This window comes from Mesocricetus auratus, unplaced genomic scaffold (genome assembly GCF_017639785.1).
Source record: "Mesocricetus auratus isolate SY011 unplaced genomic scaffold, BCM_Maur_2.0 Super-Scaffold_100010, whole genome shotgun sequence".
In the NCBI taxonomy this organism is placed as follows: Eukaryota; Metazoa; Chordata; class Mammalia; order Rodentia; family Cricetidae; genus Mesocricetus; species Mesocricetus auratus.
In genome coordinates, this window is record NW_024429194.1 from 14,155,242 (window position 1) to 14,299,420 (window position 144,179).

The 144,179-nt window shown below is 39.2% G+C and overlaps 1 protein-coding gene and 1 non-coding gene across 3 annotated transcripts; both read left to right on the forward strand.

Moving 5' to 3' along the window:
* The first annotated feature begins 268 nt into the window (after positions 1–268).
* Positions 269–49,398, forward strand: Slco4c1 (solute carrier organic anion transporter family member 4C1). 2 transcript variants are annotated; one of them, XM_040752969.1, is made up of 13 exons: positions 269–983; positions 4,323–4,586; positions 24,412–24,594; positions 25,717–25,813; positions 27,355–27,476; positions 28,882–29,000; positions 30,315–30,459; positions 30,835–31,030; positions 35,992–36,145; positions 38,214–38,404; positions 42,737–42,801; positions 44,113–44,250; positions 46,600–49,398. In XM_040752969.1, the coding sequence occupies exons 1-13, from the start codon at positions 641–643 to the stop codon at positions 46,758–46,760; spliced, it is 2,178 nt and encodes a 725-aa protein (XP_040608903.1). In that variant the 5' UTR covers positions 269–640; the 3' UTR covers positions 46,761–49,398. The 2 variants fall into 2 exon arrangements, with proteins under 2 accessions (XP_040608903.1, XP_040608904.1); XM_040752970.1 differs by lacking the exon at positions 269–983 and adding an exon at positions 2,680–2,761.
* A 24,878-nt stretch (positions 49,399–74,276) lies between these two features.
* LOC121142985 lies at positions 74,277–74,348 on the forward strand. Its single transcript, XR_005880128.1, has one exon. It is a non-coding gene; the product is annotated as a small nucleolar RNA SNORD26 (small nucleolar RNA).
* Positions 74,349–144,179: the final 69,831 nt, after the last annotated feature.

The following is a 144,179-nucleotide window of genomic DNA, read 5'->3' on the forward strand; positions in this document are numbered from 1 at the left end:
TTGGAGAAACTAAAACCAAAAAGGTGGCCACGGCCTTATGAATGTCGGCGTAATATAGAAGTTTTTTTTCCCAAGAAGGCTAGAAGATGAAAGTTCTTTTATAGTGTTCACGGAATTCAACGTATTATACCTGAGGGCGGCCTGATTCTTGGAGCACAGGATTCTTGCTTCGATAAGTAACAAAGGAGAAAGCAGGAGCAGGTTTTCCTGAAAGGTCTCCTGACGCAACTGTGTTTGCAGCTTTCATATATACACCCAGGGGGAGCACTGGTCCACAGACTCCCACAGCCTCTATTTGTCACCAGTCCCTGGGCTCCATGAAAACAGTGCTGCACCGAGTTCCGCGATAGTGCCACCCTCGCATCCACGATACTGCGGTCCTCTCCCCTCCCCTAGCGGAGGCGGGGTCGCACGCCCACGCAGAGCATTAAGGTTGTTGCTTGCTGCGACAGGTGTGGCGGGACCAGGAGCTCCGGGAGTGTCCAGGCAGCTGAGGTGGCCACGATGTGCCCAGAGGGGGAGGGCCAGGGGCGGAGACTGGTCCTGCTCTAGGGCGCTGTCACCTGCCCAGAGGCGGAGCCAGGAAAGAAACCAGTCTTGCTGATCTCAGACACCTGAGTCCAGAGAACCCCTCTTGACCATGCAGGACGCAAAAGGAATCGAAAACCCCGCTTTTGTCCCTTCCAGCCCGGACACCCCGCGCCGTGCGTCAGCTTCGCCCTCCCAGGTGGAGGTCTCTGCTGTGACCTCCAGGAACCAGAATGGGGATTCTCAGTCCCGGGAATCTGAGGAGCCCCAGAAGTCATCTGAGCCATCTCTGCCTTCTTCAACTCCTCCAGCTTCCGATGAGCCACCGGGAACACAGCTATGCGAGCTGGAGGAGGGACCCTGCGGGTGGAGGGACTTCCACCCCCGGTGTCTCCAGCTCTGCAACACGCCCCAAGGCTTTCTTCTCCACTACTGCCTCTTGGCCCTCACGCAAGGTGAAGTCCCGCGCCAGCTTCTGGGGACTTTGGCTGAGCCGGTGGTTGGGTGAGGTCGAGCTGGGGAAGAGGAGGAGGCAGGTGCAGGAGAACCCCCACGGATTGACCCGGTAGTTAACGCGGCACTAGGTAACCCCCCACCCCCACCCCTTGGGCTTGGAACTTGAAGAAGCTCTTGCCGGCCGGTGCGTGTCCACCATTTCCAGCTACCTCCTTAGATAGCATCATTTAAAACCTGGCATGCGAGGTTTTGCTGTTTTGTCTTCTGCCTCAATTTAGCAGAGTAGATTCCCCTAGGGAAGATTATAAGAACAGTCCTTCGGGAAAATGATAAGCCTTAGGGTAGAGTCTGCATTTTAAAACCGTACTGTCTACTGGGAGCTAGGGAAGGGATTTGTTTATTTGTTTTTGTTTTGTTTTGTTTTGTTTTTACAGAGGAAAGATGAAAAGCTTTGCAAACAGGAGTGGACTGATTTTATGTAGCATAGATTAAATGTAGGTAACCTTATGTTGTGTATATTTGAGAACGTGGGCACACGTGCAGCTCAGCGACTAAATGAGAAAAAGCTTCCAGCCCAGAAGGGCGAGCCTCTATTAGCCTTTCAGTCACAGGAGTTATCGAGTGTCTGTTTGTTCTAGCAAGTCTTTTCAGTCCCCTTGGCCCCTTGGGACTAACAGATTAAGGCTAGACTTATCCTCCCAGGAGTTCGCGATCTAAACCGAGTTTTCTGAGTGAGAGGTGTGATGGATGAGGAGAAGGTTGGTTTTTTTTTTTTTTTGAGAGAAAGAAAGCAGAAAGAAAGAAGTTTAATGAAGTTGGTTTGCCTCCAATGGAAGGAATAGAATGAATGGGAAGTTAGTCTGAAGAGATAAACCTAAGAGGGGTGTGCAGGAGGTGGGGCAGTTTCAAAGATACACTGAAAGTTAAGATGAATGTCTTATGTAGATATTTGGCCTTAATTGAGCCATAAATATTTTGTAATAGTCAAGGACTGGTTGGAAGGAATGCAACCAAAGAGATAGTGGGGGGTTACTGGAAATTGGTCTTTGCTAAATTAATGAAAAACGGAAGTCTCTTGTCTTCTGTTCTTACTTGTTTCTATTTCAAGGAACTTGGCACCTCTTTCTTTGCACCCTCTGGGTGCTAAGTAAATATTTGTTGATCATAAGTAGATTTCTGCTCCTTTCCTGAGGATTTATGCTGTAGTCATTTTCCTTTCCACCTTTCTTATCCCTCCAGTTTTCTTTCCAGTTACGTCTTGGGTGTACTTATCTGAAGCTAGTGTAGAACTAAACAGCAAGATCTATCTTGTGTTTTACCTTAAATTCTGCTCTGCAATGTCTATGTTACCCTGACACTTTATGATCAACAGAAAATACTGTTTTAAGTTATTATCAAATAGAATTGATACTCTCAGGTGAAAATGTCTATTTAGTTTCAAGCATCATTTACTCTGGTTTAAGATAAATAGAAAAAAAAATAGCCCAGTATATTGATGTATGCTAAAGTAGAAAAAAATAGAAGAAAAATAGCCCAGTATGTTGATTTATGTAAAGTTTAGGTTTCAGTGACTGAAAGTGTATTGCTGTGATGTGCACCTCACTACCCTTGGGAAGTCCATATATGTTAACATTATAGTTATTATATGTTAACAGACGTTTGATTAGGAAGGAAAACAGCTTGAGGAAGGAGTTTAACAGACATTTCTCAAAGGCAATGGGTATCTTGCTCAGCATCCGACCTCCCAGGGAGCCTCCTATCCTTGTGCATTACAAAGGTGAGACATAGTCTACATTCTTCCTGAGCTGATAAAAATGCAGTGCTCTTGGAATGCATAGGGCCTAGAACTGGGCATTCATGGGGTTAAAGGCTATCTTCTTCTAGATATTTGAAAAATTAAGGTTTACTGTAAAAGCAATGATTTCTAGTGAGTAACTGGTTTTTATTTAGTTTTTGGGGACCAGGCAGGCTTTCCTGGAACACACAGAGATCCATCTGCCTCTGTCTCCTAACTGCTACTACACCCAGCATAACTAATTTTTAATCAGTGTTGTGGGTATATTGGAAGGTTGATGTTTACATGGGAAAAATTTTGTTATCAGGTAGCTACTTCCCTATAAATGCCATTTCTAGGTGCTTCACACGTGTCATTTTACAGTCTCCAAACTACTAATTAGTTTAAAGAGAAGCAAAAGACACAAACAAACGCACAAAATTTTAGGACATTGAAAGCTGTTGTCATGCCAAGTTTGTTAAAATATATTTTCATTTGCAGTCTTGATAAAACAACAAGACAGACTGCAGTTATTATAAAATGTTTATATCGAGCCTAGTTAATACTGGAAATAACAAACTTAACTAAAACTTGCATCACTTTTAGGTTTTAGCTTACTGCCACATTTCTGTTCCTATGGATCTGATCTATATCTGGACAGGCATCTTAAAATCAGTCAACACTGGATACTCAGCCTCCTTTCCCTTCTAGAACTTTATTATTCTTTTATCAAACAGGCAGGTGGACTGTATGTAGCCTTTCCTGCTATATTTTACTTTTAATATGATTTATCATGTTAGTGGTTAAAATAACACTTAATTTGTGTTTATTTTTAATCCTGACCATTTTAAATAATACCTTGAAGGTGGACTGGGTGTATACACCCATAATCCCAGCACTTGAGTAGCCAAGGCTGTAGGATCGCTGATTCAAAATCAGCCAAGGGACGTTGAAGTACTAATCTCTGATTCAAGATCAGCCAAGGGACTTTGAAGTACTATATCACAAAATGGTAGCAAAGCTTTATTTAATGTTTGTGAAAGTGTTGGAAAAGAAATACAGACTTGAGCTCAACTTCCTCTTCTTGAAACTAGCTCAGGGTGAACTGTAGTTACGGATAGGTATGTCTGAAACTCAGGAGGTAATTGAACCTTGATGTAACGTCTTTCCTCTGTGGCAACTTGTTGTTGCTGTCCTCTTTCCAGAGAGTTTTGTAGAGTATCTTGAACTTAAAGAATTCTCTAGCAAACTGGTTTCATGGGACTTTACTACTCTGTTTTTCATTTATGAATTGAAGAATTTAGTGAATTCAGACAAATAATGGTTAGTTAACATGAAGTAAGCATTGCCTTTGTAGAACACATGAAAAGACAATTTTACAATAGGAAAAGCGAAATGATTTTGGAGGGAACATGTTTGGATTGCCTGACATTGGGGCTTGAGAGATTTTTTTTTCAATTGGCACATTTAAAAATAGTAAAAGAACAATGGAACAACCCCCTGTGCTTTCCAACGCTAATTGTATACACATGGAAGCTAAAACAATGCATTTGCTCTTTTCTAGGTATTGTAGTAAATGGCTTAGTAAATATTAGCATTTCCACCATCGAGAAGCGTTATGAAATGAAGAGCTCACTGACTGGCTTGATATCATCCAGCTATGATATCTCCTTTTGCGTGTTGTCTTTATTTGTATCATTCTTTGGAGAGAGGGGACACAAACCTCGCTGGCTTGCCTTTGCATCCTTTATGATAGGACTGGGAGCACTGGTGTTTTCCTTGCCACACTTTTTTAGTGGAAGATATGAATTGGGATCCCCTTTTGAAGGTAAGTCTCTGTTGTGTTTTTTGTTTGTATTATTCTCCACAATTACATGGAAACAGGTTCATTTGATACGTGTAAAGTAAGGTCTAAAGGCTGCTTTATGTGAATTTCATAGTGTGGGAGAGCGCAGAGATAGTCTGTATGCTATTTGTCACTTCAGTGGTCCTCCAGGTTTATGACTCTGAGCCTCACCTCCCCGTATTATGCACAATTCCTTTCAAATAGAAACAGACTCTTGGAAGTGTTGAGCTCCCTGGATTCTGGGACTTGTAGATTTTAATTTGTACTCTTGTTATTTGCAGTAATTACAGCCCTGTGTGCTGGATGTGCAGTTTCCTGGTTTAACACAGGACAGGTGAATTGGTCTAGTGGACATTTTCTCTGAACTGAAGCCTCGTTTTTCCTTTGGCTCTAGCTGGACATACAGCGTCACAGTGACCTGCAGACCGTGTTACCCTGAGGAAACAAAGTCCATTCCTCAAAATCTTGGAAGGAAATTTAATGAACCTTTTTTGCTCCAATCATTTTTAATGATAAAACAATTACACTAGAGCCAGAGGAATGTGCTTGTGACTTGAGGAAGTTCATCATAATAGTTTAATGTCCTTTCTGGGATGGCAATGACTAACTCTGAGAGGCCTTTAGGGATTAGCTAAGTGTGGGGAAGGCTGGAGAGAGAAAAGAGAAATTGAGATGTTGTACTGTACACATTTCTTTTTTGTTTTACATTTTAAAAAATGATTTGTTTTTTATTTTATGTGCATTGGTGTTTTGCCTGCATGTGTGTCTGTTGAATCTCCCTGGAACTAGAGTTATAAACTAGAGTTGTGAACTGTCATGTTGGTGCTGGGATTTGAGTCTGGGTCCTCTGGAAGACTATCCATTGCTTTGAACTACTGAGCCATTTCTCTATCCCATAGACTTTCTTTTTGTAACGTTATGATTTTAATTTTTTTGTGTTAATATTAAAAACACTATTAAAGCAGGCTGGAGAGGTGTCTCAGTGTTTAAGAACATTGGCTATTCTTGCAGAGGACCTGGGTTTGGTTCCTCACACCCACATGGTATATATAACCATCTGTAATTTCAATTTCAGTGGATTTGATAACTATACATATATGTATATATATAGTTTATTATATATATAATAAATATAAACATATTTTAAAAATAATGTTAAAATTTTAGTGTATCCCAAGACTGATATCCCAATTGCAATATAATAAAGAATAAGAAGGCATTCTCAATAAGAAGTTTTTTATTATGCAATTGGTTTTTAGGAGTGCACTTATTATATACACTTAGACATAAAAATGGGAAATGCACACATATGGATGAAGAGAAGATGCACTTAAAATAAGAAAAATTTAAAATAAATAAGGTAGGAGAAGATACTGTCAGTGGAATGAGTACTTACTGTGGATTCTAGCATAGTATCTGATATTGGGCAACATTGCATAAGGCAGACTGCATAATTTCAATGGGGCTAGATTCAGGAACAAGACACAAATTGCAGCATAGGTTGTGCTATTACATCTTGAAATCTAAACAGCACAGAACTTTCAAGCTAATCTGCCTCAGAACTCAGAAGAACACAGACTCCTGATCCCATGATAGGATAAATTTATTTGTGTTTGCAGTGTTTGGACTTTACTGCTACAGTTAACCAACTATATTTCTTGTGTTTTGGGAGTTTTTCATATATATAGTTTGCTTGTTTTTAATATTTTATTTTTGGGATTGTAATAGAATTACAGCATTTCTCCCTTCCTTTTCCTCCATCCAAAACCTCCTATATACCCTTTTTGCTCTCTCCTAAATTTATGGCCTCTTTTTTTATTAATTGTTACACACACACACACTCACACACACACACACGCGTACATATATTATGTTACGTTTAGGGAAAAAATATATATACACACGTGTGTGTGTGTGTGTGTGCGTGTGTGTGTGCATGTTTGTGTGTGTCTCTGTCTGTGTGTTTCTCTAACTCAGTCTGTATAGTGCTACCTGTATGCATGTTTTCAAAGCAGACCATTTAGTATTGGATAGCCAATTGGTGTGCTCTTCCCTGGAGAGGACTGTTTTCCTGCTCTTAACTTTCTTTGGTTTCCTGTGGTTCTTCATGTAAGAATTTTCTTGTTCTTTTTTATTTATTGGTTGGTTGGTTGGTGTTTTTAGATAGGGTTTCTCTGTGTAGCCCTGGCTGTCCTAGAACTCGATCTATATCAGGTTGTCCTCAAACTTTGTCACCTGCCTTTGCCTCCTGAGGGCTGAGACTAAAAATGTGTGCCACCATGCCCGGCTAACTTTCTTGCTCTTAAAAGAGCTTTGTTGTCAAGTCTCAAGTGTTATGAAGTAAAAAAGTAAGTACCTCTGCTACAAAACATTGACCTCTGTCTCAGTGATCTTCGCAGGGTATCTCCTGTGGGGCACACAATAAGTTACAGCCAAACTGAACTCTTAATATCCCAAAGGGGAGCATCTACAAATAAAGGCATTTATGGGGGTGTGGGAAGAGCTGAGACTGAGATGATTACTGATGCAAGAGCAGAGATTTTTGGTGATTATTGTGTATAGTGCAAGCTTCTTGTTGCTCTTAGGGATATTTTCCAGTAGTTTAGTAGACCAGACTTAGTAGACCACTGAAAGAAGAAACTTTGCTTGCTTTTATGTTGCTCTGCCATGTCTATAATAAATATTGCTTACATGGAGTACACATAGTACTAAGATAACAGCAGTGAAGAAGCCGAACCTAGTGCCACATGTCTATAATCACAGGACTTGGAAAAACAACAGTAATACATTTTATTTCATGTGCTATTTGGGGAAGTATACGTACTTAGCAAGTAAACAAGACAGTTGAAGGTAAACTTCTCGTATGTGGGTTTACAGGGGAGGATACAGTGATGATAGATGTATAATGATGCAACAACCTTTAGAGATGTTTCTCAGGATAGAGAAAAAACTTGAGGGTTTCAGAAATGGTCAGCTGTGACCAGCACAGTCACCACAAGGGCGAAATGTGCTGTGAGGTGAACATGTGGAGTGGAGACCAGCCAGGCTGACCCCTTTGTGTTTGACTTCACCACCTGGGACTGTGTCCCAGAGTGGGTGAGACTTGTCAGAACAGAGTAGGCAGTGGAAAATGATTTTTAACTTCAGGATCAAATACTTACATCCAATGTTCAGTGTATACACTTAAACATTCTAGCCTAAAAGCACAAGCCAGTCCTTAAAGTACAAACACTGTACCAGAAAAGCTTCTTTATTCTAATTTTTGGTAGTGCCACTTTGACTTTTGGAGAGGGTTGTGTTAGTTACTCTTCACATTGTCAATATAGATAAACATGCTTAGCTGCTACTTAGTTACTGCTTTGAGTTTTGTGAAACTTTTTTTTTTCTCAGCAAACATATCATTATGACCTGTACATAACTCAGGCAGAGAGCTAGAGAGAGAGAAAAGCTTTCAATTAACATAGGATATAGGAGTGAAACTGCATTTAATGTTTGAAAGAAGCTGTATATTTTGAACACAGAATGAATGTTGGACTCATAAATCCCTTTTCTGTTACTGTCTAGAATTTTACAGCAAATGATGCCATAACTTCATAGTGATTTCATTAATGACAAATAGCTACTAAAATGCTCTATTTTTTAAATTTTATATGTTTGTTATTCAAGACAGAGTATCATGTAGCTCAGGTTGGCCTTGAACTGTGTATACCCAAGAATGACCTTGAAATTCTGTTTCACTTGTTCTCACCTTGAGATTTGGGATTCTAGATGTATGCTACCACTTGGGAGTCTGTGCTGCGGAGAATTAAGGCCCCTTGTGTGATTACTAACTTAGATGTGTCCCCATCCCTTCTTCCTTAATTCAAGGAGTCAAGTATCATATTTAAAAAAAAATCTCATCCTCTTTGTTCAAATAAGTAAATTTACTTTTACAAACATGGAAACCTGGAAAACAACCTGAATTATTTGTCTAACTCTGAGAGATGTAGAAAAAGAAAACTGCAGTTTTAAGTGGCTAAAGTTATGTTGGAAGTTAGAGGCCTGAAGATACAGTTTGTTCATAAGTGATGTAATATCCTAGGCAGGGAACTGGGGGGGAGTTTTTTTCGCACCATAGCTGCTGGATTTCAGTTCCCAGCAGGGCATAAACTGGGCACGGTGCCACACTTCTTTAATCTGAGCTCTGGAAGAAAGAGGCCAGAGGCCCAGAGGTTCAAGTTCATCTTCAGGCTCCATAGCAAATCATGTTGCAGCCTGGAATACATGAGACCCGGTTTCAAAACAAAAATAAATACTAAAATCCCTTAACGTAGCTGGGCATTGGTGGCGAAAGTCTTTAATTCTAGTACTCAAGAGAAACCCAGTATTTTATTAATCAAAATGACTCCTGTCCTGTAATTTCATTTGAGGTGAACATTGAGAAAATAGTTGTGGTTTTTAATTTTTTTGTTACTTATTTTACATGTCAATCGCAGTTCCTTCTCCCTCTCATCTTCCCATGCCCACAGAAGTCCCCCCCCACATCCCAGACCCCATCCTCTCCCCATGGAGAGTGAGGCCTTCCAGGGGGGGAACATCAAAGTCTGTCACATCATTTGGGGCAAGGCCTAGGCCCTCCCTGGTGTATCTAGGCTGAGAGAGTGTCCTTTCATGGGGGAGTGGGCTCCCAAAGTCCAACTCTACACTAGGAATAAATACTAGTTTCACCACCAGAGACCCTATAGACTTTCCAGGCCTCCTAACTGTCACCCATGTTCAGGGCTCCTGGTTAAATCCAATGCTGGCTCCCCAGACGTCTGGTTAGGGTTCGTGAGCTCCCACTTGCTCAGGTCAGCTGTTTCTGTGGGTTTTCCCAGCATGCTCTTGACCCCTTTGCTCATCACTTCCCACTCTCTCCAATTGGATTCCAGAAGTTCAGCTCAGTGCTTAGCTGAGGATCTCTGCTTCTGCTTCCATCAGCTACTGGATGAAGGCTCTAGAATTGCATTTAAGGTAGTCATCAGTCTCATTATAGGGAAAGGGCATTGATTTTTAACTTGAGGGAAATCAATTTGGATGAATTAATCTCTCTGAGATTAAAGTAATGTAATATAGTCAGTAAGTAGAGGAAAACAAAATATGAAATATGAGTACCATGTAAAATGTCTACAGGTGTGAGCATGATACAAAAGGAGTGTTAGAGTCATCAAAGGTAGGAAGAGGGAATTTGGATCAGCATAGTTTCCTATTGTTCTGTATAAAAACAAAGGAGATCCCGGAGAAACGTAATTTTTCTCATGTGGATATTTTATAGGTAAGAGAGGTTGGAGGTGATTAACTTTGAATGGAGACGAGTTTTGGCTATTGTTATTGGATACAAAGGGAAAAAGTTTTAGAGTATAAAAAGTAAATACTCCTAAGGATTACATTTTAAACTTATTGATCTGAAAATGACCAAGTATCACAAAAGATTTCCAAATAACTAATATATGACACTGCTTACAACTTATCTTTTCACTTTGGGTATTGATGTTCACTTTTGATGCTGGATTTTGTGGCAAGGTCAAATCTGACTATGAACTCTATGTAGCTGAGGATGACCTTGAACCCTAGGCTTTCCGCCTTTCTAATTACTGGTGAGGTCCAGCCACACAGCTAAACACTCATTTTTGATACACCCCTGACTGTGGAACTCTTTTATAGACCAGGGTGACCAGAGACTCAGAGATCCATCTGCCTTTGCCTCTGGAGTGCTGGGATTAAAGATGTGCACCACCATGCTTGGCCTTCTGTTCATTTGTTTGTTTGTGTTTTGACACACAGTTTCTCTATGTAGCCCTGGCTGTCCTGGAACTCATTCTGTAGACCAGGTTGGCCTTGAACTCACAGAGATCTGCCTGCCTCTGCCTCCCAAGTACTGGGATTAAAGGTTTAGGCCAACAATGCCCAGCCATTCCTGACTTTTTGAAGCATTATAGGTAAACTATAATCTTTGCTAATGAATAATAAAGCTATTATTTAAAATACAATCAGTCTTTTGTAACAAGAAAAATAAAAGACCCAGAGACAAATATTGGGTTTCAAGCTTCAAGCTAAATATCAGAAAAGCAAAGCAGCTGGCCACTAGCTCTCACCTCTAGCTCAGTTTGAAAGGCCTGATCCTCACAAAAGTTCTTCACCAAGTCTCAAACTGCTGCCTCCTCTCAGCATGGCTGAGAATTAATGCCCTTCTGAGACCTTGTGTCTGTCTTATATACATCCCTAATGTTGGGATTAAAGGAGTGAGCTAAAATTCTCATTTAGACTGATTCACTCTTGTGTAGATCTAGGTGGCCTTGGACTCACAGGGATCCATCCAGAGTCCTAGAATTAAAGGTGTGTCCCACCATCTCCTAGCTTCTGGCTGTTGGGATTAAAGGTGTGTGCCTGGCTTCTATGGCCTGTGGCTGACTTTGCTTTCTATCTCTAGGCAAGTTTAATAAATCCTAAACAGAGCGCTATGGGAAGGAAGAGGGTTCCTTCTTTGATGGTACTTTTATAATGGGACTCGCTCTGATTGTTCTTATATTTCAATCTCACTGTCCTGCAACAGAGAAGAGGAGCAGGGGTGAGACAGCCTCGTGTATCGTGTGTGATGTAAGGAAACAAATGGTGTCAGCTGAAATGTAATAACGAAATAAAAGGGCTAAAGCTAACTTTTCAGGATTAGTAAATGCTTCTGGTGAAATCAAACGTTTTGGGTAGCTATTCTTGTTTAATGCTTCCTTTTATATTGCCACCGTGGAGGAGCATGCCTTCTCATGCGTATCTAGAGGAAGCATCTATTCACTGTGTATTTGAGGACTCAGTGGCTATTTTGTTCAGCAAATATTCTACCTCACATGCCATTGACGCCATAAGCATTTGTTTAGACCCATGACAGCATCAAAACAGTTTTCTCTACACACACTTACTACAATGGTAACCTGGAAGAGGAAACACAAGCAAGTGAAACCAACAAAAGAGAGACAAGCATGAAAATGGAGTCCCTTGGTCAATAAGTCCAGACTGATGTTGGGATTCGCAGATTATACTTGCCAAAGCTTGTGTGTGTGTGTGTGTGTGTGTGTGTGTGTGTGTGTGTGTGTGTGTGTGTGTGTGTTGAGTGAAAATTTTCTTTAGTCATTTGAGCACAACTTCTTGTCCATAAATGACTTCCCTAGTAGTTTTAGATCTGAAATTTAACAGTGTAAAAAGGGAAGCAACAAAGAGAAGCAAATTCAGAATATTATAAAAATGCTTTGAAACAATTGTTGGCCTTTGTCATAAATTTTACTGACTTCACTGAGGGGTGCTACAAAGCAGTATTTTTTTTTTAATGCAATGTCTGATGTGACCTCCAAGTGATGTGTAGCTTAGCTGTATCAGAGCATCTAGAATGCTTGGGAATTAAAGGTTAAGTAAATTTTTTTGTAGCTTCCTCACAGAGATTGGTAAAAATGCGGTTTGTGGCAAGATAAAAAATGAGGAAACTCTATTTTCGTAGTCTTGGCCCTTAAGACTGCACAAATTGGTCAACAGTAGCCTTAATGTGCTTTCCTTTTTATTGTTAGTACTGTTGCACATTAGATGAATCATACGGATCACAGTCAAGCAGAAGCTTTGCTTGTGCACTGTGTATCGGTTATGTGACTCCACCTCGATTTCTTCAGCCAGAAGTTTCTGTGATAATAACTTCATAAGACAGTGCCTGATGGGAGGTTCAGTGTTCCTTAAAGAGGAGCAAAAACGCAAAGCAGCCTATAGACTTGCACAGTACACTTTTACAGATCTTTTAGCTTAGGAAAATCAAACAGGGAAGATTATAAATTCTCTATTCAAAATATTTGCATAAAAACAATGCACTTGGCATTTTAGATAAGACTGTGGCATTTGGAGCTGGACTTCCTAAGTAACTTATATTATTCAGATTTTAATAAATGACACAACTTGTATTTCAGTTATTCCCTCTGAAATGTTGAGATCATGCGCACACATTTTACACTACATCATTGTACATATATATCTTATAAGGCTTAGGAAAACATATAAAGAGTTTAAAAGTTTTGTAATTGGTGCTGGGGAAAAGAAAAGACTTGGTAAATCTTAGTAATTCCATTAAGTTACTGCAGTGAATCATTAAGTACATGTAACTAAGACTCATTATTTAAAGTTTTTATGTGTAAATTGTTTTCATTTCAAACTAAATCTCAAAGATAAATATGTTTTCTTTGTGTTTCTCCCCTCAAAAAGGGGCAGGAGCAAAGACTTATGAGGCATGATGTATAAATAGCTGTCAGGTGTTTGTTACAAGCAATGGTAGTTACCATAAAATATAAGTAAAAACTTTACCATAGATTGCATTTGCATGTCATACAAGCAACTTGGTCTTGATGCCTAGCCAAAATGTGGCCAAACATTTTGAAACTATCACATGAGCAAATATTAGATAGTTCTCCAAGGTTTCCTGTTAAGACATAAGAGAAGAATTACCTAGTGTAGCTCAGATAATTGGATCCACCTACAACACAATTGAATATTGAGTTTTTAGTAGAAAAACTTCATTCTCTGCTTTTAGACATAGTAATGGGATTTTCTAAGACTTTCAGAAAAAAGATAAACTAATAAAAGTAGAATAAAAAAGGAAGCATATCTTAAGATAGCATTACCTAGGTTACCCACTAGTAATTCAACATCGCTCAGTCTTTTAAAATAACCATGTATTCAAAAATAATCAGTGCAGTGTGTAGTCCTTACTGTTACCCTTGAACTCTCGTATACACTCTTCACTAACTCTCATTCATCATTATGCCACATTCATATAGGTATATATTATACAGATGTACTTAAAATCCAGTTTGACAAAACAAGTGACTGGACCTATGAATATAAACATGTTTTACTTTTAATATATGGTGGGTTTCTTTCCTATTAATAGAGATGGGCCTATGGAATATTTATTTTTTATGTTAATTAACTTATATGCACTTTACCTAAACCTCCTGTATTTTGTGGTTATTGTTATAAATCTTCTAGTTAATGCTTGTTTATGGCTGAATGAAACTCTAGTATGGGCTGGTGAAACAGTTCAGCAGATAACGGTGCTTTACCTCAAGGGTAAGGAGCTGAGCTCTATCCCTAAAACCCACATGGTCAGTAGAAAGAATTGACTCCACAACTTGTTCCTTGATTTCTACTTATGCACCATGCCTTGCCTGTACCCCCCACATATATACAAACACAAGTTAGTGTAACAACAATTACAATATAAGTCTCTATTATGTATAGCACATTTTCTTTATCCATTCATTTGTTGACAAACACTTGGGCTGAGTTAATAATTTGGTTCTTAAAAACAATGCAGCAATATCCATGGGTGGGTGCATGTAGTATATTGGTCCAGAATGCTTAGAGTGTATGTCCAGGAGTGACATAGTTGTTTCGTATTGTAGTACTACTTTTAATTTTTTGAGGAAATTCCCATGACTTTAGTAACTATAATCCCAAGCAGTATATAAGAGTTCCGTTATCTTCACCCTTACCAACATTTGTTATTTCTTATCGTGATAGTTAGACATTGTGTCCAGGGAAAGATAGAGTCTCAGTGTAGCTTTAATTTGCATTACCTTGGCAAATAAGGTTGTTGAACATGTTTTTAAAGTGTGCTCTGTCTTGTGAGCCACAGCTGTTTTATTAACTCATTTATTGACTGGGTTGTTTGGAGTTTGAATTTACTTTTTGAGTTAATTATCTAATCTAGAAGGTCACCACCTGTCAGATGTGAAGCTGACATGGACTTTCTTCTATTCTGTAGGCTGTTTCCTGATTCATTGTGTCCTCTGCTCTGTAGAATTTCCTGCATTCCCATGTGTCAACTATTGGAGGTCTTTTCAAAGAGCCCATGTCTATACCTTAAAGTGTTCTGTTTTCTTCTGGCAATTTCAAATTCTGAATATATCCTTTGTGCATGCCAAGAGATTAGGGTCTAGTTTCACTCCTTTGCATATGGTTATCCAGTTTTCCCAGCACATTTTGTTGAAAAGTATTGTCCATTGAATATTTTTGGCAGTTTGGCTAAAAATCAAGTGGCTGTGGCTGTATGGATTTATGCCTGGGCCCTTTGTTCCATTCATATGTCCATTTTTTTGTGCCAGTGTAGTGCTGTTTTCATTTTCATAATTCTGTCTCATAACTTAATCAATTATGTCTCTGACTTTATTATTTTGCTCAGTTTGAATATCCAGAGTATTTTGTGTTTCTGAAACGAATTTTGGAATTGTTTTTTCTGTTTTGGAGAAAATGGTGATAGGAATTTTGAGTAGAAATTGATTGAATATGTAGATTGGTTTTGGCAATATAGCCGTTTTCACAATATTAATTCTGCTGACTGTGACCATGGGAGGATTTTCCATTTTGTAGTGTATTCTTCAATTTCTTTATTTGGTATTTAAGGTTTTCATCACTGAGGTCTTGTACCTCCTTGGTTAAGTTCATGCTAATTATTATACATATGTTTTACTCTATTGTGAATGGGGGACAGAGCTCTTCAATTGAGAAAATGCCTCTGTCAGACTTGTAGGCAAGTCTGTGGAACCATTTTCTTGGTTAATGACTGATGTGGGAAGGTCCAGACTGTTAGTATTCAGGCCTGTCTTTGGGACTCTGACAGGATGCGCCCTCAGCTGTAGACACTAAGAGCATCACCTATGCATAATTTACTACATTCCAGTTTAAAGGGGATTTGACCACCTCCCTCCCTTTTTCTCTCTCTGTCTTCTCTCTCTCTCTCTGTCTTCTCTCTCTCTGTCTTCTCTCTCTGTCTCTCTGTCTCTCTCTGTCTCTGTCTCTCTCTGTCTCTCTGTCTCTCTCTCTGTCTCTCTGTCTCTGTCTCTGTCTCTGTCTCTGTCTCTGTCTCTCTCTCTCTCTCTCCTGCCACTCCTGTTGCCAGAGGCCAGTCTCCGCTTTCTCCTCTCCCCTTTCCCATTTACTTCCCCCCCCCCAAAAAAAACCTCCACCCAAGCTCTGTGGCATAGGTCTTTCTCTCTCCTGCAGCTTTTAAAAATTACAACACAGCCCACTATATGTAGTTAGTAAGTGGTCGTGGGGGCGAGAACATAAGAAAGTAGGCAGAACAAGTCATGAAAAGCAATAGGGTAAGAAATGCTACTTCATGGTCTTTGCTTCAGTTCTTGACTCTAGGGTCTTGCCTTTAGTTCCTTCCCAGATTTCCCTTCTTGGTGAACCACAAACTATAAAGTGAAATAATCCCGTTTTTTTTTTTTTCACTGAAGTTGTTTTGGGGTGTGGCTTCCTTCTCACTGCAGTAAAGAACAAACTAATGCAATCATTTAAATAATTTTCTGTCAGTGTCTTAGCTTCAGCATGAAAGCAACGAACATGTTTGTTAGACTCATACAGAAATATTTCTTTTGTCTTTCGAAGGGATTACTTAGGTGGCATTCTACTTTCAATTTTGGTGACCATGTTAGTTTCTAATAACAAGAAGCATAATAAATTTTATATTTTATCATGTACCTTGTGGATTCATTGACCTTATTTTTCTTATTGAACTTATTGTTTTGGACTCTTTGGTAGTTCCTATGTAGATGATTGTGTCTTTTGTAAGTACTGATAGTTTTGGGTCTTTTTAAAATATTCCTTAGTCATTAACTTTTTTCTTCTGGCTTGACTTAATTGCTTAGAATGTTTTGGTTAATTTGAATAAGAGTAGTGAAAACTGTAGCTAGGATAGTGATTCAAATCTATATTGTCATCATCCAAAACAGGTAGGCAGGAGGATTGCCTCAAGTTTGATGCAGTGAGTAATAAATAAGCTACCTATGGCTATGTAGCAAGAGCCTATTTAAAATAAATGGTAAAAATTAATCTTATTTTCAAATATTGAACCAACCTTGCATATATGTATTGGTTTTTAGAGACAGAGTTTCTCTGTGTAGCTCTGGACATCTTGAAACTAACTTTGCAGACCAGGCTGGCCTTGAACTCATGGAGATCTGCCTGATTCTGCCTCCTTAGTGCTGGGATTAAGGGTGTGTGCCTATCAGCACCACTGGTCTCTTTGTCATGAACTTTTATATTTCTATTCATAAGAGATGCAGTACTTGCTTTTTGTATTTATTTATTTATTTATTTTGGTGTTGTTGGTTTTACTTTTTTTTATGTTTTGGTCTTTGTGAGGGCCCACCATCCAAATCTCAAATAAATTTCTAGAATTGATTTGAAATGTTAGAATTCACAAAGTGAAACCATCTTTTGATTCTGATTTTCCATGGAAATTTTTTCATTTTTTTTGTCCTGTCCTCCCAAATGTTAATATTCTTAGCAGTTACAGCAATATTCAATTGCCCCTTTCATCTTGTTCCTTTTGTGGGACCAATTGATTTCACCTATAATTTAAGATTTATATGTTATATCAAATTCTTTAATGTTTCCATTCTTTTTGTTGTCTATAGGCTCTTATACCTTAACCCATTTACATCAATCTATATTCTGCCATGTTGCATTACCTCTCTTCCATCTTGTAGCTCCTGTTTCCTTTCCATGTCTCACTGGTGACTCTGCCTTTCTTCCCAGCACTCTCTCTATGCCCTGAAGCCCGACCTATACCTACTGTCTGGCTATTGGCCATTCAGCTCTTTATTAAACCAATCACAGCAATATATCTTCACACGATGTACAATTATCCCACAACAACTATTTTCATTTTCTGAGACAGGGTTTCTCTATATAGCCTTAGCTATTTATGTGCTTTTTTGTATACAACAATTTTTATTGTATTTGAGGGGAAACAGGTGAAAGTATGCATATACTATATTCACAGGAGAAATCCTCTATGTCTGCTTTATCATCCCGAGCTTTTTCGCACATATTGGTAAAGTTTAACTTTTCAAATATATTTATGGAGTCACTGAATGATGCCATAACCTACAGTCTGGATACATTGACTTATATATCAGCAACAACCCCAAGATAGCTGTGGTTTCTCTAACCATGCCTATTTCACATTTACTCTGTGTGCTTTTTATAGTGAGCAACAGCTGAGGTCTAACCATCTTTATCTGAAGGTTCAGGTTGGTGAGAAACTTTATTTTTGGTTGTGAGCCTAGCCTATTATGGCTGAGCCATCTCTCCAGCCTGGTGAGGAACTTTATGTACATTTTGTAAACTGTAGTAAAAGGAAATGCCTAGTTAGTCTTAGGCTCTCAATCCAACTGCCCTGCCTCACCTCCACATTTTACTGTGCAAAGCAACTGACATGTTAAATGTTAAATATGATACTCCTAATATCAATGGGGGAATGAAATTTATATCCCTAGGAAAATGACAAATAACTTGTGGAGAATAAACAAATGCAGCCAACCACATAATGAAATACTAAGTTTGAGTCATGTGATACTTTAGATCCTTTTTCAAAATCAACACACAAGATTAGACTTGGACTGGTAATTGTTGAAGTTGATTTTTTCTCCACGGGATTAATCTTACTTCTGTCCATTGTGTTTGTTTTAATATTTCTATAATCAAGAGCAAAACATAGTTATTTTCATAATATATGCCCTGCAGAAGAGGACAAAGAGGCACAGTGCTTGCACAGCCACGTTGGAGTATAAGAGGTCAGAAAATGTTTTCTATAACTGCAAACAGTTTCTATAACTGTAAATAGTTTCAACTTTGGGTCTGTTCCCTCTGTTACAGTTGCTTAACACTGCTGTTGTCTTAAGGAAGTGAACCTAGCAACACCTTAAAAAAGTGGGAATGTTGTGTTTCAATCAACTCCTACTTAAAAAAGCAGTCCAGGGTCTGGAATAGGGTTATAGTTTGCATTCTCTGGAATTTGTGGCTGCTGTGACTGGACTTCAGCATTACTGAATTGTTTCTGGAGTAAAATTCTGTAGTATTCCATTTGCTAAAGGCTAACCAGGTATTTGGCAGGAGATGACCTCACTGGGCCTGAGAACAGATTGGTTTTGTTTATTGTTATATTTGCCATTGTTGGGATAGCTTATAATTGCATTTTTATGTCTTTGATCATATTCTGACTTACTCTTTTGTATTTCTGTCAGTTTTTAAGACATTGTCATAATATTTAATTCATATAAATTCATGGATTATTAGGCTTTAATTTGTATCATTTCCATTATTTCTGGATTAATCTTGTAGCATTGCAGGAGTCATAATGACTTATCTTGCTCAGTGGTTGAAATTCATATGGCTTTATAAATCTTTAAAAGAAGAACTAACACAGAAGGCCTTTGCTATAAAGTCTCATTTGAAATGTATTCTTAGAGTAAAATGTGCTTTTCAAAAATAAATTCACAAAAGATCTACCGGATATTCATTGTCCTAAATGCTGGCCTTCAGTATTGATGGCATCGTGCTAACTGGATTTGATGTACTGAAAACAAGCAGTAATGTGTACGCATGCCAGAAGATAAAGAACAAACCACAAATTGTTTAGGTTCTATAGCAGTTAAATTTCTAGGGCTTAGCATCTGGACCCTATCACAGTATCCATTATTTGTATTACACACTATGTTTGAAGCACACCACTTGGTATTGCTTGGAGTTTGAAAACACCCTCTGAGTATTTAGGCATTGATTAGACTTTATATATGGCTACTACGTTTTAGTAGAATGGAAAATTCCTAAAAGTTCTGCCCCAGAAGATGACTGTGTTTGTCGTAGCACAGGTGGATGTAGAAGTGCTTGTCACTTCAAAAATTTGGGATGGAAATTCTAGCCATTACTACCAGACAGTCTCCCAAGATAAAATAAAAAAAACATTGTTTTTTAATGCTGGAAATTAAACCAAGGGTCTTGAGGGTGCTAGGAAAACATTCTACCATAATATAATCCAAGCCCTGATGATGAGTTTGGATAATAACATACCTTGGACTAGCCATTGAAGAAAATTGATTAGAAAAGTCGACTCAGGAAGTAATAACACTTTCTACACAAGCATAAGGACCCAAGCTTAAATATCATCACTCTTGTAAAAAGCAAGATGTGGTCATCCACTTGCCTTTAATCCTAGCACCTTGGGAGTTTTGTTTTGTTTGTTTGTTTTTTTGGACTTCATTACTGCCATTCTAGTTCCAGGTTCAGTGAGAGATCCTATCTCAAGGAAATAAGGTGGAGAGTGATGGGTCAGGTGACCTGATGTTCTCTTCCGGCCTTCATATGCACTGATACTTTTCATGCTCCCTAAGTGTGTTATGTCCTACACACACAGACACACACACACACACACACACACACACACACACACACACACACACACGCATGCACTACAATAATAAAAAGAAAAAACAGCCTAGCCTGGTGTTATGAATTTAATGGGTTTAAATCAATACATGAAGAAAATAATTTAAAGTATTAGATAATTCTGCATACAATCGTATGCCAAGAATACCCCTATAGACAAGCTCAATTGAAATAACTAAATTATCTTGGACTGTTTCTTTTACTTATAGGGTCATGCTTCTACCTACTATTTTTCCCAAGTATTATTAAATGAGATGTTGAATATTAGTGGAGAGATGAATACATGAATATAACATAGCACGCAACTTTATCAGATTACATTCTTATCTCATTGTTTACATTCTAAGAATGGAGCCACAAAATGCCCCCACAAACTTTATCCACCACTCTCTTCTGAAATTGCTTAGTTCTTATGACTCATGACGTGCAGAGTGGAGGTATTCTCTGCAAAATTGCAATAGTCCAAACATGTGTACATATCGAAGTTTAATTCGTACTGTGGTTTAGTGATACATCTATCCTAAACACCTACTTAAAAAGAGAAATGAAATTCCAATGCATTCACTTGAGTGCCATTTTCTTAAATTGTGTCTTTGGCTGTTTTGTCTCATTGTTCCAGGTCATCATCGACTTCAGTCACATACGTTTCGTTTCCTGAGTCTTTTTTGTTGTTGTTGTTGTTTGTGTGATCTATTTCCACGTGACTCTCATTTCTGCCTCATGTCCCTCCCTGTTTGCCCCACTCCCCTGCTTTCCAGGCTCGCCTTTGGGCCACTTTGCATTGCGTTTTCAATTCTGTGGGGTTTTAATTTTCCCTTCACCAGTCCTGCCAGCACATGCAGCTCTTTTTTCATGAGTCCTCTGATGCCTTCTTTCCGCTTTGCTGTCCTTTGCGTTCAGTGTTTGCTCTAATTGCTTCACCTAATGATACAAGGCTGCCCATCTTTTATCTGCTCCATGAATTGAGATGAAGACCCTACAGTTAATCTTAATGAGATAAGGTGTTTGTTTTGTATTTTCTTAAATAATGATAACCTTCTGCAGATGCAGTGACATCTCTTTTGGAAATTCCCTTCATGGACCAGGTTTGAGCCAAGTTCTTCGGGGAAATGCTGACCAGGCTGCCATCTCAGGCAGGTGGGCTGTAACAGGCAAAGGCTCTCAAACTTTAGCTCCCACCAAGGCAGCCTGCTGAGGCATCTGTGGGATACTCTGTGTAACCTCTTCCCACTCCTCCTTCCATGTTTCAGAAGTGATGCAGTGTAGGAATGCTCCGTGGGCACTGTGCACATCTTCTGTACACGCAGAGCCTGTCCACTTGGATGTGGGAGGGAGGGTGGCTCCTCACCTTGAGGAAGAAGGCATTGTACCTGCATCTTTTGCAGGGCTTCTGTCACCAGCGGCCACTGGTGAAAAGGGACTCTGTCTTTATCCAGGTGTTTACCGGGAACTACGTGCTGAAGGTCAGAGGTTATTTTTTTTGTTTACCACATTTTATATGAAGTGTTTGAAATACTGGTAACAGGGTAAGTGCAAACGGATTACAGGAGAGGAACATAGGCCTGAGCTAAGTTCCCCAGGTCAGAAGATCCTATGGCGGTGACTTGGGGATGGTCAGATGTAAGCAGATACGGCAATGTCTCTCTTTCTTTGGAGCTCTGGTTAGGAAGTGGAAAGCTGAGACAGAGTAAGAAAACACACACACTAATAAGAAGTTCAAGCAAGCAAACGAACAAAATTGAAGACTGAGAAGAGGGACTGCTTTTTAAAAATTGGTTTCCTTGAGATACAGTAATTAAGGAGTCTGGTTCCCTTAGATAACTGTCCTCAGTCTTCTCCAGAGCTTTCCTCCCCCAGATCCTCATAGGAAACTAGGACTGGGAGAGTACAATCACAGTTCCTGCCCAGTGGCCATCCTTTCCACTCCTTCCGTAGGATGAGCATCCAGGTTGTTAGGACAAATGCCTGGAACCAGGGACCTGAGCAGGGTTAGGGAGTTCACGGGGTTTAGTGGTAAGGGTTGGCCTGAGCGTGTGTGTGTGCGTGTGTGTGTGTGTGCGTGTGTGCGTGTGTGCGTGTGTGTGTGTGTGTGTGTGTGTGTGTACTCTTCTGCCTATACACTACAGAAAAGACTCCTCTTTACAGTTGCTGGTTTTCTGAATTTACAAATGATATGGGGGCTCCCTCTTGTGGTGATTGTTAAGTTGCATGTTGTTTTCTCTCTTTAATTTTTATTTTTAAATTTAAATTAGAAACAAGGTTGCTTCACATGTCAATCCCAGGTCCCTCTCCCTTTCCCTCCCCTCCTCCCATGCCCTCCCACCAACTCCCCCAATGCCCCCTTATTCCCCCAGGGAGGGTGAGGCCCTCCATGGGGGTATCCTATGACAGTGTTTTCTCTTTTAAATGTATTTTTTTCTGTTTAATGTGATGTCACAAATTAATGGAATTTAGTTAAAATACGCATATACAATATGCAATATCCAGAAATCAGCCTTTTCACTTTTTAAGCATCTATCATTTATCTTTGATGTCGTTTATCATCTATCATTATCGTTTATCCCGTTTGCTGGTTCTTAGTCTTGTTGATTACAATCACTTGAAAATGGACTCAGATGAAAACTCAAGGACCATTTAGGAGAATACAAGGGAAAAGCAACCTGGGAGTCAAGCTGCCAGGAGGAAGGAGATGGAAAAGGGAAAGAGCAAGCCTTGGCCCTGGTAGAGGCCTGGATAGTAGCAGGCATGGTCAGCCGTGGAAGTCCATGCAGCTGCAGGCCAGGGTGGTCTTCAAGGAGAGAGAGGACTTGCAGGTACCAAGTCCGGTAGGCTTCAGATTTTGGTCAGTGTATGATGAAGGGAGTGTGAGACATTATGCTTTCTCAGAGAACTCAGAGAAAGAAGTGGGCAGGTCAGTAGTGAGGTCTCTAAGTAACTACACAGACCGAGGGCTTTGGGGTCTATACATACAGCGCTTATTAGGGTGATGGTTGCTCCTCCATTCTTCTTATCATTGATTTAGCGAGTATCACCCTTCTCCAGAGATGCTCTGCCCAGGTGATGGATAGGCTCATATGGATTAACCCTTACAGGAGAGGATGATGGTCTTTGTGATATTTGAGTCAGCTTGGAATGTCATGTCTCCATTCAGACAGAGTCACAGATACAACTTAGGTCTTCACCCTCCCTCTCCTTCTCTACCTCCCACAGCTAAAAAAATAATGTAACACAGCAGACTAAAGACAATTTAAGGAAAATAAAACTATATGCTGAGTGTGGTACACACCTTTAATCCCAGTACTCACAAGGCAGAGACAGGCAGATCCTGGAGTTCAGATCAGCCTGGTCAACAGATTGAGTTCCAGGACAGTCAGAACTATAAAGAGAAACCCCAAGGCAAAAAAAAAAAGAAAGAAAAAATACAAAACGAATAAAACTGTATAAAATAATCTTGTGTTACAGAAGGAAATGACTTTACATTAATGAGCCTCAACAATTTTCCCCCTTTATATGGTGTTTTAAATCTTCCATTTTCCAGAGAAGGCTCATTCCATTTTAAAATATTAAAATAAGTTTAACCCTGAATACCATTAAAAGAAGAAAATGTGTGAATCACACCACCTTTCATTGGTTACATTTTGTTATTTCTTCACTACATCTGTGTAACCGGATAACACAACTACCCACCTTTGCCCCTTTCTTCATTAGTGACATTATCTGTCTGTTAACTTGTAAACCCATTAACTTTTTTCAAGGGTTTTTAATGGTGTAAAGTCCTGCATCCAACTCCCTGTGATGCTTGCTCTATGCCCTTGAGATTATAAACCTCTCTTCAGTTTGGAATATGCATATATTTTCTGATTCTAGTTGATTTCGCATTTGTTTGATTGCTTTTGTATGACTTTCATATCTTTAACTTGCTGTCTCACCTTTTATGTCTTTTGAAAGTTTTAAAACTTACTTTGTTATTTTCTGTGTGTGAGTGTTTTGCTTGCCTGTCTGTGTTCCACACGCATGCCTGGAGCCTATAGATGTTAAAAGAGGCCCTTGAGAGTTGGACCTGGGTCCTTTGCATGAGTAACAAGTGCTAGTTGACTACCAACCATCAAGCCCTCACCAAAATCTGGAATTTTAAGTTTTTCTCATTTATCCTTATGTGTCAACTGTGTTTTCTTTTCCTCGTAAGTTCTCCAGTCTTTACTCCCCATTGCCTGTTCCATTTCTAGTAGTTTGTTCTTTTATTCCTACTTTGTGCTTTCTTCCACAACATCTCCATGATGTTTGGTTACCTGCAAACTTCTTAGATTCAAGTCTTAAGTAGTATTTCTTTGTATTCTAAAATTTGGCATGAGAGTCATTTCTAAATTTGCTCAGTAACTTATGAACGTTTTTTTTATGTACCTTTATCTGTTTTAAATGCAATAAGAATAAAGTGATTGGAAGAGATACCTTATGTAAATGTAATTTGTAAGTAGATATGTCAGCTGATGGCTAACTGGAAATTCACATTTCCCCTCCTCCAAAGATACTTGCCTAACAACAAGGAACACCACTGGGTGCACATCGTCATCCTCTTTGCTTTCTAACTACTTGTATGTCTTTGTCCTGGGACAACTGTTACTTGGAACTGGAGGAACTCCACTCTACACCCTGGGAACAGCCTTTATCGATGACTGTGTGCCCACACACAAGTCTTCTCTTTATATAGGTGAGTGACCTCTTCCTATTTTGATTTATTGTTTGTTCTCTGTGTAGGAAGAGTTGGAAGAACCTTTGCCTTGTATGGTTTCCGTCCCTATCACACAGGGAGTAAGGAAAACAAACAAACAAACATAAAAGCCAAGTTAATTGTAATGCCATGGGCATTTCATTTAGGTAACTGTGATCGTACTTTGTTTAATTGTTTACTGTACTACCCAATTGATTACTAGGATGCAAAATGGTTTTGTTGTGCTCCATCCTGAACATGATGACATTCATGAATGAGTGGAACCAGGGAATTTTACTCAGAGTCTTGTGTGTGTGTGTGTGTGTGTGTGTGTGTGTGCTCAAGTAAGAAAATAAAAGTTTAGAAGGTATCAATACAGTACAATTTATTTTGCAAATGCTTTTTTTGTACTTGGCAACAATATAAATATCTAATAGCCGTGAGTAAGCTGTTCACCTCTACTGCTACTGAAAGTAAGAGAACTCACTAGGAGTCACGACTAAGGATGAATGGCTTGCTTTTAAGAAACATATTTATCTCCAGTCAGTGGTGGTGCACACCTTTAATCCAGCACTATGGAGGCAGAAGTAGATGGATCCCTGTGATTTTGAGACTAGTCTCATCTACAGAGGGAGTTCACAGGGAAACTGTGTCTCAAAAATCAACAAACAAAAAAGAAATCGACTCATCAGCATATGTAGGTGTTAGGTTCTGCTACACAATAAAAAAAAGAAAGTTTTCTAAGTGGGTGCCTGGTGGGGAGATTTCTTACTTTGTCTTGTTTTCTTCCACAAGATTGTAAACAGTAATTACCATGAAAGGAAAATAGTGTATGTACGATCCCTACCACCAGTTACAAAACACACACAGATTTGTAATTACTGGGCTTAACTGTTATTATTTTAATCAAGTGGTTTTTATAGTGAGTCATTATTTTTAGATTTCTCAACATAACTGTTAATCAAATGATACCTTTCCGGAGATAATTTTTGAAATCTGTAATTTTGATGTAGGTCTAATCATTAGGAATTTTCTTTAGTAACATACATTTCTTCACTGCTGTTAGAATATTGAGCAAAACTGTTTATATGATTTTTCCAAATGTCTTTAATCTTTTCCTAGGAATCGGCTATTCTATGTCAATCCTAGGCCCTGCCATTGGCTATGTGTTGGGTGGACAGCTGTTGAGAATGTACATTGATATTGCAATGGGACAAAGGCAAGACAATATCTGTTTTTCTTTTAATTTTTCCTTCTATTTCAGTAAAGGGGACCTCATTTCTCACTCAGAATGTCATGAAGGATTTCAGGAAATAAAACGATGCACACTATTTTTACATGATACCCACTGTGACTGCACTGCTTTCTGGATGTCTTCAGCGTGATATTCATAAATAAGTGTGTCTAATAGAATCACTAGTGATTTTTTAAAATATGCTTTATACACCCTTTGTGTCATTCAAGAATAATAATTCAATTAAAATGAGCTTCTCTGTAGATTTAGTTGCAGATAGATAATATTGCCTTATAAGTATCCAAATGAGAATAGGTTCTCTGATACCTCTGATAATGTTATAAAAACAAGAACAAAAACCATGTTGCTTTCATAACCAAGGCAATCAAGATAGTGATAATTAACATTATTTATCCAATATTTATAATCTACACAGCACATTTTCTATTAGCCTATATTACATGTTAACCTATTCATTTCTCCCAATAATTTTATTCAGCAGTAGCACATACAGGTTAGTAAGTGGGAAACACATGGATTTCAGTGGCTCTTTCGGTTTTGAACTCTCTCTTTGCGTGGGATTGACTTTTCTTCCTGAATAGAGAAACTTCTGCCCCAGGGTGAGGTGCCATCTTCCCACTTTCCCACTGGAAGTTAACTGCACAGTGCTCCACATGACAGCAGGTAGTAAATGAATGCCCTGGTTAGTCTGACTGGTTCTCTGTGATGCTACTTCTGGGTTTTTCTTACAGGCACAATATAAAATGTGGCCAGGACAGTCCCTGAGATAGGATTATTAACTCTTAAAATAGGGTATTTTGAAATCAGAAAAAGACTCACAGAGTGATATGTCTGGGCGAAGGGCTTATTGATATTAAGATAGGAGAACCATTATACAAATTTCTAATAAATCATTTCAGGATAATTTAGAGAAAGTGTTAATTGAAGCATACTTTATGAGACTTTTAATATGGATCAGTGGTCTACTGTGAGATGTATTTAGTTTACTATAATAAATGAAAAAACCCTAAATAATATATAGAAATTCTGTGTATGATTTTAAATATTTGTCATGTTTATATTTACTATTGAATATTTTAAGCCTTCATTCCATATTTGCTGCTTTAAAAAAGATTCATTTATTTGTACTTTCTGTGCATGAATGTTTTGCCTGCACATGTGCCTGTCCACCATCCATGTGTGTAGTGCTAGAACAGGCGATCAGATCCAGGGAACTTGAGTTACAGGTGGTTGTGAGCTATCATGTTGCTGCTGAGAATCGAACTTTGGTCCTTTGCAAGAGCAGTAAATGCTCTTAACCACTAAGTCATCTCTTTAGCCCGTGTGTTTACCATATTATGGTGCTTTACAAAGAAATATTCTTGAACCCCATTTATACCTGTATGTTTCTTATCTGTTACCATTGTGACAGCTTCATTACAATTTTATTATAAGACATCTGATTGTTATGACAGAGTTCTAATTAAGACTGAATGAATTTTGACTTTTCTTTTTTGTCCTTATAGTTCTGATGTCACTGAGGATGATCCCCGGTGGTTAGGTGCCTGGTGGATTGGATTTCTTTTAGCTTGGCTCTTCGCTTGGTCTTTGATAATACCTTTCTCCTGTTTTCCAAAGTATTTGCCAGGTAAATGCATCTGTTTCAGTTCAGAATGCCTTATTGTAATTTTAGGTCAGTTGTTTGCAAGGTGATTAGTAAGAACTGTAGAATCACCCTGTTTGTTTGAAGACCTTCATGCTCTGTCAATGCATCCTTCTGAAATCTAACTTCTTAGAAAATATTCATACAGACACTAATATTTATGGATTATTTTATTCCCATTTATGTTTTGAGTACTAAGTTCTTTTCACTAAAATTGCCCTTGTGATTTATATTAATTCTTGCCTATGTACATGCAAGATACAATTGTAAACTATTATCTCATGTTCAATTAGTCATTAATATCAAGGACCAATCTGTGTTAAATCCTTCAAGCTAATTATTGATAGTTGTATAAGTACTTATGTTTTTTTCAATTGTCCTCAAACACATTCTGTCATGTATTAATTTATAAACCATATTTCAATACTAACTAGCCTTGGAAACTTTCATCTCAGTGGAAATGTCATTTCTTTTATGAGTTCTTGTTTCTGAAGCAATTTTCTCAAACTTGAAGGCATTTATTTATTTCAAATGTCATTTGCAACAAAGCTTTTGGAGGGTGAGGAAGTCTGTGTGTGGGGTGTGTGGAGGTGCATGGGGTGTTTGGAGGTGGGTTTGCTGGTGCGGGAGACAGGTAGAAGATGCACTGGAAGCAGGTCAACTCACTGATGTCTCTGCCATCCCACGTCATTCCGTTATAGAGCCACATGATGGTACCATCTCAGCTTTATCCGCAGAACAATGGTTTCAAGCAAAGGGCCACAACTAAAGACAGCAAACATTACTTCACCTTCCAAGCACCTGTCTATCTTCTTTAGTGAACAAAGAAAAACAGCCCCACGTGTATTTTAATCTGTAAAGTCTGCCTCCCCCTCAACATTTCAAATGAACAAAAACTGTTATCAGACATCAACTGAAGAATAATTTGTGTTAGGAGCAAAACTGTGTCGTTAAATTAATATTCATTGACCAAACGTTAATGTTTACACAGATTGGAACTCCATTTGTTAGTTGATGTTTTCAGGGGTTTTTTTTGTGTTATTTTCATTTTTTAGATAAGGTCTCACATGACAGCCCAGAAGGACAGTCTGGCCACAGACTCATGCCAACCCTTTTGGTGTAACCTGAGTTATGATTACTGAGAATATAGAACTGAGCCATGACACCTGGCTGCCCTTCATGAATGTTAATGAATATTATCCCTTAGCACAACCCAATGACAGACACAGATATTTATACAACATTAGTAACAGAAGAAAACTGAACTCTAGTGGAGTTGACATACTCATAGAGGGTAACCCAACTAAAGAGTAAGCATACTTAAAAATGATTAGTGAAACAACAACAAATAGTAAAACTAGCACATTTGTTCTACACCCTCTCCCCCCAGGAACAGCAAAAATTCAAGCTGGCAAAACATCCCAGACTCATCAGAGTAGTAGTACTTCCTTCCAACATACAGATGAAAATTTTGGAAAAAGTATTAAAGATTTTCCAACTGCTATAAAGGTAAAATAGAAGTTTGTTCTCTCTCTCTCTGTTTCTGCCTCCCTCTCTTTGTCACTGTGTGTGTGTGTGTCTGTACATGTGTGTGTGTGTATATTTTCCAAAGTCTCATAGTAACACAGTATTTCACGTGTGTACATATAACACGCATGCACCCTTCCATTATTTTTGTTGTTGTTTTTGAGACAGGGCTTCTCTGTGTAGCTTTGGAGCCTGAGCAGGCTGGCCTTGAGCTCATAGAAATCTGCCTGCCTCTGTCTCCTGAGTGCTGGGACTAACGGCATGCACCACCACTGACTGACACCTTCATATCATTTTACTACTTATTCTCTTATTTATTACTATTGAAACTTTTATACATAGCTTTTTAGATTAAGTTTCCTTGCTCTTTGAGCTCCAGAATAGAATAATTGAAAGAGCATGATTTCACTGACAGTATTTTCAGTGGGTCCTCTTTACACGTAGTCCATCACTCCATGCTATTTCCCTTAGGCCATGCATTGATCAATTGCCATTGAACTTGGCTATCCTTAAGCCCCCTTCCTTTTGGATCATTCCTCCTTATTCTCAATTCTTTCTGGTTATCATTTCCTCTCTTCTATTGAAAGTTGAGAAGTCCTGTGGTAGTACTCCTTCCCTGTGTAGTTTGCAGATATTTTCATCTATTCTTAGGAGGCAGCTGTATTCACCACTACACTACTAATGATCTCATCTGTCCTTCATGTCTGGAAATTTGGTGTGTTATGGTTATGAAGTAATATTATGAGAGAATTGGCGGTAGAGATACCTATGTAGTTATCTACTTAAGGTTCTTAGTTACTGAGTACTGTATTTACAAAACAGTATGCATCCATGCTCAGTTTCAAGTTCCCCATTTAGTGGATACAGGAATTTAATCTATTTTAAGTAACCTAACAAGGGATGAATTTATAGTATAGACATGCATAGACATTTACTCTAACCCTAGAAAATGGAACCTTCCCAAATGGGATTTGCCTCCTCCACTGGCTTCTTGAGGGCAATCAAGGCACAGGCACAATGACCCATCTAGTGAGTCATCTGTCAATTTCCAAGGGGCTACACACACAAATGTCCTCTCTCTCTCTCTCTCTCTCTCTCTCTCTCTCTCTCTCTCTCTCTCTCTCTCTCTCTGTGCGTGTGTGTATGTGTACACATCTATCAATTAATTGAAATTATATTTTCTTGCCAGAAGAAACCCTGAGTTAAAATGCTTGCTTGCATTTTATTATGCTTCTGTGTTAATGCAGCACTTTGCGATGTAATCAGCTACTCATTTAAACTGTGTTTTTTCCTTAGAATTTGATGAGGAATTCTGTCTTTATATGTTTAGTTCTATCAACTACTTCTGAAGCATTAGTTACTACGGGATTTGCCACGTTTTTACCTAAATTTATAGAAAATCAATTTGGAGTGACATCCAGCTTTGCAGCTACCCTTGGAGGTAAAAGCCTTTTTTTGTTAATCGCTTGGAGTATTGGGTCTACCTAATCAAGTTACTTTTATTGGGAAAGTAGGTTGTTTTGAATGGTGCATACCTTGAAGTTTTTGGTAGAAGTTTCTGATTCTCTGAAATCAGTGTTGTGTGTCAACTTAAGACAGACAAAAGTGGGATAAGAAGAATGTATTAATTCTGTTAATACTTAATTTTATGAACCTTCCACCACCTGTATCTATGACATTTTTGTGCATGTGTTTTTGTATCAGGCAAATGCATCTGTCTGTGGAAGCCATGGTGGTGCTGGTTTTGATATTTTTCAGTTGTCCATATGAGTAACTGAGCATAATTGTGTGTTTTCATTATCTTACTTCTCATTAGGGGCTGCTTTAATCCCTGGAGCTGCTCTTGGTCAAATCTTAGGTGGTGTTCTTGTTTCAAAATTCAAAATGAAGTGTAAAAATACAATGAAGTTTGCATTGTTTACATCTGGAGTAGCACTTACGCTGAGTTTTGTATTTATTTATGCAAAATGTGAAAATGAGCCATTTGCTGGTGTTTCTGAATCATATAATGGGTAAATATATTTCAATGCTTTTTACATTACTGTCAGATATTATGTATGCATTTGCAAGTATTTCCTTTCTCAAAACAGATGATTAGGAATTGTCCTTTGAAAAAATATAGACACCGTTTGTTTGTTTCAGTGTATGATTTTATGGAAACTTTTCCTCTTTGTTTTGTTTTAATTCAAATATTTAGTGCCCTCTTGAAAGCTGTAGGTGTTAATCAAGTTAGCAGTTTAAGGGCAAGGTGTTTGGTTCGGGGATTCAGAGAGGAAAACAATATACAGGGAGCTTGTCTTGTAGGGCTTCATGTATAATAGGGAAGAAGTCTCTAAACTAGCTGGTCTTCTCTAAACTGTTCTGTGACAGCCTCTTCTAGCTGGTCTTTTCCATCTTGTCCTGTTTGTTATAGCCTTTTGCATCATCAGAGGCCAAGATCAAGATCTGCTTCCTTTCGCTTGACCTCCCCTCCTCCAACACTCTTCACTATCCTCAAGCAAACCTATATATAGTCTTTGTAAGTTATTTGCTTTGGATATTTTGTTATAGCCACAAAAAGTAGACTAGGACAGCATCCTAGAGAGAATTTAACATCCTAATTTTCTATCAACTTCAATATTTTAAAATAGAAGCTACTCTTTTGTTTACTGAGACAGGGTTTCTCTGTGTAGCCCTGGCTGCCCTGGAACCCGCTCTGTAGACCAGGCTGGCTTCAAACTCAGAGATCCACTTGCCTTGCTTCCTGAGTGCTGGGATTAAAGGCGGCTGCCCTATCACCTGGCAGAAGTTATGATAAAATTCTCTTACTTGGATTGAAGGTATACTTAAAAATACTAAAACTAAACCTGTGTGATATTTACTGTCCTATTTACTGTGGAATTCACGTTAATTTTAGAGAAATAAATGGCTTCTTGTTCAATCCTGCAGACCAATTCTTCCTTTAGTGAGTTTCCTTGGCCAGGATTGTTTTGCTATGAAATCCTAAGCTACCAGCGGTACATCAGGCGGGTGAGAGATGTTTTGCCTGAGAGCCTCATTGTGCTGTTTTAATTATTTCATTGCCTATGCACGTGGCTTTTGAGGGAGGTGTCACTCCAGGTATAGGATTTCATAACTTTGTGTAACACCATATTCACATGGCAATAAATTCATTCAGGAAAGTTTGCCAACAATAATAATAATCTTGATTTGTAGTTATATTCATGTGTCTGTCATTCTCTCAAATTAATATGATGCCAAGTGTTCTACATAAATGTTTGGTTAAGGTCCATTACATTTAGTCAAGACTTCTTCGTGATTCCTTTTACAGACACAGTAAATTCTTACTCTCAGAGATGGGAAGACAAAACAGTGAATGAACAATGGGTTTGGTAACTGGAACTCTAGAAAGTTCCGTAACATTCACAAGAAGAGGTCTTTTCAATTTTATTTTACTATACTTAGGAAAGGCTTTGTGACCTAAAGGAAAATGGGGTTTACAGGTTTTAAGGAGCTGAGAAGAAGGGAAGGGAGAATGGACACCTTACCAAGGCTGTAAATGTTATTAAAAGTGAAGGCTATTTTCAGCCATCAGTTTTGAGTGGAACTGGGGTTACGTGGAGTTGGGGTTACATTTCTGGAAATATTTTTAAAAAGACAAAAAATAAAGAAAGAAAGAAAAAAAGAAAAATATTGAAATGTTGGTATAATGCCTTTAATCCCAACACTTGGGAGTCAGAGGCAGGTGGATCTCTATGAGTCTGAAGCCAGCCTGATCTACACAGCAAGTCTCAGGATAGTTAGGACTACAGAAAGAGACCCTGTCTTGGGGGAAAAAAGAAAGAAAATATACTTCAAAAGCATTTACTAGTCTTCTACTAATAATTTCCTATTCTTTTTATCAACTGTCACAAATTTTTATAAAATGCAGAGAAATTGACTGAATCTTGATTATAAGAAGTATGTTTCTTTCATTATTTCTGCTGTGCTTTGCATAACGCCATGTTTCACTTTATGTATTTTCAGTATGTATTTGACAAGTATTAGAGATTCTAAATTGAAACTGTTGTGTAACCTTATATTACTAATTTGTGTTGCAAGGGCTGATTTTCATCTAGTCTTTCTGTTGGCCATGGTAAGCTTTCTGTGGACAGAGACTATCGTCCTTTCATAATAAAACTGTGTTTGACAAAAACGCACATGGCAGCATTTTGTAGGGCATAGCGGGATAAGAAGGTACTTCAGGCTGGGCATTGGTGGCGCACGTCTTTAATCCCAGCACTCAGGAGGCAGAGGCAAGTGGATCTCTGTAAGTTCGAGACCAGCCTGGACTACCAAGCGAGTTCCAGGACAGCCTCCAAAGCCACAGAGAAACCCTGTCTCGAAAAACAAAAAAACAAAAAAACAAAAAAAAGAAGGTACTTCAGTCAGAAGGAAAGAGTGAGTGCTTACAACATTGTATTTATTAATTCATTTGGGTTTGTCCATATGTGGAGGCCAGAGGATGACTTGTGGGAGTTGGATCTCTCCTGGCATGTGGATGGGTTCCAGACTCTTGAGTTCAGGAAATCAGGTTTGGTGGCATGTGCCACTGCTACCTGAGGCATCGTTCCAGCCCCTTACAAGCTAGCTTCTGTTTTTCACTTCCCAACAACTTGTTTTCTCCTTTCTACACTGATCCTCTTCCTTCACAAACTTCTCTACCTATTACTTACATACAACATTTTCCTATTTGGTAGATTGTCTTTTAGACACGTTGACGTTTCGTTGGTTTACATATTTACATATTTCGCTTACAGTGCTGGAATAATGCTTTTTCTCTGACTCTGGATCCCTCTTTCAGTTATGTTTCTACCACTCTGCATAAGATAGCATGTCTGAGATTTGCTGTGTGAACATGAAGTGAGCACACCTTTCCAAATCTTAGCTTAGCTTCCTAGATTTTGCAAATTTTTGAGAGTGAACACTGTATGTTACAATGTGTGTCACAGTGCCAGAAAGTTAGATATGTCTACACACTGCATGGCAGATCTTATCACTATCATGATTTCTGTTAAATATACACGCAAATAGATATGAAGTTTTCTAACCTTCCTGAGTTGTCAACCAACCTGAGACTCTTAACCTTAATATAGGTAAAACCATAGTGGTTATCTCCTCCTCAGAATTGGGTTCTCCTGTGCTAAATAGTAGGAGTGCCTTCAAATTCCTTGAAATAGTGCTTTATCATCTACCAATAATAAAATATTACTGATTATATGTTAAAAAGTTTTCTCTAATCTTTCTTACAATCAAGTTGTGTTTCAGTTTATTTTTATATTTTGATCACTTGTTTTGGGTGTCCTTCCCTCAAATTCATACTTTGTGCAACACTACAGCATAAATGTTTGCTGAATAAGTGTGAGAACCGAGATCAGATACCCAGAATCCATGTAAATGTTGGATGGACATGGCAGCCTGCCTCTAATTCCATCACTTGAAAGACAGACCGTGACTCCCCACAGCAAGCTAGCTAGCTAGTCTAGCCTGTATCAGAGACCTCTGGGATTAGTGAGAGATACTGTCTCAATTAAGAAAGTAGTCAAGGAAGCGATTCAATGTTGACCTCAGGCACATGCACATATATTCACCCACACAGATGCAAACATGCACACATACATCCATATATACCATGCACATATCAAAACATTTTTGGTGAATTTTTGACAATATCACTATGCATATATTTATAATAATTAACCGTCATTGATTTTTAACAAGGCCCTTGAGGCAACCATTACCCTAGACCCTGACATCTTACAGGAACATTCCATTTCATTTTCTGTTCCAGACACCATTTATATTTCTTCCCTGTTCCGTTGCTCCTCTTCCAATTACCCACAGTGTGGCTAAATTTTGCTCATCTTTAAGACTTGCTTAGGAGGTGACTCCTCAGTATCCTTTGTCTAAACCTTATTTCTTGATAGCTGTCCTGCCTTGGAACTTCTAAAATGCACCTGTATGTATCAGTAAACCATAGCCAGCAGACTAGCATACAATTCACCCACTTCTAAGCCTCCACTGAAATCTTTGAGGAATGATGCTATCTTACTCAGCATGCTCCCATTACTAAACACATGGCCTATTTATCACCTGTGGCAGACACATTGCTAATGAACAGGGGAGGTACTGCAGAAGCATCTTTGATTATAGTAACCTTTATATTGGAATTTCTTTATATTGGGACTTATGTTTATCAGGACTTCTGTGACTTCTCACACACAGGGAGAGAGAGTATAACCACAACATAATGGAGTCTAAAGTCAGGAAATTTACTTTCTGCAAAGACAGATTATGTGGTGTTATGACCGTGTTAAACATCATCACTCTTTTTGGTTTAAAAATGTTGCTCAATTTCTGGGGCTGTTTGTAAATGTCTAGCAACTTTTTCATTGCTGTAGCTAAAGAGGAAGCTACTTGCCACTGATGAATAGTAGTGGAGGTTACTACTATTCAATCCACAGTTCATCCACAGAACCAATACTGTCACTGGGAAACCCTGACATTTACTGAGATCTCTGTCTCTCTGTTTTATTTGTGTGTGTGTGTGTGTGTGTGTGTGTAACAATTATTAATAACTTTTACTTGACTGCTTTCCCCCTTAGGGTTTACTCTAATCAAAGTTCTCCCCCAATGCCGAGGAGGTAACAAGTGGCTTTGTAGTGAGTAATGAGAACTTGAAGCTGAATAAGAGCATCATTCCTCAAAGATTTCAGTCTAGGTACAGAGTAGGTTAATTGTATGCTAATCTCATGGAAAAGCAGCAACTTTGTTTTATTCATTTTGTATTTATTCAGTGAGTGACTGACTAAATGACACTATGGCGAGACGCTACTGCTTCTGAATTGTCCCTTAGGAGTAACATCACACACACACACACACACACACACACACACACACACACACACACACACGCAAAAAACATCTCACCTTCTCTGTTTTTTCTTGTTTCCAGAACAGGAGAACTGGGGAATTTGACTGCTCCTTGTAATGCCAACTGCAGCTGTTTGCGGTCCTATTATTACCCACTCTGTGGAAGTGATGGCATCCAGTATTTTTCTCCCTGCTTTGCAGGTTGTGTAAACTCGGTTTCAAGCAAGAAACCAAAGGTAGCCATTTGTCTCCTTTGCCTCCAAGAAGCAATGTGCACTGTGTAATGTGATTGTCATCTTGATTCTCGCAGTGGGCTGTTCAGTCTTCCTTCTATTTATTCCACCTTGCCAGTTAAGCAGCCCTGGCCTTTTCCTCCATAAAGACCCCTTCCCTCATGTGTCAGGCAACTAACGCTGAACTCAGCATGCAGTTATATTGACATTTTATATTGTTTTGGTCTTTTTCTCAATTATAAGATCCTTGGGCATGGTTACTAATCAGTAATATAACAAAGCTTGTTAATTATTTTTAAATTTCACACACCACAGATACATTGTAAGTCATTCAAATCATTAATTTAGCCGCAAATATAAATTCACTTTTAATCTTTCAGTTATTTACCCAGACATTATTTCTTCTTAATAATTGAATAATTTCAGACCATCCAAGCAGCTATCTTAGTAAACAGTGTGCTTGTCCTTCATGTGTAAGACACTGGACTCTATCCCTATGACACACACCGTTCGCATTGGTTTACCTACTTCCCAGCACTCAGGAGGCAGAAGCAGATAGATCTCTGTCAGTCTGAAGCCAGCGTAATTGACATAGTAAGGCCCTGTTTAAAAAAAAAGAAAAGAAAACTCAATTCAAGAGAGGTTTAGATTTTAGCCTGCAAATGGACGGCCACTCACATTAAGTTGGAAGGCAGCACTGTTTTAGCTTTAAGCACTTTGACAAAATTCAGAGGTTTTTGTCAATTGTCAGGAATCAAAATTCCACAAGTGAGCTAATAAAATAATAAACACATGTGTGTTTTTTTCAAGCAACATTAATAATAGTTCTCTGCCAATGACCCAAGTACAAACCTGACTTCGGTCGAGAGTTCTGTCCCATCCTTTGCTAAGTTATACAATGAGTGGGACAGAAAAAATCCTGTGGTCTGGTTCTCCCCTTAAGGCACTCAGGCTGCGACCCCCAATGGGGCTCAGTGAGTACAGTTGCTTGCTGTTCAGTATGGAAAACTGAGCTTGAATCCTAGAGCCCATGTGGCAGAGGTACAGGCTCTCACCACTGCAAATATATTCTGTGACACACACTCACCTACCCACAATGAATAAATAAATGCCATAGAAGTTTTAAAGTGTTGAGGCTAAGAGCTTGTTTTTATATGTACATCTGACTGATGCCTATGTAATAACTTGTGCTGGAAGATTGTCTGTGTAATTGGACTCCCCAAAATCAACACCACTGATCTTATAATTGATTAAGCATACAGAACACTTCTACTTCTTGGAAACATAAGAACACCACTTTCTTTGGCTTCCACATTTCACTATGATTCTGGTTTGTTGTTTGTTTTTTGTTTTTTTGAGACAGGGTTTCTCTGTATTGCTTTGGAGGCTGACCTGGAACTGGCTCGGTAGACAAGGCTGGTCTCGAACTCACAGAGATCCACCTGCCTCTGCCTCCCGTGGATTAAAGGCATGCACCACCACTGCCCGGCTGATTCTGTTGTTTTTAATGTTTACATTAAGGATAACATTGAGGTATACAGTGCCTTTAGGACTCAATACAATTTCTAAACTGATCTTTTTTTTTCTACAAAGATAAAATGCGATTTTTTTTGTTGTTATCTTAGGTATTCGTCCTGTTATCATAGGTATTCGTCCATGCCTATATGCAAGTATATAAGAAATAATTAATAAGTTAATTATATGTAAGTTAGCTTTCACAGTAAAGATGGAATAACTCCTAGTTTTTGTTATCATACATGTCACAAAAAGGATATGAAGTTGTAGAGTGTACAGGATTATTTTACTGTGGCACTTATCAACATTATACTTTTTGTTTGCTTGTCAAGTTGTTTTATGCCATGGGCCAATAATAGGCTACAAGCTGGAGTAGCAGCCACAATGCCAAATAGAAGTGGTTGGATTTCATACACGTGGCTTGCTCCTGTGTGCTCAGTCTCTTAGGATGAATCAGTCTCAGTACTATTATATGTAGATTAGGACAGTGACAAAATGCCATAAATACACTTTCAAGGTAAACAACAACTTTGACCTTTTCCTGCTGAAATTTCAGGTGTATTACAATTGTTCCTGCATTGAAAGGAAAGCAGAATTCACACCGACTGTGGAAAGTACTGACTTTGAAGCTAAAGCTGGAAAATGTGAAACTCGGTGTGCAAACTTGCCCATATTTCTCGGCATTTTCTTCGTTACGGTGACCTTTACCTTCATGGCAGGTACTCCGATAACTGTGTCTATACTGAGGTAAGAATTGCACTCTCAGCCCGGCGGTGGTGGCGCACGCCTTTAATCCCAGCACTCGGGAGGCAGAGGCAGGTGGATCTCTGTGAGTTCGAGGCCAGGCTGGACTGACAGCCTCCAAAACAATACAGAGAAACCCTGTCTCAAAAAACAAAACAAAACAAAACAAAACAAAACAAACAAGCAAGAAAAAAAAACCAAAAGAATTGCACTCTGAAACTGTAGAAGAATGTTGTGGCCTTAGAGGTTCAGTCGGGCTTTTATTAATTCAAAGAGTACCACCCTGATACAGCATGAACTCCGGGACCCCATGGAAGCCCAGCTGTGTGAGGGTTAGAGAAGGTGACATGGGAAAGTGTCTCACTGTTGCCCATGTGACATTTGTTAGGCATCCATCTCTCTGAGGCTTACATGACCAGCATCAGCTGGAGATTTGCTCAGCTGTGTGCAAGCACATAATCACAGCAGTCTCCATCCCATAGTAAAGAGTAGGCGCTGACAAATAAACTCACTAGAAACTGCTGAGAAGGTAGCTGTCTGCCATCTGGACACTGTTGATGCTTTTCACGTTGTTTTTGTTTTTCCTCCTTTAACGCTGTTTTACAAGACTCTCTGCCCTCCAGCAGCAGGCTTTCTGCCTCTTGCCCATCGAGCACTGGGCCTTTTCTTTCCTAGCACTGTGATTCTCAACATTTACTCATTGTCGTTCATAATTTTTAGTAAGTGGAAAGTGTATGGATCCCTAATCATATTAAATAGATAACTCGGGAATTCAATGTATTTAGTAAAAAGAACAATTTAGAAAAATAATTTAAATAGTGTAAGAAACGTTCTAACTACTTGTTTGTTATATGTGTAGTTTTGTTTTGTTTTGTATTTTTAGACGGCAGTTTATGAGCTGAGGCCGGCCTCAAACCTGCACCAATTAGTCTTCTTTCTTAGGCTTATAGGTACTGAGATTACAGGCTTGGGCCACTCTGCCTGGCTTATTTAGTTGTTTAGAATCATAAAACATTTTTGTCTCTCACATAAAACTCCCTTGTATGCTGATATCAAGCATTATTGTCATTAAACAGTCATTAAAGAACGAATAATATTATTGAATCCAGAAATTGTTTTTTATTCAGTTTATATACTTGTCTATTTTAAAGCCAGCGTTTTTGAAGTTTAGCTAATAATGATACTGAAAATACTAACAACAATAATAATAACAACAATAATAATAATGATGATTTTCATCTGAGTGTAGTGGTACCTGCCTATAATCCTTGCCAAAAAAGGTTTTTTTTTATTTTTTGTTGTTGTTAGTACAGATGATATCTTATTTAAATTGCTTTTTAGAGTCATTGCAACGACTTGTCAATCAAATCTGCATGTACTACTATTAAATACATTGAAATGCACATATGATATGAAATTATTACCACATGCTAATATCCATAGCCATTGTCTTACACAGTCACCATTTTTATACATATGCACATGTGTATAAGTACAGGAGTAATTAACATCTACTCTTACTAAATTTCAAATATGTAATAAAAGTTTCTGGGTGAGGGACCAGGGGTTAATGCAGGGTCTCATATAGTCCAGGCTGGTTTTGAACTTGCTATATTGTTGAGCCTGTTCTGCCTTTGTGTATAATATATATAAAATGAACATTGCATTCCATCTCCAGAATTTAACCTGCAAAATTAACATTTTGCAGCCTTTGATAGAGTTGAACTGTTGCCCTGACCCTGGCCTCTGGTAATCACCACTTTACTCTCTACTTCTTAAAAACATTCAAAACTTCTTATTAATTCTTGTGCATGTATATGTGTACACTTATGCCATGGCATTTGTGTGGAGGTCAGATGACAAGTTTCCAAAGTCACTTTCCCCCTTCTATGGTACTGTTCCTGGGGACTGGACTCAAGTCACCACTCTTGACTGCAAGCGCTTTTTACCCCGCGAGCCGTCGTAGCAGTCTGCCCATACTCCTAACGAAGCGGTTGCTTCGGTGCACACAGGTGAATCAGAGCATGCGCTCTCGGTGCACACAGGTCAATTAGAGCATGCGCTCATACAGTATTTTGATTGCATCCGGTTCTTCTCAGTACAGTGCACTCTAAGGCCATCCATGCTGTACAAATGGGAAGACTCCCCTTTCCTAGTGTGGTATAATTAGTTTATATACCACATTTTCTTTATCCATTCGTTTGATGACTGAGTTGTTCGATAGCTTTGCGGTTGTCAGTGAGTCTGCAGTGAACGCACAAGCATAAGTGAAGCCATCTCCTTGACCTTCTGCTGAGTCTGTTATTCCTCACAACTTCAACTTGTCTTTTTGAGAAACTGCTGTCTGTCTGGATCAGCTCACGCTCCTTCTGGCGGTTTACACTGGTTTCCTCTTCCATTTCCTCTAGACCGTTTTGTTCCACCTTATCGTAATCGAACTAGTAAGAGCTTGTGGTCTAGTGTGCATTTGTTCATTACCACTGGTTCTGAGAGCTGTTTTCCATGTTGTTCCTGGCCTTTGCTATGTCTTCCTCAGACAAGCGCCTACTCAGATCCTTTGCCTATTTTTAGAACTTTTTTCTTGCTATTGCTTTGCTTGAGTTTATGATTTACTGTGTGTATAAAGTGCTTCCCAGAACCGGGCATTGGTGGTACATGCCTTTAATCCCAGCACTCAGGAGGCAGAGGCAGGCGGATCTCTGAGTTGGAGGACAGCCTGATCTACAGACCAAGTTCCAGCACAGCCTCCAAAACAATACAGAGACACCTTGTCTGGAAAAACCAAAAAAAAAAAAAAAAAAAAAAAAAAAGCTTCTCAGATACCCCATTTGCCGGTTCTTTCCTGTGCTCTGTTTCTTCACTTTGCTTCCTTGGATCTGTAGAGGGATTGCAAAACACAGTCCCATTTGCCTCTATAGGCTTTGGTTGCTTATATTGTGATATGGTAGCCAAAAGTGTCATTGCCTAAAAGAATGTAGAGAACTTTCTGTTTTTGCTTTTGGGAGGATAGACCTCATTTTATGTTTAGTCTTTAGTCAATTTGAATGCATTTTGCATGCAGTTTGAGATAAGGGTCAAATTGCATTCTTTTGTGTATGAATATAGACTATACAATTTTCTGAACATCCAGGATATGTGTCCTTGATGTCCCTGTCAGCTGCAGATGCATATGTGTTTTGTTCCATTGATCTCTGTGTACATTTTTATGACAGACTCAGACCTTTTATTATTATAGCTTTGTTATTGTAGCTTGAAATCTGGTAATATACCTCTAATTTTGTTCTTATTGACCAAAATTGGGATAACTTTGCTGGATCTTTTCCATATGATTTTAAGATTGTGTTTTCTATTTTTTTGTGAACAATTTCATTATCATTTTGATGGGGATTTTATTCTAATTGCCTTAGAGAGTATGGGATATAGACAACATTATTTTGATTTGTGAACATTACAATGTCTCTTTTTATGTCTCCCAACATCTTTTCACATTTTTTGATGTACAAGACTTTTTCCCATTTATTTAATCCCAAGTATTTAATTACTTTTTGATTTTATTGTAAGTGGGATTTTTTCTTAGTTTCTTTTATATTTCATAGTATGTAGAAATGTAACTAATTGGTAATGTTGATTTGGTATCCTCAAATTTATAAGCTCTATTTATTCATACAAATAGTTCTTTTCATGGAGACCTTACTCCATCTAAAAATAGAGGCAGTTTCTTCCTTTCCAATTTGTAGGTATTTTCTTTGTATTTGTTACCTACTTTCATCTGTACAGAATTTGAACACTGTGAGAGTGGGCATCCTATCCTGCTTCTAAGCTCAGAGCATTGACTATGTTACCCATGATTTTTTCATTGTGACTTTTATTTTGCTGAAGTACATCCCTTTGTGCCTAATCTGTTTAGAAGTTTTATGAAGCATAAACTTTGCAATTGAATGCTTTTTCTGTTTTTATAATTTTCGAGACAGGGTTTCTTTGTGTATCTCTGGCTGTCCTAGACCTCACTCTGTAGGCCAGGCTAGTATTGAACTCAGAGATCTGCCTTTCTAGTGCTGGGTTTTAAAGGCATTTGCCATCACTGCCCCGGAATTTTTTTTCTTACTTTAACTTTGTTGAAACTCTAAGAGGCTAGTGACTTTTCTGTATTATTTCCTACAAGTATTATTTTTCTTATGTAATCCCAGAATAATTTCTTTGTAAGATTTTACAAATATTTTATTATGAACAATATTTACTTGAGTAGAAATGCTAAACTGATGTTCATGTGAAAGTGTGATTATGATTAATATATGCCCTGACTTTTTTCCTCACTTGTTTTAAATATCTTTATAGGTGTGTCAATCACAGTCAGCGGTCTTTAGCATTGGGAGTACAGTTCATGCTACTGCGGTTGATAGGTATGTTATGTAAAAACTTTAGTATATGTTTTGGTTCATTAGTGTTACTGGCCCATTTGGATATGTTACACATCAAGCAAACGACGAAAGATGAAGGAAGCATAGTAGTCATTGATGGAAGCTGTTTTCCAACATTTATGATATAGCACTGCTTACATGACACCAGAATACAGTGGCTTTTCACCTCACCTGTCTGACTTCCTTTCTGTTGTTTCCAATCCCATGGGAATATAGACTCATGGGAATATCCAGTTCATTTGTATTATGAATTTCAGTTGTGGATCTCAGCATATAATTTCTTTTCTCACTACCTTTTATTTAACAACTGAGCACATTCAGTATGGATGATTATATTAGTACTTTTAGTCTCCATTTGGTTGAAACACTAATGTGGAATATACAGACTTCCACGTGGACGTCCATTGCTTCCTGGTATGTGTGAGTGTGCGTGTCAGAAACTCTCCACCATGTGCCTGTATATGGAGATGTTCACTCATGCACACCTTCATGATACATTATACACACATGCCCACATTAGTGTGTGTATGAATAAGCACAAAATGTAAAGACAAGGAGTATAGTAGTTTATCAGCCTTCTATTGCACCAAAAGTTTTATTTTTATTTTCTAAATCTGACATAGCCAATTTCAAAGAGGGATTCATTTGTTACATTATGAAAGGGGTAAACTAAAGTATTCACTAAACTAATATTTTGAAAAGCTAGGGAAATGGGTTTTTGAAAGCTGTTGTTACACATAATGTATTTGTGGATATAACTGTATTTGAGTGAATTTAGTGATTTTGCAGGTTCTCAAACTTTACATGGTACCTTAGTACTATTTATAGTTTTCTATCAGATAAAATCAAAATAAAATATTTTTCTGTGTTAACCCAATTTTAGTGTATGTGTGTGCATGTGTGGGAGACCACAAGCGAACTACATGTGGAGGACAGGGGACAGCTTTCAGGAGTAGGGTCTCTTTCTCTCTACTACATGGGTCTCAGGATCCAAGATTGCAGACCTAGAGTCAAGTGCCCTTACTCACTGAGCCTCTCACTGGCCCTAGTGCTTATGGTTTCTATTAAAGTACTTTTTTTTGTATTGGTTAGAAATATATTATTGCATGTAGTTATTTAAAACATTTGACATTTTTTACATACCTTTGATATATGAATGAATTGGCTAATGTGCATTTGGACAAAGTGAGGACAATTGACATTATATAAATGTATGTTTAGCTATATATATTAAAACCTATGGTTATAAGCTATAATCTTTGCCTGTTTTCATTTTGCCTTTAATTCCTCTAGGTACAATACCTGGGCCAATTATATTTGGTGTCACAATAGACAGCACATGTGTTCTGTGGGATGTCAATGAATGTGGGATAAAAGGAGCTTGCTGGATTTATGATAACATCAGGATGGCCCATATGCTGGTAGCCATAAGTAAGTTGACATCTAGGACTAATGCGAAAAATATGAGCGATCTACAGTCTAGTTTTGCTATTATGCTGTGGACATTCTGTTGGGAAATCTTGCATTTCTGAGGCTGAAAGCAGTTACCAAACCTGATATCAGAAATAAAAGAATAAAATTTTCACTTTCTGTATATTGCACGTTATGTGCTTTTTTAGAACAATTTCTCTTAAAGTTTGGGAAAGTATACACAAAAGATAAAAAGAGAATTTGGAAAAACCCTGAGGAATTATTTTCCTCTAAGTGTTTGGGCTCTGGAAACTGTAGTAGGAGAATTTCCTGCAGCTGCAAGAGGTATTTTGCCATCCATAGCTTTTACCATGATCTTTAATTCATTTGGTTGATGGTCGTCTATACGTTCCAGGTTAAATTATAAATTCAAGGTAAGATTAATAGGTATAGTATATATCCTATATGTAACAATTTGACAGTTAAACATTTATTATTAATGTAAGACACTGCAATATTTTAATATAGAGATCTCTTAGTTGGACATGGTGGCCGCAACTGTGATCCCGGAACATGGGAAGCTCAGTCCAGATGATAGGTGTGAATTTGAGTCTAACCTAGGCTGCATAATGAGTTTCAGGCCAGCTTGCACTGAGAATGAGACACTGTCTCTTACACACACACACACACACACACACACACACAGAGAGAGAGATGTCAAATATACAAGTGTCATTTGGTTTTCATCACTACCATTTTAATGTAAATCAAGATACACTTTTTAGTCTCTATATAGACCAGAGTATACTACCTGAATTCATAATTGCAGAAGCACAATATCTACTGAATAAATAAGTAATAAATATGTAAACTCACAATGAGAGAAAATGCTAACTAATTTGGATAAAATTAATCTCATCAGTTTTACCTACTACTCAAAATTCTTTTTATGCTACTCGTTCTTAACATTTCCTTGATGAGGGGTGAAGACTACACTTAACAGTGGGTATAAGGACAAATGTTTAGCTTCTTGTTAGATTTCTGGCCTACGTGAAGAACTGCAAGCATCTAAGGATGCGAAGAGCCACCAAATGGTTATCAAATACCAAGGCCTCAGCCTTGAAATCATGCATACAGGTAACATTATACAGATCAGGCAGGTTATATTTAGGAATATTTATGTATATGCATATAATAACAATTGATGAAAAAAGCTATTAATTTAAACAAGAACAAGAAGGAGTGTATGGGAGGGTCTAGAGGGGATAAAGAGAAGTATTGTAATTATATGAATTACATTTAAATTTAATTTAAAGTCTCATACACAAATAAACAACCAGGCATTGAGACAATTGACTATGTCAGGGCTTTTGACAAATGATAAGGCTTAGATAGATCAAGGAGAATTCCCAATTTTCAGATGTTTTAGAGTAGATAGACATAATTAACAAATAGGAATTCAACTATTGGAAAAACTACACTGTGAGATCATTTTCAATACTGACACTTGGTAATGCTGAATCTTATGGTGGAAACTAATTGATCTTTTTGTAGCTGGGTCAGATGAAGGAAGTATTTGACATCAAGTCAAAACTTATGTGATATATCTGAATAGATCAGCGTTTTAGCTGATATGGCAGAGCAAATTTTGGTAAGCATTAAATGTGACATGTCCATATCAGATCTTCTCCTAGGAATTCGGCAGCCTTCTTATTTTTAATATTACTTCCCATTTCTGATATGAAATTTCTTTACTTTATTCAAGTCTAAGGATGGTGAGAGATTTCATTTTATTATTAACTATTGATTGCTTTTTTTCCCCTTGAATATGGTGTGTGTTCACAAAGTCAGAAAGAGAGCACAGAGCCTGGGTGTGGTGGTGGTACACGTGTATAATTCCAGTTCGCGTCATCACATGATCATGAGTTTGATGTTATTCTGGGCCACATAGCAAAATAGCTTCTCAAAAACAAAAACAAAGTTGGGTAAAGAATTTACTGACGCCTACATAACACACAGCATTAATTTTGTAATTTGTGTCTTTACTTATTTATAGTAAAAATACTAAATTATTAGTATTGTTGATTTGAGAGGCGTCTTGCTCTGTTTTAAGCTGCCCAGAAATTCCTTGTGAAGCCCTGGCTGGCCTCAGATGTGAAACACTTGCTTCTGCTTCCTAAGTGTCGTGATTACAGCTGTGTGCTGCCACACTTAGCCCCTCTTGTGGCCTAAAATTTGAAAATATAGAATTTTTATTCCTTATAATTATTCACTTTAAAGTAGGAAGTGTGAAGAATCACTCAGTGGAAACTGTTTTTCATTCATCGGTCATGGTCCAAAGGCTTGTCTGTCTGCTTGTCTTCTATGTAGGTGTTACTTGTAAAGTCATCACCATGTTCTTCAATGGACTTGCGATTGTCCTCTATAAACCACCACCGCCAGGCACAGAGGTATCGTTTCAAAGTCAGAATGTCGTTGTGTCTACTATTTCGATAGAAGAGGATCTCAACAAAGTAGAAAATGAAGGATGAAAAAGGAAAAGAGATTGCTTTGGAAAACTGGCTCCTGTCTGTAAGAACAAACCGTGCCAAGTCACCATTGTTTAGTCCATGTAGACCATAGCTTACAAATCCATGTTCTACGATTGAGGGTGTGTGTTGTCTATGTACAAGTGCCTTTTTTTTTACAATGCAAACAAACAAGCAAAGCAAAGCAAAACAAACAAACAAAAATTCGAGGCCTATATCTTTAAAGTTCACCAAAAGTCGCAAACCACACAGATTCTTATTGACTTCCATTGTCTAGCTATGAAATCACCAATGCATGACAACAACAGTGGCCAACAACAAGTAACTAAAAAATGACAGTGAAAACACAAAGGTGCACAAACACAAATTAGAACATCAGTTTTTGTTTTGCTTTTTGTAAGACCTCACATACCCCCAGCTGCCCAGGAACTCAGGTAGCCAAGGATGACATTTGATCCCTGATCCAACTGGCACTACATTTCAAGTATTGGGGTTACAAGGGTATGTCACCACCACTGGCTCACATTGACATTTTCAAATTCTTTCTATAACTAGTTACACTTCAATTTTCATTGCCGATAATTTCAATTTATTTGAGACGTTTACAGCATAAAAATTTAAGCTAATCAGGTTTATGTGATGGATTTGGGGATCAGTTATTTAAAACACATGAAATTCAAGGCAGCTTTACATTGTAATCTGTTTTTATATTCTATCTCCCTTTCTGCCATTTTTTTCATAGTAAATAACTGAACTGATAGAATGTAGGATAGTTATCTTCTTTGTGTGTCAGTACCCTTATGGCCTTAGAAATATTAGCATTGACTATACATATTTTCAACTTAAAATAAAACTTCTAGGAGGTTATTTGTTAATATTGACTTTTAACACTAAAACGTATGATTCTGTCATAGTATTATTTAATTACATATTCAGAGGAAAGAACCAGTTCCAGTAATGAAAAGTGCCATGTAGACCTGAAAAGCTGTCACAATGCATTGTTGACAAATGCTTATGTATTGAATACTTCAAATTTTATTTTCCAGACTAATCACTTAGCACATTACTTAGAGTAACCTAAGCAGAGTTTCATTTAACAAGCATCGGATATTTATTTAGTTAAAGTTTTAAATTTTATAAGGCATCTACTGGAAGCATAAGTAGTTCATATGCCTGACATCGGAGGAACTAAAGTCCATTGGTGTGGGTTCCTTACAAATTTACTTAAAATAGTGAAGAGATTATTTAGTGTCAGCAAAACTAACTCACTATTGTGGATACTATTTCTAAATAAGAAAAGCACCGGAAGGCTAAGGATTCTGTGGAATGCAAAGTCTAAATCTGATACTTGGTACTGAAAACTAAGAACTAAGGCTCGTTATATTTGAGTTGTTTTTGCAAATCAAAGCTTCTGCTTAGTAAGCTTTGGTATCAGGTTCCCCTGCCAGCCAGCACCCTTCACTCCCCTTTGTTCTTTATAAACGTCATATATCAGATTCCCCATCAGGACAACATGAGCCCAGAGAAAAGACCTGGAAGAAAGTAGGAGCCAGGGCCATTAGAATTCACAGAATTTATGATGCTAAGTCTGGTGGTAATCTGGGTAGGGTCAAGGACCTCAGAACCTGATAGCACTTAGAGGTTTAAATTCAAGAAGCAGTGATGAGCTAGGAGTTAGACTCGCAAGCGCCTTGACTAGTAAATGCAATCTCAGGAAACAGAGGGCTAGACCTGCTTAACTCAGGAACATTCATGTACCAAAAAATTAAATTAAACAGTACAACCAAAACCCAGATATTTGGGGAGAAGACACTTCTGTCAACTAAAGGGACAATACAAGAAAGATGGGAAATGCACATGATACCTCAGGAGAGAATATTCATCCCCATCACCCAGGCATGTTATAAATACTGCCTCCATTATGGCCAAGGGTATTAGACGTTAGACTTTGTACATCCTGTGTGTGGAAGCATGGAATCCAGTGGGAAAACTGTAATATAATGGCATTCTTGAGAAGTTTCAGTGATGGAAATATGAAATGAGGACAAGAAAGAAAACAGACGATTCATACAAACAGGTGAGTATATGGCCTTAACTTAGGGAGAAGAAAATAATGTCCTAAATGTCTAGCAAACAGGTAAATAAACAGTTGGCATCCATAATGATTAGTGTTCATCAAACTGACATTGTCTTCAGTGAACTCGGTTTTGAAGTATTTCTTTTATATTTTTTAAACAAACTTCAAATGGAAATGGCTAAAGGGAACCAATAATTTTGGTAAATACACTACTGTAATCTTCATTGTTTTCTACTGTAAATTCATGCAGATTGTATGTCAGTATGCTGCTTTTAGAGTACATGTTCATAATATGTGTTGGTCACAGCTTATAATTATTTTAAAATAAATTGCAGGTGGACCTGCTGTAATTTTGTACTATATCTTACAATTTGTCATATTTTAATTTTCTTAACTGCAGAAAACAGAAATATAATTCATACACATGAGAAAATTGTATACCTTTGACGTTGATATGTACATTGGAAGAAGATATACATAAAATATAGACCTATTTTCTTTGTTGAAAGCAGCTCTGTAAATAATTCCTACATGTAATTTTCATTAAACACAATATTTGTGTTACAGTGTTGTAAGTATTTGATTATGTCGGCTTTTGCATTGCTGTGGCAAAACACCTGACTAAACCTGACTAGAGTGACTTTGGGAAGAAATGATGCACCTTGTCTCATAGCGTGAGACTATAGGCTATCATGTCAGGGACATGAAGCTGCTGGTCACATGACATCGTGTCAGGACACAGAGAGAAGTGGAGGCTTGTGCTCAACATGTTTTCTTTTTCTTCAGTCTAAGACCGTAGCCCCTGAAGTGGTACCACCCACATTTAAGGCAGAGCCTCCCACCTCCGTTAACGACCAGATATTTGTCCCCACAGTGATTCTAAATCCCATGTGTGTTGAGTGAAGCCTTTTCCTTGCCAGCTGCTTTGGTTTTTCCCCACCAGCTGCCTGGGCTCTGCTGCGTTGTAGTCTCCAAATAATACACAAGACGCTGTATTAATTATGAAGCTGTTGGCCTTGCTTGATTTATACTGGCTAGTTCTAACTTAAGTATTTACCCCATAATTGTTAATCTGAGTATTTCTCTTACCAGAGAATAGTTCCGGACTTCTTATCCCTATCGCAGCTGCATCTTGACTCCCGGTGTTTCTCCTACCCAGAGTCTTCTTGGACTCATAGTCCCACCTATCTTACTTCCCTATTGGCCAACAGTGCTTTATTGACATATACACTGGACTTCCCCATCACATGTGAGTGACGATCGAGGATGATAATCATGCACAATCTTATTAAAAAAATTGGATATTTGGTTTTCTGATTATTTGTGGTCCTGTTTCTTTTTTAGTTACTTGGATTTTTTTTTTCTGAGAGAAAGACAGAGTGTGAATTTGGGTGGGTAGGGATGTGTAGAGACTCTGGGGAGAAGTTGAAGGAGGGGGAAAAGCATGATCAGAACATATTATATGAAAAAAATCAATTAAGGTAAAAGGCAGGTATAGCAAAGCAATTCAGTCCAAAGCATGCAAAAAAGAAAAAAAGAACAGGAAAAGGGAAAAGAAATATAAGACCAATTCCCTTCAGAATGATCTTTACTTATTTATTTATCTATTTTTATTTTTAAATTTAAATTAGAATCAAGGTTGCTTCACATGTCAATCCCAGGTCCCTCTCCCTCTCACGCCCTCCCACCAACCCCTCCCCCCAATATCCCCTCATTTCCCCAGGGAGGGTGAGGCCCTCCATGGGAGGTCCATAGTCTGTCATTTCATCCAGGGCAGGGCCTAGACCCTCCCCCAAGAGTCCAGGTTGAGAGTTCATCTCTCACTGTGGTATGGGCACCTAAAGTCCATTTGTATGCCACAGATAAATACTAATCTACTACCTGAGGCCCCATAGATTGCCTAGGCCTCCTCACTGGCACCCGCATTCAGGGGGTCTTGATAAGCCCCATGCTGGATTCCCAGCCATCAGTCTGGGGTTCAAGAGCTAACCCTTGTCAGGTCAGCTGTTTTTGGAGGTTAACCCAACCCAGTCTTGACCCCTATGCTCATCACTCCTCTCTCTCTGTCACTGGGTTCCTTGAGTGTTTAGCTGTGGGAGTCTTCCTCTGCTTCCATTATCCATTAGAAGAAGGTTCTGTTCCCCAGCCTATAATCCCAGAATGATCTTTATTGTAAAAGATAAAATCTTGACCATAGGTGGTTGTGTGGTTGAGCTTTGAGATGGAAGAACATTAGAAGGGACCCATCATGCCAGTGGCAGCATAGTGGAGCCCCAAAGGGAGAGAAGCCTCATTACGAGAAACGATTAAAGTAAAGAAGGCAGAAAGATAGCCAGAGGAACAGCCTTGGGAGAACTAAAAGGAGAGAAGGAAACAGAGAGCCTCAAGCAAAGTCACCTGATCAAAGATGATGTCTGACTTTACTATGCTTGGGGGACTTGTGCAAAACTCCTTACCATGACGTGGTTTGATATAGTCTGTCTTAGCTAGGGTTACTATTTCTGTGATGAAATGCTATGGCCAGACCGAAGCAATGTGGAGAGTATGGTAGTTTGAAAAGAAATGGTCCCCATAGAGAGAGGAGGTGTGCTCTTGTTAGAGTAGGTATGGTCTTGTGGAAGGAAGTGTGTCACTGAGGAGCCAGTCTTGGAGGTCTTGTATATATTCAAGCCATGCCCAGTGAGACAGACCACTTCCTGTTGCATGAAAGTCAAGATGTAGGGCCCTCAGCTGTCCCCAGCATCATGCCTGCCTGCATGCCACCACAGTTTCCACCATGAAAATAATGGACTAAACCTCTGAAACTGTAAGCCTCCCAATTAAATGCTTTCCTTCATAGGAGTTCCGGAGGTCATGGGATCTTTTCATGCCAATAGAAGCACTTAAGACAGGAAGAAAAGATTTATTCAGTGTATGCTTCTCCAACGTAGTTCATCATTGAAGAGAGTTGGGAGAAGAAGTCAGACAGAGCAGGAACGTGGAGTCAGGAGCTGATGCAGAAGCCATGGCCAAATGCTGCTTAAATGCTTGCTACCCCTGGCTTGCTCAGCTTCCTTTCCTATAAAAGCCAGTATGATCAGCCCAGGGATAGAAACACCCATAATGAGCTAGGCCCTCTCCCAAAATGCCCTTCACCCAGATTCATGGAGAGGAACTGGTAGGGGGAGTCTAGGCGTGCTCCCTTCCCACTACCATAGATATGCAAGTGTTCTCACTGTCATAGCAAGGGTAGTTGCTATGGACTACAAGTGTCAAGGACTGATTTCTAAGAGGAAAATGGCTCTTTAAGGGTTTGCTGTCTACAGGCTATTTTTGGAAGCCAATATTCTTGTTCCCTAGAGACTATGCACATTTCTTGATCCATGCACCCCCCCTTGTTCATTTTCACAACCCAAACCAGAAAGATTGCTCTTAGTCCTACCTCAGCTCTAGAGAGCTAAGATGACAGGTCTAGGCATCCATACCCAACGATCCTTGCCAGTGCTTAAGATTTGATTATGTCCTTGTAACTGTTCTGGAAGTAATGGAAATATTCCAAAGAAACACCAACAGTCCTCTCATTGCTAATTAGACTAATTAAAAAATCGACTCCAAGAAATTGTTAATTCCCTAGGTATCTCCTGGGAAAGGGAAAAGGCTGAGGTCTCTGGGGCAGCCCTATACCTGCTTATCCTGGGGAAAGATTTAGAACACAGACCTTGCTTACTGGAGCTCAGGCAATGGTGACAGGCTGGGCAGTAGCATACCTTCATTGGGACAGTTCCGCTATTCACAACTCTTAAGTTCGCTATTTAAAGATAGTCACATGGAAGCCATCAAGCCTTTTTGCCCTTCTATTCAGTACAACCACACAGAATAAATCTCCTTTTTCTTCTTTCAGCAATTTCCCATTTATTTAATTGACTTACTGACAGAATTTTGGTTGTACCACAAAGCTGGGCAAAGTGATAAGAGCAAATATATCAGCATCCTGTGTTTTAATTTAAAATAAGTGACTCAAGAGAGAAACACCATGCAACAGAGTTCAAGTGAAAGGGTTTTATTTTTTTAATTAAGGGAAAAGGATTGTAAGAAGGGAAAGGGGACGGGGGGAGACTGACCTCTGGGAACAGGAGCAACAGAAGAGAGGGAGACATAAAGAGAGGAGAGAGAGGGTGAGAGGAACAGACAGAGAGACAGAGAAAAAGAAAGGGATGGGAGGTCGTCAGGGACCTTTTAAAAAGGAACATAGTGATTGTGCACAGGTGGTGCTCTTAGTGGCTGCAGATGAGGGCGTCTCCTGTCAGAACCCCAAGGGCAGGACAGTACAAATGCCTAAACACTAACATGCTGGAAACCAAACAAGGCCATATAATAAGGTTAGAAATATATTCACCGTCTCCGTATCTCTCCTCCCTTCCTCTCCCCCCCCTCAAGTTTGAATAAGAAAAATGTGAATCTCTGTGTGTTTAGACTTTGTAAGCTCCACTTCTTTTACCATCAAAGTAAAATGTGTGTGGATGGAGAGTGAATATAAGCAGTTTTTGTGGGGGGGAGAGGGGATCTGACTTGATTTGGAGTAGATGAGATAGAGCCCTAGGTATTCCAGTTATCAGGAATCTCAATGACCAATCTTGCAGCTAGCCTGAGGTTGCAGCAGTGGTAGAAACATAATACTAACAGCCTAGCAAAAAACTTAACAGGGAAATCTGGACTCCATCAGGGGGAAAAATCAATTCAAGCTCCTCTACAATATATTTATGTTAACAAAATGTCTACATCAACAAGAACTGTACAAAATCATTACCCACTTACACTTGGGAAAGGAATCAATAGAAACTGTGGTAGAGGAGGCTTAGTATTCAACATAGCTCACATAAATGTGCTCCAGTAACTGGAAAATACCATTTTTTAAAGAATTGGATGAAGGGATATGTGCAAAATGTTTTATGAAAATCCACTACTGAGGCACCATTGAATTACAAAATTTTTAAGTGAACAAAAGGAAATTTTGGTATTGAAGTGTGTACTGTGAGTGGGAAGGAAAGTTATACAAAGAAACAAGCCCTGTCTGACTCAAGGGCTACAGTCTGGGAGAACCTATAGAGGGGAAGTGTCTAGAGGAAAAAAACCCACAGTCTGCAGCCTGAGTTTAAGCCGTGGCAGTTATAGGACAGAAAGAGGGAAGGGACTAATTTTTTTCCATTTTGCTTCCTGTTTGATTGTTGCTAGCAATAACTAAGGAAATTAAGTGACCGGTAGATCAATGGGAGAATATCAGTGACTGATAAGTCCCACTCACTCATGATTATCCATCATAGGATGGATGATGGCAAGAATCTAGACCACAAGTTAGATTCTGGGATTTTCATTGTTTAACCAAAATGAATGGGCATTAAATAAAATGGCATGGCCATGGATAACAAAAAGAAAAACATTATTATAGCTTAAATGAGGCATTCTCTTGGGAGTGTCAGTATCAGATTAAAAGCAGTAGAAGATGTAAGTCATCAAGGAGGTTGAAGCATTATGAATGAAAACATCCAGTACGGAAGTTACAAAATGAAAAGTGTAATAAAAGTAAAAGCCTCCTCCTTGGTTGCAGACCTCTATGTCGGGTTCCATCAATTACTAGATGAAGGCTCTATGATGATAGTTGAGTATTCACCAATCTGAGTACAGGGGGAGCCCAGTTCGGGCATCCTCTCCACTGTTTCTAGGAGTCTTACCTGGGGCCATTCTTGTAGATTCTTGGAAATTTCCCTAGTACCAGGTTTCGCCCTAACCCCTACTGGTTCTATTAAGACAACACTTTCAATGCTCTTCAACTGCATCCCTCCCCCCTGACTCTCCTGTTCCCTTATATTTTCATCCCCCCTCCTCCCCCTTACCATCCCCCTGCCCCTGGTTTATCCAGTAGATCTGATCCAGGAATCCAGTAGAAGGCAGGAAGAACTGAGGTTGCAATGTGAAATGAAATTTAAAAGAATAAATAAATTATTTTTTAAAAAGTAAAAGCCTCATGCCGGGCGTTGGTGGCACACGCCTTTAATCCCAGCACTCGGGAGGCAGAGGCAGGCGGATATCTGTGAGTTCGAGACCAGCCTGGACTACCAAGTGAGTTCCAGGACAGCCTCCAAAGCCACAGAGAAACCCTGTCTCGAAAAAACAAAAACAAAAACAAAAACAAAAAAGTAAAAGCCTCAGGAAATGTGTGATACTTTCAAGCATGCTAATATGTAAGACAATAGCTGTCACAGAGAGAAGGGGCAGCAAAATATCTAAGGAAACATCAGAGGCTTGGATAGTTGACAGACAGCTTGCTTTGCATGTATGAGGGCTTGAGTTCAATTCCCAGTACTACATAAACTGGTCATTGTGATGCATATATGAAATTCCAGTGCTGTGGAGGAGGAGGGGAAAGGATCAGGAGTTTGAAGATATATTGACAATTTTCTTGCTTTAGGCTAGCCTAGAATAAATGGAGCCATGGTTTTAATCAAGCCATAAATAGTAAAAAATAAATAAATACATATATAAGTAAAAAAAATAAATCAAACGACAGCAATAGCAAACCAAGAAAACTGGTTGGAAAAACTTCCCAAATGTATTGGAAAACTTAGACATAAGCAAGAAGACCATCAAGCTCTTGATGAGGCTGGGCGTTGGTGGCACACGCCTTTAATCCCAGCACTCGGGAGGCAGAGGCAGGAGGATCTCTGTAAATTCGAGGCCAGCCTGGTCTACAGAGCGAGTTTCAGGACAGCCTCCAAAACAATACAGTGAAACCCTGTCTCGGAAAAAAGGAAAAAAAAAAAGTTCTTGATGAACAACAACAACAAAAAATCTTAACTAGACACATTCATATTAATGCTATTGAAAGACAAACATTTAAAATCAGTAAACAGAAATTCACTCAACACACACAGAAGGAAACAATACAACTAATTGAATTATCATAACAGAAATGGCTGAGGACAGAAGAAGGGCAGGAAACTACACTGAGAGGAAACAAAACACTCATGCAATCTATGTTTGGCCAATATATGAACCAAATGTTTTACGAAAGACTGAAAGAATTTGTTTACTCTTATTATAAGAAAAAGGAAAGAAAGACAGAAAATGGTCACAATTCAGACTAACAGACACACACACACACAAATGTGAAGAGCTAAGAAAAGTTATTCGCGTGATACATTGGCTGGCTTCCTTCCTTATTTTTCAGATAAAATACCTGACAAAACCACTTAAGAAAGAAGTGGTGAGAATTAGATAGAAGCAGGTCAGATAGAAAAGAAAAAAAAATCCTCCTAGCTGGTCTGTGTTTTGCCTTTGGCCAGGAATACCAGAAAGTTTCTGACCAGAGATAGTGACTCACACCCTGGTTTCTGTTCTGCCCTAGACGGAGGCAGGACATTCCATAAACATTCTCCTAGAGACTCAGGTGTGTACTAAAGTCTCAATGTAGCCATGAAAAGATTCTTGAAGATTCAAGGATACCTTTTTGGTGGGGCAACTGGACTGACCAGCTCTTTCTGTACCACAATCTAGTTTCTTGTATACATTCTAAGAAAAGCCCCACACTAGCAGCTTGTTGGTACCCACGCTGGACATCCACTCCTGCTGCACAAATACTCTGTCTTTATCTCAGTGTCCCACCTATGAACCTGTACAGCATTCCTGTCTAAGCTCACACCCTTCCCATGGGCTGTGAAATTCATTCTTTGAATTCATGAGACAAGAACTCAGCGCTGCGTAGGGCAAGTTCGGTGTGACCATGAACTTCTGAAATCCGGTCTCCTGAGTTAAGCCTCTGATTGAGAAAGCCTCCATTGCTCACAGGGACCATTTCTACCCCTTGTTTTTGATGGATATATTTTGCGTTTTGGTTGGAGGAGATGGCAGTGACATCTCAAGGATGGATTCATGAAGTGGTTGGCCACATTGCCAGCTGAGAAGCAGAAGAAAACTGATAGCAAGCTTAGTTTCTTCTTTTTATTCAGCCTAGGACCAGCTAAATGGAATGCTGTTGTTCACATTCAGCATGGTTTTTCAGTGAACGTTCTCAGGGAACAATGTGGGGAGGAGGGGGGGAGGAGGTGGGGGAGGTGGGGGGTGTTACTCAAAGGTGTGTCTCTTGGTGATACCTATCTAGGTCAGTCGACAAAGTAAATTCACCACCACACAACGAAGAATCTAAGACTATATTTTCTCAATTTATTTTCACATGTACAAATGATAATTATCCATACATAAAACAAAGTCATTGGATCAATATCTCCTAGCATATAAATTGTATCTTATGTATATTGTAGGTCAGACAAAAATGTTTTTAAAGCATTTAGAGGGAAATAAAAGAGTAAACCTTCATATTTTGGGATTAGATAATGGTTTCTTAACCATAACAAAAGCTCCCTGACTATGAATATATATATGTATGTATATCTGTATATATACTTTGCATATATTTGAGTCACTTTGACATTGCAAATATTATAATCAAGAAAACGAAGAAACATCCTAAAGGATAGGAGAGAATATTTGCTAGTCTTGTATCAGTTCTGAGAACTGTATCCAGGATACATAAGGATCTCTCAGGATTCAGAAGTGGAAAGACAAATACACAAACGAAAAGGCAAGCAAAGCTTACAACTAGCCCTTTCTCCAGAGAAGATACATGAAACTGTCCCTGATAGTGCACACCTAAACCACATCACGGTGCTCAAGGGGAGGAGGCAGGAGCGCCAGATGCTCAAGGTTGTTTTCGGTGTCACGACAATTGTTAGGCTACATAAGACCCTTTCTCCAAACAAACAAAAGCCAAAGACAAGGTATTCTGTTCACTAAATGACACAAGATTAATGTCGGAAGCATGTTTTCCTTCCTAAGCCAGAGCTCTATAAAAATGGCCCATGCTGTACTATAGTGTGTGCAATCCACAGTCCTTAGTCTGTATGCAGCTCATACTAGTTATGAATGTGGACAAGCACAATTTCATTTCTGCTAAATTTCTGTGTGTGTGTGTGTGTATGTGTGTGTGTGTGTGTGTGTGTGTGTGTGTGTGTATGTGTGTGTGCGTGTATGTGCACATGCTCGTGGGCTCACAGAGACCAGAAGAGGTTGGGATCTAACTTTTAAATTTGAGAGAACTAAAACAGGAATTGGAAAGCAAAATGTAAGATGTATTGGAGCAATTTCTGAGGTTTGTGGCTCTAACGGGTTTCATATTGAAATACAGATGCTCGTTGGGGATGAGTGGGATGGGAGCATGGGTGTCTGGAAGCTGGGAAATAAATGTAGGACAATGGATCATTGTTGTTAATGTCGTGCCCGCTGCACAGCCTGTGTCCGAGAATGTGGTGAGGGTGTCAGGATTGATGACACAGAGACCAGTCAACGATGTAAAGAAAACTTTAAGCAGGCCCCAAAAAGGCTCAAGAAAACTTCCCAAGAAAGGCTCCCTCCAGAAAACCTTCTGCTCCCTCCTTACCCCTGGCTGGTTCTGCTCTGACACCAGAGACTGACTTGGGTGTGTCAGAAGAGGCGGTTAGTCTTTGGAAAAGGTGGAGGTCAGGGTGGTTCCAGTGGGCCAGCCCTTTTCAGGAACTTATTGCCCTGGGCATTGTATTGTTTTTAGTAAACATGTTTTTAGTAAACATTGTCTTACAGCTGCCTACTCCCAGGCTGATGGGGAAGTGGGTCTCTGCCCAAGGTCTGGTGTCCCCACAGTTAAATATCACCCCCCCCCCAATTCTTCTTTTGGAAGTAACAAAATCATTAGAAGATGCCACTTGGTAAATTGCTTTTGTTTTCTGCGTTTGATAAGCCACTTCTGTCACGATATGGTTATAACGCTACAGGATGTTTCACGGAGAGCCACGAGAATGGTGGAGCGGAGCACATGGAATCATATGTTGATGACAATGTGAGAGAGTGCCAATGGGAGAGATCTGGCAGGGTCGTGCCATGGATGCGGAAGGCGCTGGCCACCCTAAAGGGTTCTGCCACGTGTTCTGCAGCCCTGCTTCTGCACGGTTCACAAGGTGCAGAACATAGCAATGTCCTGGATGAGGGCTGTAAGGTTCTCTGGCTGTTCTCTTTGCTATTGGGCAGCAAAGCCAACATCTTCGTGTGGAAAGGGAAACTAAATCTCCACATCACATTGTCTGAATATGCTTTCCCAGCCCCTCCTGTCCTCTGCTTGGCTTTCCTTTTATATAAGTAAGTGATGAAAGGGGTAACTAAACTGAAAGGCTTTACTTTTAATAATTTACAAACAAAGGGACCAGACCCTCACTCAGCCCCCTGCTTTAGTAGCTATGACGGGCTGCAGAAAAGACACGTAGGCCTCTGACACAAGGAAACTCCAGATTCCCTGGCCTCCTGGAGCCTAGGGCCAAAACTGAACATAAAGAAACTCCAGAAGCAGCCCCCCCAGCCTCCTAGCTACTTGGTTCCTGGGAACTACTTGACCACAAGAGAAACTTCAGAGGAGACCAAACCTCCCCTGTAGTCTCTAGGATATAGTTCTGAAAACTACAGGTGTCTATGAACAACAGGCCACTTGCAAGTAACAAGACAAAGCCATAGAAACCACAGAACATTCCCTCTCAGTATTGGCCAATGAAAATAATTAGTACACAGATATTTCATGTCAAAATATGACTTTGAGAAATTCTCCTGATTGTTCCCAAATGTCAGTCAATCAGAAGCCAACCTATACCTACTGATGTAATCTTGTAACTTTTTTCTTTAAAACCTAGCAGTAGGAAGGGAACTTCACTCCCTCTGGAGGCTGCTGCTTCAGTTTGGTAGATGGGGGTCCCTGTCATGGTTGGATAAGCAATCAATAAAAGTTTGCTTTTGCAGTTTTGTGGGTCTGTCTTCCTGGTGGTCTCTGGGGATCTTTGTGACTTGGGCACAGCAAGTAACATTCTGATAATTATTCAGTATTTTTCAGGGGAGGGGGAGTTTGAAACAGGGGTTGTCTGTGAACCCCTGGCTGTCCTGGAACTCTCTCTGCAGACCATGTTGGCCTCAAACTAATAGAAATCCTCCTACCTTTGCCTCCTGACTGCTGGGATTAAAAACTTGTACCACCACTGTTGGGCAATTGTTCTCTTTGATAAGTGATTTATGGGTCAGAAAATTAAAAGCCTTTTGGATGATACTGCCCACAAAGACACTTTCAACAAAATTTAGTTGAGAACAGATAATTCTGGTGAAAATGAGGTAGTTATCTCTCCATGTAAAAAAATTTCACACTGTCACCCAGGGCAGCATGAAGTGTTCTTTTCAGGGGTCTCCACTCAGATCAACACTGGATTCATGGGCTATGAATCAGAAAAGAATTAAAGGGTGAGCCGGTTTGAAGCCAGGTTGATGTATCACTAAAGATTTTAATCTAGATTCTAAGCCAGGGTTAAGAGGACAAGGAACTGGAGGACAAACTAAGAAACATCCGCAAACTAGGGTGTAGCTGAGGAATCAAACCACCTGATGGGGAAGTCCTGTGTATATGTCAATAAAGCTCTGTTGGCCAATAGGGAAGCAAGATAGGTGGGACTAGGAGTCGAATAGGAGTCTGGGAAAGAGAAACACAGGAGTCATCATGTAGCTGCCACAGGGGTAAGAAATCCGGACCCTTTTCTCCGGTAAGAGAAATACTTAGATTAACAATTATGGGGTAAATACTTAAGTCAGAGCTAGCCAGTAAGAAACAAGCAAGGCCAACAGCTTCATAATTAATACAGCGTCTTGTGTGTTATTTGGGGACTACAACATGACAGAGCCCAGGCGATTGGTGGGGAAAAACCAAAGCGGCTAGCAAGGAAAAGGCTTCACTCAACAAGAGCCAAGTCAGGCAGTGGTGGCACATGCCTTTAATTCAGGTGGATCTCTGTGAGTTTGAGGCTAGCTCGGTATATAGAGCGAGTTCCGGAACAGCCCATGCTATACAGAGATACCCTGTCTTGAACAACAACAACAACAACAACAACAACAACAAAACCCTAAATAACACAAAAACAAAACAACAACAAAAGAGGTACATCTAGTATTTTTGTAAATTTCTTTAATAGATAGTTATAATTTTATTCAAATATTTAATCAAACAATAGTTAATAAGACCACAGGGTGGTTCCTGGTTGTTCCTGGTATGACTACAACTGGTAAGAGAAGGTTCTAGAGCACAAGGATGTGGGAAGATCACCACAGTACAACCCGGAAATATCTGGGAGAAGGGTCAGTCACATCAGGCCTAAGGTCTGGCTCATTGCTACCTTAATGTAAAATGCCTGTGTTTGAAAGGCATTTACCTCTGTGCTGACAACCATCACAGCAAGTTGCAGCTGTGTTGGATGTTTGCCTCTCAGCTGATGGGACCCATCAGCCAGATTCAAGGTAAGAACCCCGTCAGTCCCCTTTTAAAACAGTGTCCCCATAGTGTTTCCTCTTTGTATTCTGCTTCAATTATTGGTTATTGCTTATCCACCAAACATGTAGTATGATAAATATATTACACATTTGATAAGACAATGAAAACTCAGGGACCCAAAGCTAGAACTTGAATCCAGACCACAAAATCCAGGGTTTTTCACTAGTAAATGGTAATATCAACTTTTCAAAGTAGTAAAATCACGAGCAATTGTGGGCCATGATGTAATTACAGTTTACGGCAACTGTCAGTTCAGGTGTCAACCCACCAGAGAAATTGCTCTCAGGTGGAGGAGCCCTGCCGGGCAGGGTCGCTGTGTCTGAAAAGTGCTGCTTTCATCTGTGCCTTCACTCGGGCAGTAACAACGATGACATCTCCCATTACCACACATCTTCATGTAATGTGCACTTGTAATACCATGAGTACATCTCAATCTTATGGGCACATATATTTGGTCATAGTCAGGTCATAGTCTCTCTATGCTATATAAAACTAGCTCTCATAGTCCAGTCTAGCCTGTCCTCTATTAGCCTTACTGATGGAGCAACTTTGCCAGACGTGTGTCCTTCTGGACAAATCATAAACAGAATCTTCACAGACTTTACTTGTGAAGTTGCAGGCATCTGGCCTGGTGGGATTTAAGCTCTTAAGAGGATGTACAGGGAACTAGGGAGGTGTCTGTCCTTGCATCACAGTCCTTCAAGAGATCTATAGCTCCTAACTTCCTTCACCAACACCTCCTGCTCTGACTCAAAATAGCAGTTAGCACTCTGGTACCAGTTTTTGATGTAAGATTGCAGATTGAGTAGACTAAACTTTTGTTTAGGTCCTGAGATTCAGGGGATTAAAAAAAAAGAAGCTGTAAACCAACTAACCATGACCAGATATTATTATTAAACCTTAAAAATAGAAAATAGTAGCCTGGCGGTGTTGGCGCACACCTTAAATCCCAGCACTCGGGAGGCAGAGGCAGACGGATCTCTGTGAGTTCGAGGCCACCCTGGTCTACAGAGCTAGTTCCAGGACAGCTTCCAAAACAATACAGAGAAACCCTGTCTCTAAAAACCAAAAAAAAAAAAAAGGAAAATAGTGCATGCATGTATGTTTGATGCCCCCTTACATCTCTCATTGGTTTAGTTTCTTCCCACTGTAACCTTTGTAGCTATCCCGTTTAAGAGATAAGCTGGACTTTTATAACCCACAGCTGTTGTCAGTCACCAATTTAGCTGACCAAGTGTTTCCCTTGTAGTTTTTTTTTATAACTAACAATTTGCTAATGTATGTATGTATGTATGCTTGGGAATTTGTAACATCAGAATAATAAGGAATGAGGAGCATAAAGAATGCAGGAAAAATAAGAGTGTAAAAGTGTAAACACTGTAGGAAATGCAGAAGATGAAGGAGGAGGAGGAGGAGGGAGAGGAGGAGGGTGGTAAAATAATTTGAAGGAGAATGAATTGGAACTGAGTCTGGAACAGAGAGTTGGAACTGGAGTTGGAATTAAGAAATTATAGACATTTAGGACCAGGAAGGTAGAACTAAAGCAGAACAATAAGGAGACAAGACTGAAACTGCAAGCGTGTGAGTTCTTTCCCTGAAGTTTCTAAGTTCCCTTTATTATGCTGTTGTCTCTGACCTGAACTCTGGGAGGCAGTTGTGAGCTGGACCCACAAGCTATCAATACTAAACCCAAACTACCTTAAGACATGGATATTATTAAATGTATTTGTGCAACCCAGAAACGATATTTTACTAGGAAATTTGAGGTACTAATCATGGGAAATATGATCATTTCAAGAGTGGAAAACGTTGAATTGTCTTCGTGTTTGCAATTTTTATCTTGGCCACCAGGTGGCGGGATTGTTCTTATTACTGTGGTAAAGGTACTTTGTTTTCTAAACCTCGATCTGTCCTTTCTGCTTGGCTCTTTTGGGAGAGTGTCTGTCCTTGCATCACAGTCTCTCTGTGTAGCTCAGGACTTACCCTGAACGCTTGTTCCCATTGCTTCACTTTTAGTGCTAAGACTGGAGTTGTGCACGATCAATTCTTGCCTCTGTTTCGGTTCAAAATGGAATAGTTCTGTCCCTTTTATAAAAAAATTTACTTTTCAGTTTCTCACAGACATTGCCATTTTTATCTAATTTTAGCAGAATTATTTTCTCCTTGCAAATAATTGGAAAGAACAGACAGTAACTTGAAGTTTTTACTTTGTAAATTCTGCTTTTATTATTTTGATTTATTTCTTTTTAGTTTGGAAATAGAATGCACATATTTTTTTTGTTGTTGTTACAGGTTTTTGTCTTTAAGAATCCCCAACAGTGGATGCTAGGTACTATTCTGTAATTTATTTTTAAGTGATAAATATAGTCCTAAAAAACACAAAAAAGTCTGAACAATCAGTAAATAATCTTGACAGTTTACGTATATTTTAAAAATATTAGTATATAGTATTTTTTCTTTTTCTTTTCTTTCTGAAATGGGGTCTTACTCTGTAGCTCGGGCTGGCTCCAACTTCATATCAGTACCCCTGCTTTAATATCGTGAGGGCTGGAATGAGAGCCAAGGCTCAGCAGGACTCGCGATACAGCACTCAAACTGTTAACAGAGCACGCACGGGGAAGACTGCCTTGCTGACGACACAATGCAATGCTACAAAGCAATGCTTGGTCACAAAACGAATTGCACAGCCCCAGCTGCGTTAGGTGGAGCTATGTCCACTTCCATATCTCTCCTCTTCTCCACCTCTTCCCTGTAAAGAGCGCAAGGTTCTGGCTTCAATAGAAAACTCTTCCTCTTGCGTTCATGCTTCCCACGTGACTACGTGAAGATTCCTTCTGTTTCTCTTTCGTCATCGTCTCCATTCGATTACATTCCAGGCATCGGTAACTCAGCTGGCCAGAGCGGAACTCGTCATCAAGCCCTGTCCCTGCCATGGCACCCTACATTTCTTACTTTCTCCATTTTAATCAGTGGCAGGACCTAGCTGACGCCAGCTTCCTACCTTTGCATTCTAAGCTTATTAACTACCCCATTATTTTATTCATTTATTTAGCATCGTGTGTGTGTGTGTGTGTGTGTGTGTGTGTGTGTGTGTGTGTGTGTGTGTACGCGCGCGCAACATTTAGGAGTTGGTTTTTTCCCTCCACCATGTGGTTTCTGGGGACCAAAGTCGGGTCATCAGGCTTGGAGGAATGTGACTTTACCTACTGGATCCATCTTCGCAATGTATTCAGACTCCATCCACAGTCACTACTACATAAACAATGGACTTTGTAAATCACTATCAAATATAATCTAATGGCTATAATTTAAAAAAGGTTAATAGATGAATTGGGTTTCTAAGTTATTTCATTGATATGCATTGGGTTGTACTATGTCACAGTAGAACAAACTGAGTGGCGTATGTAAAGATGTATAGCAAGCAAATTTCCTCTATCATTTTACAGGCATTGTTAAGAAGCAATTTGAGGAAAACATTTAGGAATGATAGAGATAAGGCAAATATAACACATTCCAATGACTTAACAGTTTAGTAAAGCCTTTATAGTTACAGAACTACAGGAAGTCACAAATCAAGGCATTTTAAAATATATCGGTGACAACATCAAGTAGGTGGTTTACAGGAAACTGGCAGAACCTCTGCTGCAGATTGAAAGTGGAACCTGGCAGTGTCAGCCTTTGGGTTGAGGAAGCTAGAGGTCGGTGAAGATGGTGCATTCCAAGGAGGCTTGCCTGATGGTCACAAGGATGCTAGGTCAGAAGGGGGGATCTGGAATCTAGAGACAGCACAAGATAAGTTGGCTCTGGATGGGTTCATTCTAACTCTCCATGGTGATCCTAATAGAATTCATCTTAATCTTTCAGGTGGCTGTGATAAAACACCACAATCCAGGTAACTTACAGAAGGAGGACTATCTGGGCTTGAGTTTCCAGAGGCATAATAGTCCATGACTGTCACTGTGGGGAAGCATGGCAGTGATCAGGTGTGGTGCCTGGAGCAGCAAGGGGAGGGCTCACAGCTTAAGCTGCAAACAAGAAACAGGGAGTGTAGTGGGGATGGCACAAGGCTTTTGAAACTCAAAGTTCACTTCCAATGATATCCTTCGTACCACTAACTGGGTATAAAGTATTCGGACATCTGAGCCAATGGAGACCACTCTCATTCAAACCGTTGTAGAATCTTTGACAATGTGTGGTTGGCTGTTTTTCCTGGGAACTTCTGTCCTTATTTGGCACAACGTTTATTTTCAAACACTGTTTACTTCTTGAGTATGTGATAATTTAGTAATGTAAAATTCGTATCACTTGGTGATACAAACTGGAAGTCAAAGTGTTTATTTTCTTGAATTATTGGTTTCCAGCTGCCCCACTCCCTGCTGATACCCAGAGCCAGTCTTGAGAAAAGCTATGAAGCAAAACTGATGGTTTTCAATATGCTTTATAGTTTTTTTTATCATTTTTTATTTTAATTTTAAATAGCTTGTTTTACATGTCAATCCCAGTTCCCTCTCCCTCCCCTCCTCCCACACTCCCCTTCCCCCCCCCTCCCACCCTATTGCCAAATCCTTCCACATAGGGGATATCTAGAGTCTGTTATTTTACTCTTGGTAGGGTCAAGGCACTCCCCTAAGAGTCCAGGCTGAGAGAGCATCTCTCTTTGTGCTATAGGCACCTGAAGACAGTTTGTATACCAGGGATAGACACTGATCCACAGCTCAGGGCCCCATAGGTTGCCCAGGCCTTCTCACTGACACTCACATTTGGGGGGTCCAGATCAGTCCCATGCTGGCCTCCCCACTGTAGCTCTGGGGTCCAAGAGCTCTCCTCTGTTCAAATCAGCTGTCTCTGCTGGTTTTGCCAGCCCATTCTTTGCCAATTTGCTCATCACTCCTCTCTCTCTGTCACTGGGTTCCTTGGGTTCAGTTCAGTGCTTAGTTGTGTGTTTGCCTCTGCTTCCATCAGTCACAGGATGAAGGCTCCCGGATGGTTATAGACATCAAGTTCATTATCAGGAATGGGCATTCGAGGTGGTCCCTCCACTATTGCTTAGCTTGCCAATTGATGTTATACCTTTAGATCACTCGAGGTCACTCTGGTGCCTGATCTGTCTTCGATCCTATGATTCCCTCTTCCCCCTATTCTACCCCCACCCCCTCAACTTCCTGTTCCCCCATGACCAACTCCCTTCCTCTTTACCCCCTCTATTCTTCCCAGGTCCCACTCCCCCCCCACCCCTCGCCGTGTTCCCCATCCATTCAGAGGATCTTGTATCCATCCTCTTCTCTTGGGTACTATGCATATATGCATATCTTTTAGGTTCTTTCCTGTTTCCCAGACTCTCTATCTGTGGAAGTGCAGACTGGCACTATCCTGATCCATATCTAGAATCCATATATGAGTGAGTACATACCATGTTTGTCTTTTTGCGACTGGGTTACCTCACTCAGGATGGTTTCTTCCAGTGCTATCCATTTCCCTGCGAATTTCAAGATTCCATTTTTTTTTTTCTGCTGAGTAATACTCTATTGTGTAAATGTACCACATTTTCTCTATCCACACTTCAGTTGAGGGCATCTAGGTTGCTTCCAGGTTCTGGCCATTACAAACAATGCTGCTATGAACATAGTGGAGCAGATGCCCTTGTTGTATGAACCTGCCTCATTTGGATAAATGCCTAAGAGTGGAATTGCTGGGTCTAGTGGTAGATTAATTCCCATTTTCCTGAGGAATCTCCATACTGATTTCCAAAGAGGCTGTATGAGTCGGCATTCCCACCAGCAGTGGAGGAGTGTTCCTCTCTCTCCACATCCTCTCCAGCATAAATTGTCTTCGGTGTTTTTGATTCTAGCCATTCTGACAGGAGTAAGATGGTGTCTCAGAGTTGTTTTGATTTGCATTTCCCTGATGGCTAAGGATGTTGAGCACTTTCTTAAGTGTCTCTTGGCCATTTTAGCCTCCTCTACTGAGAATTCTCTATTTAGCTCTGTACCCCACCTTTCAAGTGGATCCTTTGGTGTTTTGGAGACTTGTTTCTTGCTTTATAGTTTTATCAGTCATTGGAGTGCCAGAGCAGAAGCTAACAAAGTTAAATGGGAAATGAAAACTGTCTGCAAAACCATTGCGATAGGGAAGGGAGGCTAGAAGGAAACCTGAACTCAACTCTGATGAAACATAGGTGCCGCTGTTTTAAAGTAGAGTTAGAACTTAGAACATTTGTATTTGCCTGAATTTGACAAGACGAAAACTAAATTCTCACATTTTCAGGACAGGAGTGAGAGGTACTGAATATTCACCTCTGATTTCTGGTGGGGACCACAGACAGGGGTGAGCCCTCCCTACACAGTTAGATAGCACTGGGTGCTTTGAAAAGGGTATCCCTTCTCAATCTACAGTTAAAAAAAAGAGTCAATGTCTACTGACAAGTTTTCTGAAATAAATGCCACATGAGAAGAAGAAATAACTACGATCAGAAAGAAGCCATTCTACACTATTGCCACTCAGAGGAAAATATCAAAGCTCTTATGGCTCAGAGTCACACAAATTCCTTGCCTTGGTTTAATTGGTTCAGAAATGTGTCTAAGCATGCTTTATTCACTATAACCTGTGATCACTTGGTATTTGAGTCTGGATTCAGGAACTCAATGATACAAGAGCCCTTCTTAAATTTTAGGCTGACTTATTGTATTATATTTTTAATTAAACAGCCCATCTGTCAATGGATTTGTAGCTTTAATCAGGCACACAAAGCAGAGTAATTAGTTACCAGTGGCTGAAAAAATAAGCCACAGTATTCTCAACAGACATTGATCCTGTTTTTACGCTTTTAAATTCTGAAACACGGAATAGTAGTCATAAAAGACCTGCTGTGAATGGAGAAGACTGGGATAACGAGGCTCAGAAACACTGAAGCTAATTACCTGCAGTAAATGGTTTGAATGTGGGCCAATAAGAGATTGGGGAGTAAGCATTTAAAGCCACTATAGTAGAAGACATGAAATGAGACAAAAGAAATGAGGGATGGAAATGTAATGTGTAGAAGAAAATCATACGGGAGATTAAGAAAATTACATTGCCATTGTGTTCTATTCCAATGCCGTCAATACCCTTCACTGCCAATGGGTCATGAATTAAGTCAGAATGGCACACAGGTTCACTCCTTTTTGTTTCCCCTGTTTCTTTCCTTATCTTCCTCATTTTATGACTTGGATAATTAGCTACATTGCAGATACACAATCCATATACATGAAACCTCAAAGAATGGTGATGGGACAGGCTGTGATTATCTAACTGAAGACAGGAGTTTTCCAGAGACATATCGTCTTTGTCAGCCACATCATAGATAGATGTATCTATTAATAACTGCTTAGTTGATGAATGTATGTGTTGTTAGATTTATATATTGAAAACTATTTAGTTGATGAATGTATAAGTTGTTATATTGTTCTCTGTTGGGTGGATGTTTCAGATTTTGGTAGAAGGTCTTTTTTATAATTAATCCATCCTCATGTCCATAGAAATATGAATAATAAGCTTCCCTGTTTTATATGACAATAGAGCACTGGACATAGGGAAAATGAAAAGTAAATTGACACTGCTTTGAATCTGCATTCCTTTTTGCTAGGAAAAAGTAATTGTCTTAGACTTGTATACTTTTCAATGAATAGTCACTTAACTCTGAGAAGCAGAGAGGGAGCAAATCTTTCTTATTCATGAAGTTATGAAGAAAAGATGCACAAATTGGATGACCTAGTTGTGATCCTGGACAGCAGAACAACTTTGCAGAGATCAGATTCTGGCCCTGGAGCTGCCAAAATAGGTGTATCAGTTCACCTAGATACACAAAAAGGCCAAAATAAGTATTTATTCCTTTGCATTTTATAGTTATTTTTAAAGGCAGTATACAAATATTCCACTGATGTTAGGTGTTTCCATACAGTTTTATCTGTCTTAATGCATACTAGTAGGCCACTTGTGCTTAATTATATATAGTTTGTTTATACCTGTATAAAAGGCAGGATACATAAACTAAAACCAAAATAAATTTCTTGTATTATTAAATGATCACAGCTAATAAAATTTGGTTCATGGTGCATCCCCTGCAGCATGTAAACTATTGGCATCATATTTGATTAATCCATTCTTTTTTTCCTTTCCCAAGATGGTTTTCAGAGCTGATTGCTATTATTTATTATTTTAATTTATTTATAAGACAAGTTTGCCAGAGTTTTTACAGCCCTAATTAGTGAAGTTCAGCCATCCACCCTTGCTGGAACAACTAAACAAAGTAATCATAGTGAAAACCAGAAAGGTTGCAAAGAGGAATTGGTGGTTCCCCCACCCCAAGTCAACATTTCCTGTCCTGACATGAAGTTTAAGCTGAAGTAGAGCAGAAATAGCTATATTCTTTCTCACTTTTCCTTAACAGCTCTGTTTTTCCTCTACTCACTTGTTATCCATATTTCTTTATGCTTGGCAATAGACAACCAATTTGAAAGTCACTGGCTTTGGTGCCTGTTGATTTTCCAGTGCCATAACTCCATGAGTTAAGTTCACCAAGAGCCAAGAAAGGTTCTGTTGGTCTCAAAAACTCAATGTTAATAGAATGAGATTCATGGGGGTGGGGACCATCTAGTCCTCTGTGGGTCATTACTTTAGTAGTCCATAGCCAAAAGGAAGGACAGAGACATTTCCTTGGACTGTCTTCATTCCTTCTGGGATGGCTGCCACAGCTCTTTACTGTGTAGGCATTCAGTTTATCATGAAGCTCAGATTGGTTGCAACCTCTTCATCTCAGCCTCTTGACTGTTGGAATTACAGGTATGTAGTACCAAACCTAACTCAAAGAATTACCTTCTTTTTTTTAAGTAAAAGAGCTTGCCAAGTACCCAACCCTGTAGAATTCTGTCACATACAGGGAGAGAACAATGAAATGGGAAGAGAGAATTCCTTAACCTAGTGGTTTATACACCTCAGCACATCTTAGTGTTGTTTTTCTAAGATATTTCTGAATCTGGGAGGCCCCTGTGAATTTATAACTGGGTACTAGGATGCAATAGGATGAACAAAAATTCAGTACAGTAAGCCTTCCTGTTGAAAACAAGGGAAAATTTCTCCTCAATGGTATGGGGCCATCTTTATGAAGTATGATTAGTAGAACAGAGACCCGTTGTCTTGGTCATTGTTCTATTGCCATGAAGAGACACCATGACCATAGCAACTCTTAAAAATGAAAATATTGAATTGGGGCTGGCTTACAGTTTCAGAGCTTTAGTTTATTAAAACCATTGAATAATGGATGGATCATGGCAAGAAGTGTGGCAGCATGCAGGCAGACATGGTGCTGCGAAGGTAACTGAGAGTTGTACATCTGGATCCACAGGAATCAGGAAGACAGATACACTGGGCCTGGCTTGAGCATTTGAAACACCAAAGTCCACCCCTAAATAAACACTTTCTCCAACAAGGCCACACCTCCTAATCACTGTCAAATAGCACCACTCCCTAAAGGCCAATGGCCCAATGTGGTGCCATTCCTATTCAAACCTCCACAGCCTAATACTAGTTCTTATGAGAAGCCTAAATTGGGAAGGAGCCTGATTACCATAGTACTTACTATTGTAAAGATAAGAATGTATATTTTGCTGTGGTGTTTTCTAGTTAATTAACACAGATTATCATTCTAGTCTAGGAATAAAATTTTTAATCATCCACATGATGCTGCTCCCTTGAGAAGTAATTGTTATCCTGAGCACACCAAAGAAGAGGGTCCTATCTGATTGGCTTCATGGGAGACTGGGGATTATTTATGTTGCTATATTTTTAGGAGGCTCACTTTTGATTTTGCATTCTACTTTTGGTGTGTATTCAATATAAAATTATTTTCCTTCTCTTCTCCATTTGTGGAAATGGAGACTCTGGTTTTAAGAGAATTTCTCTCAGACAGTGCTTTTATGTTAACACTGTCGAAAAACAGAAGAAAAACATGTAAATGAAAGCAGGTCATAAGAAAACATTACTACAAATGTTAACAGATAAAGAACCATAATTGTATTTCTTGGATTTGTAACACTTGAAAATGTAAATCATAAGTGAATGGAGACTGAGTAAATGTATAATCTGTGGGTGGATACAGAGCAAATATTGTAAGAGAATATTTTCACTCACCCAAATGAGGATAAATTGAATAGATAATGGCTAGAATTCATAAACAAAGATGCCATAAAGATTCATTAATTAGTGTTAGAAAATAAATTAGGAAACGGACAATGGAAGTGAGCGTGTGACTTTTGTAGGACAAATAGTTGCTGAGTATTAATGCAAGAGAGGTAGGTGTTGGTGGATACTCTTGTCTTTGTAAATAAAGATATTTGTTTCAAAGTCCTTGGATATTTTATTTAGATAAATAAAAAGTGTAAAATTTCTTGATTCATAGGGAAAAACTGTTTTTAACAATAAAAGTCATGACTTACAAATTTTCCAGTGAAATACCTCAAACTTTCTTTCAAATTTCATGAATTTGATGCACCCTCCTTTGTGTTTCTTTCTCCTTCTTCCAGGAACTCATGAAAAAGATGTCCAGAAATTCATGGATCTCAAAGCGAAGCGTACAGTTTAAAGGCATAGGCCAAAGTGTCAATTTGTGAGATTTATGATGTTCTGAAATTGGAACAGATACTAACACCATGTTTGTACTCTCTCTGCATGGCACTAAAATAATCAGCTCTTAAGGGGCACATTCAGCCAGGAAGCTTCTTGAGTTATTGCCAAGCTATCCTTTTCTTTTATCTGTCTTATATACTCACATTCAGGACTTTCTAGCACTAATACAAATGATTTTGAAATTAAGTTGACTATAGCTCAGCTACATACCACAGTTCAACTTTGACACACACACACATACACCATTCCCGTACACATATATTTTCTCACTGATTCCTGAGATTGACAACCCTTTCTTAACTGCAGTATTGGAAATAGATAAGATCACTATGATGCATTTTTATTATCAGAAGCACAGACCTAAGTTTGAATGAACACTAAATAGTGGCCGTTCATGTCATGAACAGAATTAGGAGTTATCAACGACAACGAAAACACAGGCTTTCTTGTTCTGTTAGTACTGTGAGCTAAAGTTTGGCTCATGTATGACTTAAGAGTTATTTGCTTCATTTGATCATGCTAATCAAAAACTAGTAGATGAATGGCAGGAAAGCACTCTGAAGAAAATAATACGATCATTCTTTCTCCATAGCTAAATAGCCTTATGCTAAAATGTTTAAAACTGATAAAATTAATCTACTCAAATCATCAGGGGATGTGTCCACCTGCATATCAGAAGTTTTGGCATTAAATTAAATAAAAGGAAGTGAGTTCTATGGTCAGAGATAACAAACCTCAAGCGGCAAGACTCGGAGTCCTTTGTCCATTTGTCCTGTGACCGACCATACTGCTGCCCGGCTTTTGCTCCGTCTTCTCTCTGGTCACAGAGCTGTTTAGCCCAGGAACCTGAGTGCAGTACTGAGTAGGAGGTGACACATGCAATCCCAGCAGTGATTTCTGCTGTCATCTCAGGTTTTCTATGTATCTACATGCCCAAAAGTCATTTAGATGCAAGGACTAGATAATTTGGGGGTATATATTAATGATTATAATAACAAAGACAACCTTCAAAAGAATACCTTGTCTTTTAATGTTTTAAGGTTTACTACCCATCTATTCTTTTTTTTAAAAAAAGATTTATTTGTTATATATGCAGTATTCTGCCTGCATGTATGCCTGCATACCAGAAGAGGGCGACGGATCTCATTATAGATGGTTGTGAGCCACTGTGTGGTTTCTGGGAATTGAACTCAGGACCTCTGGAAGGGTAGCCAGTGCTCTTAACCTTTGAGCCAACTCTCCAGACCAGCCATCTATTCTTTTTATATCTGTGATGTAACAACATAAGATTTATTGTCTCAGGAAATTCATGTTTGCACAAACTATTGTCAGCTATTATTTCATTGCTGTAGGTGAGGTTTCCAGAATTAACTCATCTTTCAGAAGTGATACTTTAGACCTTATCAGCATCTTCCCACCTCTCCCTTTCACCAGCACCTTCCAAATACCATTGCTCCTTTTGTTTCTGAGTTTGTGTAAAATTTCACACTTGGCATAGGTCATGTATTTGCATTTCTCTGTTGAGCTTGTTGCTTAGCACAATGTCATAGTGATTCTTCCATATAGTCAGAAATGTCAGAATTCTTCTCTTTTTAAAGAGGTGCACACGCACATGCTCATGTGTTTATATCATAATTTCTATATTCATTCATGTGTTGATGGACATTTAAGATAATGCCATGTGTTAGCTATCATAATTAGTATGAATAGGGAGAGGATGGAGTCATTCATCCATGTTTCCACCTGTAGAAGCGACAGGATTTTCCTCAGTAGAGACCTTGATACATGCAAGCCTGGATTCTTGGTTTTGCTAGGAAAATAATTTCAGGATGAGCCAGGGTAAGCAGAGTTTGAGTTCGTGTATTAGAAATTCTTTCATTGTGTGTGAGTGTGAGGGAGGGAGAGAGAGAGAGAGAGAGAGAGAGAGAGAGAGAGAGAGAGAGAGAGAGAGAGAGGGAGAGAGAGAGAGAGAGAGAGAGAGAGAGAGAGAGAGAGAGAGAGAGAGAGAGAGAGAGAGAGAGAGAGAGATGGAGGTCAGAGGATAATTTGCAGGAATCCTTTTTTTTTCTTCCACAAAGAAATTATGGGCATCAAAATTATGTCATGATGACTTTGAGCAATTACATTTAACCACTAAGCAATTTGGCTACCCTGGTGGAGCCTATTAAGAGATTACCTTTGACATAGATCTTAAGTACAGGGACTACACAAGAAGAGGCTATCAAGGAAAGAATAAGACATACCATGCACCGCTATTTGATTCTCAAGGAGAATTGTGTGTATTGTCTTTGCAGTTGTTATATGTGATCCTTGCATTTCAAGTTGTATTGTTTGAAGAATATAATTTGTGATGCTTTAAAGATTAAGCATACAGAGAAGATTTAAAAAGCTGAATTCTTCCTGTTGGTGTAGTGGAGAAAACAGAAAAATTCTGAGCAAGAAAAAAAAGGAAAAAAAAAGGAAAGATTAAGATTAAAGTAAGTAAATGTAAACATCAAGTAAAATACTTAGGCTGGTGTACTTATTTTTCTACCTTTTATAAGTTCCCTTTCTAGATGAAATCATAAGGTGGTATTATGAGGCATGTTGTTTAGATTTAAAGATGAGCTAGATGGTTAATATGGTAAAATTCTTTTGTTGTTGTTTTCTTGAGACAGGGTTTCTCTGTGTAGCCCTGGCTCTCCTGAAACTTGCTCAGTAGACTGGGCTGGCCTTGAAGTCAGAGACTCACTTGCCTCTGCCTCTTAAGTGCTGGAATTAAAGGAGTGCTCCACCAGTGACCTGCTAATGCTAAGGATTTTTACTACCTCTAAAGATGAGCAGGGCAATAGATTCTAAGGTGACAGATGCTTTTCCCTCCTCCTACCTCCTAATAGCTCTTTCTATTCTGCCTCAAATACCTTCACAATGATACAAATATATCTTTCTTGCGTACGGAGTTTATTAGATCATTACAGTGACTCTTTTTTTAACTTTTAAATAATCCCTGTATGATTTTCCACCATGGTTGTAACAATTCACATTCCTACTTGTGTGAGCAATTTGTTTTCCTTCTTTTTTATCATTGCCAACATTTGTTATCATATCTTTCTTTCTGGTAGTGATTATTTTAGAAAATGTGAGACCATATCACATTGTGATTTTTATGTACATTCCCAGGAGACCGGTAACTCTGGTCACCTTTTCATAAACATCCTGGCCACTTGTTTATATTCTTTAGGAAAGTCTTCATTTCCACAAGTGTCTTAACAATTTTTCAGTCAGGTTATTGGTTTTTATGTTATTGCGTTGTACATATTCTTGATCTATATTTTGATCAATTGCTTGCATGATAATTTCTCTCCTTTAATCAGAGTGAAATTATCAGAAAAATACAGGCTTATATAATAAAACATGGGATCAATTATTAATGCAATTGTTAGTTTGTTTTAAATATTTGAATCTGCTAGTTTTGTATACCATAGTTATATGGATCCATGAGATCTATTTTTCCATTTTCCACAGTACTTTGCTTCAAAAGGCCAAGTCAGAATCTCTGTTGTCAGAGTGAGGCTTTTCTTAACATAGCAACATTAGGAACAATAGGGACTGCTAGCAACATTAGGGAGTTTGCAAAAGATTTGCTGTGGTCATAGAATAATGCAGCTTCTGGAAAAGCTTGTGACAACATTGGCTAGCATTTTCAGGACTGAGAATAAAAGAGAACATTTCTAGTTCAAAAGTACTGTAATATTGACAATTCTTAGATGTTTTCCTATCAAAAGCATTGTAATATTAAAAATTCTTAGATGTTTTCCTATCAATGGTACATTGACGGTGTCAGCTGGGAAAATGGGCCTTCACTGTCTTTCTTCAGTTGCATTTTAGAAGCTGACACATGATTTCTATGAGCAGTTAGAGAAAGGTTGCTTTTAGAATTACACAGATTGGCTTTCTGGTTTCTTTTATAGACTTCTGTGGTACAAAGACAGTGTAAAGTATCATCAGGGCATCTTAATTCAAATCCAGTACCAGGCTATTATTGTAGGGTTTCTCTTTCTGTGATAAAACACCAGGACTGAAAGAAACTAGGGGAGGCAAGGGTTTATTTCAACTTACAGTTCCATGTCACTGTCAATCACTGAGAAAAGTCAGGGAAGAAACCTGGATGCAGGGACCGAAGCAGAATCCACGCAGGAAACCTTCTTGCTCACTTTCTCTCTCCCATGACTTGCTCAGTAGGTATTGTATTATAACTCAGGACCATCTGTGTGAGGATGGAACTATCCAATGTGGCGTGGGATCTCCCACATCAATCATTAATAAAGAAAATGGCCCACAGTCCAATCTGGTGGGGGCATCTTTTCAGTCAACATTCCATCTTTCCCTCTGAGTTTTGTCAAGTTGTCAAGACTCTAACCCTTCCTAGTATTCTTAAGCTTTAATTTTATCATTTAAATTTTATAAGTGGAAAAACAAATATTAAAAGAAAGGAATTGGGTTTCTATGTTTATAAATAAAACCATTTTAAGTAGGTATTTCTTTTTTAATACAAGTACAGTATTAGCTTTCAGATATGAGACTTACAAAACTTAACCTATGGATTAATCTTTGATCTAAACTTAAATTGCTTTGGGGAAGGTTTTTCATCTTAAGTTCAGGGAGGGTGCAGAACAATGAGGATAGGCGTTGATCTAATACTTTTTATTCATATGTACATTTTTTTTCTGGAAGTGAAAAGTGCCTGCTGTAAAATCATATGGATGTTTATTTCTAGTGTGTATCAGCAAAAGCCAAATTTTCCTATCTTCATATAATTTATCTCATCTTTCTATTAATGCCTTGAATATGTGGGATAGAACGGAGTCCCCTTTCTCCCATATTTGTTTTGTATGTTAATTAAAAACTCACTGATCTCATTCAAATCCAAAAGTTTAAGGCATTTGAGTGGGGACTCAATAGCTATTCTCTTGGCAAGAGTCAGTGTCCCGGAAGAGTTTTTCTTTGGCATCAGCTCTTTGGTAAGATGGCTGTGGGATATGTGAAGTGATGCTCCTGTGACCTCAGGGTGCTATCAGGACAAAGCTGCTGCAATCAATGATTGAGGTGTGGAGCAACCAGTTCTACCTATTTTCCTAGTACTGATCTCTATGGATAATCAGTGAATGTTATAGAAACTACGCTGGATGACACTATTCTGTACCTGGCTCTAGCCTTTGTCATCTATTGTACAGTTGTACACACAACCTTCTTTACAATATACAATTTATATTCAAATCACATTTGCTTCTTATATTCTATAGAATATAAGTGTAAGAATGCCGTTTAGTCTCTTCCACAGTCTTTACAATCGGAGAAGAGAAAGAAAAGGTCACCAGGGAGACCAGACATGGGAGAAATTCTAGACTAGGTTCAAGAAAAAAAATAATGGAAGACAGAAAGTAGTTTGCAAGGTAATAGAATTTTAAGAATTTAAATTAATTCTGATGAAGGAGTATGCTTGGAATTTGAACAAAAGTAGTGTAAGATCTTGGAGAAGATAGCACTATTTATTACATTTGTTAGCTTCTGATGTTATAACATGACAATTCAAGATAGAAACTGTATGATTTGAATAGCATGGATTTCAATATTTATATTGTAGTAGAGCACGACATCAAAGAGCAGCTAAGATTTAAGATGAAGTCTTCCATGCACTGAGGAATTTCAGGGTTTTAATTGATTCGCTTTACAGCATAGTTTTGTGAGGAAGACAGAATAATACTACATTTTACATTAACATGTAGGAAGGCAGGTTCTTGGGCTTGACCACAGCAAAGAAGATCTGATAGTGGAATAAGACTCTAAAATCCATATAATTCACATGCAATCCACACATTTAATAAATACATTTTATTAGGGTTGTAATGTTTGCTCCATATATTTAACAGTTTGTAAGTAAATGATGACTTAATAAAATTAAAATGCTAATACTTTTTCAGGATACCTGTAAGGATAAGTACTGAACACCACACTATACTCAGTGTACTATGCCACAGTGTGAAAAAATCCGATCTACCATGACCCTTTCCACTGACAACAGTAGCTCAAATCCCTTCACATGCTTCCACCGTCACCCAGTCCAATTGACCCCCACCCTCTCTCCTCAGACCCAATTCAAGGTGCTAAGAGGCACAGGACTCGATTCCTCTGACCTTGATTAGATTTTCCATTACTGAGGTGAATGGTTCTGAAGCCAGGACTCCAGCACTGCTGGAGAAATCAATGCAGGGGAGATTTTGACATGCAAGGTCTGCTCTCTGCTCCTCCCAGGCAAACGCCTGGCAGAATAATGCTGTGCTAGGAATCTAGCTCTCCTTCCAAAGTTTATTACCTCATATAATCTTCAATGATGTGTCCCAGTTTAAACGACTTTGCTTCTCATATGCTTGTCTATGATCCTCGAAAACCAGAGGGTGAGGCACAAGCAGCTGCGAATGGAGCAACATGGAGAAGCAAACTATGTGATACAAACAGTGTTTCAAGAGGCCAGGGAGATTGGCTCGCCTTATAAAGAAGGGTAAGGACTGGACTTCAGAATCCCAGACCTCTCATAAAAAGCTGGGAGCTTGTATGTGCAAAGCCATGAAAGGGTATCAGCATTTATAGCATGTAGACAACAAATGAGTAGAAGGATTTATTTTTCTGCAGTGGCCTTTGTCTTTGCTTATGTAGGTTGTTATCTGCACAGTCTTTGGGTTAGTTAACATTATGTGCCAAAGCTCGACACATAGTTGAGTGGTCAAACAGGGTTCTACCCATCACTATTAAGCAATCTTTCTGTATGGTTATGATATTCTCTGAGCAGAAAGTGAACAAATCTGAGCATCTCTAGGGTTTGATTCATTCAATCTTCTCAAGGCTTTGAGAACATGGACTGAAGGATATCACAGAAGCAGAAATCTGACCTCACATCTGCTGCATTGAAGCTACTAGATGTTCTACCTGCTGTCCCTACAGAATTCGAGTCTCAGGTCACCTCAGCCCAAGGCTCTAATCCCCTATGTGAATCTTTCTCTCCGTATGTCCTATTGGTCAAGGGACCAGACAAACTGTGCCAAAAATATCCCTCAAGAGAAGAGAATAAATTTGTAAAGGTGGTTTTAAAATTGGCATTTCAAAATGACACTTGAAATGGAAAAGTTATTATTCATTCTGAGTGGTATACAGGCTGGTCACCTTGCACCACCGTTCTGAAGCACAGAGTAGGAACAGGAAATGGGACTGGGCTGTAAACCCCTATGCCCCATCCCACTGACACCACACCTAAGGCCCTTCATGCCAAAGGTTCCACAACCTTCACAAACTGTACCACCAGCCTGGGACCTAGTGTTCAAAGACACTGAGAGGGCAGGGGAGCCAGGTAAGAGCCATGACAGGCCCTTCTAGTAGCCCTGTCTCAGAAACCCAGCCTTAGTGTCAGCTTATTGGACCCAACTGGAGTCAAGGAACCAGTTCTTGGGAAAGCTGCAGCACAAGGGCAACCAATCTGAGGGTGCCCTACAGCCTTGTGCAAGCTTAAGAGAATTAAAGATAGCTTCTCCAACCCTGCAGCTGAAAAGCCTTTAACCACTAAACCACCAACCAATCCAATAGTAACCCAGAAACTCTATTTTTTGAACCCACCAATCAGCTCCCAGACTAAACGCCCCTCCTGGAATCTTGCTTAAAGGGAGCCTGCGGGCTTCTCTTGTCATTGCCATTTGTCACCCCAACGTGTTGGAATTTTAATAAATGCCCTTGCTTATTGCATACATGACTGGTGGTCTTCTATGGGACTCCTCTGAGTGCTCACTCCTATAAGCCCTTCCCAGAACTGTGACCAGGAAGGCCTGATGACTATACCTGGGAGAAGATTTGGGATCACATATAAAAAGAAATGTTCTCTCTCTCTCTCTCTCTCTCTCTCTCTCTCTCTCTCTCTCTCTCTCTCTCTCTCTCTCTCTCTCTCCTCTTTCTTCCTCTCCCTCTCTTCTCTTCCCTCTCCCTCTCCTGTCTCTTTGTGAGTCCTTCCCTCCTCTACCCCTCTCTGCCTCCCTGCAGCATCTTCCCAACCTCTTTTATGAGTTGTTTGCTTTCCCATCAGTCCCTTTCCCTCTCCTGTTTCCAAACTGACACGACACTCAAGCTGGAAATTCTAATGAGCACCTCCCATCACATTTTCTGTAGCTCACCTAAACATGTGAAAAATGCCTGTTGTCTTATAAATATCTCTTTTTTTCAGGTTGCTCCTCTATGAAACACATATACTCAGCAGGCATAGAAGTCATTTCTCACTCCTGAGAGCGGTGCTATTTGCTTCCTGTGTGCATATTTTGAGCCAGAATGGGTGTCTGTGAAGTACTCACAAAGTAAGGCTGCATGTTGCTAACACTAACATATTTTCTATGACTTAAAGAAATATTTTATTTTAAAAATTTAGTGATGCTTGAGGTATAGCTCCCCTCAAGACAGCTCTCACTCATACTCTGTCTCTAAAACATCTAGTTTATTCATGAGAGAAACAATCACTATTCCCTATGACTTTAGAAGCAGTTTGCACATGTAAAATCAAATGTGAATATTCCTAAATATGTATACATACAGATAATATTCTGGACACCAAATAGTTCTGAAATTAGGGTAAGTTTCAGGGTTGTAGTGAATTTGTTTATTCTGAAGTTCCTGTTTTGCCCTATTTATTTTTTAATATTTTGAAGTCAAATTCATTTACTGTGTATGAGAAGGAAAGAGAGACACAGAGAGAGAAAGAGAGAGAGACAGAGAGACAGACAGAGACAGACAGAGAGAGAGAGAGAGAGAGAGAGAGAGAGAGAGAGAGAGAGAGAGAGAGAGAGAGAGAATATAGGATTCCACATATCCCACATCATACATGAAGTAAACAACTTGTGGGAGTTTGTTCTCTCTTTCCACCATGTTGGTCCAAGGAACTGGTCTCAGGTAGTCAAGTCATTGCAGAAAGTGCCTTTCACTTGCTGAACTACTGCTCTAGTAATTTTGCTTTATTTTGGTGATATGTTAAGATAATTTAACTGAAAAGTAGTGTAGTAGACATATTCCTTAAGGATCATATTTTACAGAAGGTATTTCTTCTTGGAAAACATTTTATCAATGTATTTTGTAATAAAGTAAAGGTACTATTAACATTTGTAGAATATTTTGAGAGAAAATCTCAGACACAAACATACAGGAGGGCTAGGGAGTTGGCTCAGCCAGTAGGGTCCCATGGTCAAACTCTGGTCACCAGGCTTGATGACCAGAATTTGATTATTAAATGCTGTAGGGGAAAGATCACATACTCAAGATACTGTCCACCTTTGGGGGTGTGGACAGGTGGGATATGAAAGACAAGGGAAAGCAAATCTCTCTCTCTTTTGGATCCTGGTCGCTGCGAGAACATTAGAGTTCTTCCCAGTGAGTGAGTTCTATATTCAATAAAATACCTTAGACCCCCTTTTCTTTTTTTTTTTTTTTTTTTTTTTTTTATTTTTATTTTTATTTTTTTTATATTAATATTTTTTTTATTTTCCATTTTAAATTTAGATAAGAAACAAGGTTGCTTCACAAGTCAGTACGAGGTCCCTCTCCCTTTCCCTCCCCTCCTCCTGTGCCCTCCCCCCATCCCCCCCCGTTATCCCTCATTCCCCCAGGGAGGGTGAGGCCCTCCATGGGGGTGTCCATAGTCTGTCATTTCATATAGGGCAGGGCCTAGACCCTTCCCCAAGAGTTCAGGGTGAGAGTGCACCTCACATTGTTCTATGGGAGTCCAGAGACCGTGTGTATACTTGGGATGGGTACTGATCTGCTGTCCAAGGCTCAATAGATTACCTAGGCCTCCTCACTGACACCCAGATTCAGGGGGTCTTGATCAGTCCCATGCTGGATTCCCAGGCTGATGCCTGGGATTCAAGAGTTAACCTTTGTCTGGTCAGCTGTTTCTGGGGGTTCAACCAGCCCAGTCTTAATCCCTTTGATCATCAGTCCTCCCTCTCTGATACTGGCTTTCTTGAGTTCAGCTCAGTACTTAACCAGCCAGTAAATGAAGTTTCTGTTTCCCAGACTCTCTGGCAATAGGATTGTAGGCTGGCACTCCCCAGATCTATGTCTAAAATCCATATATGAGAGAGTACATGCCATGTTTCTCTTTTTGTGACTGGGTTACCTCACTCAGGATGGTTTCTTCTAGTGTCATCCATTTGCCTGCGAATCTCATGATTCCATTATTTTTTTCTGCTGAATAGTACTCCATTGTGTAGATGTACCACATTTTCTCTATCCATTCTTCGGGTGAGGGACATCTAGGTTGCTTCCAAGTTCTGGCTATTACAAATAAAGCTGCTATGAACATAGTGGAACAGACATCTTTGTTATATGAATGGGCATCTTTTGGATATATGCCTAAGAGTGCAGTTGCTGGGTCTTGTGGTAGGTTTATTCCCATTTTTCTGAGGAATCTCCATACTGCTTTCCAAAGTGGCTGAACCAGTTGGCACTCCCACCAGCAATGGAGGAGTGTCCCCCTTTCACCACATCCTCTCCAGCATAAATTGTCATTGGTGTTTTTGATTTTAGCCATTCTGACAGGAGTGAGATGGTATCTCAGAGTTGCTTTGATTTGCATTTCCCGGATGGCTAAGGATGTTGAGCACTTTCTCAAGTGCCTCTCAGCCATTTTAGACTCCTCTATTGAAAACTCTCTATTTAGTTCTGCAGCCCACTTCTTAATTGGGTCCTTTGCTGTTTTGGAGACTTGCTTCTTGAGTTCTTTGTAAATTTTGGAGATCAACCCTCTGTCAGATGTGGGATTAGTGAATATTTTTTCCCATTCTGTGGGCTGCCTTTTTGTCTTGCTGACTGTGTCCTTTGCCTTACAGAAGCTTCTCAGTTTCAGTAGGTCCCATTTATTAATTGTTGATCTCACTGTCTGTGCTACTGGTGTTATGTTCAGGAAGCTGTCTCCTGTACCAATTCTTTCAAGGGTACCACCCACTTTCTCTTCTAAGAGGTTCAGTGTGGCTGGATTTATGTTGAGGTCTTTGATCCATTTGGACTTAAGTTTTGTGCATGGCGATAAACATGGATCGATCCGCATTTTTCTACATGCCAGTCTCCAATTATGCCAGCACCATTTGTTGAAGATGCTTTCTTTATTCCATTGTATATTTTTAGCTTCTTTGTCGAAGATCAGATGTTCGTACGTGTGTGGGTTAATACCCGGATTTTCAATTCGATTCCATTGGTCTGCCTGTCTATTTTTGTGCCAATACCAAGCTGTTTTCAGGACTATAGCTCTATAATAGAGCTTGAGGTCAGGGATAGTGATGCCTCCGGACGTTGCCTTGTTGAACAGGGTTGTTTTGGCTATCCTGGGTCTTTTGTTTTTCCATACAAAATTGATTATTGTTCTTTCAAGGTCTGTGAAGAATTGTGCTGGGATTTTAATGGGGATAGCATTGAATCTGTAGATTGCTTTTGGCAGGATTGCCATTTTTACTACATTGATCCTACCTATCCAAGAGCATGGGAGATCTTTCCATTTTCTGAGGGCTTCTTTAATTTCTTTCTTTAAAGATTCAAAGTTCTTACGATACAGGTCTTTCACTTGTTTGGTTAGCGTTACCCCAAGGTATTTTATGTTGTTTGTGGCAATTGTAAAGGGTGATGTTTCTCTGATTTCTCTTTCAGCCCTTTTATCATCTGTATATAGTAGGGCTACTGACTTTCTTGAGTTGATCTTGTAACCTGCCACTTTGCTGAAGGTGTTAATCAGCTGTAAGAGTTCCCTGGTAGAGTTCTTTGGGTCACTGATATAAACTATCATATCGTCTGCAAACAGTGAAAGTTTGACTTCTTCCTTCCCAATTTGTATCCCCTTGATCCCCCTTTGTTGTCGTATGGCTATAGCTAGAACTTCAAGTACCATGTTGAAAAGGTATGGAGAGAGTGGACAGCCTTGTTTTGTTCCTGATTTTAGAGGAATTGCGTTGAGTTTCTGTCCATTTAGTTTGATGTTGGCTGTTGGTTTACTGTATATGGCTTTTATTATGTTTAAGTATGTCCCTGTTATCCCAGATCTCTCCAAGACCTTTATCATGAAGGGATGTTGGATTTTGTCAAAGGCTTTTTCAGCATCTAGTGAGATGATCATGTGATTTTTGTTTTTCAGCTTGTTTATATGGTGGATTACGTTGATGGATTTTCGTATGTTGAACCATCCCTGCATCCCTGGGATGAAACCTACTTGATCGTGGTGAATGATTGTTTTGATGTGTTCTTGGATCCGATTTGCCAGTATTTTATTGAGTATTTTTGCATCAATGTTCATGAGGGATATTGGTCTGAAGTTCTCTTTCTTGGTTGTATCTTTGTGTGGCTTGGGGATCAAGGTTATTGAAGCCTCATAGAAAGAGTTTGGCAAAGACCCTTCTGCTTCTATTGTGTGGAACACTTTGAGAAGAATTGGTATAAGCTGTTCTTTGAATTTGTGGTAGAATTCTGCACTGAGGCCATCTGGACCTGGACTTTTTTTGGTTGGGAGACTTTTGATGACAGCTTCTATTTCCATAGGGGTTATAGGTCTATTTAAATTGCTTATCTGTTCTTGATTTAGTTTTGGCAAATGATAGCTGTCCAGGAAGTCATCCATTTCCTTTAAATTTTCGAATTTTGTGGAGTACAGGTTTTCAAAGTATGACCTAATGATTCTCTGGATTTCCTCAGAGTCTGTTGTTATGTCCCCCTTTTCATTTCTGATTTTGTTAATTTGCGTGTTCACTCTCTGCTGTTTGGTAAGTTTGGACAAAGGTTTGTCTATCTTGTTGATTTTCTCAAAGAACCAACTCTTCGTTGCATTGATTCTTTGTATTGTTTTCCTGGTTTCTACTTTGTTGATTTCAGCCCTCAATTTGATTATTTCCTGGCGTCTACTCCTCCTGGGGGAGTTTGCTTCTTTGTGTTCTAGAGCTTTTAGCTGTGATGTTAATTCTCTGGTATAACTGTTTTCCTGTTTCTTCATGTGAGCACTTAGTGCTATGAACTTCCCCGTAGCACTGCTTTCAAAGTGTCCCATAGGTTTGGGTATGTTGTGTCTTCATTCTCATTGAGTTCGAGGAAGTCTTTAATTTCTTTTTTTATTTCCTCTTTGACCCAGGGATGGTGCAGTTGAGCATTATTCAATTTCCATGAGTTTGTAGGTTTTCTGCACTTTGTGTTGTTGTTGAATTCTAGTTTTAAGGCATGGTGGTCTGATAAGATGCATGGAGTTATTCCAATTTTTTTGTAGCTGCTGAGGTTTGATATGTTGCCAAGTATGTGGTCGATTTTTGAGAAGGTTCCATGTGGTGGTGAGAAGAAGGTATATTCTTTTTTATGTGGATGAAATGTTCTATAGATATCTGTTAATCCCAGTTGGGTCATTACTTCTATTAGACCCTTTGCTTCTTTGTTGAGTTCCTGTCTGGTATTCTTGTCTAGTGGTGAGAGTGGTGTGTTGAAATCTCCCACTATAACTGTGTGGGGCTTTAGATGAGATTTAAGTTCTAATAATGTTTCTTTAACGAATGTGGATGCCTTTGTATTGGGGGCATAGATGTTCAGGATAGACACTTCGTCTTGGTGGGTTTCACCAGTGATGAGTATGTAATGACCTCCTTCATCTCTTTTGATTGATTTTATTTTAAAGTCTAGTTTGTTAGATATTAGGATTGCTACCCCTGCTTGTTTCTTGGGTCCATTTGATTGAAAAATTTTTCCCAACCTTTAACTCTCAAGTAATGTCTGTCTTTGAGGGTGAGGTGTGTTTCTTGTATGCAGCAGAAGGAAGGGTTCTGTCTTCGAATCCATTCTGCTAGTCTGTGTCTTTTTATGGGTGAGTTAAGGCCATTAATATTGAGGGATATTAATGACCATTGATTGCTCATCCTTCTTCGATTTGCGATGGTTGTTGTTGGTGGAATTATGGGTGGAATTTCGCCCCTTTGTTCTTTTGGCTGTTGGTAGAGAGGGATTCTCTAATGCTTATGTTTTTCTGGTTGTAGTTAGCTTCCTTGGGTTGGAGTTTTCCTTCCAAAATTTTCTGTAGGGCTGGGTTAGTGGACACATATTGGTTGAATCTAGTTTTGTCATGGAATATCTTGTTTTCTCCGTCTATAGTGATTGAGAGCTTTGCCGGGTATAGTAGTCTGGGCTGGCATCCATGGTCTCTTAGTGTAGGTAGAATATCTATCCAGGACCTTCTGGCTTTCAGAGTTTCCATGGAGAAATCAGGTGTAATTCTGATAGGTCTGCCTTTATATGTTACTTGACCTTTTTCCTTAGCTGCTCTTAATATTCTTTCTTTATTCTGTATGTTTGGGGTCTTGATTATTATGTGGCGAGGGGATTTTTTTTTGTGGTCCACTCTATTTGGTGTTCTGTAGGCTTCTTGTACCTTCATTGGCATGTCTTTCTTAAGGTTGGGAAAGTTTTCTTCTATGATTTTGTTGAATATGCCTTCTGCCCCTTTGAGGTGGATTTCTTCTCCTTCTTCTATACCTATTATTCTTAGGTTTGGTCTTTTCATGGTGTCCCATAATTCCTGGATGTTTTGTGTTAAGGATTTGTTGGATTTAAGGTTTTCTTTGGTTGATAAATCCATTTCTCCTAATGTATCTTCAACACTTGAGATTCTCTCTTCCATCTCTTCTATTCTGTTGGTAATGCTTGTATTGGTAGTGCCTGACTGTTTGTCCAGCTTTTCTATTTTCTGCCTTTCTTCAGATTGTGTTTTTTTTAGTGTCTCTATTTCAGTTTTCAACCCTTGCAGCATTTGCATTGCTTCTTGCAATTTTCTGTTTATCTGTTCGTCCGTTTGTTGCCTTTTATGAATTTTTTGGTTTGTTCTTTCTTCCATTTCTTGCATTTTTTGGTTTGCTTTTTGTTCCATTTCTTGGATTTTGTGCTTTGTTTCTTCTTCCCTTTCCTGCCTTTTTTGGTTTGTTTCTTCCTCCATTTTTTTTATTTTTTGCTTTGTTTTTTCTACCATTTCTTGCATTTTTTGCTTTGTTGCTTCTTCCATTTCCTGCCTTATTTGGTATGTTTCTTCTTCTAATTCTTGCATTTTTTGCTTTGCTTTTTCTTCCATTTCTTGCATTTTTTGCTTCATTTCTTCTTCCATTTCGTGCCGTTTTTGGTTTGTTTTTTCTTCCAATTCTTGCATTTTTTGGTTTGTTTTTTCTTCCATTTCTTGCATTTTTTGGTTTGTTTTTTCTTCCATTTCTTTGAGGGATTTTCCAATATCCTCTTTTAGGGCCTCTATCATTTTCATGAAAGTGCTTTTAAGATCGTTCTCTTCTGCTTCCTTCGCGTTTGAATATTGGGGTCTTGCTGGTGTGGAGTCTCTAGAATCTGGCGGTGTCATATTTGTTTTTCTGTTGCTGACTGTGTTTTTGTATTGTCTCTTTCCCATCTCTTCTTTTAGTGGGTGCAGAAAGAGACCCTTCCTGGTCTGGGGACCAGAGTTCCCTTTGGTGGGTGCTAGTAAGTCCAGTAATCTGGTGGTTCTTCTATGCCTTGTCCAAATGCTGGTCCGTGGGTAGAGAAGAAGAACAGGAATCTGGGGCGCTTAGCCTCCTACCTGGTCCCCTGGACCCTATGCTGGGTCCTGTTGTACCTGATCCGGAACAGCTACTCCCCTGGTCTCCCTGGTTCCTGTAGTTTCCTGGTCTCTTTGGTGGGAGAGAAGATCTGGAGTCTGGGGTGCTTGGCTCCCGCCGGGATTGGGAGCTCTGTGCAGTTCCCAGGCGATCTGCAGGCTCTGGAACTCAGGCTGGGAAGCTGGCCTGTTTACCTGATGATGCCAGAGGGACAGCTACTTCCCTGTACTCCCAGCCTCCTCTCCTTTCCTGGAATCGTTGGTGGGAGAGAAGATCTGGAGTCTGGGGTGCTTTGCTCCCGCCGGTATTGGGAGCTCTGTGCAGTTCCCAGGCGATCTGCAGGCTCTGGAACACAGGCCGGGAAGCTGGCCTGTTTACCTGATGCTCCCTCCGGGATTGGGAGCTCTGTGCAGTTCCCAGGCGATCTGCAGGCTCTGGAACACAGGCCGGGAAGCTGGCCTGTTTACCTGATGCTCCCACCGGGATTGGGAGCTCTGTGCAGTTCCCAGGTGATCTGCAGGCTCTGGAACACAGGCCGGGAAGCTGGCCTGTTTACCTGGTGCTCCCGCCGGGATTGGGAGCTCTGTGCAGTTCCCAGGCGATCTGCAGGCTCTGGAACACAGGCCGGGAAGCTGGCCTGTTTACCTGATGCTCCCGCCGGGATTGGGAGCTCTGTGCAGTTCCCAGGCGATCTGCAGGCTCTGGAACTCAGGCCGGGAAGCTGGCCTGTTTACCTGATGATGCCAGAGGGACAGCTACTTCCCTGTACTCCCAGCCTCCTCTCCTTTCCTGGAATCGTTGGTGGGAGAGAAGATCTGGAGTCTGGGGTGCTTTGCTCCCGCCGGGATTGGGAGCTCTGTGCAGTTCCCAGGAGATCTGCAGGCTCTGGAACACAGGCCGGGAAGCTGGCCTGTTTACCTGATGCTCCCGCCGGGATTGGGAGCTCTGTGCAGTTCCCAGGCGATCTGCAGGCTCTGGAACTCAGGCCGGGAAGCTGGCCTGTTTACCTGATGATGCCAGAGGGACAGCTACTTCCCTGTACTCCCAGCCTCCTCTCCTTTCCTGGAATCGTTGGTGGGAGAGAAGATCTGGAGTCTGGGGTGCTTTGCTCCCGCCGGGATTGGGAGCTCTGTGCAGTTCCCAGGAGATCTGCAGGCTCTGGAACACAGGCCGGGAAGCTGGCCTGTTTACCTGATGCTCCCGCCGGGATTGGGAGCTCTGTGCAGTTCCCAGGCGATCTGCAGGCTCTGGAACTCAGGCCGGGAAGCTGGCCTGTTTACCTGATGATGCCAGAGGGACAGCTACTTCCCTGTACTCCCAGCCTCCTCTCCTTTCCTGGAATCCTAGACCCCCTTTTCAAGTAGCATTGTTTCTCATCGACAAAATACCACAATGTGGCAGGAGAAAACCCACCCCAGACATGTCTTCTGTGAACACACACACACACACACACACACACACACACACACACACACACACAACTGCATACCCACACACCCCTGTTTCATGTTCTAGGAAAAGAGGACTTTATGTGAAGAAAACTTAGGAATAAGTCATTTTACTCTCTATATATAGTTATGAAAAATACATGAATAAAAATACATATTGAAGGATGAGTGAGATGGGTCAGTGAGTAAAGTGTTTGCTGTACAAATATGAGGCACAGAGTTCAAATCAGCAAAACTCAGGTAAAATAAATAAAACCTTCAGGTGTGCGTGGTGGCCAGGATGTAATCTCAGTTCTTGAGGCTGGGACAGGCAGTCCTCCTAGCAAGCTGGCTAGCTAGACTACCTGAAACAGCAAACCCCAGGTTCAGGAAGATTTTCTGATTCCCAACTCAATAGGTCATAGAAGAAAACACAAGATAATAACTGTGGGGTTCCATGCTTATGTATACACTGGCCCTCTTCCACATATTAACATGCATACATATATGTACCCACAACAAGCACACTTATGTTTACAAATATATATATGTCAAAAAGTACCAAATAGAAAATATAAATTATAAGGGTATTGTGTCCTTTACCGTAGTTATTTGTCAGTGAGTCACATATGATGACCAGAGTTTTAGTTATAGTGTCTGTGTGAATATAGACGTAAGATTGTAGACATTTTTCTTTTAGATAAATGGTGACTTCACATACTCTGGGGGGCTCCTTTTTTGGCAGGTTGTATCTTTCCTTGGGCAAAATATATTTTCAGCAACAGAAAAAGTATTATCTTTCAGTTAAAGAAATCTTTGGAAAATTTTACACTAAATACACCTTAGTATGTGGGGAAAATATGCCTCTTATGCCCTTTCTATTATAAATAAATGCAAGGCTTAAGTGTATTTATTTTTAGATCACAAAGGACATTCACTTTGAATTTCAGTCTGCCTTTTGCAAGTGACTTTTACATTTAAATTACTGTAATTCTTATCTGCCTTTCCCTGCTTCCCAAATGCTGGGGTTAAAAGTGTGACTACTGCCTGGCTATGGATTTCTTATAATAGTCATTTCTTACAAGACTGTCCTGGTTTAATTTGGTTCTAGCATTTCCCTTAATTTTTTGTGTTGGGATAAACTTTCAAGTTTTTTTAAATGTGCAATCTCTCATTCTTGCCATAATAAACAGAAATGGGTAATAAAGACCCCCAGAGGTAGATTACACAGAGCTTTATTAACTTTAAATTATTAATGCTGATTAGAAAGGAACAACAGATGTAGAAAGACATTGGCTAGTAGAAAAAAACTACTGAATTAAATTAGTCTGTATATTTTAAAGATGTGTTAACCTCAGTTTAGAAAGAAGGAAATGTGTTGCTTTTGGAAAGAGGTTTGCTCTTGTTTCTACAAGAAAAAAAAGCTGTGAATACCATCAAGATTGATAAAAGATTTTATTTGAACAGAAGAGACCTCCTGAATAAGGGGAGGCAATAGTTCATCAGACAGTTTGGTCATCCAGTCCCAAGTAACTTATAAAGATTAACAAATGCTTTTCATTTTATAAGGTATTTTTAAAACATAACTTCAGGGGAGTGGAAAGATTTGCACTTTTTGAAAAGGTAGGCATTTGAACCGCAAGACTAAATATTCATAAGCTGCTTGCAAAAGGTTCAGAGCACTCTTGATTTCCTTTGTGTATGATGAATATAAGAATTAAGATAATTTAGCAACAGCTGCCTAATCGAGATAGAAGAAGAGCAGTAAAAGGAACATGACGTTCATTGTTATGAATGAGAAATAGAATATAAATGGGGATCAAGATGAAACAACAGACATATCCAGACTAAGGAGATGAACTTGCAAGTCAGAACCGCAGCAAGCATAAGGAGAGTGGGGAGAGCACCTTACAGTGTTGTGCTCCTGCTGGCTGCTATGAAAATGCAGTTATATTCTAAGGGTAGAGCCAACCATAAGGTCCATTGCACATCTGTTATATTAACCACTCTTCAGGGTAGGCCCCATGCCCAGCAGTAGATGGCTAACACAACACAAACCACATTTAATTGCATTTATGTAGACTTTTTATCTAATATTACATTGGGCATTTTTAAAAACCTTATTGCGGATCTTTTGCTTGTGTATTATGGTTTCTGATTCTGTATTTTTATGGGTTTTGTGTATGTGTCTTTCTTCAATTAAAAAGATTCTGCCTGGTTTGGTTTTATTGTTTGACTGTTGGTTTATATAGAGAGAAAGAAAGAAAGAAAGACAGACAGAAAGAAAGGACACACAGAGGGGGTGGTGGTGGAGGAGTTGGGTAGCTGGATAGGTGAGTAGGCAGGTAGGATCTGGGATTAGTTGGGGGATGGGAAGCCATGCTCAGAATATGACGTATAGGAAAGATTAGTTTGTATTAAAAAATATAAAATAAAATATTGCAGTTTCAAACTTAGTTATTTTGAATTCAGAATCGTATGTCTTAGGACATTCTGTGGAAACACTTGATAGTGTCATTCATTCTTTGTAGTCAACTTTACTAATGATAAAATATATTTTTTACCTATTAGATAATCACAAATACCTTACAAAGGGTATCAATAGATTATATTACAATATAATTGTCATTGCCAAGCTAAACTTCTGTGGTTTTAAGAGTGTTGGATATCAGTGGCATGCCTCAACTGAGGGAGAACACCAATTGAATTCTGCATGGTCTGAATTCTCCTTCTGCCCAGTTTTGTCTAGGCAGCTGCAGATGTATCTACTCTCATTATTATCAGGTTTATCTGATTTTGTATCTTCCTTTTTATTTTGATAAATGGTACTTAAAATGATAAAGATATATGAGTTTGTACTGAAATTAATTGAAGAAAGGCCCATGAAAGTAATCAGAAAAATGAATGTTATCCCAGTGTTCTGCATTCATTAACCAATTATGATTTTTCATATCAATTGCAGTGTCAGATTAAACAAATAATTTTTTGGTGCCTGCACTTTGAGATCAACTGATTATTCCAAAATTAAGCTACATGCTTTCAAATGAATACACATCACCAACAATGAAAACCTTGAAGTCTGAATGAACTTTGCAGATGCATGAGGAAGATTAGAATACAAAAGCCTAGTTCTGCTTTGCAGTCCCGACTCTACATTACTCTCCACATTTATGAAGCAATGCAACTTTTTACAGTTTTTACAAAGGGAAAATGTCAAGCCAGAGAAATGACCTTCTTAGTTTCAGGGTTAGCTCACTGATGCCTCTGGGAGTTAGGAACCTTGCTTTGATTTTAGGACTGAAGCAGTACCTCCTGCACACCTCAGGGCCACTGCTTTCATCAGTTCCTAGAAGCTGTGGTTGTCTTCATAGGACCCACAGAAGACCAAAGCAGTCAATATTCTAGCATGAAGTGGGATCTGGAGCCCTACCCCTAGCTGAAGAGTGATGGACAGTTGCTTCTGGGGAAAAGAGAGTCAGTTTTCTTTAAGAGTGTGCCCCTGCTGGGAGGTCTACCATCCTCCAGCTAACTCTATACCCACGAATACATGATCAGCACAAATTGTACTGCATGGATTCCGATTTTCTTTTTAAAAACAGGACATGGATTTGGGGGTTGGCAAAGATGTGGGGTGAATTTGAGAGGAGTTGGGGAAGGATGCAGGTGAGCATATTCAAAATATTTTGTCTGAAATTCCCAAAGAATTGGTAAAAATATTGTGTGATTAAAGACAGAAACCTTGGCGTTCATCATACAGCCATATCACTCCCTAAGGAGAGAGGAATGAGGAGCCAGGAGACAAAATATTCTGGTCATTCTGCAGTTACCTTTTAAGCATCTGCCACATCTGTCATGCTCTTCCTTCTGCAACAGGTGCCCTTTTCAGGATGGTTGTTGGCTATCAAAGCATGAGTCAGTGTCTGTTGCTGCCCTTGCCATTCACTGGAGACAATGCTACCGTTGTGTCAGACCCAGGAGCATAGGATTCACAGAGTTACATTTCAGAACTCTGACTGCTGGGTACTAGGTAGAACTGGAAAGAACGTTGATTTCTGACACAAGTTTATATTTTCCTGTGAAAGGGCTAGAACAAAGTCTGCCACGTCATAAACATCATTCAGTCATGTTGCTTGCAGTCATGTTCTGTACCAGCTCATCCTCCTTTGTGCAAATGAACTGAGGCTTCACACATCAGCTGGTTACCAGTCCACAAACTGATATTCAGCTCTCCCAGCAGACATTAGACAGGTCAGAGTCACATCGATTCTTATCCTGAACAGGAGGCAAGTGGGAGCCTGGATTTGTGACACACAGTGGCAGAAATATGCACACCTGCATCTTAATGTTGAACTCAAACTGGCATTTTGTCAATTTGTAAGACAAATAGTTCAAGGACTGGTGTTCTCACTTTCTAGAATTTGTTCCTTTGACAAACTGTACTGCCCAGAAAAAGATGCCAACTAAAAAGGAAGCTAGTATTTCACCTTTTCAGAATGTTGTCACTTCATAGATTGGTTTCCACTTCCCTATACCAGAAATTTCTGCAATGATACTCAACTTTGTAAGAGCCATCTAAACTCAAGCTCTTAAGAAGAGTCATTTTTTAGATTAGTAGAATTCCTAATTCTGGTGAAATTTCTTTTAATGATCACTTCTGTTTCAGAGAAGGTCAGTTTTATAAATGTTTCTAATGACCTGTTGACCAGCATCAAGCACATGCCCTAACCATCAAACTGTAGGCCATTTTGTGTAGGCAGTGATGGAAGATGAGTGAGGTAAGTGGGTTTCTATCTAAGCACAGTTCTAACTATGTCTCTCTTAACAGGAAGTAATAAATACAGAAGATAGAAGTCATCTCCTCTAACAAAGATATGGATTTTTTTTGTTGTTTAGAAAAACCCACATATGTAGAATGAAGAGGAGAGCATATCCAAGAGAGCATCGTTATAAAGATTAATGGCAAGTTAGATATTTAAAGGAAACAGAAATCGTGCTCTAATACCATTTAGTACACAGTCTAAACTTTTCCTGCATCTTGATGGATAACCAGGGCAAGTTTAAGCATAGCAAGAGCTTTGCTTGCTTGACATCATTAGTCAGTAGCGCTCTCTCATGACAAGTAAGGTTTTTTTTTATTAATATTTTTTTTATTTTCCATTTTAAATTTAGATAAGAAACAAGGTTGCTTCACAAGTCAGTACGAGGTCCCTCTCCCTTTCCCTCCCCTCCTCCCGTACCCTCCCCCCCATCCCCCCCCCCGTTATCCCCTCATTCCCCCAGGGAGGGTGAGACCCTCCATGGGGGTGTCCATAGTCTGTCATTTCATATAGGGCAGGGCCTAGACCCTTCCCCAAGAGTTCAGGGTGAGAGTGCACCTCACATTGTTCTATGGGAGTCCAGAGACCGTGTGTATACTTGGGATGGGTACTGATCTGCTGTCCAAGGCTCAATAGATTACCTAGGCCTCCTCACTGACACCCAGATTCAGGGGTCTTGATCAGTCCCATGCTGGATTCCCAGGCTGATGCCTGGGATTCAAGAGTTAACCTTTGTCTGGTCAGCTGTTTCTGGGGGTTCAACCAGCCCAGTCTTAATCCCTTTGATCATCAGTCCTCCCTCTCTGATACTGGCTTTCTTGAGTTCAGCTCAGTACTTAACCAGCCAGTAAATGAAGTTTCTGTTTCCCAGACTCTCTGGCAATAGGATTGTAGGCTGGCACTCCCCAGATCTATGTCTAAAATCCATATATGAGAGAGTACATGCCATGTTTCTCTTTTTGTGACTGGGTTACCTCACTCAGGATGGTTTCTTCTAGTGTCATCCATTTGCCTGCGAATCTCATGATTCCATTATTTTTTTCTGCTGAATAGTACTCCATTGTGTAGATGTACCACATTTTCTCTATCCATTCTTCGGGTGAGGGACATCTAGGTTGCTTCCAAGTTCTGGTTATTACAAATAAAGCTGCTATGAACATAGTGGAACAGACATCTTTGTTAAATGAATGGGCATCTTTTGGATATATGCCTAAGAGTGCAGTTGCTGGGTCTTGTGGTAGGTTTATTCCCATTTTTCTGAGGAATCTCCATACTGCTTTCCAAAGTGGCTGAACCAGTTGGCACTCCCACCAGCAATGGAGGAGTGTCCCCCTTTCACCACATCCTCTCCAGCATAAATTGTCATTGGTGTTTTTGATTTTAGCCATTCTGACAGGAGTGAGATGGTATCTCAGAGTTGCTTTGATTTGCATTTCCCGGATGGCTAAGGATGTTGAGCACTTTCTCAAGTGCCTCTCAGCCATTTTAGACTCCTCTATTGAAAACTCTCTATTTAGTTCTGCAGCCCACTTCTTAATTGGGTCCTTTGCTGTTTTGGAGACTTGCTTCTGGTTTTGGAAAGGGATACAGTGTGTCTTGGAGAAACCACATAAACTATAAAACATTGAGCATCTTCAGCTTCATGGTGCTTCCAGTCATTAGGTACTGCCTCCTGCTCCTCTACTCCCCTTCCTCTGTCACTGTCAGGGCAGAGATGGCAAGCAGTCGCCAGCTAAGGCAGGAGATGTAACCTTGATTTACTGGCCTCTCGTTCCCACTTGGTTCTCTCCAGACTTCCTGCATCTTTGTCTGCCTCCCTTTCACTTTAGCCAACCCTGGGGGAACAACTCTGTTTTTCAGTGACATCATCTTTCATTGAAAATTATCCTGCTCTGGAATATTCTTCAGAAACTTACTTTCACTTGACAAAAGTCATTCTTTTCTTATTAGATCCTAACCCCATTGCTGATGAATTTCCATGAATTATTTTAGAGGTAGATAGGAGTTCATGGTTATTATGTTTAGCTATTCTGGAACATGTTTATGTTTCTAATATAGACTGAAAATTAACATAAAATATGGTTGTGGAATTTAAGGCAAAGAGGTGGGTTTGAAAATTGTGTTTGTTTCTGGAAAGGACTCTAAGCCCCTGAGTCAGCCAGGCAGAGAGATTCTGCTTTATTTAGATAGACTGTCCTTTGCGTTTTGCAGCTGACTGGGTTGTGTATCTGCAAAGCTATTGTGCCATTAGGATAATATGTTCTGTGAATGTTAAAATATAGGGAAATAGCAAACGTGTCATGGTTCCTTTGTGGAGTACATGCAGTGCTGGATAGGGAGACAATTCCAGCTTTCAACTTAGCTCCTTGCTCTCTGCTTAATTTAGAACGTGACATTTTTCTACCAAGCAACCACAAACCCACGTTCTATGGAAGCTTACTTCCTGCATCAGATCCCATAACATCTTAGAGCAACAGAGCCTGTGTAGCCTCAGTTAGGGGTCTGGATAACATCATGCAGCAGGATGAAGCTTCAGGGCATCTCAGGCCCTATTAGTTTCCTGTCCTATCAACTGCAGCCACAAGATGTCAGTGTGACAATTTGAGTGAAACCAGATATTAGAACACTTTGCTTTGTTAACATTCCAAACAAGCAGAAACCACATTAAGCAAATACTTTGCCTAAATTGGGAACTACATCCCACAATGTGTTAATGTTTGTGTTGTGGTTGAGGAGATGGGTGATCTCCAGTTAGAGTGATTCAGGCTGGACAAAATATAACCACACATTTGGATTCTCTAAAATCCTTCCAGAGTAATGGTTCTGCACAGTAACAAGAAGGTTTCAGATGACATTGACCATCACTGTAGGACAATGATAGATGCTTTTATTTTATTTTCCCCCATTTGAGATGCAGAGAGCAAATTTTCACCAAGAAGTTTCCTTTTATAGGGCAATAAATTCTATGCACATACAGCTAGTCACTTAACAATTCCTGCTAAGCTCATTTTTTTCACTCATTGTGTGAATGTATGATTAGCTTTGCATTATGGACAATTATTACTTAGCTACTTGAATCTGTGTTGTGGAATATGGAAGGATTCATTATGAAAAACCTATTTGAAATTTCCGGATGTACACTTGATTTTAATCAGTGTAGGAATGATTTCCTCCTCATGACCCAGAAATGTGTGTGTGTGTGTGTGTGTGTGCTTACATGAATGCACACACTCACACTCACACACACATATACTTATACACATACAGATAGTCACTACTGAACAGATGAGTTGCAAGGGTTACAGGAATCAATTTGTTAAAACATTCAGGCCTTAGACTTCAAATAATGCACTACTATTATAGTATTGTTTCTGCTGTGCCTACTAGTGCAACACTGCCATTTACAATAAAAAATGATCTTGTCTCTGTCCTAGAGCCACAGGTAATTGTTTTTCTTGTCCAGTTTCCTGTTTTGGAATACAGCAACGAAAATATTAACAACTAGTTTACCTTGATGGAACCTTTGAGTTTTTATTCCACATGAATGAACATGTAATTCTCAACGTAATAGGAGATGGACAGCTAATATACATATATATGCTATCATAAACTATATGTTTAGTTGAGTTATATAGCTAATGTAAATACTATAAAAACAATATGTAAATATTATAATATGATATTATAATACATCCAATAGTATATAAATATTGAATCTGAAGATTTATATTGAAGACAGTGAAGATTACATTTTTGGTTTCCATCTTCTTAATTCTGATAAACATGTCATTTTTCCTTTACTTCTATTAAGAGTATCACACAATCTTCCCCTTGATATATCCGTGTTGCTTTTATTATCATTTTCTATGTTGGGATGGACTTTAATACTAAGATCACCCCCTCTTTATCCCATAAAGCAGGTTTTTGTTAAGGTTCTGAAAAGATATTCATAATTACTGCTCTGAAATGAAGAATATACCATATGTCATTTTCATGACAGTCCCGTTTGGTCTTTCCTATGTACAGTCCATTCTCTTCGGTCTTATTTTCTCTTAAGTTCTGGTAACAAACTGCACATGTTGAGCAACATATGACAGAAACACCCAATAACCACCTGCTCATCTTTAGTCTTCTCATTGTTAACATGTGCTTGATTGTTTAGTTTTCTCCCACACTTTGAAATCCACTGAGGTTACAAGACGGGCAGCACTGGGCGAGTGTTTAATCTCCTGTGCTGGCCACAGTTTTAGCATAGTCTGATGCGACTTTAACTGTTTGCTTGGTATCCCATCCAGCAGCTAGTCTAGAGTAAAGAGCAGTTTGTTCTGTTTCTGACAGTGGCCTAGGTGTAAACTGCTCCATCTTTGTTTGGGATGCTTTACTTTTTATGAATTTTTTGAGCTTGTCATCCTGAGACCTCTTCTGCTTAGGAAAGTTGATGGCTGGTTTAGCTTGTTCTCAGGGGGATGTCAGGAACCCCTCCCTCCTGCCGCTTACTAACTTTCCAAGCAAGTCTTTGGTGCTCCCTTACATGTGCATGCCTCATGCTCCTTTTCAAATTTTTTCCCTTGGCAAATGTTGTGTGCTCTCCCTATCTCTTAGCAAAACTTGGACTCATGTCTCCAAAGTTGTGTACAGAGGCGTTCTAAATCTCTGCAAGCACAGAACTGGGCAAATATGGTTGCCTCTGTTTCCCAGTCTCCTCTCTGTAGAGAACAAATAAATGCCCTGGGAGTGGGACGGCACAGATCCACTCTTCTTACACCGTTATCTTGAATAGGATGTTTGTGTTTTCTCTCCTCCTACAGTTCATGTGCTGAGCCTTTTCAGCTTAAGTATGAAGGAATTGGGAGCTGGAGGAGTGATTGTGGGGTGATGAAGTCATGACGGTAGAGCCTGTATAAGGGAAACAAATATGTAGTCCGTGGGGCCCTCTCACTTTTTACTGCTTTGTAAAGACACAGTTAGAAGACAACCACTTATGAACCAAGAAATGGGGTCACAAGGCAGCAAATCTGCTCTTCACCTCAATCTCACATTCCTAGCTTCAAGAACAAATGACATTTTGCAAGGCTCCCTCCCTCCATGTGTGGAAGCTTTGTTACTGCAGTCCAAGCAAGCTAAGACACCTGCAATTCCTGGAGTAGACTGGCTACAGGATGAGTTAGAGCTGGGTGAGAGAAGGGAACTCTAACCTCTTGGCTATAATCACCCATAATTTAGCCTGTACACTTTGAAGCTAAGGTGATGACAAATACTTTGCCACACACTCTACCACTACTCTCCTTTATGGAAAGGAGACTTCAGTCAGCAAGCTTCTGCAAAGAAACACAGCTGGGCAATCTTGATGCCTGGGTTCCAACCAAGGATTCTGTGAAACATTTGACTGTAGCCACAAGAGATGGCAATTGGGTTTTCTAGCCACTCAACATGGGGTGTCTTTTCTCTGACTTAGGCAGGCTGCCTGAGGCACATGGCTCAGATGCCTTTGCTTTCATTTACTCACAGAAATGGTGCTGTCTTGCTCAGATTGTTGTAGATTCTGGCCCAGGAACAATGGAGGAAAATGTATTCTGACAGGTTTTGACCTAGTTGATGTACTTATCAGTCATTAAAATTCTTTTCTACTACAGTCATTTCTGTTCTTATTAGGATCTAATTCTTGTAACGAGAGATTCTCTGTGCTGGCTGGTCCCGCCAGCCTTTTGAGTCACAAATAAGCACACAGAGATGCTATATTCATTATGAACTGTTGGTTGCTAGTTAGGGCTTCTTATTGGCTAGCTGTCTCAATTATTAACCCATTTCTATTAATCTAAGTATTTCCATGTAGACTTATCTTACTGGAGAAGGGTCTAGACCTGTTACCCGGCCTACATGGCAACTGTTCTGGAGGGGCCTTCTGCCTATCTTTCCGAGAATTCTCTTCTTCCTAGTCCTGCCTATCTTACTGCTTTATTGTTCAACAGTGTTTTATTCATCCACCAATAAGAGAAACATACATACAGAAGGACTTCCCCCATCAAATTCTTCTATCAGTAGAAAGGAATTCATTGGTGAAAGGGAAAAATATAAAACTATCCACTGAAATACTATCCAAGTTGACCCCTTGAGGGGCAAAGAGTGTGGTGGTGTACATTTTAATTCCAGAAGAAGCTTTTGTTTTGGTGAGCTTTGACAGTTTGACTCATTACCTTTTCTTTTCTTCTTCTATTTTTTGAGACAGAATTCCTCTGTTTAACACTCCCAGCCATTCTGGAACTGCTCCCTGACTGCTGGAGTCATTAGTCTTTTAATAGCTATAATTTTTATTTAATTTTTCAAATCTTTTTTAAGTTGAGAGATGAAAGTATAAGTCTTGGTTCTATATAATATAGGATGTGCACTGTAAAAGGGTCAAGCACACATAACTTATGCTACTGTTTTAATATGGAGCCACTTTTGTCGCTATTAATAGTAGCATATTTTTTGTCAGTGTAGCTGTGGTTTCAACTTTTTTCATTATGATCGCCAACAGGATGCCTATTAAGAGCCCTTCATATTTGATGTAACTCTCAGCTAAATAATGAAGGAAGACAAGGATTTTTGTTTCCTATGTTGAAACAAGTTGCCATCAGCTTAGCAGTTTAGATTTATTTTATTTTCATTTATGTGTATGCGTGTATGTTTGCCTATAGATATGCACACATAGGTACATAATATACGTAGACCAGAAGAAAGCATTGGATTCCCTGGTGCTGGAGTTGTGAGACACCCAGTGTGAGTGCTGGGAATGAACTGAGGTCCTTGTAAAAGCAGTGTTTACTGTCACCCATTGAACCATCCCTTCAGGCCCTCACCTTGATGGTTTCAATCTAAAATCAGAATCACTGTAACAAAATCTAAGGCAATGAGGCCTGCAGGACCACTAAGGGAAACTTTTTCTTCGCTTATGATTATTTCTGATGTCCATGGCATCTTCCTGTAGCTACATCACACAAAGTCGCCAAGATCGCATTGCCTCTTACTCTTCTATGTGCATAGTTTCTTTTTCTCTGAGGACACTAGTGACTGCATTCAAGTCTGACCCACATAATTCAAGAAATGTCATCCAAATCAAGATATTTACTATACCATATTAAATACCATTTCCTTGTTATGATCATTTATAAACTCTAGAAATCAAGAACATTAAAACCCAATAATACTAATGTCATAGTAAAAATGTTTGACAGAGAGAAGCATTCTATCAGAAAGCCAGACAGAAGCCTCATCTTGCCAGCCTTCAACTGTTAGCTTTCACTGCAGAAGAATAAATGTCATTTCTTCGGTCTTAGTCTGTGGTAGTCTAGCATGACAACACAAATAATAAATGCATTTGGCTTGTTGTAGGCAGAACATTCTATCCCACTACCCAGCTCCCACATAACCACACAGAGTTGTCTTATTAATTATAAATACTCAGCTGATAGCTTAGACTTATTACTAACTCACTCTTACAATTTAAATTAACCCCATATTTCTTGTCTACATTTTACCATGTGTTTTTTTTTACCTTTCTTCAACATGGCATATTCATCTTGTATCTCTCTGTATCTCCTGATAACTCCATGTTTCTTCATCCCAGTGTTCTCTTCCTGCCTAGCTATTGGACATTCAACTCTTTATTAAGCCAATGAGAACAAATCTTCACAATGTACAAAAAGATTATTCTAAAACAAGTTGTCAGTTTGTTTTTCCCCACAAATTAACAGTTACAGTGCTTCCAGATAACAACAGAAATCTAACTTTGGGGCCATATCCCCAAATGACCCCATGGGGGCAACAGAAGCTGAGGTAGAGGGTTGGGGCATACCAGTGTTGGTTGTGGAGCAAGGTGAGAATAAATATCAGGTATTTACTTATACAAGCAGCAGCCTGTATCTCCTACCTCTTCTAGGTTTCTCCAAATACATGAAGCTCTCTGGATTCTTGAAGATGCTCTTGAGTACACATATATTTGGAGATGTATCTCGTTTGTGCTAAGTGATCAAAATGAATACAACTACAAATCTTTAAGAAAGGGTGCATATGTGACCTTAAATCTCACCTGATCAGAGATCATCTTTAATGCCTTGCCTCTCTTTGCTGAAGACATTGCCTCCAGGCCCAGTTTACAGTTGGTGGGCTTCTGGAAACAGCAGTTAAGCAGTTAAGGCTTATGTGTTTGATCCAAAGGACGGCAACTCAGAAGCATTCTTTCCCCTAATAAGCATCTACCTCTCACTGTCTCTGATGGTGCTTCCCTGAAAGACTGATTTGTAGCATTTACTAACAACTGGTTTGATGTTATTTATATGTTGAGAACTTAAAACCAAAAGGTTTGTATTTCGGAGCTAAGGCACCAATTGCACATCAAAATGCAAAATTATAACAAATATTTTGTTGCACTAAAAACAATTACCTTTTGGTTTAAGTTTGTGAATTTGTGTCTAATCACCATGTTCATGATGTGCCTAATCAACTGGGGATTCTCACATGAAGATATGTGTTTATGGGTTCTGTCAAGATCATGGATTTGTTACCTTCTTTTTTTTTTTTTGGAAGGCTATAAACAGTTGGAAGCAGATGGGAATGAGCTTGTGCAATGCAGATGAGAAATATTGAGTTTTCCTTTCATGCTTGATACATAACCAGGTACAATCGTATAATCTTTGTATTAAAACTGTGAAGCCTACAGTTACTGTAATTGATACTAAAGTGGGCTGAAACAAATGGGACAAGGTACGTGTGATCTGTTTGCTGTGCATTAAGCATCCATTCTGGGTGGACAGCTTATACATCTATAGTTATACACTGAAAACTACATGCAAAAGTACCAGAAGTCACCAAGCTCAACCTGAAGAGTATATAGAGAACATCACACATGTATGGCACCTCACTGATTAACTGCCGAGTAGTTCCTACAACATGATAATTGTCTTTCAAATCTCTTTGTTCCAAAGAGCTTTGCTGACGGTTAGTGATTGCTTCTGAAGCTGGTTTATAAGTTAATGTGCACACATGTGCACACACAAGCATAAATGAGGAGAGAGAGACAGAGACAGAGACAAAGAGAGAGAGAGAGAGAGAGAGAGAGAGAGAGAGAGAGAAGAGGATACTTTTAAAGTAGTTGAACCAATGAAAATTTCTTTACAATATTAAACTTTATGTTATGAGTAAATTATAGCAATAAAATTAAATATTAAGGACGTTTTGACTTTTAGTTTTACTTCATTGACTTCTATATGCCCTTTGAAAATTGCTGAGTAGATATTTAATATTCACTCTTTAAAAATAATTGGTGTTTAATGAGATTGATTTAGTCATTTTAAAAGTGTATTTGTACACACACGTCACACCACCATTTTTAAGGCCAAAATATGGATAATTTGCATTTTTCAGCTAAAAATAATATCCTTTTGACATTTTATGGACCTAATTTTGTATCCTACATTTCAAAGTCTGTAAAACAATTATTACCTTAGTTGTTTCCTAATGTGTGCACTGTTCCTTTTCCTGAGCTTAGAAATGATTATATCCCATATCCATGGTTACTTTTGACTTGATAAAAAGACTTTTGTTTCCTTATCTCAGCAATTAGTCTCCATTCCATTAGCAGTGACATGTGATTTCCTTTTTAGGAATTATGCCTCCCCCATTGTCAAACTTTTGGTGAGAGGTTATATCCAGATACCACACATATGATTAATGGACAGAGGAAAAAATGTAATTGGAGATCCCATTTCCTAGTGGAGGCAGGCTCAGCAATGTTCAATAGTAGCAGTGGCTGCTAGTTTGTTTGACCTTACTAGCAATCCTACCTCTGTCCTGATTCTGAATTGGGAGTGCCAAGCTCCTTGCAAACTTTTTGAGAATTTTTTTCTAAATGCTAGTGCATTATTTTCTGCATGTAACAATAAAAGCAAAGCATCTAATTCAGAACTTTAAGGACACCTAAGATATTTAGTACAAGATTTCCACAGGGACTATGAAGGAACGTCCTACAGATTCAAAGTGCTTTGAATATAAAGGAGCCTGGGGTGGTGTCTCATGCCTTCAATCCCAGCACTTGGGAAGTGGAAACAAGAGTATGCTGAGTTCAAGGTCATCATAAATCTGTCGAGTGGTGTGCTTCTCAGGTGATCCTAAATCCAGTCAAACTGTCAATAAAGATTAACCATCGTTCTTGCCTCATGTTGAGTCACTGATAAAGGAAACTGTCTGGGAAGTCAAAGCTATAAACAAAGAGAGCAGTTAAAGGAATCAAGACAGTGACTCACCTTACTGCAGGTAATAAATGCATCCTACATATATTTTGTGTAAATCAGATGATATTGACCATTTTATCATTGTGCTAATTTTAAATGGAGGTTTCTCTCCTGCCAATCAGTTCCCAGATAAACACTCAGAGGCTTAATTTTAAAAAATATAAAATTGACTGACTAGTATCTGTCTGGGATATATGAGAATATGTATAAATATAGATATACACCAACCAGCTAGCCAACCACCAAACACAGACACCTTTGAACTCATGCATTTTATAATTATATTACCCATTTTTTCTGTTTAATCATTTAATATATTTTTGAAAGTATTTTCCTTGTGTACTTAGAGAATGTCCTGGACCCAAGACCGTCCCTTCATACTACAGACTGTTCTATAGTTTTTAAAGAGATACAATCATTTGTAAGGGTGAACTGTACTTAAGATATTGTTATGATTTAGGTTCCAGCATCCTCATATTGATCCTGTTGGTTAACATGCTCATTTGCCCATTACACATGTATTTATTGTGAGCCTGTGTACATGAAGAATAGATTATAAGGGGATAGTGAGGGTGGGAGAGATGGCTGAGCAATTGAGAACATTTACTGCTCTCATAGAGGACCCTCATTCGGTTCTCAGCATCCACATGGTGGCTTAAAACTATCTGTAAATCCAGTTCCAGGGGATATGATGCCTTCCTCTAGCAGCAAGGCACAACTGTGCTGCACATACATACACATAGGTAAAACACTTATACAAATAAAAGTAAATACATTTATAAGGTGATAATAAAATAAGTATGTTTTTTTTAATTTAAAATGATTTTGTCCCAATAAAATGTAGTTCAGTGTCTTGTGGAATTCAGAAGATTCATGTCATGGCCACAGACAGCTGAGGCACAAGGATTACCATGATTCTGAGGCCAGTTTGGCTCTTTAATATAAGGTGTTGCTGTAAAACAATAAGAACAGCAATAAGACAGAATTTTCAGGTGAGATGACATTTATTTGGGGTCATGAAGAACTCACAGGAAGTATAATGCCAAAGAGTGAGAGGGCTCTAGAGCGTGTGGCCATGATTCTAGGAAAAGAGGTGCCATGCGTTTGAAAATATGAAGTAGCTGTGTGAAACTGGGGCAGGGTTTCACAGAAGCTAAAGAGGATGGCAGAAAATAACCATGACAAATTGCATGAGTAATAAACCAGGGTTGTGGCTTAAGTTATAAACCTAGGACGATCTTGGGCTGAGCCGTGCATCATTTGAATGGTAGGGGAGAGAAAACAAAAACAGAGAAAGTTAAACTTTGTTAAGAGTTCAGATGAATGAAGTTTTGGAGGGGAGAGCTCAGGCAGATGGAATTATCATAACAAGCTTCAGTGTGCATATCAGTAACCATCAAAAGAAGCAAAAGTGGGCATGGCTTTTCATTGCTGACATTAAACAAAGTTCCATTGTAAGGTTTTATCCATTCGATCATTCATCCATCAGTCGATTGGTCCAACAGTTCATCGGTCCATTGATCCATCGATCCACTGATCCATCGATCCATTGATCTATCCATCCATCCATCCATCCATCCATCCATCCATCCACCTATCCATCCATTGATGCATGAATGCATCAATCCATCTATCCATAAATTGTTGATTATACTAAGCCCCGTCAGGCATTGTTCCAGCTACTTAATGTATGGAAGAAGAAGAGAGCCCCAACAAGAAGAATCTGCCTTTAGAGAAGTTTCTTTTGTTTTGCCTTGTTTTTTGGCTTTTTTCAGTTGAGGTGGAAATGACTTCTAATTCTTTTTTTTTTTTTGCTTATTTTCTGTGATTTTAATTTAATTATCTTTCTATCTTCCCTTTCCTACCAGAAACCCCCCCATTTATTTCTCCCCACTCCCTTGAAATCTGTAGTTTCCTTTTTGTTGTTATTGAATGTATATGTGTATATGCATGCATGTTCCTACATATGGCATGCTGACTCCATGTAATGTGGCTTCTATTTTCAGGACTGAAAAATTGGCACTGGACAACTAATTGGTGTACTCTTCCCTGGCAAAGACCAACTCTCCTTCCAACTTTCCTTAGTTGCCTATAGCTCCTTGTGTAAGGTTGAGGCGTTCTGGGCTTATCTAGTTTGGCATATTCATTGGTATTATTCTTCATGAGTTCATATTTGGGAGACTTTGTAGGTACAGACTCTGATGTTACTAGGAGATATCACTTCTGGTCCTGTGACTTTTTCAATCTTTCCTTCCCCTCTTCCACAATGTTCCCTGCATCTTCTGTGCAGGAGTATCTTTTTTTTCCCTCTATTTTTTAATTTAAATTAGAATCAAGCTTGCTTTACATGTCAATCCCAGTTCCCTCTACATCCCCACCTCTCCTGCTCCCCACTTATCCCCTATCACATTCCCTTTTTCTCCCCAGGGAGGGTGAAGCCTTCCATGGGGATCTTCAAAGTCTGTCATAACCTTTGGAGCACGGTCTGGGCCCTCCCCCATGTGTCTAGGCTGAAAGAGTATCCCTCTATGTGGAATGAGCTCCCAAAGCCCACTCATATGCTCAGGGATACATACTGATTGCCAAGGCTTCCTCACTGACATCCACATTTAGGGGGTCTGGATTAGTCCAATGCTTGTTTCCCAGCTATCTGTCTGGGGTCCATGTGCTTCCCCTTGTTCATGTTAGCTGTTTCTCTGGGTTTCACCAACCCGGTCTTGACCCCTTTGCTCATCACTCCTCCCTCTCTGCCACTGGGTTCCAGTAGTTAAGTGTTTAGCTGTGGTTATCTGCTTCTGTTTCCATCAGCCACTGAATGAAGTCTCTAGGATGGCATTGTTGTGCCCACTCAGAGAGGACCCCAAAGTTTCAAGGAGCTTAATGACACACTAAATGCAAGTACAAGAAGGTTTGTTTATTTCTTGAAAACCAGCTAGATGGGGCTTAACTCTGTTGGGAGAGTTGAAGCCCCAAGCTGCAAATGCAAGGCACTTTTAAAGAAAAAACAAAGAGTGGGGGCAGGGGAGTCCTGAGGCTGCAAGTCTCAGTAGGGTTCACACAGTTACAGAGATTACTTAGCACACCAAGTTTCTATACAAAGTTATCATGAGACAAAGGGCCTTGAGAAGACAATAACTGCATTTGGTTAGGTAGAATTAATTGGCACATCTGTGATCTGTGATTCCAAAGCCGGAGCACATCCTGTGATTGTGGGCTAAGGGAGTAGCTGCAGATGTTGTTGCAGCTGCTCCTGGGTCTGAGTTTCTTATCACATAACCCCCTTCATTTAGTTGGGGACTTTTATTCTCCTTATTACATTTAATCACTAGATTCTTCCCTTGGTCTCTGGGTATTGTTTTCTCCATCCATTTTCCTCAATGGCCCAGAAAACATCAGGCATATAAGGTACTCATTAATCTCATTATCGGGGAAGGGCATTTAAGATAGCCTCTCCACTACTGCTTAGATTGGCAGTTGGTGTCATCCTTGTAGGTCTATGGAAATCTCCCTAGTGCCAGATGTTTACTCAAATCTATAATAACTCCCTATATTATGGTAGATCTCATCCAGCTCTCTATTTTTCCCCAGAATCAAACTTTTTGCTCCCCTATGTGCTCTTTTCCCTTCCTCTTCCCACCCTCTCATTTTCCCAGCTCCCTCTCACCTCCCCTCTTGCTCTCAGTACTCTCAGGAGATCCTGTCCCTTACGCTTCTCCAAGGTACCATGTATATCTCTCTTAGGGTCCTACCTGTGTCCCAGACTCTCTGGCAGAGGGATTGTAGGCTGGCACTCCCCTGATTCATGTCTAAAATCCATATATGAGTGAGTACATACCATGTTTCTCTTTTTGCGACTGGGTTACCTCACTCAGGATGGTTTCTTCTAGTGCCATCTATTTGCCTGCGAATTTCAAGATTCCATTGTTTTTTTTCTGCTGAGTAGTACTCCATTGTGTAAATGTACCACATTTTCTCTATTCATTTTTCAGTTGAGGGGCATCTAGGTTGCATCCAGGTTCTAGCAATTACAAATAATGCTGCTATGAACATAGTGGAACAAATGTCCTTATTGTATGAGTGCACACCTTTTGCTTATATGGCTAAGAGTAGAATTGCTGGGTCTTCTGGTAGACTGATTCCCATTTTCCAGAAGAATCTCCATACTGATTTCCAAAGTAGCTGTATGAGTTGGCACTACCACCAGCAGTGGAGGAGTGTTCCCCTTTCTCCACATCCTCTCCAGGTGTTTTGATTTTAGCCATTCTGACAGGAGTAAGGAGACATCTCAGCATTGTTTTTCCTGGATTGCTAGGGATGTTGAGTACTTATGTTTCTATCAGCAATTTTAGACTCCTTTAATGAGAATTCTCTATTTAATTCTGTTCCCCACTTTTTAATTGGATCCTTTGGTGTTTTGGAGTCTTGCTTCTTGAGATCTTTGTAAATTTTGGAGATTAGCCCTCTGTCAGAAGTTGGGTTAGTGATTATCTTTTCCCATTCTGTGGGCTGCCTTCCTGTCTGGTTGGCTGTGTCCATTGCCTTACAGAACCTTCTGAGTTTCAGGAGTTCCCACTTACTAGTTGTAAATCTCATTGTCTGTGCTACTGGTGTTATGTTCAGGAATCAGGCTCCTGTACCAATTCATTCAAGGGTACCTCCCAGATTCTCTTCTAAGAGGTTCATTGTAGCTGGATTTATTTTGAGTTCTTTGGTCCATTTAGACTTAAGTTTTGTGCATGGCAATAGACATGGATCAATCTGCAATCTTCTATGTGCCAGCATCCAGTTATGCCAAGACCAAGACAATTTGTTGAAGATGTTTTCTTTTTTCCATTGTATATTTTTGGCTTCTTTGTCAAAAATCAAGTGTTCATAGGTGTGTGATTTACTATCAGGGTTTTCAATTCTATTCCATTGCTCTACCTGTCTATTTTTGTGACAATACCAAGCTATTTTCAGGGCTATATGAAGTCAGGCATGGTGATGCCTCTGTAATTTCCTTTATTGTACAGGGTTGTTTTGGCTATCATAGATCTTTTGGTTTTCCATATAAAGTTGATTGTTGTTCTTTCAAGGTCCATGAAGAAATTGTGCCACTATTTTGATGGGGAATGCATTGAATCTGTAGATTGCTTTTTGTAAGATTTCCATTTTTACTTTGTTGCTCCAATCTACCCTAGAGCGTGGGAGATCATTACATTTTCTGTTATCTTCTTTAATTTGTTTCTTTAAAGACTCAATGTTCTTGCTACACAGGTCTTTCACTTTTTTGGTTAGCGTTATCCCAAGATAATTTTTGCTGTCACTGGGTTCTGTGGGTTCAATTCAGTATTTAACTGTGGGTGTTTGCCTCTGCTTCCATAAGTCACTGGATGAAGGTTCTAGGATGGCATATAGGTAATGATGATATATTTATTTACCAGAGAGAGAGAATCACACAAGCTGGGAATCAGAAGCATGACCGGCTTACAAAAGAGAGGTCCTTTTTCCTTTCGCTTCCTTTTATCTCTACCTGTGCTAATTTACTCCCCCGCCATCATAAGTGTATAACTTTGTGGGGTTCACTCCTACATATAGGGTAGACATCAAGTTCATTATCAGGAATGGGCATTTAAGGTGGTCTCACTACTATTGGTTAGCCTACCAGTTGGTGTCATCCTTGTAGATCACTAGAGGTCTCACTGGTGCCAGTGATGTCTTCAAACCTATGACTCCCTCTTTTATGGTATTTCTCATTCTGTTCTCTCCGATTCTATCCCCCACTCAACCTTCCTGTTCCCCCATAACCTACTCTCTCTTCCACTTCTGCCCCTCTCTTCTTCCCAGCTCCCACTCCCTCCCCCACCTCTCGCCTTGTTCCTAATCTGTTCAGAGGATCTTGCCTCATTCCTCTTCTCTGGGGTACCATGCATATCTCTCTTAGGTTCTTTCCTGTTTCCCAGACTCTCTGTCAGTGGAAGTGCAGACTGGCACTCTCCTGGTCCATTTCTAAAATCCATATATGAGTGAGTACATACCGTGTTTGTCTTTTTGTGACTGGGTTACCTCACTCAGGGTGGTCTCTTCCAGCGCCATCCATTTACCTGCGAATTTCAAGATTCCATTGTTTTTTTCTGCTAAGTAGTACTCCATTGTGTAAATGTACCACATTTTCTCTATTCATTTTTCAGTTGAGGGGCATCTAGGTTGCTTCCGGATTCTGGCTATTACAAATAATGCTGCTATGAACATAGTGGAGCAGATGTCCTTGTTGTATCAATATGCATCTTTTGGATATATGTTTAAGAGTGGAAATACTGGGTCTTGTGGTAGATTGATTCCCATTTTCCTGAGGAATCTCCATACTGATTTACAAAGTGGGTTTATGAGTTGGCACTTCCACCAGGAGGGGAGGAGTGTTCCCCTCTCTTGATATCCTCTCCAGCATACATTGTCTTCATTGTTTTTGATATTAGCCACTCTAAATGGAGTAAGATGATATCTCAGAGTTAGATTTTCATTTCACTGATGGCTAAGGATGTTCAGCCCTTTCTCAAGTGTCTCTCGGCCATTTTAGACTCCTCTATTGAGAATTCTCTATTTAATTCTGTACCCCACCTTTTAATTGCATCCTTTGGTGTTTTGGAGACTTGCTTCTTGAGTTCTTTGTAAATTTTGGAGATCAGCCCTCTGTCAGATGTGGGATGAGTGAATATCTTTTCCCATTCTGTGGACTGCCTTTTTGTCTTATTGACTGTGTCCTTTGCCTTACAGTAGCTTCTTAGTTTCAGGAGGTTCCATTTGTTAATTGTCAATCTCAGTGTCTGTGCTACTAGTGTTATGTTCAGGAAGCAGGTCTCCTGTATCAATTCATTGAAGACTATCTCCCACTTTCTCTTCTAAGAGTTTCAGTGTGGCTGGATTTATGTTGAGGTCTTTGATCCATTTGCACTTAAGTTGTGTGCAAGGTGATAGACATGGATCTATCTGCAGTCTTCTGCATGCCAATATTCAGTTATGCCAGATGCTTTCCGTTTTCCATTGTATAATTTTAGCTTCTTTGTCAAAAGTCAAGTGTTCATAGGTGTGTGGATTAAAATCAGGGTTTTTAATTCAGTTCCATTGGTCTATCTGTCTATTTTTGTGCCAATACCAAGCTGTTTCCAGGACTATAGCTCTGTAAAAGAACTTAAAGTCAGGGATGGTGATGCCCCCTGAAGTTCCTTTATTGTATAGGGTTGTTTTGGCTATCCTTCTCAGTACTGCTTTCAGAATGTCTCATAAGTTTGAATATGTTGTGTCTTCATTCTCATTGAATTCTAGGAAGTCTTTAATTCATTTTTTTTATTTTTTCCTTTATCCAGGGATGGTGCAATTGTGCATTGTTCAATTTCCATGATTTCTGTGAGTTATGTTATCGTTGAATTTTAATTTTAATGCATAGTGGTCTGCTAAGATACATGGGGTTATTCTAATTTTTTTTGTATCTGTGGAGGTTTGCTATGTTTCCTATTATGTGGTCGATTTTAGAGAAGGTTCCATGTGGCGCCGAGAAGAAGGTATATCCCTTTGTGTTTTGGTTGAATGTTCTTAAACTCACAGAGATCCGCCTGCCTCTGCCTCCCGAGTGCTAGGATTAAAGGCATGCACCACCACTGCCCGGCCTGGTAGAATGTTCTATAGTTGTCTGTTAAGCCCAGTTGGGTCATTACTTCCATTAGTTCTTTTGTTTCTTTGTTAAGTTTCTGTCTGGAGGTCCGGTCTAGCGGTGAGAGTAGAGTGTTGAAGTCTCCTACTATTATTGTGTGAGATTTTATGTGAGATTTGAGCTTTAGTAATCTTTCTTTCATGAATGTGGGTGCCTTTGTATTTGGGACATAGATGCTCAAAATTGAGACTTCATCTTGATGGACTTTTCCTTTGATGAATATGAAATGTCCTTCTTCATCTCTTTTGACTGATTTTAATTTGAAGTCTAATTTTTTAGATATTAGGATTGCTATACCCGCTTGTTTCTTGGGTCTGTTTGATTAGAAAATCTTTTCCCAGCCCTTTAATCTAAGGTAACATCCATCTTTGATGTTGAGATTTGTTTCTTGTATGCAGCAGAATGATGGGCTCTGTCTTTGTATCCATTGTGCTAGTCTGTCTTTTTATAGACAAGTTGAGACCATTGACATTGAGGGATATTAGTGAACATTGATTGATGATTCTTGTTTGTGCTTTACTTATTGGTAGTAGAGTTATTGTGTGTAGGTTCTCCTCCCTTTTTCTTTTGGTGTTTGGTAAGGTGGGATTATCTGTTGCCTATGTCTTTGTGAGTGTAGTTATCTTTGTTGGGTCTAGGTTTTCCTTCCAGCTCTTTATGTAGAGCTGAATTCATGGATACTTATTGTTTATATCTGGTTTTGTCATGGAATATTTTGTTTTCCCCATCTACAGTAAGTGAAAGCTTTGCTGGATATAGTAGTCTGGGCTGGCATCCTTGTTCCCTTAGCGTTTGTTGGACATCTATCCAGGATCTTCTGGCTTTCGTAGTTTCCATTGAGAAGTCAGGTATAATTTGGATAGGTCTGCCTTTATATGTTATTTGGCCTTTTTCTTTAGCTGCTCTTAATATTTTCTCTTTATTCTGTAGGTTTGATGTTTTGATTATTATATGGCAAGGTGACTTCTTTTTCTGGTCTAGCCTATTTGGTGTTCTGTAAGATTCTTGTACTTTCATAGGCATATCTTTCTTTAGGTTAGGGAAGTTTTCTTCCATGATTTTGTTGAATATGTTTTCTGTACCTTTAAGTTGAAGTTCTTCACCTTCTTCTATACCTGTTATTCTCAGGTTTGGCTTCTTCACAGTGTCCCATATTTCCTGGATATGTTGTATTAGGGATTTGTTGGTTTTGAGATTTTCTTTGGTTGATGACTGTATATCCTCTAATTAGTCTTCAACACCTGTGATTCTCTCTTCTATGTCTTGTATTCTATTGCATCTGTAGTTCCTGATCATTTACTAAGCTTTTCTACTTCCAGCATCCCCTCATTCCGTGTTTTCTTCATTGTTTCTATTTCAGCTTTTAATTCTTCAACTGTTTGAGTTGTTTCCTTCATTTTTTGGTTGTTTTTTCTTGGTACTCTTTAGATTCTTTGAAATATTTGTTTATCTCTTGAATTTTTTGGTTTATCTTTTCTTCCATTTAATGTATTTTTTTTGTTTTTTCTTCTCTTTCTTTAAGGGATTCCCTCGTTTCCTCTTCGAGGGTCTCTATCATCTTCATAAAATAATTTTTAAGGTCTGTCTCTTCTGCTTCATCTTTGAGGTGCTTTTCAGGTCTTTCTGGTGTTGGGTCTCTAGATTCTGGTGGAGTCATGTTGGTCTTTCTATTACTGAGTGAGCTCTTATTCTGTCTTCTTCTCATCTCTTCTTCCAGTGGGTGCAGGTGGGGTCTTTCTGTCTCCACTGGTCTCTTTCTTTCCTGAAGCTGATGGGGGGGTAGGGTCTGAAGTTGGGGACACCAGAGGGTGAGGTCTGGAAGGACTGATGCCTTTCCTGTGTGGGCGGGTCCTCTGGGGGCCAGGAGCTGGCTCCCAGAAGACTGAGGGGATGGGTGATGGGATGGGGGTGGGGGGGTGGACCCAGAGGAACCCAAGCTCACCTGAAGTTGGGGTCATCAGATGTTGGGGTCTGGAAGTACTGATGCATTTCCTGTGTGGGCGGGTCCTCTGGCTGCCAGGAGCAGCCCTGAAGCTGGGGACTCAGGAGGTTGGGGTCTGGAAGGACTGATCCTTTGTATTGTTTTCTTTGTTTCAAGTTTATCGATTTCAGCCCTCAGTTTGATTATTTCCTGGTGTTAATTCCTCTGATATGAGTTTGCTTGTTTTGGTTTAGAGCTTTCAATTGTACTGTTAATTCTCTTGTGTGTCTATTCTCCAGTTTCTTGATGCAATTATTTAGTGTTGTGAAGTTTCATCTTAGTACTGCTTTCAAAGTGTCCTATAAGTTTGGGTATGTTGTGTCTTCACTGTCATTGAATTCTAGGAAGTCTTTAATTTCTATTTTTATTTCTTCCTTGACCCAGGAATGGTGCAATTGTTTGCTGTTCAATTTGATGAATTTGTAAGGTTTATGAAACTTGTATTGTTGTTGTTAAATTCTAACTTTAAAGCATGATGGTCTGATACGATACAGGGGTTATTCTATTTTATTTGTACCTGTTGACATTTGCTGTGTTACCAAGTATGTGGTCAATTTCAGAGAAGTTCCATGTGGCACTGAGAAGAAGTTATATTCTTTTGTGTTTGGATGGAATGTTCTATAGATGTCTCTTAATTCCAATTGGGTCATACTTTCTGTTAGTTCCTTTGTTTCTTTGTTAAGTTTCTGTTTGGTGGTCCTGTCTAGTGGTTAAAGTGGGGTTTTGAAGTTTCCCACTGTAAGTTTGTGAGGTTTTATGTGTGATTTGAGTTTTATTGATGTTTCTTTTATGAAAGTGGTTGCCTTTGCATTTGGGGTGTAGATGTTGAGAATTGAGACTTCTTACTGTAGGATTTTTCCTGTGATGCATATGAAATGACCTTCTTCATCTCTTTTGATTGATTTTAATTTGAAGACTAATTTGTTAGATTCTAGGACAGCTAGACCACCGTGTTTCTTGGGTCCATTTTATTGGAAAATCTTATCCCTTCCCTTTATTCTGAGGTAATATTTGTCTTTGAAGTTGAGATGTTTTTCTTGTATACAGCAGAAGGATGGATTTTGTCTTTGTATCCATTCTGTTAGCCTGTGTCTTTTCATGGGCAGATTAAGACCATTAAGATTGAGGGAAATAAGGACCATTGGGCATTAGTTTTGTTTGTTTTTTATTTGTTGTTGGTGGTGTTATTGTTTGTGGATTTACCCCTCCCCCCTTTTTTTTCTTCTGGCTTTTGGTAAATTGGGATTATCTATTTCCTATGTTTTTGTGAGTGTAGTTAACATCTTTAGGTTGGAGTTTTCCTTCCAGTACTTTCTATAGGGCTGGATAAATTGGTATATATATTGGTTAAATCTGATTTTGTGGTGGAATATCTTGTTTTCTCCATCTGTAGTGATTGAAAGCTTTGGTAAGTATAGTAGTCTGGGCTGGCATCCGTGGTCTCTTAGTGTTTGTAGAATATCTATCCAGGACCTTCTGGCTTTCAGAGTTTCCATGGAGAAGTAAGGTGTGATTCTGATAAGTCTGCCTTTTTATGTTACTTGGTCTTTTTCCTGTGCTGCTTTTTATATTTTTCTTTATTCTGTATTTTTGGTGTTTCAATTATTATGTGCTGGGTGATTTTTTTTGTGGTCCTATCTATTTGGTGTTCTGTAGGCTTATTTTATCTTCATTGGCATGGCTTTCTTTAGTTTGGGGAAGTTTTCTTCTATGATTTTATTGAACGTGTTTTCTGCACCTTTGAGTTGGGTTTCTTCAACTTCTTCTATATCTGTTATTAGATTTGGCCTTTTTATGGTGTCCCATATTTCATGGATATTTTGTGTTAGTGATTTGTTGGACTTAAGATTTTTTTTGTCGATGAATCTATTTCTCCAAGTATATCTTCAATGCCTGAGATTCTCTCTTCCAACTCTTATATTCTGTTGGTTATGCTTGCATCTGTAGTTCCAGATCATTTACTCACCTTTTCTAGTTACAGAATTCCTTCAGACTGTTTTTTTTAAATTTTCTCTGTTTCAGCTTTCAAACCTTGCACTGTTTGAATTGTTCTGGAATTTTTTGCGTGTCTTTTCTTTCATTTCTTTAAAAATTTTTCTCATTTTCTGTTTTAGATTATCATTATCATGAAGCTGTTTTTCTTTCATCAGTGTTGGTATGTTTACGTCTTGCTGGTGTAGAGTCCCTAGACTCTGGTGGAGTAACATTTGTTTTTCTCTTGTTGAATGTGTTGTTATATTGTCATCTTCCCATCCCTTCTTGCAGTGGGTACAGTTGGAGTCTCTTTCTCTCCTGGTGGGTACAAGTTCAAGGTTCTCTCCCAGTGGGTGCAAGCAGGTCCCATACTCTGATGGGTCTTAAGGTGGGTTCAGTGGGTCTGAGGTACCCCTTCTCCTGGTAGATGGGAGCTGGATTAACACAGTGCAGTCAGCAGACTCATTGTTCCTTGATCAGCCAGGGGCAAGTCAACCTGCCTGTAGTCCCCCGGCCAGGAGATCCCAGAGTACACAAGCAGAAATCAATATCCCCCTCTACCTTCTCCCAGGTCACATTCCCCCTCAACCCCATTCCAACTTTATGTACTTAAAAATAAAAAAGGAAAAATAGCCCATTGAGTCCAAGTAGCTATGCCATATATACATGAGTATGGACTCATCCGATAGGACTTGGGCAACCTATCAGGGTTATACTCCTGAGAATATCTATTCCCACTTTTCCAGTCGCCATCAACTGGTAGCTCCTGAGCTAGAGGTGAGGCCACTTGACACACACCCCTCTCAATGCTGGAATGTTGACTAATTTGCTTTAGTGTATGTTCTGGGTGAGGCAACCACATTTGCTGTGAGTTTAGTAGTAGAACAATCCTGTCAGTCTTGGAGGTGCTGTTTTAAAGTAGTGCACTCTGATTCCTGGTTGCTTAAGATCTTTCTGCTCCTTCTGTAATGACAGTATATGGACCTTGAGGCGAGGGCATGTAACATGAATGTGTCTTTGAGGACTACCCACTCCATTACCATTCATTCTCAGCACTGTGACCAGTTATAACTGTCTTAACTATTGTGCACTGTCAAAAGAGACTTCTCTGATGAGGGATTATAGCTGAATTTGTCTATGATTATATGGAAAAACCTTATAAAATTGTAAAATCAAGTATATATATTTGCATGCTACTTTCTTTTTTAAATATTATTTTTATTTTTGAGCTTATAATCACATCATTTCCCCCTCCCCTTTATTCCTTTCAAATGTATTGCTAATATATAGTTTTGCATATTCCATGTGTTTATAAAAGAATGTGTCTATTGTAAACAAATTGAATAGGTATATATGTACTTAACAATGTATTTAAAGGAGTATGGAATGGAAATACGTTTACTTGATTTCAAAAACTTTCATACTTCAGGTAAATTTGATCTTGTGAAATAGCTTGGTAATGAAAACACGGTGCATGCACAGACATTGCTTTCTTTTGTTGTGGCTTCTATGTGTCTGTGAGAATTGTTTGGCTTTTTTGCTTTCTGCTGTGTTTTGGATTTGCAATAATAAAAAAGCTTCAATGGAAGGTCTGTAAAAATATCCTGCCCTCTATTACTTTTTCCCATATGAATAGAAGGTGACAATAGCAGCTTTTGTCAGTGGCAATTTCAAATCCATTATTCTGAATTGAACTGACATTCAGTTTCTTTGTTGATAAGTGACAAAGTAAAAGATGTAAAACTGACAGGCAGAGTAAATTTACCTTGGTAAGGGAAAGCATGATTATGTATTTGAATGTGGTATTGTCACAAACAAATCCTGATGTCATGGTAAGAGTTCTCAGGCTTCTCAAATGAGAAGCTTAGATTATGAAGGCTTTACCTCTGGTTTCAAGTGCCTTGCAAGAAGACATTGTCATTGTCTTGATGAGAGAGAGGAGGGCTGAAGAGAAGGCTGGCTCAGATGTTAAAGGCTGGGCTCACAACCACAAATAGAAGAGAAAGGAGGTGGAGCCAGACTATGCAGATATTTATCTCGATTCTACTTGTGAGAATACCACATTTTTACTTCTCCAGTGTTTTGAAGATGTGTCACCCCTCCATCCTTGGCACATTGTGTTTACAAGGCAGGGTCACAAACACACATGAACTAAGAATGACCATGTTCTTTAATAGGAAGGTATCAGAGTTGCACGATAAGATATGAAAGAGCTGCTCATACCTTCCACTTTGCCACATTGACAATAACAAATTGTTAAGATCCATACCATGGCTTGTTGTGTGTGCTAGTTAGTTTTAGGCTAATTTGACACGTACTAGAGTCATTTGGGAAGAAGTAATTCAAAAAACACCCCTACTAGATTGGCCTATGAGGAAGGCTGTAGTATATTTTATTGATTGATGATTGGTGTGAGAGGGCCTAGGGAATTCATGGTGGGCAGTGCCACCTCTGGTTTGTCCTGGGTGCTATAGGAAAGCAGGTTGAGTCAGCCAGTAAGTAACATTCCTCCATTTTCTGTATCTCTTTCTACTCTATGTTCCTTCCTTGAGTTCCTGCCCTGACTTCCCTTAGATGGTGAGCTACAAACCATAAAGCGAAGCAAACCTTTCTTTTATCAACTTGCTTATGGTCACTCTTTTCACAGCAATAGAAACTCAGTTAAGACACTGAGGCAAAACAATGTAGAAATAGCTTGTATTGTATGCTTTGGAAAGTTTGAACCAAACCAGAATGATTATAAAACCACAGTCCAATTGTTCCTGGCATGTATCTAGGGAGTACCGAAGCTATCCTCAAAGTGCTCCCAAAGAGTGGCATTTAAACCCAACAGAGAGAGAGACACACATTTCTATTCATACTACAGAGGGACCTTGGAAGTCACACAATGTCAGGAAGACATACCGTGAAAAACAAATTTCACATTGTTTCTACAACTGCAAATGAGTCTAGCAAAAAGTAAAGGAGAAATGAGGAAACAGATTATACTTGCTCCATTACAGATGGTGAAAATGGGCCACACTATAGTGAAAGAGGAACATTTAGGATTGAAAGTAAAATTTTAATTTAGAACTGATGAATGCTTTTAGTATTAAATGTCTATTTCATTTGCTGATCCGGGTATTGGTTCCTGAATTTGACTTGTAAATAAAGTTATGTATAGCCAAAGCAAATGGAGATGAAGGAGGCTGTCTGAAGGCAGAATTTACAGGGAAAAAATCCTACCTCTATGAACAAGTGAGATTACCACTGTAGAATATTTTGAGGATTTATACTTTCTAATTTTACTTTTTGGCAGTGTCATTAAAAAAAAAGCTGAGATTGTGGTTTGTAAAAATACATGTAAAAATCCATTCAGTCATCTATGCAGTTGGGTTTAAAAAACATAACAGAAGTAAGTTTAGTTTTTGATAAATGAACAATTGAAGAAAAGGAGAACACGTATACATTCATCAAGGGTGATGTTCAATAATTGCTGAGAAATGTAAAGATGATAACAGAGTCTGATAAAATGATGACTTTATAGTATGGAGGGGTGAGTGGGAATGAGAATAGCCAATAGGAACCAAGGAACAAAATAGAAAAATAAAAAAAGGAGAAGACTATGAATGTTACATGTGTAACTTTACAGCAGTGGTTCTTAACCTTCATAATGCTGTGATACTTTAGTACAGTTCCTCATATTGTAGTGACTTCTAATTGTGGCTCTGCTTCTTCCTCCAGATCTTTGGGAGCAGAAACAGGACAGCTATGGGTATGAGAGACAGGCCTTCATGAGACAAACTATTTCAGAGTAGAAGGAATATGTAATAGGATTGGGGAGCCTGGAGACAAACTCTAATTTCCATTAAGTAGTATGGACCTATCATAAGATTCCTAGGCCCCAGAAAATCCCTGATCAATAGCTACTACACAGAGCCTGAATTGCTTGGCTCCAAGCCCCAGCCCAACGAAAGAAACACACCCTGAATTTGGTACCTGAGTTAGTAAATGAGACACCTTATTCCTAAGTCTAGAGCCAAGGAAAACCACCCTAACTCTCAAACTAGTGCCAAAAGAACACACTCGACCCCTAGATTTGGGACACATAAAAGAAATTTGTCAGAGCCCTAAACATGGAGCCAGAAAGCCAAAAAGAACCATAGAAAGAAATGCATTTTGGCCCTGGAATCTGCGCCATCTATGCCCCTGACCAAAAACTAGCCAATCACTGAGCTGGTAAAACTGACCAATATCAGGCCAGCAAGTCCCTGGGTTTGGAATCTTAGGCTGGGGGATTATCACTTCATGGAGGTAGCCAATCACTATACTGAGGACTAGGGTAGCAAATCAATTCAGACTTGAGCTAATCCTAAGGCTGTAACTATGGAGTTTTAGAGAGCTTAAGCCAACCCCATTCCCATAGCTAGGCAAGTTTGGAGTTTACTAAACACCTCCCTCCTGACTGACTATTGTATAACCCCCTTTCCTCCTTACACTGGTCTCTCCTGTTCTACTTCTGCCACTCCTTCTGCTACCACTGCTTTGGACAAACTGAGGGACCCTGGTTAACTCACAAATAAAGACTGTTTTTTAATCAGAGATGGTTTCATGGTGGTGATTTGGGTGCTGGATTTTGGGCTTAAGCATTTGTGATGCAAGGGAGGTTTCTAGCAGGAATCTGTGCCAAGGATAAAGATAAATCAGGCATCTGGCTTAAAGAGACATCTTTCAGATAAGGTCAGTCCCTTGGGCCCAGAGATAAGGACAGGTTGAGAGCAGGAAACTTTGCTGGGGAGGGAGGAAGTCTCCATATCATTGAGCATTTTGCAAAAGCTTCCAGGCCATGATGGATGGCAACCCAGCCGGTCAGCAAGGCCTTCCGACATCTAACCATAAAATTGTTCTTATTGCTGCTTCATAACTCTAATTTGGCCATCATTATGAATTGTAATGTAGATGTGTGATATTTCTGACAGTCTTAGGTGACCCCTATCAAAGGGTTGTTCTACTCCCTCCTATCCCTCCCTCTGTCTATTTCTTTTCATCTGCCTCTCTTTCTTCTTTCTGGTTGCTCCAGTCTCCCTGTCTCCCTGTTCCTCTTTCTCCTTTTTATGATCCCTTCCCCCCCCAAACAAAACAAAGCAAAGGTAAAGAACACCCCCTCCCCCAGTGAGGAATGGTCTCTTGGGTGTGGTTTCTCACCTTTTGGCCTCCTTAAGTCCTGGTATCAGGCAACAACAGCTCTCAATCTCAGAGCCCTGGGCCTCCACCCTTTGCATGATGACCCACTGGGTGGCCTGTGTCAGTCTCAGACCCTCTGGTCCTTCAGTCCCCACCCCTTAATTGAGGAATCAGCAAGGAAGCTTGTGCCTTTCCCAGTCAATCCCTGCTTAATAAAAGCCACCGGATCTTGTTCTGCCTCAGTCATGAGGAATAATCCTACCAAAAATCCCCTTCACGGCACTATATAATCACTTCATACTGGGACCGTATCCACCTGTTTCACCTTCAGTAGTTCTGCTCTCTTCCACCTGCAACAAATCTGCTGTTTCTTTCTCCAATGACTTCCATTCAGTTAAAACAATTGAGTCTCTGGTGGGGTTATCTGCTTCTGACCATTCTCCTGGATGTGAGACTTCCTTTCTCTAACACAGTTCTTTCCTTGCCTTCTGGCTTTTCTCAAAGTCCTGATACCAGGAGACTGTGTCTCTCTTGGGATTGAAGTCCTTGGCTTGAAGCCGTTTGTATGACAACTCACTGGGTTGTTTGTCTATCTCAAAACCGACCCTGTCTGAATTCCTGGGATGCTAGGAATTGAAGACTCTTGGGTCTTACTCTTTAGCCTCACCCATGGAAATCTGTGTCTATACTTCCTTGCTCCCATTGGGATGTTTTTTTGGAGAACCATTGATCATTCCTAATCAGCTATTGTTGCAGGATTAACAGCTTTCGGCCATAGGGCTGGAGATACAACCCTACCAAACATGTCCAGATGATGTTGTGGTGATGGGAAAGGATCAGGTGCTTTAAGGCCTAGGGAGTCGATCTAGATCCACCAAGAATGACACTTTTCCAGGTCCAGGAGCATCGATAGTGAAGTGAAACAGCCAGCTACTCCAAGTTGTGGCTAGAACTCTAGCTTTCCCAGGTCACCCAAAGATGAATGATGACCCCCAGGTCAGCAGGGAGCAGTCTTGAGAACACAGCATCCTCATCCTGACCTCACCTGATACCACTTTTTATTATTTTTTCATTTAAATTTGAAACAAGCTTCTTTTAAATGTCCATCCCAGTTCCTTCTCTCTCCCCTCCTTCCCTGCCTCCCACTGACCCCATATGCCATCCCCTTTCTGCTTCCCAGAGTAGGTGAGGCCATCCATGGGGATCTTCAAAGTCTGTCATTTGATACCACTTTTTAAATACTCACCTTTTTATAATAAAAAGGGAGGAATGTTAGTATTCAGGCATCTGTACTGGCCTGTCCTTGGCGTTCTGACAGGATACGTCCTCAGCTGCATCCACAAGAGCATCACCTGTGCATATTCACTATGTTCTCTTTCAAAAGGGTCCTACCCACCTCCCATCCTTTTTTTTCTCTTCCTTCCTCGCTTTCTTTCTTCCTTTCTTTCTTTCTTTCTTTCTCCCTCTCTCTGTCTGTCCCCCTCTCTCTCCCCCTATTTCCTTTCTCCTCTATCCTGCTGATCCTGTCCCTGAAGGCTGGTCTCCTCCACTGTTTCCCCTTTTTATGATACCTTTCCCTAATGAAAAACCCCTCTACTTAAACTTTGTCAAATGACATTTTTCTTTCTTTCTTTTCTTTTTGGTTTTTTGACACAGGGTTTATCTGTATTGTTTTGGAGGCTGTCCTGGAACTCATTCTGTAGACCAGGCTGGCCTTGAACTCACAGAGATCCTCCTGTCTCTGCATCCTGAGTGCTGGGATTAGAGACACTTTGTTTTTAAATTACAACAAAGATGCAGCTTAGTGGTAGAGAAGATGAACAGGGCATGACACAGACATGACTTCAAGTATAAGTAAAAACCATTACATTTTTGTCTTGTAACTTGATTAGTTTGATTTGTGTCACCCTATGTAAAGAATTGTACAACCCTAGACAGTAAAAATATTTCCTATGCATTTTCCAAGTTTGAGTGTGATTTTAGGTTGAAGCACATTCGCTCTTTTAATCTTGATGAATAGACAGGCTGTTCATTTTCTCTTATATTTCAAGCTCACCATTTGCTACAAAATTTGTGTGTAACATGATTCTTCTCACCAGCCTGGTCTGACAAATAACACACAGCGACTCTATTAGTTACAATGCTATTGGCCAATGTCCAGATCTTCTCATTGGCTAGTTATGTCTTATGTATTAACCCATGACTACTAACATATATTTCTATAAGGACTTATCTTTCTGAGGACGGCATCCTGACATGTCCTCTCTTCCCCAGGATCACATGGCAACCCTCCACTCTTGACTACATTTCCCAGAATCCTCGACTCCTAGTCCCACCTATGTTGCTACCCTATTGGTCAACAGTGCTTTATTATCAACCAATAATAGAGACATATTTACAGGATGACATCTCCCATCATTTGTGATATTAATAAGTGAATACTTATGAGTTCTGAGAGTAGATTTTATTAAGTAAACTTCTACATAAAATGGCCCAAATGCCATTTTCAGGTGGTTTGAATGGCTTAAGAAGTATGGGTACATCTTTCGGTGTTGTATTTGCTCACCCCACTCATGTCACTCTTGGTGATTTTCTTCTTTTTCTTGTGAGATTTCTGTCTTTTCCTTTTTCAGTAGGTTTTCCAGTTGGGCCCTCAGTAGCTGGGAGTAATGTTGTTGGTCTGTTACCTAGTATGGTGCTAGTTACACCAATTATTTTGTGCTTCAATGACAGTGACACCACTGCATTGACACTTAACTTTCAGTGAGTCTTTGGGTGGTTTTAAAGATGTTTTCATTTTTCTAGAGGGAGACTATGTCCTTTAACAGCTGGTTTGAGAGATCCACAAGTGATATTCTTCCAAATAAAATAACAAAAGCACTCAATTAAAGCACTCAATTATTTCATGAGGAAAATTTATAAGATACTAAAAGTTGTTTATCATCAATATAGAAAAACTATTTTATTAGAGTAGAAATGGAATTCTCACATCATATTTTTCTCACCTCATGCTTGAAAACATTGGTCTTTAATTACCCATGATAGAGGACAGGTAATCAGTAATTTCCTTGAACAGCGATTCACAGTTGATATATATATATATATATATATATATATATATATATATATATATATACATTCCTGTCCTTTTTACAAGCTTCATGCAGTCTTAATTTTATATCTCATTATGCTCAGTGGCACCCAAAGTAAAATCCTGGTGTATAAATCAATGGTGAAATTAGCTCAAATTGTGTTATAAATCACTACTAAGTGTCTTGAAAATCTTCATTAGCTCTACTTTGTAACTTCTCTTATTGCATAAAAGAGAAACTCATATTTTATTTACACTTCTATGTATGAACAGCAGCATTTAAAGAACATACACAAAACGTGTGGCTAGTCATCTGAGAAGTTTACTATTTAAAAGTATTTTTAGAGAACTATTTCAGGTGCATTTCTTCTTATGATATAGAAATCTGGGAAATATTTGTTACTCAGCCAAACACAAGTACAAGTTAAAAAATTAAGATTTATAACTTATTTTGGTACCTTGCAAGAATCTGAAGTAAGATGACAAATAAGTTACCAAGTATTTTATTAATTAATGGTACACTTCCAAAAACATGACCCACAAATATTTCCAACTGTGTATCATAGCGGAGAGTGACATCTTGGACAACTATATGTTTGTGAATATTCAGGCATATTTTGTAACAAATTTATAAAGGCTCAGTGTGGACAATAGTACAACGATGACTCCCAGCCCATTGTATACTCGCTCTCGGTTTCTATCCGTGAACATCCATGGTACACCAGAGATATCAATGTGGAGGTAGCAGGGTAATGAAAAAATCTCTCCCCACTGTGACTGTAAGAATTAGAGGTCCAGCTACCACTGCCAAATAATTCTTTTTACTCTTACTTTGTGTATGAGAGCTATTGAAAAACATCCACTTTAGAATAAAGACACACATACTCTGAAAGTAGGTAGGTGGACACATTCCATCATTCCAACACCCATGAAGTGAGAGAAGGAGTAGCTATCAATAGTTTCACAATTAGACTTCAAGAAGTCTATCAGGCATAGCAAGGGCAATACAAAATGATAAAATGGGAAGTTCTTTATTAACACAAAACAACCCTTAATGGTATTATTGAACAACAAGGCATCAGTTTACATGGGTGTTCCGGGGCAAATACTAATAGAAATGTAAAAAAATTAAAATTTAGTATTATGAGGTAAATATTGCTATCTATCTATCATCTATCTATCCATGTATATACATGATTAACCATATATACCTAAATGTCTAGACACACACTCAAACACTCGTGCACGCTTGAGTGCACTCTCTTACTATCTTCTCCAAAAGTAAAAGCCAGAAGTTTCATACCACCAGCAACTAGCAATGGTATGTCCTTAATTTCTCCACATCTGTTACCACTAAAGGGTGGTAGGGTTTCATTAACAAGTTTAAGATATGATGTTGATGATAATGGTAGATGTGACTAGAATGTCTTTTCCTTATAAGAAAACATTCAAGAAAAATGAAGACGAAGTGCAATTGCTTCGAAACAGTTTTGATGAGGTTTCAATGGTTCATAGCTGTAAAAGTTTGAGCCTTAAATTCAGTAACTGGAGCAATAAATATGATCCATTGAATCAAACATATTTTTATGCTCAAGCAAAATGAATATTTGATTAGAAATGGTGTTTTAAGCCAGCATATTTGTCTTCACCTTTCAGCCCATTGACTTTTTATGGCATCTTAATATACCTGCACAGCCATAGCACAGATTCTTATGGGGTCCTCATCTGCAGCTGACTGTATGTGGCATTCATTAAATGAACACATTCTTTTAAAAAATGAAGGAACGGACTTCTTAAGAGTGCTGTTCTCAAAGCAATTGAATGCTCCTACTACTCTCTCTGGCATCACAAAATGCACACACGTGCACACACTCAGATATAGACACAATCACATGTACCAAAGAATAATGCAAGCATTTTATTCAAAATAACTAAAAGAATGTCAGAAAGTAGGAAATGATTAGAAGTCCTGTGGTGCATGGATATTCAAGATAGCTTCTTAGAAAAGTGCAGAGATTGCTTTTTCTCTCCTACCCCATAGCTGCAGTTAGAGTAACTCAAAAGCAAGACTTACCTCTGTGGGAGCATGACAAGAAACAGGATTTAAGCAGGCCTTGTTGCCACCACATGTGTCTTCAGTAGCTATGCTTAAAGACACCTGCTTTGAGGTATCATCTGCAGTCTTCACACTAAGCTACCCTCAAAGAAATTATTGCTCTCTTAAATCTTGAACTGGAACCACACATAGAATGCATCCTACCTTTTAAACACTAAATCCTGTTCCTTGAGACTCAACTTCCATGGCATCTTTGGTATGCAGCACTGAGCCATCTTTGGGGAGAGCAATTGCTAGGTCTTACTCCACATAGCCGCAATACTATAGAATTCCTCTGCCTTAATGTGAAGCTGAACAAATGGTCCTCTTCATTCTTTGGCTCAGATCCTTAAAATAAGAATCAGTCTTGCCAAGAGTACCACACCCAAGACAGCATGTTATCCCTTGGAGACCCAAGTTTTCCTGGGCACCAGAGCATTTATGCCTTCTGTGTTATGGGTGAAGCAGTATAGAGCAAGAGAGGTAGCACTCTGCCCCCTAGGAATTCAGAGGCTGTCATGTCCCTGCAGCTCTATTTTCTGGGACTTAGCAGATCTAGTGCCTCACTCTTGATGAATCAGAGCTTTGAGTTCATAGACCACAGAAACATGCATGCCTGTTCCTGGCAATCTCAGCTGCTGGTTTTCCTACAACCCCATGCATCAGAGTCAGAGCTATGTTCCCACTGTCCTGAAGAGCCTCAGCCACATCAGCTCTCTATTTCTATGTCCTTGCTGATGTTGAATTCAGCCTCACAGACACCAGAGGCTGACACAGCCCACCGTCTTAAGGTCCAGGGTCTCTGTATGTGGTACTGTAAACCAGGTGAATGAGCTGCCATTGGGTATTATAACTTCTGGGTGTCATGATTCCATTGTGTCTTGCTTCTTAGGGGTTGATCCTCTAAAGGGCTTTCTGTTTCTTAGGGTCACGCTAGTGTCCTGTCCTTCATTTTCAGATCCTCAGCTCTATGTTAGGCCCCTGAGACTAAACAGCAGAGGTGTACCTTTCAGAAACAGACCTGGGTCAGGATACTAACTAGTTGCGATTTGGCCATTGACCTGAACTTCATGTACCAGTGCTACACTATGTTCTTGAGATCTTGAGATTAGGGACTCAAATCTGTACGCCTTCGTTGACCGAGACCCGGGATCCACGTACCACTGTGGCTACTATTGTGTAATGCCACACTGGTTACCCTCTCACTGAGTAACATAAGAACTCAAAACACCTCTTCCTAGTACCTTACTTAGCCACCACCACAGCTAAAGTTCCTGTAGCCAGAGCCAATAAGGAACTTTCAGTCACTGCTACCATTGGTCAAAACCGAGAAAGCTATAAAAGACTACAATTCTGCCTGCAGAAAATCAGACCAAAATGTCATCTTTTCCAACCAATATCCCCAGTACCACCTCTAAGATAAATCTTCCTTGATGAAGAATATTTATTGTTGGAGAGTGTGTGTGTGTGTGTTTGTGTGTAAGGGGGGGGACTTCTTATATACTGTTGCTTGAAGTGAAGATTGGCACATACATAGTGAATTTAAACAAATCAAGAGTTAGTATGTGAATCAATAATCTCTCTACTAGGCATATTGTCATAACAAAATCACTACTTTGTAACAATATAAATCCCCATGTCTATAGAAGCACCATTTACAATAGTCAATGAATGAAAACCCTATGTCTGTTGATGAACGAATAGACAGGTATTCTAGAAAAATGAATATAATGGAAAACCTTTGAAAAAGAACCAATAACTAATTTAATAAACCCAATTATTAATTCTACTAAAAGAATGTAGCAACAAAATGACTCCTGATGATATTTTGCTATGCCCATAGACCAGTATCTCGGTCAGGTATCATCAGAGAATGTCCCTTCTGCAGGAGATAGTGAAAACTACAGAGACTCAAAACTGTACAATGAGAGTAAGAGATATTGAAATGTTCAGCCCTAAACGGGATGTCTCCATTTAAACCCTCCCCTTGGGGCTAAGGGAACACTTTGGGAGAGGAGGCAGAAAAACTGTAAGAGCCAGTAGGGATGGAAGACACCAAGAAAACAAGGTCTTTTAGACAGAGCAGGACTAGGCACACATGAACTCACAGAGACTGTGGCAGTATGCAAAAGGCCTGTTCAGGTCTAAGCCACAGAGGGTCCCAGTAGTGAGAGAAGCAGATACAAGCCCCCAGCCCTAACCTAGAAACCATCTCTAATTGATAACTACTTGCAAAGGAAAACTTAGTTCTCTCCAGTGGAGTTTCACTGGGAATATAAACTACTGGGAATATAAACCAGCAGTAAATGGCCAACATAGAAAGAACCCGGTGGCATTTTGGAAGTGTTCTCTGTCTCATAATGCTGTCTGGACTTTTTTATTTCCTTACATATATTTTGCTTATGTATTATGATTTCCTATTTTTTCCCTATGGATTTTCAGTGTGTGAATGTGAGGCTCAGCTTTGGTATATGTAGCTTGTAATTAATTTTTCATTCCCTTTTTTCCTGGTCATTTGATTTGTCCTATTATGGTTTGCTTATTTCCATTTTATTATTATTATTATTATTATTATTCATTGTTATATGCCTTATTTGGTTTTAAATTGGAGAATAAAGAATGAATGAGTGGGGAAACGAGAGATAATCTGAGAGAAGTTGAAGAAAGGGAAAGTATAATCAGAATATTCTGTGTGAAAAAACTCTATTTTCAAGGGAGAGTTTGCATTTGCTGTTTCATAGATAAGACAGAAGAGATGGGTAGGGGATACAAACTAAACACAAGAAGAAATATAACACTGCTGTGTAGAGTCTGAAAAGAAACACAGTGATGGACAATGTAGCAATGATTCCCAGGGGCAGATGGCCAGGAGCAAACAGACAGATTAGGTGGGAAGAGGCGCAGTGACAAATGTGAATCATAGACAAGTGTAGAGAGCTGGTTTGCATCAGGGAGCAGGTGATTCACCAGCAAGGACTGTGGAGTTTCCTTCCTTCCTCCCTCCCTCCCTCCCTCCCTCCCTCCCTCCCTCCCTCCCTCCCTCCCTCCCTCCCTCCCTCCCTCCCTCCCTCCCTCCCTCCCTCCTTCCTTCCTATTTAAAATTTAAACAAAGAGGCTTTATTCAGATACCTGGTGCCAGGTCTACATGCAAGGTCTAGGGTTCCCAAGGTGTAGCACTGAACTACTTTAGTCAAGGGCTTATACATGGAAAATCACACAAGAATATGTCAGCTGCTGTGTCTCCAATGCTTTTTAAGTAGATAACATTTGAAATGACAGAAAAGTTCATTTGTTTAACCAAAGTAACTTTTTAGCAGAGGTCATATATTCCAAAGTATCATGCTGTATTCCCCGAAAAAGACATAACAACGCAAATTGTATGAGAGGAAATGGAATTTTCACAAACCATCAAAGTAATTAAAAAAAGATATTTGTTACCGACAGGAGAGGATGCTGTGTTAGTGGGGAAGCCTGTCAAATACTATCTTATTGAGGTGATCAGATTGAGCATAATCAACGGGCAAGTTCAGATTCTGAGACTTCTAGTGGGCTGCTTCGGGAATTGACTTTTTAAAAAAATGCAACTTTCCTCCTTCCAGTTTTCACATTTGATTACCTGAAAGGTTGACCTTGTTTGTAAAGAACACCGACATAGGAGAAAAAGAGCATTATATCAATAACTCACATTTGAAGAGCAACTCTTTCCTTCTCCCTCTCTCCCTCCCTCTCCCCCTTGCCCTCCCTGTCCCTTCTTCCCTCCTTCCCTCCCTCCCTCCCTTCCTCCCTTCATCCCTCCCTCCCTTCCTCCCTCCTTCCCTCTCTCTCTGTTCCCTCTCAGTCTCCCTCTCCATCCTTCTCTCTCCCTCTTTCTATTCCATCATCCTACATGTTTATTGGAGATTTCACTTAGGTACTCATGCTTATTTAACATGAGTTATACCAGTAAGCGTATATTCTCAACACTGCTGTAAGAATTGTATATATTTCAAAAATACATTTAGAAAAGGGTTTGTTTCATAGTAAGAAAAAGAACAATGTTTTTGACATTCTTAATATCTTAATATCTCATTGGTTTTATAATAAAGAGACTGCTACCAACCAAGAAAGCCAATTGCATTACAAATTTTTATTTTTTAGTGATCATTTGGGAAAACTTCAATATTTTATATGCTTTAGTAATTCTTGATTACTGAAAATAAAATTCCCCAAATCACTGCAGTGATACATTCATACTATTCTGGAGTAATTAAAATATTATACGACAACAGTAAAACTATGAAAAATAATGAAAATGTAACTTTACACTTGTCACTTGTTAAGTGTTTAATGTAATTACAGATAATACATTCAGTTTTAGGACAAGAAAACATTTATGTTTTCTAGAGTTCACTAAATAACAACAATTTGAATATTTGTGGCGACTTTTTAAAACAGTGAGATGCTGATATCACAAAATCCATTAAAAATCTGGTAGTACTAAAATGAATTATTAAAAGAAAGTCAGTTGGAAGTTAAAACTTTTTTTTTACATTGCAACTATCTACTTCTTGTCTTTTTAGAAGTGTTATAATCTTCTGTTCCTTGCACAGTCTGCTTAGCCTAGGGGATGCGATGCTGGTACAGCTCAGCATAGGATGTCATGTGATGTTAGCATGGGATATCATGTGACATTGCTGCAGGTCACATGGGATGTGAAGCTGGTTCAGATCAGCATGGGATGTCATGTGATGCTGATGAGGCTCAGCCATGGGATGTGATAATGTTTCAACTCAGCCATGGGAGAAAGATCTGCAGCATGGTTCACTGAGCACACAGAGGAAATCACATAATCACTTTTTTTCTTCATGTTGGAAAAGTCCATTTAAAGCATAGCAGCTTACCAACCCTGCCAACTGGCTAGGATCTAGAAGATAGATTGTTTGAATCTTAGGAATTAGCTTTCCAGTGTTAATATTAGAAACCAAGTCTTCCAAAGCTGTTTATCTGTGCATGTGTTTAAGAGAAAGGAGGAAATGGAGAGGAAGGCAGAAGGAAAGGATTAGCAGAATACCAACATTTACTTACATGTGTCATACCCATCTGGACTTATTTTTTTATCATTTTTTATTTTAATTTTAAATAGCTTGTTTTACATGTCAATCCCAGTTCCCTCTCCCTCCCCTCCTCCCGCACTCCCCTTCCCCCCTACCCTCCCACCCTATTGCCAAATCCTTCCACATAGGGGATATCTAGAGTCTGTCATTTCACTCTGGGTAGGGTCCAGGCACTCCCCTAAGAGTCCAGGCTGAGAGAGCATCCCTCTTTGTGCTATAGGAACACGATGACTGTTTGTATTCCAGGGATAGACACTGATCCACAGCTCAGGGCCATAGGTTACCCAGGCCTTCTTGCTGACACTCACATTTGGGGGGGTCCAGATCAGTCCCATGCTGGCCTCCCCACTGTAGCTCTGGGGTCCAAGAGCTCTCCCCTGTTCAGATCAGCTGTCTATGCTGGTTTTGCCAGCCCATTCTTTGCCAATTTGCTCATCACTCCTCTCTCTCTGTCACTGGGTTCCTTGGGTTCAGTTCAGTGATTAATTGTGTGTTTGCCTCTGCTTCCATCAGTCACAGGATGAAGGCTCCCGGATGGTTATAGACATCAAGTTCATTATCAGGAATGGGCATTCAAGGTGGTCTCTCCACTATTGCTTAGCTTGCCAATTGGTGTTATCCCTTTAGATCACTTGAGGTCACTCTGGTGCCTGATCTGTCTTCTATCCTATGATTCCCTCTTCCCCCTATTCTACCCCCACCCACTCAACTTCCTGTTCCCCCATGACCAACTCTCTTCCTCTGCACCCCCTCTCTTCTTCCCAGCTCCCACTCCCCCCCACCCCTTGCCGTGTTCCCCATCCATTCAGAGGATCTTGTCTCAATCCTCTTTTCTTGGGTACTATGCATATATGCATATCTTTTAGGTTCTTTCCTGTTTCCCAGACTCTCTATCAGTGGAAGTGCCTCTCATTGAACATGTTGTTCCTAGGTTTGTTTGTATTGGATGACCAACAAGCCCTGGGAATCCTATCTCTGCCTCCCCACTTCTGGGACTATAATCTTCATCCCTACTTAAACCTTCTTGTTGAGAAGGTCTTCTTAAGTTCCGTTAGAGAACTGTTGGTTGCTACTAAGGTATGCAAGCCACTATTGTACCGTTAGAATTGTTTTGATATGCTTACTTTGTGGTTCATAGGTGTCATGTATGAGTAAGACTGTTGGTTGTTTCCCTCCCTTTGAAGCTTGCATGGTATCTTCTTGTACCATAGAAGTCAGCACTCACAGAGGTTTTCAATTCAGATTAAACTTAGTGGTGCCTTAGCCCTTTGTCAAAATGGTGTAGTGTCTTCAACACTTGTGTGGTGTCTTCAACACTTGTCTAGTGTCTTCAAGACTTGGAAGTTAACTTCTACCTCATTGTGGGAAATCAATGAAGAAATATTTTTTCGTTGGAACCATTATTTTTTGTGGAAAAGAAAGGCAAAGTTCTGGGTTTTGATGGCAGGTCTCCTAGTGTGTGTGTTCTCAACTATAGGATCTAACTAATGTGTTTTTCTTTCTTCCTTCCTTCCTTTCTTCCTTCCTTCCTTCCTTTCTTTCTTTCTTTCTTTCTTTCTTTCTTTCTTTCTTTCTTTCTTTCTTTCTTCCTTCCTTCCTTCCTTCCTTCCTTCCTTTCTTTCTACAGTGTACTATTTTAAAAATATTTATTTACACCCCAACTGCAGTTTCTCCTCTTTCTTCTCCTCCCAGACCCATCCCTTGAAATTCCCTGTGTCTCTACCTCTCCCCACATCCATGCCTCCTCCATTTCTATTCATAAAATGGCAGGCCTTCCACAGATATTGGCAAATATGGTATATGAAGTTGTAATAAGACTAAGTACCTTACCTTTTCTTAAGGCTGGTCAAGGCAAGCCAGTATGAGTAATAGGGTCCCAAAATCTAGCAAAAGAGGCTGAGACAATCCTTGGTTCCGCTGTTAGAAGTTCCACAAGAAGAACAAGCTACATAACCATCCCATATATGCAGTGCGCCTAGATCACTCCCATGCAGACTCCCTGGTTTTCTATTTAGTCCTCCCATATAATACATGGATATGCAGTTTCAGTGTTAAATATAGGTGAAAGAAATAACTTCAACCAAACACACCAGTTACGACTACCAATTTCATGCTGTTATGTATCTTCTTCATTTAAGATAAAATATAATAAAAGCCAAAGAAAGCCAAAGAAATGGTATGGAAAATGAAAACAAAATAAAATTTCTAATCAAGAGAACTGTTTTCTCTACTTATCCAGAGACAGTAAGGAATAATGGTTAAGAGAATATAGCAAATTTATTGCCATTAAGATGTTAGACTTTATTATCATCCAGAGTCGATAACCATGTGCACTCACAGAGCTTGATTTCTGCATTCCACAATTCTCAAAACAATTAGATGCTTATCTTTCTTAAGTGCACATATTTCTAAGACATGGGACTCTTTAGAGAAAGCCTGAAGAAGTTATCACACTATATATTCAACAAGACTGGCAGTTTCTTTCTCCTGAGAAACTGAGTTTTTCTTCAGTCAGTGGGTTATGTCTGAAAACCAGTGCTGGTATAGAAAATAGGAAAAATGTATTTTTGGGTATATTTCTTTCAGGCTCCTAATCATGTATCATCCACTTCATTTAATGATGCAGATTGATCCGTACCCTTGTCAGATCTTTATTATTTATATTTATTTATTTATTTAGCTATGTTTGTGGACCTCAGATTTTATAAGCATCTCCAGGATATAACCCGTGCTTCGTTACTGACCCTTCTGGTCATGATGTTCACATATAAGTGAGTCCATTTGATTTATATGTTAAGAGACACTAAATCTATTATTTCAGTATTAAATAACTCCTATTCTTAGATCTCTCAATATTTCAAATTCTTGACCTTAATCTACAGGATAATATTGTGAAGGCGAGTGAGTGACACATCTTAACTCTGTATTTTGACACTTTTCTGAAAATCTAAAGTTATTCATACATAATATGAAGTAATTAAAATGGAATTCTAATTACTATTATGCTATTTTATTGTGATATTTACACTGAATAAATGTTTTTAGGTATAAGAATTCTTTAACATGCCTAATCTATAATTACCTTGCATATAATGAATCATAATTTATACTAGCGTTATCTCTGAAATTCTTAAGAAAGTGGTACAGAAAATAAGATTAACTTATAAAACTCAGCTAAGGAATGCCCTTAACATATAATAACTCTTCTATTTCTGCATAAGCTATGAGATACTTTTACATTAAGCAAAAAACAAAGACTAAAATAGTAACATAAGGAATGAAAGCAAACTTCAATTTGTCTGAAGGAGAAAACAGGTTGGCATATTCATTCTTATCAGGAAGCTATAGCTGGCTTCCAAATGCACTTCACATCATAATGAAATATGATCCATTTAAGTGAGAATATGATCCTTAAGTCACTCAGTAGAGTATGAGTTTGTGAGCAAGAGGGTTTTAAAAACAGAACACTGAAATTGACAGGGCAGCAAAAGACATGTTAACCTTATTTTGGACATTCTCCATGTAACATGGATAGCTAGGTATAACCCCAAAAATCAGAATGCAAAGTTTGTTTAATCACAAATTGTTTATTTAGTATAATAGGTTGTTAAATCAATATCCTCTTTCCCATATTTTGGAAAATGTTGCTTGATTGTTACCATATGTGGCATTATATTTGTAAACTGTCATGCCCCTGAATGAATGGCTAATATGTTTTTCTGAGCTACATAATATGCTTGGACAAATTTCTTCTTCTGTGCTTTTCCCTTGATAACTCAATATCTTCATTATTTCTTAAGATAGATTGAAAGAGTCTTTTTTGTTTTTTAATGAACTCTTTGTCACATGGCATTAGAAATTGCAGTTCCAGTTCCCTAGAGCCTGTAGTTCAATTTTCAGTACTCTTGAGAGTGGTTGTCAACTAGGAAGAGTACTTAAAATTAAATTGTATAAAATAATAATAAATTACATTGGAAAAAGTATAACTGATATTCAAAATCTGACTTTATAAGAACAGGAGTTCACTTCAGTCTGTTGTGAGTTTATGGTCCTTCAGCCTCGGCCTCCCAACTGTTGGGATTAAAGACTTGCTACCACACCCAACTCAGACATCATCATTTCTTAATCATTTTTGCATCTCACTTATCTGTGCCTCTTAAAATATTCCTGATTCATAAATTCACATGGTAGAAATGGAATAGAGTGGCACAATACTAATATCTTACTTGTGTAAGTCATACTGGTTATCTTAAAATTCGTGGCGGTAGTATTCATTTCATGGAAACTGGCTGATGCTATAATCAGGACCAACTTCTAAACATAGAATTATACTCTTTTTTATTCAATAATTCTAGCATGCAACTATAGGTAATATTTTAAAAATCCAATTTTCTTTAAGAAAAAAATGTATTTCCTCTGTAAATATGAAATTTATGAAAGGCATTTCATTTTCAGATAATATTTTTCTTGAGATTTAGAAAACATGGGATAAAAAAACAGTATGAAGTTTTCCAAACACTGTTAGAATTTTGAATGAGCTACTCTACTAGACTAGGATGGTTTCTCATAGATATCAAGCTGGGACTAATCAGGAAGCCTTCTCCCTGATGGCTTGCTTTCATAAGGTGCTAATGCAGGCTGCTGAGAAAAGAAAGTAATCAATACTCTTACTCAGCCACAATCCCTGGGAGTTGCGATAATGATCAGTGTAGAAAAATATGCCCATGAGTGTGATAGTGACACAAACATTTTCAGGGTAACCCACTTGTTTCTAATTGGATTTAAGGCCTGATCCTGAAGAGGAACTGCCCATCTAGTACTACAAAGCTGCCCAAGAACCCATGACATAGAGGCTCATAATCCTCAGGCATGACCCTACTAATATCATTTTCCTGAATGGACTTAGTATCAAATAGCCCTCTGAAGACTTCACCCACAAATCATCAGGGAAGCTCTCAGTTCTCATCAGAGAAGTTTCTTTGTACAGTGGGTGGTAGGTAAAACAGAATGTACTAAGCTGTCTAAGTTTAGAGAGTAAGTATCCCTGGAGTGCTCAGCCCTGCACTGGACATCTATATTGCAGAGCTTCCACCCATACTTAGTGAACACCTTCAAAGAAGGGAATGAAAGATTCTGAAACATGGAGGCCAGGGAAGACTGGGCCAAAAAACAAATGAAGTAAAACTACTGATGCACTCATGACTTCATAGCAGCTGTGGTTGACTGCACACAACCATAACAAAATCAAGTCCGTGGACATTTAAGCATGGAGAGGAGGTCCACAAACCCCACAACTATCTAAAGATCTAGTTGATGATGTCTAGGATAGGAAGAGTGAATTTTCCTTAGGGGTGTGGTTCCTGGTAGGCAACCATGCTCCAGTGAATTTCACCACACCCATGCATGTAGGGGAGCACAAACTTGACTCAGAAGGACGTACACACACAGACACACAACATAAAGTTAGGAGGATAGGGTAATAGGGAACTGAGTGGATCTGGGAGGAGTTGAGATAGAGTAGGGGTGGATGCCATAAAAAGATTGCTTGCATGAATGAAATTCTCAAAGATTAATAAGAATGGGGAATGATGTGGGGATTGGGTGGCGGGCTGGGAGGGCTGGTGGAGGAACAAGAGAGGAGGGGTGGGAGAGGGAGCTGGGATTGACATGTAAAGCGTTCATGTTTCTAATTTAAATAAAAACATATATTGAGGAAAAAAAGAATGTTTCTCATGGACAAAGCAGAATTAGTTTTCTACTGCTGTAATGCATCTAGTGAGATTTTCAAATTTGTATTAAGATTTTAGGATATACCATAAATTACTCTACACTACTGAATTTCAGATGAAGTTGGTCTTCTTTCCAATATAATCTCCAGAATATTTATTATATGCTATTTTCCTAGGGACACAATTGTATAACTACACTTGACTTCTTAGCTGACCAAAGAAATACTCTTATATCTAATACTTTCAATTAAAATCTCTCTCAGCCTGGACTCTTAGGGGAGTGCCTGGACCCTACCCTGAGTGAAATGACAGACTCTAGATATCCCCTATGTGGAAAGAATTGGCAATAGAGTGGGAGGCTGGGGGGATGGTGGAGGGGTGCAGGAGGAGGGGAGGGAGAGGGAACTGGGATTGACATGTAAAGCAAGCTATTTAAAATTAAAATAATAAAAAAGTCTACCAACCAATAAAAGCCCAGGTCCAGATGGCCTCAGTGCAGAATTCTACCAGAAATTCAAAGAGCAGTGTATACCAATTCTTCTCAAAGTATTCCATGCAATAGAAGTAGAGGGGTCTTTGCCAAACTTTCTGTGAGGCTTCAATAACCTTGACCCCCAAGTCACACAAAGAGACAACTAAGAAAGAGAACTTCAGACCAATATCCCTCATGAACATTGATGCAAAAATACTCAATAAAATACTGGAAAATCGGATCCAAGAACACACCTATTCTAAATTTATAATGTATTTGTGATTGTATGGGGCATAGTGATATCATGTTAGGCATAATTATGATCTTGCTTAATATATAATGTATTTGCCATTGTCCATGGGATAGTTACATCATGCTTAGGTGCTTCTATAAACATCCAAATTCTCCAGCTTAAAAAAATTTAAGTATGCACATGTTTGTATATATTACTCAATATGCAATCCTCCCATAGCTCTCTGGAATAATCACCATGATATTTGTCTACCATATCCACAACTTTAGTATGTGTGACAGATATAAAACAAATTCTAAATTTAAATTGTGTATTTCTTTCCCCACAACCAAGGGCTTGCATTTGCTAGCATCCACATTAAATACCTAGCTTTAAAATGAAATAATAAGATAATAGCTCATCAAGTATGTACAAGCATGTAGAATTTACAGATAAGTGTACTTCTCAACCTTCATTAATGAAGCTTTTTCCAGCAGACAGAGACTATCAGAATTTCTCAACTAGTCAAAATCCAGAGAACAACTGATACTTAGCTGTAGTTAGCTTCAACTGATACATTTGAAATACAACTACTATACATCTCAGACTTAGGGAACATTATAGAAGAAAGGGAAGAAGGATTGCAAGAACCAGAAGACCAGGACATGTGCTGTGGGATAGTGTGTCTGTATATATATCTATATATATCAGGGAATTACAACTATGAAATCCTAACAATATAGTATGCTTAACAATCTATGTATACGTAATTGTCTGTAGCTCTTCATCTAGCGTGAGGTCTTGTGAGATTTCGTACATCCATATTGAATAACAGTACCCAATGTGTATGTGAGATATCTCACAAGACCCCACCCTAGATGAAAAGCTATAGGAATTAGTAGTTGCTAAAAGGGGAAACAAGAAGTCTTCCCAAGAGACTTCTCCATGATGGATAATTTAGTTCCAAGTGGTTAGTGGCCCTCTCTAAACACATATAATATATGAGCTACACTAAATGAATTTATGTGATACACACACACACACACACACACATAATCATATGCAATATAATAGTTAAGAAGAAGAGGTCAAGAATGGGAAGAGAGTACAAGGGAAGAGGTAGGGGTAGAAATATTATAAATATCCTACTCACGTATGAAATTCTGAAAAAAATAAAATAAGTATAAAAGAAAAGAAAATAGCTTATCAAGTAACAGAAAAACAAAAACTAAAGAAAAAAGCAAAGATATAATACTTGTCCTGGGAACCAATATACAGAGGTATTCTTCAAAATGAAGAATTGGCATTGAATGTTTCGTCATTAAATTGCTTTGCACAGGAATTATGTTGACACAATTTTAAAGCAATTTTCCATTAGGAAACCAATTTCCACTTAAGGGAGGAAATCAAGCCACAGCTTGATTGTTATAGTGAGAAGGATTAGCCTGTCAAATCAGATGGATCTGTGTGAATGTGCTATTTTTGTTTAGCCAAATACTGAAAATTATTCAAGTGAAAAAGAACACCACAATAATAAAGTCATGTTCTCAAACAAGTTTCAAAGTAGACTTGGATCTCTTCCTCCTCTAAAGTCGAGTTTATGATTGTCTTAATCTGTTTTAGAAAATCCTATCCAAAGCATTTAATTTACATTGTTGACTCAGAAATCACATTTTGAGTATAGTGAATGAACAAAAACCATTTGTTGTCTATGTTGGCTTGTAGAGAGTGCTGTTAATACTGCTTCCCTACACCTTTCAGTATTGCATGGGTTATCCCCATAGCCATAGTCTTATCGTGAAAGTAATTTTAGGAAACCAGTTGTACTCATGAGGTAGATCTTCTTTCTTGGAAATGTTTCAATAGACGCAGTTCACTTCTCTAACCTGTAACTTCTTGCATTAGTTTCCAGCTTTGCTGCAAAGTCAACATTCAATAGACATCTGCAAAACAGGTAAATAGGTTTTAGTTCATGATGTTTAAAAGCTTCCTTTTGTGAGCTGCACAGATGAGAGCAAAGTAATGCCCTGATAAAAAGAGGTTGAAACATGAGGTCTGTTTGTCATCAGAGAGATAGTCACTTATAAACAGGAAAGTGGAGCTTTGCATATCCAGAACTAGCAAAGACATGGGAGTGAGCTCTTTGCATTTCACGTTCATTTGGAATCTGACAGGCCTGGTCCCCATATTTCATGAACCATGTTTTTTACTCTACCCTCAGCATCTGCCATATGCTCTTAACTTCAAAAATGAAGTGCACTAAGGAAGTTATTTGATTCTTAAAAATACAACTTGCCTGCCATGCCTACAGAACTATTGGCATTCAATACATGACTTTGCTTTCTCTGTTGATGGTTATTTCACCTCTGTCTCTCTGTCTGTCTCATGCCCACCCTGTCACCCTGTGCGTGTGTGTGTGCACGCGTGTGCGTGTGTGTGTGTGTGTGTGTGCGTGCATGTACTAGGAACAGCAGCAATATCTACCACCAGGAAGAATTGTACAGACTAGAGATGCCATGTTTTATTCTTTTGAGCTCAGGAAGAAAAGCCATTTCTTTTTCCCTTATGGGGAGATTCAGCTGCAAGTCTTAGTACCTAAACAACTTAGAAGGCAGCAATTACAATTTTAAAAGGGATAAGAATAAGCATCAAAATAATCTTTGCTGGGTTGAGTAGTTGGATTTTCAAAAAAATGTATTGTCATCACAAATGCAAAGGTTACTGATCAGGAACTTCAGCTGTATCCTAGAACTGCTGATTGCTAGTATTGTGGATATTTGGACTGAGTTTATTCATCACAGCAATATGACACTTATAAAACAAAGGGCCATTGCAGTCACACTTTGTATGATTCTACCATGCTCTTTACCACTCTGGTGTTTACAAGAAGAAGCCAAACCTGGGTTGAACTGTTACTTTTAGTATTGTGCTTGCCTTAAAATATATTTTTCTAGTACTTTAAAAATGAATAATAGTATATGCATACCTTACTACAACCACAAGACTTTATATCAACTTACTCTTGATAGTTTTATACCCAAAGAAGAACATATATCAAAGGGATGGACCACTCTGTAATGCTTGACATATTTCATACTATCACACCAACATGATTTCAGTTACTTATGCCAATGCTAAGGTGTTAGCCAAGGTTTCAAAGTGTCCTTGGTTTGCTTAAGTGAAATGGAGTTTTCTGTACTTTGTTTTTTTAAAAAAATGTATTAGAAAATATATATCTTACCGTGAGAATTGTGGGAAGGCAACCTCGGTCAGTAATGAGAAATGCATCTTTCTGCAGGTCATGGAAACCATTAACTTATCTGTGTCTCTTTAAGTACAATTACTTAAAAACTTTTAAGGTTTTTGTTTTTCAGCAACCGAAGTAGACCAATGCTTAGCATTATACCTAAGCTACACTGGTTTATTATGATACACAACAGAACATTAAGGAGCTTTGCTGAAGATTACTAATTAAAGGATTTACTGAACTATGATTGTTTTATTAATGGTAGTCTTGATTAAGCACTATTGATGCCAATAAATGTGCTATTCCTGTAGTGACACTATTTCTCCTGTAGTAGTTAATGAGCTTTGTTATTATCTATTTAGTCAATTGCAGATGTGTCTGATTGATTCTGAAAGAATAATTTCTGATCTCAGCAAAGAAGTACTTATTGTCCTTCAACTAACAGTCTTGAGCTCATGTTCTCTTCAACCAGGAAAAGAGTCAAGGGTTGAAGTGCAGCTGCTGTGTATTGTAGGAAACAACTTGGATAAGCCTTAAAAACAATATGCTAACAAAAAAACAGATTCCAAACTATCCTCTGTCAATGGATGTAAACAAGCATCTTATTCTGTGAAAAGTCATGGATTGAGTCAAGGTGGTGGGTAAGAATAACTTTCAGGGTGAGAGCAGTAACTTATATCTTAATTTGTATACTAGATGTACAGTTGCAATTGCCAAAATTCACTGCTTTGTCTACTTTATTGTACAGAAATTGCATTTCAATGAAGTGATCCGAAAAGAGCATCCTGAAATTTTATATTCATGTTGAAAAACCAATTACACATTAAAATAATAGATCTTCAGTGTTTAGTATGAGAACTTAACACCTTGGACCATTTTCCTAATAATTTGATTAAAACACTTAATAACTGGCTGCTTTTCCAGTAGACCAGGCTTCAACAAGTCCAAATACCCAGGTAGTGGTGCACAGACAAAGAGGCAGACAAAGCATCAATTCACATAAAGTATTTTTTGAAAGATAAGGAAACAAACAACAGAAACAGAAAATACTGATAAGGATGGAGAGATTAAAACCTTGTTCATGTAGCTGGAAATAAAATTTAGCACAGTTAATATGGAAATCAATATGGTAGTTTCTAAGACAACAAAGAAGAACTAACCATTTGATGCAGGTATACTGCTTTCAGTTAAATAGCCAAAGATCCAAAGGCAGCCTTTGCCTATATACTCATGTCCACTTCAACATTATTCACAACACCTGGACATGTAATAAACCTGGATGTCTATCAGTGGATGAATAGATAAAAAATATGTGGGGTTTGTGCATGCGTGTGTGCTCATACACACACACACACACACACACTCACACACACACACACGGATAATATTCAGTCAATAGAAACACAAAGTTATGGCATTTTCATTAAGAAAATTGGTCATAATAGAGATCATCACATTGAGCAAAGCAAGCCAGACTGAGGCCACCACTATATTTTTTCATATGTACAGTCTAGAATGTGAGTCATAAAAGCGTGACAGACCTATTAGTGTATTAGAAGTTGAACAGTAGGAGAAGAAAGAAGAGGAAGGGTAATTGTGTTCAATGAGTGATGGATATAATTGCAGCATCTTATATAAATATTTCATATTGAAGCTGCTATTGGGTATAATTAAAATACATTGAAAAAGCCAGGCAGTGGTGGCACACGCCTTTAATCCCAGCACGCGGAGGTAGAGGCAGGAGGATTTCTGTGAGTTTGATACCAGCCTGGTCTACAAGAACTAGTTCCAGGACAGCCTCCAAAGGCACAGAGAAACCGTGTCTCGATCCACTCCCAGGAAAAATACATAAGGAGGTGACATTTAAAAGAATTCATTTTTACTCAAGCTATATGGAAGAGTGAAATCATTTCAAACCCTTTGTATGAAGCCATCAACCTCTTTTTATTGAAATCAGACAAGGAACAAAACAAACAAACAAATGCTATAACATTCCTGAAGAATAAAGAAGCAAAGCTTCTAAAACTGCCTGCGGACCAACTTCAATGGTACACTAAGATGTTCATTCACAATGGTCAGGTTGAGTTTCTCCATGGTCAGAAAGACGCAAAGACATCAATAGAATGAAGTGAGGAACCATATGGTTATCTCAACAAGTGCAGAAAAGGTATTTGGTACAATGCAAAAATCCATTCTTAGTTAAAACCATTGGCTGTGCTGGATTTCAAGTATTGCATCCTAACCCAACAAACCACCAACTGACAGTGACCATTATGCTGAGTGAGGAAAGGCGAAAATAAGATCTGGAACCAGAAAAGGGTGTCCACTCTCACTGCACTTACCAATAAAAGACTAAGCACCTCTGGTTTAATGATAAAGTAACAGGAAGAATTATTACAGGCATGAAAATAAGAAAGGAAGTCAAACTATCCCTGTATACAAACACAGGATACTGTATATACAAAACCTAGATTCGATCAAAAGACTCCAAATTGAAAAAAATTCAATAATGATTTGGGCTCGACAATTAGTATGCAAAGTTCTGTCACTTTACTGTATACCATAGGTGAACTGATTGCCAGTGTGGTAGTGCATTCCCAGGGACCAAAGCATAAGGTGGTGGTGGAGCATTATTGAGAAAGAAATTAAGACAGCAATCTCATTCAGAGTAGTTACATGTTTGTTTGTATTTGAAATAAATTTTTCAATAAGCAAGGGAAAATCAGTACTTTTGTCATTTCCTTATAACATGTACAATCAAGTCCCCTTAATCTATTTTGAGAAACGTGGTACATTATTAATTATTTTCACCATGCCCCTGTCATGTAACACCAGTATTCTCTTGATGTTTAAAAAATTAAATGTAGTGTCAGTGAGGATGCCTCAGAAATCTCTGTGGCCTTGGGTAGTAGATTAGTGTTCACCATGGCATACAAAAGAACTTTAGGAGCCCATTCCACATGGAGGAATGCTTTCTCAGCCTGGACACACAGGGAAGGGCCTAGATCCTGCCCTGGATGAAATGACACTCTGGAGATCCCACCAAGGAGGGCCTCACCCACCCTGGGGAATAATGTGGGGATACATCTGGGGGTGAGAGGGTGGGGATGGGTCTGGGAGGGAGAAGGGGGGATCTTGGATTGACATTTGAAGCATGCATGTTTCTAATTTAAATAAAGAAAGGAAAATACATTAATTAAATACATTCACATGTTTGAGAAATAATACAATGCCAAGAAGGAGAAAAATAGTGTTGCTGTGTGTGGACTATGACATGAGCCCATTGGGCAGTATGGCTGGGAAAGGGGAAACATAATGGCAAAGCTTGAGTACTTATTTACTTCA

Bases quoted from the DNA above. Each gene is read 5' to 3' on its own strand.
- Slco4c1 (XM_040752969.1), top strand. From the start codon at position 641: ATGCAGGACGCAAAAGGAATCGAAAACCCCGCTTTTGTCCCTTCCAGC. The intron at 29,001-30,314 runs GTAAAATAGAAG...TTTTTTCCTTAG, and splicing joins ATTTTCCAACTGCTATAAAG to AATTTGATGAGGAATTCTGT. The intron at 36,146-38,213 runs GTAGCCATTTGT...CTGAAATTTCAG, and splicing joins TTTCAAGCAAGAAACCAAAG to GTGTATTACAATTGTTCCTG.